Below are 144,179 nucleotides of genomic sequence, written 5' to 3'. Positions count from 1 at the left end.
GTTCGACCTCATGGTCATAGGTCCAAATCCCAGCAGGTCCACTCACCCTTTTGTCCATTTGAGGTCGATACAATGAGTACCATTGAGTTGGGTAACAATAATCATCTGTTATTCAACGCCAAGAAACCTCCGGGTGAACGTGCACTTTACAAATACACGGTGTGTTATGTTATAACTGGTGAATTTCTGTTTTCTTTAGTTCAGAATGTTAATGTTATCACTGACATATTCACCTAACTATAACGTTTCCATAGCCTTTGTTTTTTTTCAGTGCATTTTTAAGGTTTAAAAAAAAACAGATCCCTTTATCACACATAACTATAAAGTTATTTTAACCTTTGGCTTTTTCAGTGAATTTCTAGTTTTTATTTAATGTAAAGTAATAGTTAATTACCATACGTAAAAGCAACATCCCACCTTCGGCCATGTGTGGTGGGGGTTGGTTATAGGGTCTGGCCCTGGGTATCCCATCCTCCAGGGCCAGTCTTTTTAAGGAAGTGAAGGGGTAAGGTTTTATGGGGAGGGAGGCACGTGGCCCCCCTTCTCGGTCCAATTTCAGCCATTGGGTACCCCATCTCCCTATGTTAATATTAGGGGAAAGGGGCATGTGGCCTCCCTCCCTGCACTGATTTTGGACCCGGTGGCCGCAAATTCAGGGCCCAGTGTTGATATTAGGGGAGGGCGGCACATGGCTCCCCTTCCCGGGCCAATTTTGGCACCAGGGACCCCATTCCCCAGGGCACAACAAAAGGGAAAGGGGGGCAAACGGACTAGCCCCCCCTGGGCCAATTTTGGCCCCAAGGTCTCTATCCTCCGGGGACCGGCAGGATTCTGAAGAGAAGGGGGCACATGACCCCCCCCCCCCTCCAAGGGCCAATTTCAGCCCCGGGGACCCAGTACAGTTCTGAAGAGGACAGGAACATTCATCCCCCTCCCCGGGCCAATTTCAGCCATGGGACCCCCATAGCCAGGTGCCTGCCACAATTCTGAAGAGATGGGGAGCATTCAGCCCCCTCTCCGGGCCAATTTCGAACCCAGGGACCCCATCCCTCAGGACCCAGCACAATTCTGAAGGGGACAGGGCATGCAACCATCCTCTCCTGGCCGATTTCGGCCCAGGGCCTACATCCCCCAGGGCCTGGGACCATACTGGTGGATGCCCTAGGTGGGCATGAGGGCCAGGCCCACCCTGACCTGGAGCTCAAACAACCTAGGTATAGGTTAATTCAAGTGGCACGGGACCCGTCTGGGCATAGGCATCACACTTAGGGCGTCAACTGCAGTAACAAGAAGGCAATGGATGGAATACTTGAATTAATCTCAGCCACTGGCAATCACTGGGGCTGCATCCCAATCCATCGTTTTTCACCCACCATGCTACCCTAGTTTGGACCCAGTTGTGGGGTGCTTCTTCTTCGGTTCAGGGAGGACCTGACCTGGCAGTTCAGGTTGGACTGTTTTCATGAGAGGCAGGGTCAAGACTGATTTGCACATGGCTGGGTCCAAACTGAGGTGGCATGGTGGGTAAAAAATGATGGATTGAGATGTGCAACTAGAACCAAGCTATACTTGGCTGAAGAGCCCATTACAAGGGTGAAACCAGTCCTGGGTTGCTTGTGTTTCAGTTCAGGGAGGACCTGGCCTAGCAGTTCGGTCAAGACTGATTTGCACATGGCTGGGTCCAACATGAGGTGGCATTTTGGGCGAAAACGATGGATTGAAATGCAGCCCTGAGTGATTGCCAGTGGTAAAATTAGTTCATGCGTTCCATTCACCACCTTGTTATTTTTGCATTTGCGCACTAAGTTCACCGGGTATGCCCAGACATGTGTCTCACCATGCCACTGAAACCAAACTATACCATGCTGAAGAGCCCTTAACAAGGGCGAAAAAGGTCCTGAGTTGCTTGTGTTCTGGTTCAGAGAGGTCCTGGCCTGGCAGTTCGAGCTGGAGTGTTCCCATGAGTAACAGGCTCAAGACTGATTTGCATATGGCTGGATCCAAACTGAGGTGGCATTGTTAGCGAAAAATAATGGATTGGGATGGGGTCTGGGCGGTTTCCAGCAACTCGGATTAATTCACGCTTTCCATCTTATCACCTTGTTTTTGCATAATAGAATTGTGGAGGGTGTCCTTATATGGTCTTAACTCATCATCACAACAAATGCAAAGTGATAAAAGCCTCAGTTTGGCAAGCTCTGCAAGAGTCCTCAATGCAAGATCTAACCTTAGGGGTAATAGAAAAAAATATATACCTCAAATAACTAAAAAAAAACACATATCCCCTCACATTTATAAACCTCTGTTTTCATGCCTCCTTTAACATCTCAATGCTTATTTACTCAAACCTAATCAGCAGGAAAGGCTTTAAACTCAATAGCTCCTATTCAAACAAAATGGTGTTCAGGAGTGCCTCACTTTTGTTTTGAATAAAAAATATCAGCACTCTAGTTCTTCATTCAAACTCTGTGGTGATGCTGGAGTTAGTTACTAGAACGTTAACTTGCAGACTGCTTCTGATGTTGGAAGTACATTTTTGACTCTGCATGTCAGAATGATTTACTAAAGTGGTTGAGGAATATATTTCAGAACTCATAGAAATTGTGACATTATTTTAGCTTTCTAGAACACTAACCGTCATTTATTTCTACGTCAAAGAGTAACCCTTCCTTTTTTCATTTACTGAAGTATGCTCTGTAGGAAATGTTTTTAGTTTTACAGCTTTGATTCAGTCAAGATGGCATGCAGGTGTGCCACACTTGTGTCATAAATATAGACTTTTAGTCCCTAGTCGCTCAATAGAACTTGGTAAAGCCGTAATTCATCACAAAGGAGTTAACTGACAGGCTGGTAGTGGTGTTGAAACTACGCTTCAGTCTGCATGTCAGTGGACAAGGAAGATATTTCCTCATTTTATCTTTTTAGAGCATTAACCACAATTTCTACTATAATGTTGACAGCGTGTTAAAAGTGTTCTATTTCACCCCCCCCTCTTTTGCAGGTGTGTATTGGTAGTTTCCATGTTTTGTCCTCATGTATAAATAAATCCTATGTGCCGTCATGGGGCAGTAGTGTGCACGGTGTGCAGATCATAATAGCGTGTCTGAGTATTCTATGCTGCGCAGCCTGCTTTGGGCCTGACACAACATTTTGACAACTAGAAGTTGGACAAGCTGCTTGCCCATCTCCTGGACCTGGTAAGGACAGGTCTACTCTGTCAGCCTTCCTTATCTGCTGATCTGCTGATCCTGTCTATGCTGACAGCTGTTTCACTGTAGATGCGTGGTTGCTAGAAATGGAGGTCCACCGCCCCATAGTGGTGAAAAATCAGTACCACCATCCCGGATGTGAGCTACACGCTGAAGATGCTACATGCCACTCCACCACATACAGATAGAGTAAACAACAAGCTTCCAGCCCCAATTGCACCTAAAGTGATGTACTACAACATCCATCATCGTGATCCAAAGATAGTGTCATGTACTAAAGGTATGGCAGCATTGCCTCTCCCTGGAGTAGGAAGGAATTAAAGGTGGGTGCTCCCGAGAGAATGCATGCAAAACCCCAGCAATGGGAAAAAAGTCCCACATCTCAGAACCTTATTCAGAAGAATTGGGGGCATAATTGTAGTGGCCAGAAAGTTGAAAAGTAATTACAACAAAGCCAGGTGCTGAATCTCACTATGATGCACAATTCTGCTGTAGTATTTTGTGAGTTAGAGATGATAGAACTCTTTTGATTTCTGACGGACTTCGTAGAACAGTGGTAAGTGCATGGGTGTGGGTGATAGAATTCATGAGGTTGAATGTACAGTTAACGGTTACACGCTGCGGAATAAAGACATTTAATACAAAGCTCTGTGAGTGGCGTGATCCTTTGGCAGGCAGTGGAGGGTACAAAAACTGGCGACGAGCTAGGGGATTACGTAAACCCTGCAACCCGAAGAACTGAAAGTGCTCTCCCGGAGAGTATGCTGTGCTCTAGCAAACTGCTTGTGCCACACGTGTGCCTCAGTCTAATTGAAAATCGTCGGTTGCCATATGTGGAGGCAAAGCTCCACTCCAGCCAGTGAAAGCCGTATGAAGAAAGTGAAGGCCTTACAGAAAGTTTAATTTGTCATCAGCTAGAAATTTGCTGGAGAAGTCGAGACAAGAGCTACTATGCCACAGCCTACCCAGAGCAGTCATTCATACAGTATGAAAACGCTAAAGGCAGCGACAGCCAGGTACAGAGAGGCACTAAAGACAATGATAGCCAAGTGCAAAGAAGCACTAAAAGCAGAAAAATTTCTGACGCAAAGAAACACTAAAGGCAGTAATAATCAGGTATGGAAAGTGCAACAAGCAGCGAGAGCCAGGTGCAAGAGAATGCTGAGTACAAGCAGATACATGCAGAGATACATTACAGGTGGTGATAATCAGCTATATAGAGAGTACAATCATGCTTATCAGAACCTGAGTAAAAAGAGCCATCGGACCACAGCACCAGGTGCTGCAACCCAAGCAGAAGCAGAAGAACTGGGTTGTGTTTATGAGGCTGGTGAATCACATCGGACCAACTGGAAGGCAGTGAGAGGCAGTTGGAATAGTGACACTTTTCAATGGATTATGAAAAGAGCACAGATTATGGCGCACTGCATTCTTGAAACCACTGCCTCCTTTCAATACCACCAAAAAGCAAAACATTGGCAACAGAAGTAACCGACAAGAATATTACTTTTTAATAGTCTGTTGGGTTTACAGTAGGATAGGGTGAGAAGGTAATTAGGTTATAATTAATTACAATTATTTTTTAGATTTTATTTAATTATATGATTGATATTTAATATGTAAATTAGGTAATACTGATTTATTTTTGCTATGTTATTTGCAAGCTGTTAGGTTTGTAGGGGTATGGGGTGGTTAGATAGTTAAGTAATAATTAACAATGAATTCATGTTTATTACATTATTTAATTGATTTTTAATGTAATTTACAGAATGCTTATTTATTTTATTTATATTTTAGTTGTGGGCTGCTAGGGTGATAGGGGTCTAGGGCGGGAAGTTAATTAGGTAATTAACAATGTATTAAATGTTAATTGATTTTTAATTATGTAAAATATTCAATACTGATATATTTTAATTTGATTTTAGTTGCAGGATGCTAGGTTTGCTGGGGTATAGGGTGAGAAGTTAATGAAACAATAATTAATTGACTAATATTTGTAAGTGAATTATTTAATTGAATATTAAATATGTACATTATGGAATAGTTATTTATTTTAATTATATTTCAGTAGCGAACTGCTAGGTATAGAAGGGTCTCGACTGGGAAGGTGGCGAAATCATAATCAATTAAAAATGAATTATTAATTATTTAAATGATTTTAAATGTGCAAATTATGGAATGCTTATGTTTTTGCGTAAAATTTTAGGAGTGGGCTGCTAGGTTTGCACGGATATAGGATGGGAACATAATAATTGAATAACAATTATTTATTAATTGATAATTATTTTATTGAAAAGTAATTGAGCAAATTCATTGTTTTAGTTGTTTTATTACATACAATTATTATTATTATTATAGAGTTTTATAAAGCGCATGGTTACGCGCCCCGGCGTGTCCCCGCGCAGAGAGCGAAGTATGGAGTATTCAGATCAAGAGGTTACAGCAGAGCTAGGCGGAAGAGGTAGGTTTTTAGTTATTATAATACAATATAGTTATTATAATTAACATGTATTTTCCATGTTAATTAATAATTTTTATATTAAGAGTATTTCTACATTCTGTAGTAGGGGATCTCTGTGTATAGTCATAATCTAGTGAATAGTCCCGCCCATGTGCGTGGACCCCGGAGCAATCAAAAATAATCTCTAAAGTGTCCAAAAAATGCAGAACTGCACAGACACTTAAGAGAGAATTTAAAGACATATAATGCAGCCTATAAAAGGCTACACTGTCCAGTACTTCAGCTAGAAATTCCACCAAAAATCCACAAAAACAGCAAAGCCTGTCCAGATTTCCTTAGTCTTCAGTACAAACCCCTCTGGAAGATAGAGAGGAAGGCATGGACAGACAAGCCCCATAGGCTGCCATTATGTGGCTCAGAATAGGATACTGTGCCTTTAAGAGAACTTTCCAGAACTTCACAGTATCCCAGAATGCCTTGCAGGTCTCTCTTACTTTCAGTTCTTTTTTCCAGCTCCTGCAAGCAGGACCCTGGAGCATTGAGCTCTCCCTTTTCAAGGGTTTTGTTGGTGTTTTTCACTAAATTCGATTTTGTGTACTTTTAAAGTACTTTGGTGACTTTCTTCTTGGTTTTTTGCACCCTTTTGTGTTCCATAATGCCTGCATTATTTGACAAATGCCCGGAGTGCTCCAGGAAGAAGGCCAGGACAGACCCCCATGAGGTCTGTATCCTCTGCCTTCCCTCTTCCCACATCCCTGAGGAGTGTGAGATCTGCCAAGGTTTCACTGGCAGGACCCTGAAGGACAAACTGAAGATCAGGCTTCAGGGACTAGAAGAAAGAAGACAGAAGACGCAAGGTGGTTCTGGAGGGGCTTCATCTGCCCATGCTGAGGCCCCTGGGGGGCTCCCCGGGGGCAGGAAGCCCAGCACACGTCCCCATTCTCCGTCTGGGTCGGTGGCACCCACCAAGACGTCGAGGGGGAAGTCCAAGGCCGGCTCCCCATCTCCCCAGGGCTCTGGGTCGAGAAAACGTCGCCCGTCGACGTCGAGGGACCTGCATAGGCCGCCGTCGAACACAGAGACTTTGTCATCGTCGCTGTCTTCGGCGTCGACGTCGAGCTCTCGGCGTCGACAGGATTGGCGTCGACGCTCGCCGCCGAGGCGATACCGTCGATCGCCGTCAAGACACAAGGCTTCATCGTCGTCGAGGGGATCCTCGTCGTCGAGCCCGCCGTCGACGCAGAAGCGCTCGCCAGCGAGACGGAGGCGTTCGCCGTCGAGGCGTAGGAGGTCGAGGTCGACGTCGAGACGCTCCAAGGCGACGTCGAGGCGGTCGCCGTCGAGGCGCAAGAGGTCGCCGTCAAGGTGCAAGAGATCGCCGTCAAGACGCAGAGGGTCGTTGTCAAGATGGTCCGGGTCGACGTCGAGACACGGCAGCCGTTCAACGCCGAAGAGGAGGAGACGGTCAACGCCGAAGGGTCGCTCGACGTCGAGGGGCCGACGGTCGTCGCCTGAACACCGGTCGAAGGATCGTACTACGCGGCCTAGGGCTGTGGGGGGCTCCCCTCAGCCCGGGAAGGATGGTGGGTCACCGGGATCGGTGTACTCGGAGGTGTATACTCCAAAGAAGTCTGTTCCGCCTCCTCCTCCGCTACCTAGAGGCCCGCGTCCGAGGACTCCTACCCCTCCTCCTTTGCCTCCTCTGCCTGAAAAGCCTCCACCGGTTCCGCCGCGGTCGGTCTCGTTGCCCGATCTCCCGACCCCTCCTAAGAAAACTCCTAAGTCTAAGGAACCACGTAAGCCCAAGTCGGCCACCCCGGCGAAGCCGGTGGACCGGCCGAGGCCCAGGAGATCGAAGTCTCGCTCCAGACGGAGGGAACGATCGAGGAGTAGGCACAGGTCCTCCACCCGTTCCAGACGGCACCGTAGGAGACATAGATCCAGGACCGATACGTCTTCGAGGACCCGATCCTATTCCCCTACTTTGTCCGATTCCCCGGACACTAGGGTGTCTCCTATCGATGACATCGGTACATTCCAGGAGGTTCTCCTGAGGGGGGCCGTGAAGTTGGGTATCACGGTGACGGCTCCTACACCTACGACGTCCGTGATATTCGAGACTTTGCACAAGAAGCACCTGTCTCGCCCTCTGTTGCCCTTGGTTCCGGGACTGGTTGAACCGGCACAAGAACTCTTTCTTACACCGGCGGTGGTGAAGGCCGCCCCGTATACACTTTTGAAAAAGTACAGGGCACCGGACTCAGACCCTGCCTTCCTGAGGATGGACCCGGTTCCCGACTCAGCGATAGTTACTACGGCCAGAAAACAGCATTCTACCTCCCCGTCCTCCACCGTGCCTCCAGACAAGGAGAGCCGCTGGATTGATTCGGCGGGAAGGAAGGCATATGGGACTTCTTCCACCACAATGAAGGCTTCCAGCGACTCGGCATTGCTGGGACGATATGACCGTGCGCTTTGGGAGTCCATGGAGCAGTTCGCGGACCTTGTGCCGCGTAACCGGAGGGAGGACTTCATGGAAATTGTCAAGGAGGGGATGCTGGTCTCGAACCAGGCCATCAGTGCCACGGCGGATATCTCCTTGTTAGCTGCACATGGCTACTGCCACGGTATCAACCAGCGCCGCCATGCATGGCTCAGGCTTACGTCTCTCAAGCCTGAGGCGCAACAGCGAGTAGCCAACCTGCCGTTTTCCGGGGACACGCTCTTCGGTAAACACGCAGATGACGAGATGGCCCGGATGAAGGCCGAGGCAGAAACCCTGACGGCGGTGGGCTTGGAGAAGCCCAAGGACAAGAAACCCTACCGCCAGTTCCAACGGCGGTTCGGCTCGCAAGGGAAAGGAAGAGGACAGTCTTCGGGACAACAGCAGCAGCAACAACAGCAGCAGTTCCGAAGACCTTTCCAAAAACGTCAGAGGGGTAGAGGTGGACAGCAGCCCTCTACCGCGAACAAGGGCCCGGCCGGGTCTCGACCCTGAGCGGTTACTTCCCCGTCATCCGTTACCCACTCCGGTGGGGGGAAGCGTTCAATCTTTTCTGGCAGAGTGGAGAAAAATTACTCAGGACAAGTGGGTGCTGAATATTGTTTGCAATGGATACAGTCTTCGGTTCATCAGCCCTCCTCCAGCGATCCCTCCGGTCAGCTCGCAGTATCAACTACGCGAGCTCCAGGCGGAGGCCGATATTCTGTTAAGGAAAAGGGCGATAGAAGACGTACCTCTGTCTCAAAGAGGAAGAGGTCTGTACTCCCGGTTCTTTCTGGTTCGCAAAAAGGACAAGAACGAGTTCAGGCCCATTCTTGACTTGCGGCAGGCAAACAAGTGGATTCGCAGAGAAAAGTTTTGCATGCTGTCGTTGCATCAGATTTATCCTCAGTTGCAACAGGGGGACTGGCTTTGTGCCATAGACCTACAAGATGCGTACTTCCACGTGCCCATCGCGCACAAGCACAGGAAGTTTCTGCGGTTTCAAGTCGGCACCAATCATTACCAATACACGGTGCTGCCTTTCGGACTGAAATCTGCACCCAGGACATTCTCGAAGTGCATGGCAGTGGTAGCGGCACACCTAAGGAAAGGCAAGGTGTTTGTCTACCCGTACCTGGACGATTGGTTGATCAAGGCCTCCTCCTTCTCAGAAGCCCAAGCGGACTTCCGGAAGACGTGCGTTCTCTTGAACAAGTTGGGGTTGCACATCAACATGTCCAAGTCTGTCCCGATCCCGGTCCAATGTATTCAATACTTGGGGGCCACCATCAATACGCTGTCAGCAAGCGTGTCTCCTTCAAGGGAGCGACGGAGATCGATCCTTCGGAAGGCTCAGGCTCTTATGACCGCTCCATCTACAACAGTGAGGACGGTGTCTTCTCTACTGGGGTCGATGGCCTCTTGTATCTTCCTCACTCCTCATGCACGACTACACATGAGACCTCTGCAGGAGTGCTTGGAGGACCAATGGGACCAGAGGAGAGGATCTTGGGACGACAAGATACGACTGTCTCTGCATGCTCTTCAGTCTCTGACGTGGTGGTGTTCAGCGGAGAATCTCCTCAGAGGAGTTTCCTTCCACAAGGACATCCCTACTCAGACGATCGTGACGGATGCTTCTCTCCAGGGCTGGGGAGCGCATTCGGGGGACTTACAGATCCAAGGCACGTGGTCTCAGACGGAGTCCACGTATCACATCAATTTCCTGGAACTCAGAGCTGTTCACTTGGCGCTGAAGGCCTTTCATCCGTCCTTTCGGACCAACTCTCTGCTTGTACAGACGGACAATACGACCACGATGTATTACCTCAACAAGCAGGGGGTGTCGAGATCGCGCACCCTGTCTCGGGAGGCGCAGTCGATCTGGCACTGGCTCCTGGCAAGAGGATTGACGATAACGGCTACACATCTGCCGGGTGTGCAGAATGTTCAGGCAGACGCACTGAGCAGACTGATTCTGGAAAACCACGGGTGGGTCATAAACGACGACGTACTAGGAGAAGTCTTCGCAAGGTGGGGGACTCCAGACGTAGATCTGTTCGCCACCGCCAAAAACAGCAAATGCCGAGACTTCGCCTCCAGGTACTACCAGCAAGGGACGCTGGGGAATGCACTCTGGATCAGCTGGTCGAACAGCTTTGTTTACGCTTTTCCGCCCATCCCTCTGATTCCGGCGGTGCTCATCAAGCTGTTCCGGTCCAGGGCACGAATGATCCTGATTGCCCCGGAATGGCCCAGACAGTGGTGGTTCACGGACCTTCTACACCGGTCCCTCCTGCCACACATACGGTTGCCGTGCAGGCCGGACCTTCTCACGAAGTTCGGGGGGCAGATGGTGCACCCCAACCTCTCATCCTTGAGTTTGGCGGCATGGCTCCTGAGGTAGTGCAATATGGCATTTGAATCTACCAGACGATTGCATGGACAGACTGAAGGAGTCTAAGAGGCCCTCCACTCGGACGTCCTACGCTTACAAGTGGAAGAGGTTTTGTATCTGGTGTGTGTCCAGGAACTCTGATCCTACGACGTGCAAGGAAGATGTCATCCTTCCCTACCTTCTACATTTGGCGCGATCTGGCCTTAATGTTAACTCTATTAGGGTTCATCTCGCTGCATTGACTGCCTACAGGAAAAGCCCTTCACAGACTTCCTTCTTTCAGATCCCTGTGATCAAAGATTTTTTGGAAGGCTTGAAGAAAGTGTTCCCTCCTGTCAGGCTTCCTTCGCCTTCATGGGAATTGAATGTGGTGCTGTCCAGTTTGATGAAGGAGCCTTTTGAACCCATTCATAAGGCTTTGTTGCAGCACCTGTCCTGGAAGACGGCGTTCCTCGTGGCCATTACATCGGCCCGCAGGGTGAGTGAAATTCAGGCGTTATGTTGTAATGAACCTTATACTGTATTTCATGCTGCTAAGGTTGTTATGCGTACTCACCCTAAATTTCTTCCCAAGGTTATTTCTGACTTTCATGTCAACCAAACCATAACTTTGGCTATGTTTTTTCAGAATCCTTCATCTCCAGCTGAAAGGTCCTTACATTCCCTGGATGTTCGAAGGGTGTTGAAATTTTATCTGGATAAGACTAAAGATATTCGTAGGTCAGACCAATTGTTTATCAATTACGGATCAGTCAGGACGGGTCTTGCGACCTCTAAGCAGTCCATTTCTAGGTGGATTGTGTCCTGCATACAACTATGTTACCAGAAAGCTAATAAGACCTTAGGGGGTAAACCTAAGGCTCATTCCACCAGGGGCAAAGCTGCCACGACAGCCTTGCTCCGTAATGTACCAATTGCAGAAATTTGCAAGGCCGCCACTTGGAAGTCGGTTCATACCTTTGCTAAGCATTACTGTCTGGACGCTGATGCCAGAGCAGATGCTCAGGTTGGACAGGCTTCGCTGCGGAATTTGTTCGCACAATAGTGGTTGGTTTCTTTTCACCACCGCGCTTTGGTGTGGGGATGGGCTTGCCATTCTATTCACTAGATTATGACTATACACAGAGATCCCCTACTACAGAAGGAGTAGTTTATTTTCTGTAATTCCAGTTCTGTAGTAGGGGTATCTCTGTTATAGTCATAAGCGCCCGCCCTCCTCCCCGATGGAGAGATGTTCATGTAAAGAATACTACAGGTCGGGCGTGTTACGCCTTCAAAAAGAACTGAAAGTAAGAGAGACCTGCAAGGCATTCTGGGATACTGTGAAGTTCTGGAAAGTTCTCTTAAAGGCGCAGTATCCTATTCTGAGCCACATAATGGCAGCCTATGGGGCTTGTCTGTCCATGCCTTCCTCTCTATCTTCCAGAGGGGTTTGTACTGAAGACAAAGGAAATCTGGACGGGCTTTGCTGTTTTTGTGGATTTTTGGTGGAATTTCTAGCTGAAGTACTGGACAGTGTAGCCTTTTATAGGCTGCATTATATGTCTTTAAATTCTCTCTTAAGTGTCTGTGCAGTTCTGCATTTTTTGGACACTTTAGAGATTATTTTTAATTGCTCCGGGGTCCACGCACATGGGCGGGACTATTCACTAGATTATGACTATAACAGAGATACCCCTACTACAGAACTGGAGTTACAGAAAAGAAACTACTCCTTCATTGTGTTACTTGTATATGTAATAAGTTAAAAGTAAAGTACTCTGCCTACTCTTGTTTAGACTGCAGTAGAAATAGTAAAATTAACCACTTTGCAGTTCAACACTTTCCCTACTGTTACATTGTTTGGAGTGGGAATAGTAAAGGTTACCCCTCAGAACTCTACTGTTTTCCATACTGTTCTCCTGTTTGGAATGGGAAAAATAAATTTATCCTATCCAAAGTCCAATGCTTTACCTACTGTTACATAAAATAGAGTGGAAATAGTATATTTAATATTCTTAAACTACAACACTTTTATTAAATTGGTAAGATAGAGTTTATAGCATTTTTTTATTTTACATTTTATATGATGTGCTTTTATTTTTTTAATTTGTTTAAATGTTTATAGTATTTTTTGTAAATGTGTTATTTAGGGTTTTACACTTGTAATAGTTTATTTATTGTCTATATGAATTAGTATATTTTATATCTATTGAATTGTTTATATTTTTTATGGTTTTATTGTGTCTGTATTATATATATCTTTGTATGTGTGTATACATATATATGTATATATATCTACACATATATATGTGTGTAGATATATATATAAATTTATATTTATACATTGTGTAACATAATGAAGAAATATATTTTACATTATATTATTTTTTATATTTGTAAATGTATTAGTACAAAAATATATATACATATATGTTCATAGGAAATATTTAAAATATAAAATGGTAATATAATGTAAAATAAATATTTGTTAATTATGGTTCTATATATATATATGCACATATATGTTTGTGTGTTTATATAAGTACATAGTTATATATAGTATTAAATACTAGCGGAATTTATTTAATTGACATTATATTGAATGTACATATTAAAATATTTTACATTTACTACTTTGAACTCTATATCAAAAAGTCGATATCTTTGTATATTTTTAGACGATAATAGTGTTAACAATAATTTGTTTCCGATATTTTTGTCCTTCCCATTATAAGTATAGGAGCATGATATTATGGTTAACTATATTTTTGTCAACTATATTGTTTTCCACAATATTGTGTCCGTGATCCCACTCTACAACACCACTGACATTCTAAAACTGCACAACTCAAATGTTTTTTTTTTAGCAGAATTTTTAAACATAGGATTAGCATAGTGCCATCAATGCCATTGAAAACGCATTTTTTATTTACATATACCTTTTGACCCCGTGAACCGATTTGCACAATATTTGGCAATCGATTAGCGTTGTCAGCAAATATATGGCATGCCAAGCCTTATGACGATCCTTGCAGGGTGAAAAATGGTTACAAGGAGTGAAAAAAGGTGTGCTTTTCCATTTTAGTTTCTAAAGAAATTTTTGATCGTCCCCACAGCCCAAACCACTGAAAGGATTTAAACCAAACTTGACAAGAACGTTAAACTTTTCTCAAAAAGCATGCTTTTATTGGTTTGGTGTCAAAAATCTATTCAGTGGTTATTGAAGTGTAACATATTTATAAAAGATGCATGTGGGCTTGAAAGAGTTAACATTTTTTATATCTCTGCCTTTTGGTATTTGGGGATCTTTGGAAGTGCAGAAATTTTAAAAGCAAATCAAATCAATTGAACGAGAGAGTATTTTCTCTCTTCATTTGTTTTGGATCTGGAGTTTCAAACTAGCAACCTTTAATCTGAGACTTCTGATTGACTGCAGAAGAGAAAGAGTACTCTTACAGCAGCCATTTCTTGGTACAAAGCATGGCCCCAGTGGTATGGAAAAAAATTAAAAGGCCATATAAGAGGGAAGGGTAGGTAGGTACACACTAACCCAATGCCTTAGTAAGGGATCCTCAACGGGCCTTCCCAGGGAGACAATGTTAAAAAATAAACAAAAATAGTCGCAAGATCTACCTTTTAGAGAACTGCTAAGATGTTTGTACCATGTAATTTTAGATGTCGGGGATCCACAGTCTCCAAAATGGTAACGTGGATTCAGGTCAAGCTTCATTCCCAGGTACAGCTGACCAAGACAACGCTTCACTGACCTATTTATCTCTTATTTTCAGATTCACAGAACCAGAATGAAAACTTTTCAAAGGACCACATGGATCAGAGACGCTTGCCCTCAGTTTGCAGTACAGGTTTGACAGTTGCTTTGGTTTTACTGTTACAAACTAGGATCTAGGAATCCAAAAACTAATTGAAACAACTGGACCAATTGTCCTGCTCTTTGGGCCAATCCCATCCTCTACAGTTTGGCTCTGGGGCCTGTTGAAGGCAAGACATTGTGATCCAGGGTGTGGCCACCTATGGTAGGTTGGTCACAAGGCCTGGTTGCAGGCAAGGCCCAGTGGCCAATGTGATGTTGCCTATGGTGGGTTGGGCACAGGGCTTGGTGGCCCGGCAGTCAATTCCCGCTACACATAGCCGGAGGCATGGCACAATGAGAGTTAGCCATCGATGTTTTGTTGGGTTGTGCAACCACCACTCATGTGCAACGAGGCCAACACAAGCCCACAACACACTCGCACATCACACTTCAGAACTTGCACCGCATGCCATGATCAAGACACCAGATTGCCAATGCTACAGAAACATAGAAGAGAGCTTATCAAGAGAATCATGTGGTGGGTGGCGCAAGTTTTGGCATATGTTAATTGCAGTGGTAGCTATAAATGGCGAATTTGAGTAATTTTCCTCATTAAAGCCAGAAACATAACTCCGTTTTTAACTGTGTTTTTAGTGAAACAAGCCAGATCCAGCCCTATATTCACAAATCCTTCCTACCACAAGAAAAACACAGCATACCATCACTGCGTAAATAAAAGGAAAGTTTAATTGACATGGTCAATGGGAGGACAGTGACATTTATGTACACAATCACCCCTGAACCCTCGGAGCAACGTTTTGATTAATGTGGAAACAGAACTCTTTAGGACGGCAGACTAACGATGAGACTGAAATCGTCCTCTCCTGAGATCCAAATTATGAATGACTCTTTCTTCAAGTGATGGGTGATGGCTTTGACTCAAAGGAACCAACAAGTAAAGGGAGTTGACGCAAATCCTTCTCTGTGTTGATGACATGAGGTTGGCAGACAGCAAAGGGCCATATGTATCAAGCCTTTTGCGATTAGTTAAGGCCGAAATTCGCAGAATTTCGGCCTTAGCGAATCGCAAACAGCCTTTTTACCGATTTTGGAATGTATGAAAAATTAGCAAAATAAGGAATCGCTAAAAATTGTGATTCCTTATGTTGCTTAAGCATTTAAGGAATCGCAAATTTGGGATTCCTTAAATGCTATGTATGAAGCTTTTCTAAATTGCGATTTCAGGTTTAGAAATCGCAAATTGCCACCAACTTGTAGTTGGTGGTAATTTGCGATTTCTTGTAAATATGCACAATTGTGCATTTGTGAGGGTGGCATATGACGCACATACATGCCCATTGGGCATGTATGTGCGCCATATGCACACACATGTAATTTACAGGGGTGCAGCAGGGTGTCCTTGAGACACCCCTGCACCCTTGAAATAATTCTCAAATTGCGATTAACAAATTGCGAATTCGCAAATTGAGAATTATTTCACCGTAATTTCTATGGGCCTCCTGGCCCATAGAAATGAATGGGAAATTATTCCTTATTTGCGAATTCGCAAATAAGGAATATTTGGAATTCGCTAAAAAATACCGATTTTGTACATACATACCATTTAGCGATATCTAAATAGCGATTCCTTAAAATTCGCTATTTAGAAATCGCAAATGGTGATGATGATACATATGGCCCAAAATCTTTATGAAACCTGGCCGAAAAAAGAACTGTAAAGCAACACCAGGCCCTTTAATCACCTCACATTGCACCCTAGAGCATATTTTCTTTGGGCATGGTGCAAAGCTGAGGCTTTGTAAGAATGATGACGCGTCTAATTCAAAATGTTGTTTTTCTCGGAAGAACGGTTGTATGCCACTACAGCGCGGGCTATTACCACGCGTGCCATTACAACGCTGTTTTTACAACGCAAGTCGTTACAACGACTTGCGCTGTAAGCGCTGGATAGTGAAATAGTTTAATTTTCTATTCCAACTCCAGCCCACGTTACAGTAGGCAAGGTGTTGGAATAGAAAATTTAACTATTCCCTATCCAACAGTGCCCTCCAGAGCAAGTTGTTGTAACGACTTGCGTTGTAAAAGCAGCGTAGTAATGGCAGCGTGTGGTAATGCCTGCGTTGTAAAGGCTGCTCACCCTGAAAAGCAGATGCTCATAATCCTTCTGCATAGATTTTTTTTTTAAACTGTGTATGGATGTATATATGCATGTGGCATTTCAGTAGTGCAGCTGAGCTAAAAGGCAGCGGAGTGATGTACAGGGTTAAAGGCAGGGGTACAGTCAACAAGTGATTTAAGAAGTAGCTGGTTTGTGGTTTGACATCATGAGTATGTAAATGTAAATGTGTTTCCATTTATATAGCGCGCTTTAACCCAGGGGCCTCAAGGCGCTTGCTTAGGGAACCCGTCCTGGTATTCCCCTGTGAGATACCCCGGCTGGGTATCCACAAGGTGAAAGCCAGGCATCCCGCCGCGAGGGGCCGTAGTGGAGATTAAGCAAGCTATTGCCCAGAGTCGCAGAGTGTGACCCCGTGAGTTGAGTAGGCACCAGAGCGAGAATTGTCGACTCCGTGGAATTTTTGAGCCCGAGACCCGCCGAGGCGGGGAATCGAACCCTGGTCCACGGCCGATCTCAGCTTCTGGGTCTGCCGCCTCTAACCACTGAGCCACGCTTCTTTCGGTTTATCTATACTGGTTTCACAGCTCTGAATCATTTGTTACAACTGTTAAAAACAAATATGCAAGGGAAGGGGGCCAGCTAGAGGCCAGGGTGGTTGTAATACTTGGGACTCCTGGTCGGGCCCCCTTCCCCCACTTGCTGTGCCTCCCAGGGGCTGCATAGAGCCTGCTGGAGTTCTGGTTGAGATGATGAGTAGCTGGTGGCCCTTTGGGTCCAAACCAGAGTGGTGGTTTGCTCCTCCTGCTTGGCAAGTAACAGAGATGTGCTTTTTGCATGAAATCACAGAATAGTGGTGGCCACCATGGCGTTCAGTTCCTCATTTGGGATTTGTGCCAGGGAGTGCTGGAGACAGCGGGAAGAGCGGATGGTGAGTTGAAGATTATCCCCTGTGGTGCTTTGGCTTCACCAGGGCCACAGAGACTTGCTGCAGGGCACCATGTGGGCTGTTGGATGGACGGGGAGGCTGCGGGAGGACTCCTTCACCTACAGTGGATAAAGAGCAGCTCGAACCATCATGTGCTGGTGGATGCTGGTGGTGCCCTCTCTCGGGCACTATGCAGAGCTTTACAGGGAGAATCAGGTGGCCTGCATATCATATGCTTAGAGCTGAGACTACATAATTGCGGGAGCTTATTGAGCCTGGTCAGGGCTGCACCCAAACAGCGCCTCACTGCATCCGGGCATATGTGAGCATAACAGCCTCCAAGTGGAGTTTTCCTAATCCCGAAGAAGGTGCTTACAAGCAGGATAGAAGTGAGGTCTTCTAGACTGCCATGGATGATGTAGGACGTACGGTTGGAGCGAGAGGGCTCGTCCACTCTATTAGCACCCAGAACAAAGAGACACCAATGCTAATTCAATGAAGACTATGGAAGAAAAGCTGGAGGGCCTTTCAAATGGGGTAGGGGTGAGGAACAGGGGTAGCATAGGATGAACAGTGATTGTAGGGCTTGGAATATCAATTCAAGGAGACTAATGTTGCAATTAAAACCCGGTGTCCATTAGGGCGTGGAGACGAAAAGGATCTATAAACTGCATGCAAGAATTGTGCAGCTGGATAATGTGTGGAGATAGTCCTTGGATGTTCCAACAACAGTATCTTTGGAGGTTCTGTTTGGTGATATTTGCATGGTGTTTCTGTGTCACTGGACCCCGATGATAAGGCTGTGCAGAGGTGGTGAGGTCGGCCTTAGATCTCTCCACCAAACCACAAGGTAACACTATGGACATGGGTTGGGCAGTAAGGGGTGCCATGCCATACTCTGAGGGAAAAAATAAAATTTTAAAGTGGCCACCACGAGGAAAGTAGTGCTCCCAGCACAGCTCCGATTTCTGCTATTTACTGAATTGAACTCAGAGACTTAGATGCGGAAAAGGCTTAGGGGTCATTTAGGGGTCGCCAGAGGTCGCTGTTGCTACCCCTGACTTGCCTCCTAGACCCCTGGCACTGCATTTGCGACCCCTGTACTCGGGCAGCACCTGGAACAAAGTAAGCAGGACATTTTCGTAGGAAAAGAAAAGCAGCTTTGGTATTCCACTTCCAGCAGCCAGTGCTGCACACTTCTCTAGCTGGGGAAAGTTGAAAAGCGCTACTGTTTCAATTTGTCCAATCAGCTAAAGGACTTGCTAAAGTGTCGCCTAGCAACACACTCTTCAAGGCCTACTAGGCCCAAAGCTCCACCAGACAGAAATATACACATCATCAAGCTCTGGATTGAATTGGGCAGCATTGAAAAAAGTTACCTGTACTCCTGTCAGTACACTGTGCTGGTCATCCTGTGCGGCTGGACACCAGTGATTCATTTGGACCTGTACAGTGCTGCCAAAAGCCTTGCAAACAGTCACGGTTGGTGCTTTAATTGTTTTGTTTACAATAGAGGCTAGGTTTTGAGATTGCTAATATGTGTCATGTTAATGTTTTCTTTTCTTTTTTTTGGGGGGGGGGGGGGATAATTTATTAATTTTGTTTCCAATTGACGCTTTTGAAACTTATACTTCGAAAATTGAACTACATTTTAGATGCCAATTTTACAGTTGGGAAAAACATTTATGATGATCAGGTTCGCGGGAAGTGAAATTAAATAACATACTGGTTAGACAGATCATAAACCGCTGTCTAACTGAGTGCTCTACAATCACCTTAGGCGTTTCAAAGATTGAAAGAACGAGGTTCCGGTGAGAGAAAATGCGCACTAGGCGCCTAATATTCCTTTTAAAACCACCATCTCGCCAAAGTAAAATGCGAATCATCTAATTTCATTGAGTTGCACTTACTCCAGAGGATACAAACGTAAGAAAATAAATGGAAGACATCAGGGCTTCTTCATATTTCTCTCAAGTAAGAGCTTATTTCCTGCTGTCTTTTTACCTTAACTAATCTGGTTACCTTTTTATTTCAATTTAAAACAAGTGTATTGATAACTTTATTTTATAAAATGGGTATCTTCGATTTTAAATCTACCCTTAAACTTGTTAAAGTTTAAAATAACATCAAACTGCTGCATTGCTTTGTCTAATTCAATGTCAAGATTATTGGTACAGCTTTCCGGATTACCGCAAATCTGTAGTCTGATACTGGGTGGAATGATTTAGGGGCTGATTCCGATCTGGGCCAGAAAGCACTCCGACCGAGCCGGATCCAGGGTGTTTTCCGAACGATCCGGACTCCTGCAGTCTGACCGAGCGAGAACGATGCGGCCGTATGCTGTCGGACTCGGTTCAGTCAGACTACCATTGAAGTCAATGGGAGCCAGTCGTACAACGCGTACATGGGCTCCCATTGACTGAATGGGTATGTCGCGGACAAGTGCGCCCCCTACAGTGGGTATGCATTGGTTCCCTCTGCAGCGTACATGCCTGTGTTGGGGAGACCCATGGGTCTCCCCCTGTGTCAGAGTCGTAAGGCTGCCGGTTACAGGGGTTCCGACGCGGACCCCCGAAGTCTGACCCCGGGAGCTATTGTGAGCCGGACGCTCCGACTAAATCCGGCTGTTCGACTCGAGCATTGTACTAGCTCAATTGTGAAACGTCTCCATTGCACGCCACGGTTTGCTTGTGACCGAGTCGTACGAAGCGGTTCAGACCCGGAAACGATTCGGATGGAGATTTCGCGCTTGTTCGCATCGTACTTCGACGTCCGGACCCGTGTGCGACTCGGACGGAAATCCAGCCTCCGAATGGGATCCGCTAATGCCGAACCCGATTCGGTGCCTTCCGACCGAGATCGGAATCGGCACCTAAATGCTTTGGAAAATCCACCTCACTAATCTTCCAAATAAAAATGTTATTTCAGTAAAAATGTCCTATTAGTCTTAACAACTGCCTCTCCCTATCGTATTTTGAAATGTATACCCAAATATTGTCATACCGAGCAGTTTTTCTATCAAATGTCTTTCACCGGAGGAAAAAGAAAAAAAAAACTGCTGTACACAAACGAGACCCTGTAATCCAAAAGAAAGCTATGACACGTATATTAAACTATGCTGCTTGCAACAGCATAAACCTTTCAGGTACTACGTGCAGTCAGGTAAAAGGGGAAGAAACTCAGGAAAAAATAATGCCTTGCACACAGAATCTTTGTGATAATACCATGAGTCACTATCAAGGACACCCATGTGCACTTCTCAATATACTTGCTACCCAGACAGAGGGGTCCCTTTCCTCCTTATTCCTGCAAACCAAGGATCTTTATACATTTGAGAAAGCTCTTAATCCCGTTTACCCCATACTCACCAGAAAGTTATTTCTCCAGTGGAGATACGGCACTCTGCCTTTACGGTCCTTTACTAGTACCTGGGCACAAATCCCTTCTACCAAGTTCTGTCCTCTTTGCGTTGACAAAGAGGAAAATGACTTGCACGTGATTTTCTTCTGCCCAGCATACAAGGCAGCTAGAAAGTACTGGCTGCTGCCATTGATCAAGAATTTGGGTGGCAGGGAATATGTACCGATGTACAGGATCTTAAAAAGCGATGTTTCCGGCCCAACTGTTTTTGCACTTTCCAAATTCTTAACGAATGTCTGGCATACGCGCAGTCGTCTTTTAAAAAATGCTGGGTAGATTGGAGAATCTCATACTTTTAACAATCATATGTAAAGTCTGGTTTTTATTTGAATAGCATGCATTGATGTTTTAATAACTGTGACAGATTCATGTGATTTTATTGTATGTGTATCTTTTATGACCAAATGGTCGAAATAAAGATTGAATAAATAAAAAAAAAAATACTTGTATATGTATCATGATCAGCTATTTTATTCTTAATAATTTTTCATACTGTCTCATCAGTGCGTTTTTAGACACCATAGTAAACATTTGCAAGCTGGGCCAAGTAGGTCTGTTGCAAAGAGTGCATACAAGGACCCCTTAACTGTTGCTGCCATCTCCACATGGAGATAAGACTGGACAAACAGTCAAAGGGTCTAACCATTTATCAAGTGATAATGACCAATGTGGACCACTTACTCGCCACTATCAACTTTTGTTTTAATCCAGCACACTTGTGGGTGCTCATTTCCCCCCCTCCCCCCCCCCCCCCTTTTGCTAGTCTGTTACAGCTCACATACCGCGTACTGGTTTGGCTAAGAAATATCAGGTGATTTAGACAGAATAGAATATTTTTGTCTACACCAAGGGATTCATTCTTTTATGACAAACCCAGGCCCATTATATGACCAGTGGGGAAGTTGACAATATTGTGAGATTTTTTCTTCATGGGCCACTTAGTTTGTCATTAAATATAATATCTGCCAATGAACATGTCCATGTTTTCAATGTGTTTATTAGGGGCATCATGTGTGTCGTGTAATTGTCTTCTGTGTGACACTGACAGTGCCATTTTACTGCAAGCTAAACTAAGCAGTGATACATTGGTAATAGTTTTATGCAATTTGAAAGAGCTTGTTGCTTTCTAGGCCTTGTAGTTTTTCTTTTTACATGAGTTGTAGGTTTAGAAACCCTGAACTTGCTAAAAGTGTGTCACATTCAGCATAGATAACATATTGTTACTAATCTGTAAGGCCAAGCAGTAACTGTGGTGATTCCCAGGGGTGCGTGGGCGGTGTTGCATTATCATCTACTTACAAGCAAATGTAATACTGTGCGTGATGGCACCTCAAACATAATAACGTTTTTGTGCAGTTTCTGTGGGAGTAAGACTAAACAGAGCAAGAGGTCAGCTGTGCGAATCATTTTGCGGTTGCAAAGATTGAGATTTACAAATTCACATAGTTTGCAACTGCAAAATGGCCATTTGTTTTGTAGTAAACCCATTTTGCAAATTGATAAGTGGTTACCAAACGCAAAATGCGTTTAGAAATACATAACAAATCGTTTTTTGGAAGGGCTGTGTTTATGTGGTCCCTTCGAAATTGCAATTCGCAAAGCACTGTGGCCACGTTTTGTGACACAAATTTGGTTAAAAAACATTAAAAAGCTACCAGTGCCAAAGTTGAGGTGGTGACTCATTTGCAAAAGGGAATGGATCCCCTTGGGATGTTAAAAGAACGTTAGTGGGGCAATGTCAGTTGTGAAAGGGCCCACTCCCTACTATCAAACGTAAACATTTAGTTCAACGTAAATGTTTACATTCAACGTAAGCATATTTTTTTTAGTTCAACGTAGGCCCTTTTCCTTTACGTAAAACAGATATTTAAAAAACAATGTTCAAAAAGCAATTACAGTCATGGTGGTTCGCTGACCCCAGCAGGCCATTATCCTTGTGATAGACACCAATTGCAGTGCATTGCTATTTGCAACTTTCCTCATGAATAGTAATGAGGTAGGTCGGATTGCGACTCACTCTGAATGGAAATTTTGCGAACCGACCTATTACCACATAGGTCGAATCTCAAATTCCATTCCATTCACAAAAAGTTGCTTTGTACTTTGCAACCACTTTTTGTGCATGGAATTTTCCTATGTCTGCCCATTGAGTTTTAGGTTTTTAAAGGGAAAGTGCATTAAACTTTAAAGTCTTTAGAGGGCTCTTGACGTTGTCTAATCCTTTGCGCCTTGAAGATGTTGATATAACCAGTACACAGACCATGCTGCAGGCATTGATATGATTAACAACTTATAAGCGGTGTAAAAGGAGCTATTCTCTAGGATGGTGGATAAGGAGTAGACAACAGTCTAGTGGTGTTGCTTCACTGGTGCATTCAGATGGTGTGGCAATCGGTGTGAAAGGTTTGGTGGCACGCCTTGTTGTGCTTTCTGGTTCATGTTGCTGGAACAGTGTGGGTGGAAGGGCCAGCAGCCATCCGGGGTCAAAGGAGCCTACTTGTCATGTGGAAGAGTCAGAGATATTCTAGAATATAGTGTGTTGCTGTAGTCCAGCCTGCTAGTGATGAGTGCTTGTGTGACAGTCTGTCTGGTGTTCTGTGGCAGCCATTTGAAGATCTTTCATAGCATGCGTAGGTTGTGGAAGCAGGAGGTGCACACTGCATTGACTTGAGCTGTCATGTTAAGTTTGTCGTCCAGGATGATTCCTAGATTTCTTGCATGGTATGTGGGTGTGGGTGTTGGTTCTAGCTCTGATGAACACCAGGTAACCCCATGGGGAGGTCTTGTTGCTGGAGACCAGTTCTTCTGTCTTATCAGAGTTGTACTTCAGGCAATTGGTTTGCATCCAGTCTGCTACCATTAACATCTAGTTGCTGAAGTCTTTTTCTGGAGGTTGTTGTCTTGTCTGTCAGTAAAAGGATGTCAGTGAGAGGATGAATTAGGTGTCAAAGGCAATGAGTTGATCGGATGATGTTGGCGCGCAGTATCATGTATTTGTTGAAAAGGGTGGGGCTTCGGGATGATTCATGTGGGACGCCGCATATTAGTTTCTTGGTCTCTGATGCGAAGGGTGGCAACCTGACCCTTTGGATTTTTCTTGTGAGGAAGGAACAGGTCAATTTGAGAATGGATCCTTGTATGCCAATTTGGTGGAGTCTTCTGATGAGGGTGTTGTGGGAGTCAGTATAGAAGGTCATGGAGAGGTCGAGCAGGATGAGGGCAGCTGTTCTCCTCAATCGCAGATGGTGTGAATGCCATTGGCGGCTGCAATGAGTGCTGTGGTTCTTTCTGAATCCTGATGGTGAAGCTCGAGGTGGGTTGTGACTATCAATTGGTAGTCAATCGGAGGTCCTGCCTGCCCACACAACAGCTTTTGTTACTTTGCAGAGCCTTTATGTATGGTGGTCTGGCAGTGCCATTTTCCAACTCACTGCACTGGCCATACTTCTCAGAAAGTGGACAATCTCTTTGGTAATAAGGCAGACGCTCAACTATTCCGTAGTTATTTCTTCTGACTGTCCCATCCCTTGGTAGTTGCTAAAAAAGCAACACACTTGTGTGGATGGCCCATTTTGAAACAACCATCCCGTATTAATTGCTAAAAGGAGGAGCTAAGACTGCACGGTTTCTCTTCAATTTGAGTAAAGCGTCAGGCTAAATACATGGAATCCTGTCATAGCTAGGACATGATCTAAGGCTTGAGTCTAAGCTGCCATGATGTAGCATTACTCTGTAATAATGTGTGGCACCACCACTAGGCAGGGAATGAGAAGTACATGTAAGACACTCCGCTTTGCTTACACAGTGGAAAGAAACTGCATGACACTCTTCAGTTCTTGTGATGATGTGGGCATATTAGGCCAACCCAAGATGTATGGCACTTGGCAGTGTGGCTTTACACCAGTGAATGTTTATGTTGTTACTTCAGTGCCACAATAGCTGTCACATTTTCACTGTGATTGTATGACATTTTCATGTTTCTCCTGTACCTGTGTGGGATGTTGCAACATCTTACATTTGACGTTGAGTGACACTTTTATCACCCGAGGTGTTTTTTTTATGAAGATGTACATTACATGTGTGGCAGTTATTGGACAGTGCGGGCTCTAATTGGACTGCACAGCATGGGTCTTTGGTAAAGGACGACTGGCCTTGGGTGTGTGCTGCCTACATCCCTGATGGCAGCAGCCCTGCTGGTATATATTTAATAAGTAGCATAGATTTGCACCTCCTCTAAAAACATATTTTTTAATTTTATTATTCCTGGACATATTGTTTAATTTTGCACTTATTGTGCTTTCTTATTTTGAGAGGCAAAGGTCATAAGACATCACTTCCTTTCATACCTCCAGCAGTGAGGTTATGTGATGTAACTTCCTGTGATGTAATCTGAGGTCAAAAGGCATGTGATGTCACTTCCGCTACTTCTGGCATTCTGGTGAATTGACATCCAACTAAGACGAAAAGAGAGCCGGAGGCAAAGAAACTGGGGCGCCAGTGGACTTTCCCGAGCAACTGAGGGTTACTTTCAGGGGAAGCAGTTCCTTTTGTTCCAAGCGGAATGTACAAAATCCTTTCTGGATAATTTACCATTGGACACTGGTCAATGATGTGGTCTAGTCCGTTTTTTTGTGTCAAGATGAGAAGGGTCACTCTTGCAGATGTACGGTGAGATTGAGAGTTTTGAGAATTTGGTTTTATTTTTATTTTCTGATGTTCTGTCACCCCGCGGTCTCCCGTTCCCCTCTTCTTACTCTGGTTTGCACCCCTTTTCTTACTCTGGTTTGCACTCGCTGGCTTGTCCCTTTGGGATGTAATTAGTGAAGTATTATTGGTTGAAATGGATTTTGTTAAGTGTTTGCTACTGTGAAAATATTGTGTAATATGTTGTCCCTGCTATTAACATCGCTTATTCTGTGAGTTGTTAATACCCAGATTCAAAATTAAAACAAATGTACAGTTTGAAGAACATTGTATTCCTTCAACCTCTTCCTTCATAAACAGCAATGAAAGGGGCACACCATTAAATGTTAGGCCACATCAGCTTTTCCACAACAGGCCCCAAATGCATCCAAGCAGACTTTGTCCACATGCCACTCCCCTCTCCCTTCGTTCAGGACCTTTTCATCTGCTAGAGGTTCCTCGTTTTAGGCATCCGTGTGACCGCTCACATTCAAGAACTACTTAGCTCCTTCCTCAGTTGTGGTGCCAGCCAGTGTGGGTACTGAAAACTACACAGGCACACACGTCTCTAATTACTAACACATTGCACCCCCATAAAAGGACGGGACCACTGTACTTGTGAAGAGCAGGCGCACTTCCACCCCTTACGGACTCGCCCAGAGATGCACAAGTGCACCACTACATTCCTCCCAAAATACAGAACATAACAACTTCAACAGTACCCAAAAGCACCTGTTGTTTCATTTACAGCACATTTACAAGGAAGTGGGGGCGCGCAGCGATAGCCTCCTTGCCTTAATGCCGCACTCTGCCACTTCTGAAACACAGGGCTGCACCATATTAACAAGAATACGGTGCAGCCTTGCGCTTAACCCTGTGTTGGCCCTAATTTAGCTGCCTAGCGCCAATGCAGGCACCCTTGCACCATAGTGCAAGGGTGCCTGCATTGAGGGGAATGATTATTTATGTGCAGGAAGGTGTATGGCGTTTAGGAACATCTATGTGTGCTGCTTAATGCAGCACACATAGAACTTGCAAAACATTTTTTTTATGATTGAAAGGACACCTTCCTTCACATAAACAATCAATGTTGTTTTACTGTTTCTATGTGTGTTGCAAACCTGCAAAAACAAGGAGAAATTAAACAATTCTCCTCATTGCGGCAAGGTAAGACCAGGTTTTCCCATGCCTTAATTTTGGCGCTCATTTACACCACCCTTGTAAATATGGGGCAGCGCCAAAATCATTGGGTGTTGCGGTGGAACGCCTACCACAACACCCATTGCCTGCCCCTTTCCCACTAAATACAGCGTGAAAGGGTGCCTTATTCACAAGTGAATAAGGCAAAGCCCTATCGCCACCACAACGTCAAGAAAAGTGACATTGTGGTGGCAATAGGGTCTTGTAAATATGCCCCACAGTCTTCGTATTTCTGAGACGTGTAGGATCTACTTAGAGACTGCTGAGCAGGTAGTTTCCCCAAATACCAGTAGGCACAGGTGCCTCCCCTGGTCTCACCAGCCACAGGACTTGAGTCTGGAGAAGTCAGTCCCCTCACTGGATTCCAGAGGATGCTCTTGAGACTCGGGAACCTCCTGAGGTTCTAGATGATCTCCATTAGTGGAGACCACCACGTCAACCACAGGGACCCAGCGTTTGTCTGGTGTAGAATCGCCATGGTCAGTACCCCAAAAATGTTTGCAAAAGTATACATTATTGATGATGTCTTCACCTCCCCGGGCAGTCGCCATAATGCCATGTATCCAGACCACCTGCCAGGAAGAAAGTTTTAATGGGAGTCAATACTTACTGCCAGGATAGCGGCCTTTTATCAATCCTCATGGGCATATTTACTAAAAGTTGGCAGAGCGTGGTGATACACCAAAATTGGCAATACCTCTCTCCGTCAGTTTAAAAATGCAGGGATGCTACGTATTTACATGAATGCTGTGCACCCCTGCGTTTCCCCTAGCACTGGCGCTAAAGAAGCTGCCTAGCGCCAGCACAGGCACCCTTGCACCATGTTGCAAAGGTGCCTGCGCTGTAGGGGTGATTGTTTATGTTTAGGAAGGGACAGCTTCCTGCACACAAACAATCTTTACAGGGGATTTGCTGTTTCTATGTGTGCTGCAGAATGCAGCACACATGGAAAGAGCAAAATATCGCCTACTTAAGACCAGGGGCCTTATTTATGAAGGCCTTACGCCGCCGGTGCGTCAATTTTTCCCATGTTAAAAGTGACGCACCGGCGGCGCAAGGCCTTCATAAATAAGGCCCCAGGTATTCCCTGGCAATATTTTTGGCACTGCCCCATACCTTGTAAATATGGGGCAGTGTCAAAAAGCAAAGGGTATTGCGGCGGAATGCCCACTGCAGCACCCATTGCATGTCCCTTTAACCCTAAGTGCTGCATGAATAGGGGCATTATTTACAAGGTGGCATTAAGCCATGTAAATAAGGCGATGGACTTAACGTTACTAGAATTTCGAAAAAAGTGGCATTCTAGTGGCGTTAACTCCTTGTAAATATGCCCCCAAATCTCCTACTTGCAGATCACTCACTCTTGCTCAGTGATGCCAGCTGACTTCGGCATTCTAACTTTTCTTTCTCTGTAGATGGACTCATCATTTGAAATAGCGAGAGCCCACACAGAGAGGTGCAGAATGATATTTACAGAAGCCCGGCTCGGCTCTTGCATAGCTGGATCAGGGGCTGGCTGGTGGTTGCACAGAATGTCTGTTGGTGCCTCCTGAAGAAAGCGTGGCTTGCCTTTTCTACATTTTGATGGTTGGCCTGTACAAACGACCAAAGTCTGTGGTGATTCTGACCCACAGTGATCTCAGGATTTCACCTGTTCCACCATATGGTCCAACTGGGGGAACCATACTTTGTTCTGGATCCTGCTTTTGGTTTTTATCATTCCTTGCTGACTCTAGTCGCCGGGACGCTCCTTTGCTGGGGCAGCTGTCGCGCTTACACAAACTTTTAACATAACATAACATAACAGTGGAAAGGGGGATCACTTTCAGCGCCTATTCCAGGGATCACTAGTTTGTCTCCTATCAACATACAGCGTTCTTCAGAGGCCACCAGCTCATGCCAGACATCGTAAAGAGATGATAATGTCTGTTGTCCCTCTGGGGTCCTTAGGAAGGCATACCGTTTCAGAAGGCTCTGGTTTCCCTTCTGGACACCTTCAGGAGCCAACTGCAGACGATCATCTGCCTCAGTAGCACTTATTATATCCTCCAAAGCACAGCCAAAGGCAAACAAAGGCAGAGGGTGGGTCTGCTTTACCACGAATCACATGTACTCCTCTGTTTTTCACTCATCCGCTTCTTCTTCTGTGTCTGACCGGGAATGGCGTGATAGGTGGGCCACAGGATTCTAAGATACTGGCTTGTATTCCATGAAAAAAGAGTACCCTTGCAGATGCATTATCCACATTTTGATCATGGGTAAAAGCTTGGAGGCTGATCTTTGGAATAGGAGGATGAGTTGTTTCTGGTTAGTGGGGACAGTGAAAGAGTGACTATACAACTGCAGATGAAAATGCTATCACTCACAGTGGATAGTGATGACTTCCCTTTTGTGCTGGGAGTATCTTCATTCAGTGGGAGTGAGAGTCCTGCTAGCATAGGCTATTTGGGCAATTTCTCCTCAGACTTGTCTTTGTGATAGAAACACCCCCAGTCCTGTGAGCGTGGAATCCACCAATAGCTCTGATTCTTTCCTTGGATGAATGTAGGCCAGGGTAATTTCTGCCGACAGTGCTTTTTCACTATTTTGAAATAATGCTGCACGCTCTTCCTCCCAAATGGCAGAGTTAGGCCACTTACAACAACAAAAAGTAGCAGTGGGTCAAAGGAAAGAACTAACTTGTTATGTATCTGTAAGGAGGAAAAAGAGAACCTAGCTTATTTAAGAACAGATGAAATCGTGCCTAAGGTATTCCTTCAATGTGAAAGAATTCCCATCAGTCATCGACCGAGACCGCCCTTCATCATCTGGGATCCTTCACACCCTGAAGGTAACATACCCACAGCAGATAGGTAGGTGTTTAAACCTAGTCTGAAGTGAGTATCCCAGTGATAGATAGTGAAGTATGGGAGTGTGTCTGTGGACAACTGAGTAGCAGTGCAAACTAAAGTGAATAGGTGAATCAGTGAAAAGTGGGTAACAATAAAATTGGGTGGTGAAGGGGGAAAAAAACTTTAATATACACCCCTTCAATCCCAAATCAATAAAAACAGTGCAAATAGTAGTGTAAACAAATGACTACTAATGAGTATCTTAGGTCGACATGTTTCTGCAGTCGGGCGGAGCCACGTGGTCTCCAGCTGCTTCTTCAGGACCATTAATGCTACTGCTATGTGAGAAATAAAAAATAAAAAGGAATGATATCACCTGAAAGTGTGATATATTTTCGTCCTCCTGACTTCACAGTCCAATGTAAATGAAATGGTCCGTTGGACATAGCCCCAGATACATAAAAAGAAAGACAGACAGACAAACCACAATCAATTTCAGTGGTATTGCTCAAAAATATTTGGTTCTATTAACCCATTTCATGGGCCCGCTTATACATGCCAGCCACAATAGGCGAACATGTCTGCCCCATGTATACATTTATTACATGCTCACTAACCTTTGCGGCAGGAGGGACCAGCCCCACCTCACCTGGCTTCAGCTCAGGTACATGGAGCACCGCTCTGGTGGAAGGAAAATAGAGAACGTGCCATTTGAACTGTGGCACATGGTTTCCCTGAAGTAACAGTCATCACCCAGTCACTCACGTCACCATTGGGTACTAACAACCCTCTCACAAAGTCACACTATGATAGCGACTTCTGCATGTAAGAGCCCTGAAGCAGCTTAATCATGGATGTGTTCCTTGCTGTCACAGGTATGTCGGTATTCACCTCTCTCGGCATAAGGGACACCGCCTACTGGCCCCCGTGCGGTCTCTGACCGTAAGCACCACAGTTTTCTGGTTGTAGGCGCAGCCTACCACATACTAATGTGAACTCACTGACTCTAATAGTCTCACCGCCATGTTTCTGATCTCTCTTATGGCCTGTGCGCCGTGTTTAACAATATTAACAATATACAGGTTACGTACTTTGCTGCTCGCGTGTATTTAATGCTGCAACCAGTGTATTTAGTACAATCAGTAATCAAACGCGCTCTCGTGTCCCCTACTGACACGATTGTGTAGAGGGCTGAACCTCACAACCAACGCCCATTTGGATAAGCCAGGCGCTCTGTGCATTGTTGTCCAGGTCCCGCTGATGACCAGAGACACATTCAGCTTGTTAGTTGGCAATAGAAATATCGGTCATAAGCTCTGTCATGCCTTCGGCAACATGTAGTTTAGTTACGCTTTGCCGCCTGTTTGTGCCAAACGCGATCCGACGACAATTGAAAAGACGCTGCTTAGAAGAATTTGAATTTGAATTTGAGTATGCCCCCATACCCCCACTCACCTGCCCGTCGGTTTCCCGGACGTCCCTCTGGGCTGTCTAATGGGGAGGTACTGACGCGGTGTACTTGCGGCCATTATATTCGTCAATGTGTAACGTCGATCATGCATATGACGTCATATTTTCGTCCCGCATTCGGGTAGATGGGTAACGTAGTTCCATACCCTATCCACTCCCTTATTGCGTGTCCGCCTCAGTTTTAGTAATTACATTGTGATTTCGCAGCTTAGATAGATAGTAGGGACTGACTATGAAAATATTGTGTTTAAACTAAAGACGAAGTCATGATTATAACTGCTCACATCTTTCTCAAATATGACTCGTTGCACCCCTCTTATCAGGGATTGAATCAGCCAACTTTATTGACAAATGCTGCTGTTGTCTTTTTCTACGTGTTAGGTTATCTATTCTGCCGATTTTCTATTGAAAAAGCCCATATTGCCCAGGTTTAGCCTTCTAACGTCAGTGAGGTTCTCCTTTTGGAATAATGTACTATTACCAAGCACGCACAATAGGTCATTCCGCACATCTTCTCCATTCTTTCTTTTTATTTGGAATATTAGGAATATTAGTTCCTGCAAGGCAATCTGTTATTCTGCGCCAAATTCTACTCTTAATTTTAAATCGCCCGTGTGTGCATATGTTTTTCAGTGTCCTGTCAGCAAACACACAAACTCGAATAGCGTCACAGCCCCTTATCATGCACTCAATTTGATAGATAGGCCACATCAGTCAACCTCTAGCTTGACAATCAGCTATTCTTTCTTTTTATTTGGAATTTGGTTCCTGCAAGGAATCCGTTATCCTGCACCAATTTCTACTCTTAATTTAAAACAGCTTGTGTGTGCATATGTTATTCTGTGTCCTCTCGCGCACTTTCTGCTTGCTGGTTGACAGGGGAGACCTGCAGAAAATCCTTCCCGTATCTGCATTAACGCTGCAACTCGCGGAACCCGCTGCGCGGGTCCCGCTTCGTTCTGTGGAGGACTACACAGGGGTGAGCAGAAGAACCAACGTATCCGGTCAGGGCTGCGAGCAGGCGGAGGCGGAGGCGCAGGACTACCTGTCCCAGGAGCGCCCGCCTGACCGCCCGCCCTCAATCAACACACCTGGGCGCTCTCCCTGCAGGATACGCCCCTCCCATCCTAACCCAGGCACTATAAAGCAAACAGATCGATCCCGCGGCGCGGGAGCGCGCGGGAGCGACCGGGAGAAGCCCGGGACAAGGGCGGGACCGTCTGTGGCCGTCCGGGGACGACCGGGGACGGGACGGGCCACCCCCCTTACACCTGGATCCTGTGATTTGTGAGGATAAGTAATAACTCTTTATCCTTTGTAACATATACCTTCTGCTTGTGTACAAACGGTGATCATGTCCACAAGGGGCAGCCGGAGCAAAACTGCAGCTGGAGGAGCCAAGGTGACTGGTCCCATTGACAATTTTATTGCAAAAGCAAATGAAGCAATAGACCAGGGTATATCTTTATTGAATCGACGTGTTTCTTTAGAGTTGGCAGAAGCAAAAAGGTCATCATTGGGTCTGCTAGCCAATGCGAAAACACCCTATCGAGACCCTGAAACACTTAATAAACCTGATGCAATAGTGGAAATACATAGCATGCCAAACACTGTTGATTTATCTGCAACTCAGTCATTATCAGAATTACAGCTGAGTTTGGAGAAGTCACCAAATTTAGATCTGATAGAGGACTTTAATACACAATTAGATATTGTAACTGAGTCCATTCCATCAGTAAACCTTGCAATCGGTCTAGATCCAATTATGATAGAGGCATCCCAAGCCATCTTCAATATTGAAAATACCTCTATCGTGAATGACACATCAAACATAAACTTGGACCGATCTGTTGCTAACTTTACTCCTGACATACCCATAGTTACCAGCAGTAATACTCTGGATGACTCAATCACTATTTCAAGGAATTTGAGAGGTCTGAGGGAGGGGGCTGTACAAAAATTACCATCACAGAAACTACCGCCACAAAAGTCAGTCACAACTGCACCCAGTTCTAAGGGGAATCCCCAGGGTCAGAAAAAGCAGGGGAAGGACCAAGCAAAGAACAGTCTTAAGAAAGGAAGTAAAAAAGGAACTGCAGATTCTGTATGTGCTGGGGAAATGCCTAGCTTAGCCCTGTTGTGCAAAGATTGTACCTCCAACAGCCAATTAATAATGAAGGTTGGAGAACTAGTCACTGCTCATCTAGCCACTATAGATACACGACTGGGACTAATAGAAAAACAATTGAATGAATTAAGCACCATAATTAAAGGACCCCCAGCAAAACCCCCAAAACCCCCTCCCCCTCCTCAGCAAAAAATCCCCCAGCCAACGCCTAAAACTAATCCACCCCCTACCGCCACAACTAACTCTAAGGCACTCCCGATGGCTAAGAACTTGACAACAAAACCAATAGTGCAAACCCCAACTGCAAAACTCCAAGATAATAACAAAAATACTGCAGGGGATAATTCCACTATTGGTAAAGATAAAGCCAATGAGGCAAATAAGGGAAATGAGTGGCACAAAGGGAAGAATAAACGATTTGCTGCTAATCTACCCCCAGGCTCAAGTCCCTATGTCGTAGTGATGACAGGAGTCCCTGAGACCCCCGATAATATAGATTAGCCATCTTGGTCGCTACTTAACAAGGTTACACATTGGTTGAATAATAATAGGCCCCTACCATCATGCTATGTAAGTAAAATCTTGACAGTACGAAGAGTACCTTGGGTAGGCCATGAGAAAAAGAGAGTCCAAGGCGACTGTGTCATTATTAATTTCAATGACCCTCGCACAGTGGATTATATTTGCTCCTGGGTTAGTGAGGGATATAACGAGGGCATTGAGACAAGGCACCTCTCATATTTCTACCCGCCAAGAGGAAATGTCAGACAAGAATGTTATGATGATTATGATTATGGTTTAGACGAAGGGTGGACCCAGGTGGGACAGAGAAACAGTTGTGGAGAATGGGGGAGAAATAACCACAGGCACAACAATAATAATAATCACTGGAATTTCCAAAGACCCCATTTAGCAAGGGATCCCACTTGGGGGTTTCCTACATCCAATAGATTCAATACATTCAATACTTTGGACATGGTAGACTGACTCCCATCACCACCCGAATTTCAAAACAACCCATTAGATGCCAGTGTTAGGGAGAAAAACATCAGCGAGCCTCAGGCAGGAAGCATACAAATAGATGAGACATATGCCACACCAGTACAAGGATTAGTTAATGCATTGGGTCAATTAGTGCCCTATGAAAAAGACGAACATGCCACACCCCATGACTTGGTGATACATGAAGGTAGTGAATACCCAAAGGAGCACAATAAGGAGTTTAAGATTATAAGCTGGAATGTTGCTGGATTACAGCAAAGGGTCTCCGATCCTGAATGGCTAAAGGTTATTTCCGATAAGGATATAATATTATTTCAGGAAACTTGGGCGACAACAGCGGTGCATATAGAGGGTTTCCACTGCTATTGTATTAATGCCAGAAAGCCTGTCTTCGGCCGACCGATTGGAGGTTTATTGATAGGGTTCAAGATAAGCATAGGACGGTCCATAAAATTGATCCATTCAAAAAATCCAAACATTCAAATAATTGAGTATACTCGAAGGGTTCCATACTATCTTATTAACTTTTATAATAACGATTTTAGCTCTACTCCGAATAGGAATTTTATCGAACTTTTCGGAGAACTATCTAAAATAGCGGAAAAACTCCATTATCAAATAAGCACCAGGACAATACTGGCAGGAGATTTTAATGCCAAGTTTATAACATCAAAAACGAACAATGCACAAATAGATAGGGCATACAAACGGGGCAAAGAACTAGAATGCTTCCTTAATGAACACATCCTAACAGATATAATGGATGTTGACAAAAAGGAGCCACTTATCTATATCCCAACCTTCAGAGGAAGAGATTTTTCTAGTACAGTGGATTATATTTTCATGTCCTCTGACTTAATAGATAGAGTTAATAAGGTCGGCGTCCTTGAAACTGCCTTTGGGGACCATAACGCTTTGGAGGTCAACATTGGCTTAGGCCCCCCGAATGCCCTTGTTCGATCCCTGGGGGCAAGGGATATTACGGTCTCAGCTAACAAATTGAGGTTAAAATGGCGAGGGGTAAATAGTGGACAAGTAACGGACACTATTATAAGTAACCATGGTCCGTTACTTGAATCATGTTCTCTGGATGATGGGAACCATTGCAGAATAGTAAAAGACTTTTCTAAACTCTGAAACACTATTAGATCCCTCTTAAGCGTCCCTATCAAACCGCTGCTCCTGAGCCAAGGTGGTTCGACCGCCACTGCTCGGCAGCAAATAAAGCTCTTCGCAGAGCTTTAAACTGTAAACCGAGAAGCATAATAGATGTGAGGACCGCTAGACTGAATTATAAAACAGCTATAGGCTCAAGGAAGGCTGCTCTACTAACTGAGCAATGCGAGGCACTAACAACTGCTGCTACCCTGGGGAGCAGCACCACTTTTTGGCCTGCCGTTAAAAAGATGCGGGATATGGGTAAGCAACTAACCCCGACGAGTTGTACCATAGCAAGTGAGCAATGGGTATTGCATTTTTCTAAAATATATGCCAGCCCTGGCGTTGTTTTAGAGGATTATACCCCAGGAACATTGGAATCCCTAGAAATCACTGTGGGGGAAGTCACCGTGGCCACTAATCAGAGCCGTGGCAACAAGGCACCTGGGCCCGACGGCTTCCCAATAGATATAATCAAGCACAACCCAGAACTCTGGGGAAATATTTTTGTCAATCTTTTCAACAGTCTACCGTTTGCCCCAATACCCGCAACTTGGTCCACGAGCATAATAGTGCCTATTTATAAAAAGGGCGAAAGATCTGATCCCGCAAATTATAGGCCTATTTCGCTCTTGGACAATACTTTAAAGATCTTGGGTAGGGTACTCTATAATAGAGTTAATGACTGGGCTGAGGAAATGGGGGTACTTGACCGTTGCCAAATGGGTTTTAGACGCAAGGTGGGAACCATCGAACAATGCCTAAATTTAAACCTTTTAATTAGCAAATATAATATTGCTAAGGCGTCACCCATTTACTTGGCGTTTATGGACTTATCGTCCGCATTTGACCTGGTAAACAGGTCAAAATTGTGGTCGATTCTATTGTTTTATGGCCTGGATCCCCCCCTGGTACATTTCCTTGCCTATTTACACAAAGATACAAAGGCACAAGTACGGATTGACATGGAGGGTACACTCTCTGGGCCAATTAATGTAGAGAGGGGGGTGAGACAGGGGTGCGTTTTAGCACCCCTGTTATTTATCATCTACATAAATGGCCTGAGCGACTCCCTAAAAAAGGTTACCCAAGATGTCCCTAAAATTAAAGGATGCCAACTACCGTGTCTTTTATACGCGGATGACGCTGTGCTTATGGGATTAACACCCAACGCCCTACGTGCACTAGTCAGGGATTTCGCATCATACATGGGGAATTTGGATTTAAAAGTAAATTTTAAAAAATCATTCATCATGTCCTGTGGGCCTGGTGCTAAGCAATTAAATTCCATCACGATAGGAGCTGATAAGTTGCTCCTAACTAAAACTTTCCCATATTTAGGTATGGTCTTTGCTGCGAACGGCCTGTGGAGTGGGCATATCGCCCACGCCACAGGCAAGTTCTCAAAGGCCATAAACTCAATTTTATCTCTCCCCAAACCGAGGAAAGTTGAAGCAACTAAAGCAATTTTAAAGATTTATAGGCTCCAATGCATCCCAGTGGCAACTTACGGTGCCGAAATTTGGGGGTCAGTAAAAACCCCCTCAATACAAAGAGAAGAGAATCAGCTCTGTAGGAAGCTACTGGGGGCTCCCATTTCATCATCAGGGTTTATTTGTCACTCGGAGCTGAATGCACCCTATATTAGTGACTTTATTGCAGCCAGGCCTGCATTCTTTTGGTTAGCTATCTGGGCAAATGAACATGCTAGCCTAACACATGACATTTTGAGGGAATGTTTAGCTTGTGACAAATGGAATAAGAACCCATGGTTCCGTGGTATACAAGAGAGTCTGTCTAGTATAGACAGGGGCAACCTCTTTTAAAATCCATCTCATATACAGAGGACTGACAAAAAAGTAGTCCAACTTGAACTGTATGCCAATTACAGGGAAAAAAGATTGTCAGAAGAGATGAAGAAACAAACTGTTGTGTCCTATATTAACAATGGTTTATTAACCCAGCAACTTCCGTTGTATTTGACATTACCAATGTGCTACTGGGAAAGATCTCTATTGTTTAGACTGAAAGCAGGAACGGTAACATTTTTACTTTGTTTTCCTTTGGGACACACCGTAGATGACAAGATTCCGTGTCCTTGTGACGGAACCAGTAAACAAAATGATCTACATTTCTTCTTCATGTGTAAGTTTTATATGAAATACATTAAATGGTTTCTAGCACCATATTTTAAAAAACGTAGACCCATTTCCCTGAACCAGTCTTATTTGATGCTTTTAAAATTGGTGGACGATGAACTCATATTTCGGACAAGCTGTTTTTTAAAAGTCATTTTTAATGTACGTAGAAGTATGGAATACCCTTGAACTACCAATGACTACTGTTCCTTTCTTGCACTTTTGAAATGCGTGACTCAGTAAATGCACTAATAATGTACTTTATAGTGTCTATTGCACCTATTGTAACTGCAATTGTAAATGTCAAATTGTTTTTTTTTTAAAGTGTGCTTTTATGGATTTTTGAAATCCGAATAAAGATTTTTGAAATTGAATTGAATTGTGTCCTGTCAGCAAACACACACACTCGAAAAGCGTCACAGCCACTCCATCCGCTGAAAAGTGGTATCAGAAGATGCTGATGTGGAGGTCTCAGAAGGTCACACTTATCTGAGTGGAGGATAAGCCTGCAGCCCTTGAGTCTCTGGAGTACATTCCAGAGGCGGCCATGGTGTGTCTCCACTGTTGTAGTGTAGATCAGTATGCCATTGCTTACATCGATGACCCCCACTAGCACTAACAGGAGTTTCTAAATAGTGTTTTACAAGACCTCACAGCGATGTAGAGGTCAAAAATCGTTTTTTTTTTATCAATGGGAGTCTAGGTGAGTAGAAAAAGTATTACTGTGCCAGGATATCGGGTCCAGTTAGATTTGGTGATATCCTGACCGAAGGCCCTTTTTGAAGAGCCAGTATGATCCTGTTATCTCACTCACCAGAACGTCCACCATCACGGTGATGTTCCTCTTGGTCCTTATTGCCAGATTTGGGAGGTGCATGCCAATGCAGAGTCTCACCTCCCCTGTTTTTTTTTTTAAAACATTTTTTATTAAGAAAAAAACAGACATCAGCAATACAATGACATCACAAGGGGAGCAATACAATAGGTATCGTTGGTACAGTAGGAGAATCACAGAATACAATCATACATGGCTGAAGGTCTAGGGTGATGGGGGGTCATCCATAGTAGGAGCCAAGGGAGGCTGACATATTTCTCCACAACAGGACTTCCACAGGCCCCATACACAAGACCATATTTTGGGACATCCATGTGACACAAACAGTCTTTTCTCTGAACACTGCCGAGTCCAAGTCTTTCTCCCAATCATGAACTGTAGGTGGGAGCGGCGCCCCCATTGCTGGGCAATATTCCTCTTGGCCAGCATTAGCCCCAACATCACCCACTGCGTCAAGCAAACATTTAAATCGGTTGATTCCCAGATGTTTAAGAGACACCTACGGGCCTCAACACGGAGCTGCACAGACAAAACGGTATTAATGATGTCATGAATATCGCGCCAGTAGGGTTGGATCTGTTCGCATTCCCAGACTATGTGGAAGAAGGTTCTCAGCTAACCACAACCCCGCCTACAGGCGTCTCCATCTGCCCATCCCATTCGTACCAATTGGGGCCCATTACATAAATCCTGTGGAAAAATTTTAGTTAGACAAGTCGGAGACGAGCTGGTATCGCCACTTCTCTGGAAGGGTAAACTGCCTCCTGCCACTCCTTATCGTCCATTTCTATTTCCTTGGAGTTAGGATTGGGGCAAAGCCAGATCACGCTGTCTCAGTAAATTTGGTTTTGCAAAAAATCCTAAGGCTTTTGTTCTGGGCTGCCTCAGATTCACACCCTTGTATGCATTAGCGGGGAAATGGTGCAAAAGTGTTTGGTTGCAGCATGAGGGTCAGTTGAAAATTATGAATTGAAAGAACAAAAATAGGGTTTGTGTGTGAAAGCTGATCTATCTCCGCTGTTTGCAGCCACTTGTAATGCATTGTGATGCTCTGCGCCATTTAGATTTGTGTACCAGCACACACTCTTAGGAAATCTGACCCACCATGTCAAAAGTGTGATTGGGCCAACATGGATTTATCCGTTTTCATTTGTCAGGCAAGAATTTCTCAGCAAATATTTTTTCACAAGGACTCATTTTTGATAGGAAGGTTGTAAATGGGTTACACAAAAGTAGATATACCCGCGATGTAATTCCTATATCTGCGTGTAAAGAAATGTCTTAAATTTTGCTTCAGCTCAGGTAGTGGAGCCATATCAAATGATTCAAACAGATTCAACAGCCTCAAGGCTATCAACTATGCTTCTAATTGGCTAGGACAAATGGCTAAAGTGGATTTTGAATATAAATTTATTAATTTAATTATTTTATCATTTATCAAATAAGAGTGCCGCCCTGGTCCAAAATTCTCGTCAAACCAAATACAGATAAGTATAACCAGTGCTGACAGCAACAGTGAAAATAAGGCAGTTGGTCTAGACAATGACGACATCAGGAACAAAAAACACATCAGCTGCCAGGATTATCAAAAATATCCCAGCCCCTCAGAGGGAGCTAGATACTATAGTGATTAACTGCACATTACAATAAAGAAACCTGTGAACTCACATATGAGTCACTGGGATCCATGAACCACAATTTCAGAATACCTGCCATAAAATGCAAATATATGTGCCTAAAGATGAAAAAGACATATATTTGCAAGTACAGTTTTATTTCTTTAACCCTTTTCATTCTTCCGGTCTGTGGCCCTTCACATGATGTGGCAGATCGTGGATTTTGCCTTCCTTTTGCTGATGGCCCCTGTCTTTTTGGACTCCTGGATGGCGTTCAGTGATTGGCTGTGCAGTGTTTCCTGCAGCTCCATCTTCTCGTTCAAAAGGACGCCTGTCCGCTCCTCCAGCCTCCTCAGCTCTGCCATCCATTTCTGTAGACAAGTAAAGAAGCATGTAGCTCAATATTATGGAAATGAGACACCTATTTCTTAATGCACTGATTTTTGTTCTCATATTTTACCTAAAGAGTTCATTTAAAGTTTATAGTTAGCAAGGTTATTAGCAAAAATGATTTTAAAAAGCCATACTAATATAGAGAAACACAATCACAGCAATCTACATTATCATTGGGAGAGGGAAAGGTCCCCCATGTGGTTCTGCACCTTAGCACACATGATATTAATGTTTGTGGGCAGAAGACGTCTGTGTGACATGGATTCCGACCTATAGAATAGCTCTGTGGCCTGGTGTAGCTCACGAAGTGCACTCTCTTTAGTGAGTGTGACTCCCACCTGCGCACAAGATGTAGAGCACTCACAGCGGTGACAGCAATAAGATTCCAGTGGCAGAATAGTTGCTTACCAGTCTCTTCTGCATTTTCAAATTGACCTGTCAGACTGCTGCTACCTGCCCCTTCGCCCATCCTCCATGTGGGACATGGATGTTGCATGTGCATGCATTACTTCTGTGAGTAGTGTGTGTGTGTGTGTGTGTGTGTGTGTGTGTGTGCTTGTGTGTGTGTGTGTGTGGAGCATGTGGGACACATGCGGCCTTTGCCATATTGGAATCCATTTTGTTTGTCATACATCCAAGTAGTACCTAATATGGATGTTTGCGGGGAGCTGCAGACAACAATGTGATTCGTAGGGTTCCTCCAGGACATTTCATGGATTTTTTTAGTGTGGAGAGGAGGAGACATAGAGTCCCTTTGAACCTTAAGGATTTCCCTATTGCCCTTCCTACCCCATTTCTCATTAGACGGGGTACCCCTTGCAAATAATTAATTGGGACAGCTTCCCTTTCTTTCAGGAGACTTCCTGTGCGCCCCACATTTGATCTAAAACGTGGCAACAAAGACCATGCCTGGTTCAGTCATGAGTGGAATAAACAGAAGACAGGAACTACTCAAAATAATTCTGAGTCATACCCGGGGAAAGCAAAGGCTCTGGTCCAGACCCCGCAACAATGGCGACTGAACGAAAGGCAGTCCTGGCCAAGCTGATAGAAGACACGAGCAACAATGAACGGGCCTGAGGCAATATGGCGAACAGAGCAGGTTGGCGGGGGCGGGGGCCTGAGACGGAGTGGAGGACATTAGGATGTACCCCCCCCCCCCCAAGTTATAGACTTCCTTGCTGGTAAGGGGATGGCGATCCATTTGCTGTTCCCGAACCCAGAGACTTTGGTTTACAATGGGTTTAGTATTGGGGTTTGTTTTCAGGTGCCTGCTAGGTAATTTGTTTACACACCTATATTTCAGTCTGAATACACCTTCTTGGGCAGAGAAAATTAGGTGGGGGAGGCTCGCTATGTGGGGCATGGGATTTTCTCCAAACACATACACACATGACAATGGTATCACAAATTTTACAGGTCATTACACTTAATGGTAAAGGGGTGAATAACCCGACAAAGGGGAAGGCAATCCTTTCCTATCTCGAAAATGCGAAAACAGACATTTGCCTCTTACAGGAAACACATTTACTGTGAGGGGCCTGGCATGGACTCAAGAGTAGAGCTTTCCCACAACAGTTTTTCTCCTCATTAACTCAGAAAGCTGCAAGGGTAAGAATACTGTTTTCTTGGTCTTTTCAAGGGAAAATATGAACAAAAGTAGTAAAGGTCAGTGGCCAACTTTTGGGATACCGCATTTACATTGGCGCAAGCATGCTACTGGTGGGGTCTGTATATGCCCCTAACAACAGGCAAGAACAATTCATCCAGGACGCAGTAAGGGCGGTGTTGGAGGCTCAAGACAATTTGATATTGCTCGGAGGGGATTTGAACTTGGTATTTAAACAGTGACCTAGATCGCTCGACACAGAGGCAGGGAGTGACAGGAGCCATCAGTGAAGGAGGTGCCCACTGGGTAAAGGAAGTAGGAATGAGAGATCTTTTCGAGAACTCCACCCAGAGACGAGAGGCTATATATTTTATTCATACACACACAAATCATATGCATGATTAGACCATTTGTTAGGCACTAGGGAAATGCAGCAGGCAGCGTGAACAATTGATATAGAGATCAGATCCTTGTCAGACCACTCAGCAGCCCAATTGGAATTAGCCCTCCCGTCTCAGCTGGGAACTTCCTGAGTCTGGCGATTGAAGAGTCTATGCTCCGTCGTCCGCAGGCGATTCAACAGGTAGGGTAGGGTAGGGAATATCGTAGAATATTTGGAGCTCACCGATTGCCCCCAGACGGAGTGGGATGCCTTAAAAGCAGTAATTAGATGGGTCTTAATAGCCATTTCAGCAGCTGACACTAAGGCCAGACGAGAGAAACACGAAAAGCTCCAAACCTGAGTGCCGGAACTGGAACACATTCACCACCGCACCAGTGCCACCCGGGTCTATAGGCAATTAGAGATAGCTAGAAAACAGCAGGCGGGATGGGACTGAGACCATGTAGAAAACTCACTTCTACGACTTGAACACGCCTAACCTTGGGGGAAACAAATGTGGGACACTGTTGGCTTCTAAACTAAAGGGGCAACACCAAACTAACACAGTAGAGGAATTGAGAACTGAGACGGGAAGGAAAATAACTAAAGATGAGGAGATATAGAAGCTACCAAATCTATTCTCTAGGGATTTATACACCACCTAAGACATTTCCCCCAAATTAGTTCACTCTTACCTAAAAACAGCTACCGCAACTAAATTAACAGCCGAGCAAGCAACTGCACTAAATTGCCCCTTTCAAATTGAAGAGGTCATAACTGCCATATCATAACTGAAACTCAACAAATCCCCAGGACCGGATGGTTTCTCAGCTCTATTTTATAAGACGTACTGCTCAATTATGGCCCACTTTCTCACTAAAGGTCTTCAATACAATCATCAGTGCAAATACACTTCCACCATCTATGCTTCACGCCTCCATCACAGTTATACCAAAACCAGGCAAAAATAAAGCAACCTGTGAGTCTTATGGACCCATTTCACTCCTTAATGTAGATGCAAAGTTACTCACTGGAATATTAGCAGCTCGACTGGCCCCACTAATGCTGGGACTTATCGCACCAGACCAATCGGGCTTCGTCCCTAACAGGCAATGCTCAGATAATACCAATCGCCTCCTCCACTTGATAGTCAAAGCTCCCCGCACACCACAGGAATTGATACTACTAGCGATCAACACTGAAAAGGCTTTAGATAGAGGGCATTGGCACACTTAGGGGTGGTGCTAAACCACTTTGGATTCAGAGAAAGTTCTGCGCATGGGTGCTGAGTGGATACAAGCTTCCAAAAGCATTGGTACAGGTGAATGGCAAGACTTCAGGCAACTTTCCATTCCAGAGAGGAACGAGGCAGGGGTGTCCTCTCTCCCCATTGCTTTTTGCCTTATATATGGAACCGTTTGCTCTACGAGTCCAAGATAATCCCGATGTGCGAGGCAGTTGCTTTTGGGGGAGTACCACTGTATCACACTATATGCAGACGATGTCATTGCCTCCCTAGATGACCCAAAGGTGACCCTTCTGTTTCTTAAGCAGAAATCGAGCATTTTGGTCAAGTATCCGGTTTCCTTATCAACATCTCTAAATCAAAGGTGCTGAGTTTGTCGGTCACCCAAGAGACCCAAATTCAGCTATCTCAGACACACTCAAACACATGGCAACCAGCAGTCACCTACCTGGGAATTCGCTTAGCACGAACCGTACAAGTAACTGCAAAGATTAACTATAAAGACCTAGTGAGTAAGACAAAAGCAGATCTAGCTAGATGGCACCCATATGTACTGTCTTGGCTAGGGACGGATCGCAGCTTTGAAAATGACAGCTTTGCCGAGAATACTGTACATATTTTTGACCCTGCCTCTTTGGCCCCTGCCGGTAGAGCTCCAAGAGTTACAACAAGCATTCCACTCCTTCGCATGGTCAAACAAATGACCCAGAATGCAAAGGGAGATCAGTATTAGCGATCCGGCAGAGGGAGGCCTGGGAATCCCATCCGTAGTCACCTATTTCCAGGCAGTACAGCTTCGATTCCTAGTTGAACGGTCCTGCCCGGAGTTGGAGAAAACGTGGTTGTTTATGGATAGGGCATTGGCGGGCTCCCCAATGTGGTAGATCCCCTTCCTGGATAAGGCTAGCCGTACCCCTAGCCTCTACCTTTCAGCCATCACTGCCCCTACTCTCAGGGTTTGGGATAAGTTGGGAGAAAGAAGGGACTTTCATCACATCGTCTCCCCTGACCCCTATAGTGGGAACCAAGCTTTTACACCTGGAATAAAGCATAGGGAGTTTGAGGCCTGGCAGAAACCTAGTTGCTGATCGATAGGCCATGTTTGACATAAATGGCCCCATTCTGTTCAGTTCCTTGAGAGAAGATGGCATACTCCAAGAGGAACAAAGATTTTGCTACACTCAAATTAGACATTGGGTTATGAATCAAGAGACTAGAGAAGCAGTACAACGGCATTTAACTCCCTTTGAAAAATAACCTCAGATAAGCGATTAGTCTTGGATTTATACAAAATTGTAATGGGCCCAGGGATAGAGAAGAAATCAGCAGCTCAACAATGCTGGGAGAGAGAGCTGGGTAGAGAACTGACCCGAAAGGAGTGGAAAGACATTTATCATAGAGCTCGACGATCAGTCCTCAACACTACATGCACAGAAACAGCAGTGAAAATAGTCTCCTATTGGTACTTAACCCAAACTCACCTACACAAAATAGACACTGCACGAGAGAGCAAAGATGGAGATGTCTCACAGCGAAGGGCACGCATATACTATGGGCCTGCTCAAAACTGACACACTTTTGGGAGGGCATTCTAACAGAAATTGACATGCATTTATCTACCCAGTTAACCATATTCCCCTTATATGTTATCTTGGGCCTCCCAAATCTACTCACCTATCCGCTTACGCCACAAAGAGGTAGGCAAAAAACGTTAGCACTTCGAGCAGCACACCAAGCTATACTAGCGTTTTGGGGCAGTGATAAAATCCCAACTAGGCTTAACTGGCTACTTAGGACCTGGGGTCTATTAGGTATGGAGCGCCTCTCTTCAGCTGCAAAGTCGGAGGGAGACACCTTCTGGGAAATATGGCACCCATTCCTTACACTTCTCTCTCAATAATTCACTGAACTTACCTGCCCTTGATACCTCAGTCTACTATGACTAACAGAAGCCCCCCTCCCAACAGACACCTCTCAAGATCCAGGAGGCGAGAAAGGTTCATAAAAGGTTCTAGCACTAGGGCAGGCACCTTGGGATTGAGGGAGAGGGAGGCTGGAATTGGGGTTTCTTTTTGCATTTATTTCTCTTTTTGTTACTTGATAAAATGGTGCACCGACGCCGAAGAGGCTGAATGTTGACGCTGAGTCAGATAATACAATTTGCTATATCTTTTTTTGCAACAATAAAATAATTTAAACATAAAATAATTCTGAGTCTTAGAGATGAATGGTGGAAAAGACAACTACTGCTTCCAACTTTAGGTATAAAGATGGGACAAAAAAATCCAGCTATTATGCCAAGACATCTCCACCAGAAATCAGGGTCTTCACATCAGTGATATAGAGAAACTCTATGGGCTCCAGAGTTTGGGTAACTAACGCCATGTTTCCATGCCACATTGGAGACCAGAAACCTGAGAGCTTCTAATAAGACCTCTAGGAAGGACAGCCTGGCCATTGCTTCGAGATAGAAAGCTGATTGGCTGCTCAGGATAGGCATTAGCGGTGCCTTTGCACGAGGACGACACTGCTCAGGAGAGATGGGGCTGAAGAAGTCTAGAAGCAGGACAAACCAAAGCCACAGGCTGCATCACTAGAGCAAGAACTGCACTCCTCTATGACAGTGAAGTCTGGAAGCCCTGGACTGTTCCTGCAGTGTGAACAGAATCCAATGTGCTTGAACACAATTCAACCCTGCACAAGCCCCCTTGAAGAAGCATGTGCCAGAGAAGCCTGACCACGATCTGCGGTCTCCATTTGAAAGATTTAGTCCTGGGGAGATTTTTCTGCAACTAAATGTAGCGCACATGTCCGGAACTCCAGCCGGAAGTAGCCATCTATCATGTCTAGTTGGTGGCTACTTGATTGGCTTGAAGAAGAATCCATGCAGCAAGATTTGCTGGACTAGAGCACAAAAAAATCACAATGCAACCTCCGCTCCAGCTGCTGATGGTGCTGCCAGTGCTGATCTGAGCCAGTACATACAGGCACCATTGTCATGGACTGTGGCCACGTTGGATGGGCTGCAGCAAAGACTGTGCCATCCTTGTCCAGGAGGCCACCCCTGATGTGCATCACATTAAGCAGGTAGTGTTGTATTGTTGGTCGACAGACAATGTAGGCACTGCCAGCCTTGTTCAATTAAAATGGATATTTAGGTATTGTGCAATCAGGGAAGATACCAAACTGGGGAGGAGGAGGGGGCAGAAATTCATATGACAAGGAGTGAGTAGGGGAACATATTGGCCCAAGCCAGAGACCCTTAGCATGGACAATCAGTTCCCTTGACACCTATGATATTTATTTAGTTGAAAAGTTTTATATAGCGCTGGCTAGACCCGGAGGTATCAGAGCGCTTTACATGAGGACGAACATTGTTTCAGAGCATAGTTACAAGTTACATGAGTTAGTGGAGCGTAGTAACATGCATTAAAAACATAGATGTAAGGAAAAAAAGAAAAAAGCAGGCAAGGGGAGAGAGGATAGGAGCAGCGGAGCTAGACCAAGAATGACAGAGGGAAAGAGTTGGGGGAGGGTGAAGGAAAACACAACCAGAGTAGAAACCGTGTCCAACGTCCGGTGTGCTGTGATCCCAGTGGAAGAGGTATCATTCCCACACTTCCGCTGTGTGGTTCCCTTTGTGCTGTGGACTCTCTCAGAGGGGTCTCTGAAACTCCAGGGCATAAATACTGGATCCCTACCCAACAAGGGGAGGAGTGCTTTGGCAAGGGGCGCTATTCCCACACCTCCGCTGTGTGTGGCTCCCTTGACACTGTGGACTCTCTCAAGGGGGTCTCTGAGACTCTTGGGTATAAATGCTGGATCCCTCCCCAACAAGGGGAGAAGGAGTGCTTTGGTAAAGGACACACACAATGGTGGGTAACACATAGTTACATTGTTACAGTTACAGTTACAGCTACCAGTATAAGCTTAGGAGAGAAACGTAAGCTTACACAATAATATAAGATATTAGTGCGTAGCATATCCAAGACACACGTCATATGGGGAATGGAAGGTAGTGGGGAAAGGTAAACAGGGGAAAGGAAAGCAGACAGTATCAGGTAGATCTGAAGGGGGAAAGTACCCCAGGGGGAACAAAGCGTGTCCCAGAGCCAGACTCCGCTAAAGCTGCATAGGACAGCTCCACCAGGCGGCCGCTATGATACGAATCCTGGAGACTGTTTAGTACTTTTGCAGAAAGAATAGCATTGAGGGTTGTACTGTGGGAGCAGCCTAGGAGGTATACCCCACCAACGTTACCCATGTTGCAGAATATTGACAGTGATTTCTGCTCTCTGATATCTTTGTACAGTCTTGTGTTTTGACTGATTAGGAAATTAACTTTTCATTTTTAAAGCCTAAGCAAAGACTGACAATTGAGATATTAATTACAACAGATGTTTTTTTGAGTTCTGAGTCTCTAACCATAAATCCACCTCCCTGGGTAACATTTAAATTGCTTATCTTCACTGCACTGATGGTAAAGTGGTAAAGGGATAAACTTGGTGCTTACTTTTGGGCTCACTGGTAAGATTAAGCTCTAAATGGCACTTATTGTCACAGTCTTAGCCCAATAACCCTGTTTGATGGGGACTGGGAAGGTTCTCACACACTGCATACAATCTATCATAGTGTTGTAATCTCTCACAAAACAAAGCCCCACATTTTAGTCCGAACAAGAGGGTTTATTAAAGATGAGCTCTTTCCACCACTAACAGTTCCTGCCAGACTCCATTCCAACTGCCTGAGCTTAGCACCTGTTGGAGAGATTGAAGCTTACAGGGTTCCAACATGTTTTTTTATTATTATTTTATTTGAACATTTTAAAGTATAACATGCACATGCAGTCATATACAATAAAAATTACTGGTTGCTAGATGGACCTATATTGGACGTCTACAGAGTGGTTTGAATCACAACTTAAACAATAATACATTCAAGGTACTCAATAACCTGAGATTAGAATGTAAGAATACAGAATGCCTATTATGGGGTTCCCAAGATCAACTAGAACAACTCCCTCAGATATAACAGAGACATGCAATCAACAATACAAAATCCGATTCAGCCTCTGTGGTTATCAGTGTTTACTTCCGGTTCTCCAGTTTCCTTGCCGACCAGATACTGCTGACATAGCCCCCAAAATCCTTTGGGTCTGTTCTGAGAAGGTGATAGCTCTTTGTAGATTTCTGACTGCATGTTACGGAATGTATGTCTTTTGACCAGTCTTCAATTTTAGGAACTTGGCCTCTAGCTCAATAGATTGCTATTCTGTGTTTGGCAAGTAATACTCCTATCGCAACCAACCGTCTTACCTCCTTTTTAGGGCTCGCCTGCTGTGCGCATGCGCACAGCTGGAAGCTCTATAGGGGCTTATCCAGTGTTTAACCACCACTGGCGATTCCACTGGCGATTCCTTTGAGTGCATGTGCTTTTTAGGTCATTGCGCAAGCGCAAGCCCTAAAAAGCGCGTGCACAATGCCACCAGCCGCCTGCCTGCCTGCCTCGCATTACCACATCAAAGGCAGCTTCTCAGCGTGCGCTCATCCCCTAATTATTCACGGCCGGCAGGCCGTACTTTCAGTTTCACGGCCCCCGGCCCCCGGCCGTGTCTCCTTTTATGCTAACTCCCTCTGTACCTCTCCTTGCATCCTCCTCTTTACTCTGCTATTATTTAATTGAAATGACTCACTGACTGACTTCTAACCATTTGTTTCACTTCGATAACGATCTGCAACCTTTAATAAACCTTCAGGGTTCCGTTTTAAATTCTTGTCTCGTTTTCATTGTAAAGCATAATGTGCTTTTACCATTTACATTGTGGTTTGCATTGAAATGTATTTGACAAGTTCCAGCTGAGGTGCAACACAAGCCTTAGTGCATTAACACCACATCTGGTCCATCAAAAGCGCTTTAAATTTGACATGAGCAGAAAAAGCGTTATCAGGGTCACACCGCCGCTCTAGCGCCTCGACTCCCCCACACCTGGAGACGCTCTGCCCGCTTAGTTACTGCGCACGGCGCGCGCCGCCACCCTCCCAGCCTTGAGGTTCAGCTAGGTGGAGCTATCTGGAGCCCGGTGGCCCCTGGGGAGGCGGAAAATTACCAACTACCTGGTAATTAGCAAAGTTCAGTGAGAACAGATTTAAATCTGAGCCACTGGTGCCGTACGGAAGGAGTCGTCTCTGAGCAGCTAATTAAGTCTGCCGTGGAGAGTTGGGGCGTCCGCGAGTGCTGCAGCAGCAGAACGAGGGGGCAACTTGCACCGCGCCTCGGGAGTTATTACTGCTTCACACTTGGGCAACTCCTCTCGCAGGCGCCCCGGGGGCGCTCAACATTAAACTCTTAATTTGAAAATGTTGATTCTTCCCCAGCAAAGTGCCTGACATGGCATCACGGAGGCGGTAATCCTGGCGGAATGAAGAGACAACGAAAGCAGCAGCAGAGAATCAATGTCATTGCGATTCCAGGCAAGTTCTTCGATCTGCAACCTTTAATAAACCTTCAGGGTTCCGTTTTAAATTCTTGTCTCGTTTTCATTGTAAAGCATAATGTGCTTTTACCATTTACATTGTGGTTTGCATTGAAATGTGTTTGACAAGTTCCAGCTGAGGTGCAACACAAGCCTTAGTGCATTAACACCACATCCGGTCCATCAAAAGCGCTTTAAATTTGACATGAGCAGAAAAAGCGTTATCAGGGTCACACCGCCGCTCTAGCGCCTTGACTCCCCCACACCTGGAGACGCTCTGCCTGCTTAGTTACTGCGCACGGCGCGCGCCGCCACCCTCCCAGCCTTGAGGTTCAGCTAGGTGGAGCTATCTGGAGCCCGGTGGCCCCTGGGGAGGCGGAAAATTACCAACTACCTGGTAATTAGCAAAGTTCAGTGAGAACAGATTTAAATCTGAGCCACTGGTGCCGTACGGAAGGAGTCGTCTCTGAGCAGCTAATTAAGTCTGCCGTGGAGAGTTGGGGCGTCCGCGAGTGCTGCAGCAGCAGAACGAGGGGGCAACTTGCACCGCGCCTCGGGAGTTATTACTGCTTCACACTTGGGCAACTCCTCTCGCAGGCGCCCCGGGGGCGCTCAACATTAAACTCTTAATTTGAAAATGTTGATTCTTTCCCAGCAAAGTGCCTGACATGGCATCACGGAGGCGGTAATCCTGGCGGAATGAAGAGACAACGAAAGCAGCAGCAGAGAATCGATGTCATTGCCATTCCAGGCAAGTTCTTGTGCTTGGCACTGTTTTTTTAGGGCTCGCCTGCTGTGCGCATGCGCACAGCTGGAAGCTCTATAGGGGCTTATCCAGTGTTGAACCACCACTGGCGATTCCACTGGCGATTCCTTTGAGTGCATGTGCTTTTTAGGTCATTGTGCAAGCGCAAGCCCTAAAAAGCGCGTGCACAATGCCACCAGCCGCCTGCCTGCCTGCCTTGCATTACCACATCTCTCTCAGTCCCTACCGTAGGTCTCATGGGGACCACAGGAGTCTCGCTGAGTCCATTTCACTTGTTGCATACCCACAGATGCACCCACCACATAGCTCCACCGACACAGCTCCACATATGCACCCACCACACAGCTCCACCGACACAGCTCCACCGATGCACCCACCACACAGCTCCACTGAGGCACCCACCACACAGCTCCACCGAGGCACCCACCACACAGCCCTACCGATGCACCCACCACACAGCTCCACCGATGCACCCACCACACAGCTCCACCGATGCACCCACCACCCAGCTCCACCGATGCACCCACCACACAGCTCCACCGAGGCACCCACCACACAGCTCTACCATGCCCCACCACACAGCTCCAACGATGCACCCACCACACAGCTCCACCGATGCACCCACCACACAGCTCCACCGACACAGCTCCACCGATGCACCCACCACACAGCTCCACTGAAGCACCCACCACACAGCTCCACCGAGGCACCCACCACACAGCTCCACCGAGGCACCCACCACACAGCCCTACCGAGGCACCCACCACACAGCTCCACCGATGCACCCACCACACAGCTCCACCGATGCACCCACCACACAGCTCCACCGACACAGCTCCACCGATGCACCCAACACACAGCTCCACTGATGCACCCACCACACAGCTCCACCGATGCACCCACCACACAGCTCCACTGATGCAGCCACCACACAGCTCCACCGATGCAGCCACCACACAGCTCCACCGACACAGCTCCACCAACACAGCTCCACCGACACAGCTCCACCGATGCACCCACCACCCAGCTCCACCGATGCACCCACTACACAGCTCCACCGACACAGCTCCACCAATGCACCCACCACACAGCTCCACAGATGCATCCACCACACAGCTCCACCGATGCAGCCACCACACAGCTCCACCGACACAGCTCCACCGATGCACCCACCACCCAGCTCCACCGATGCACACACCACACAGCTTCACCGACACAGCTCCACCGATGCACCCACCACACAGCTCCACCGATGCACCCACCACACAGCTCCACCGATGCACCCACCACACAGCTTCACCGAGGCACCCACCATACAGCTTCACCGAGGCACCCACCATACAGCTCCACCAAGGCACCCACCACACAGCTCCACAGATGCACCCACCCCACAGCTCCTCCGAGGCACCCACCACACAGCTCCACTGATGCACCCACCACACAGCTCCACCGACACAGCTCCACCGATGCACCCACCACACAGCTCCACTGAGGCACCCACCACACAGCTCCACCGAGGCACCCACCACACAGCTCCACCGAGGCACCCACCACACAGCTCCACGGAGGCACCCACCACACAGCTCCACGGAGGCACCCACCACACAGCTCCACCGAGGCACCCACCACACAGCTCCACCGAGGCACCCACCACACAGCTCCACCGAGGCACCCACCACACAGCTCCACCGAGGCACCCACCACACAGCTCTACCATGCCCCCACCACACAGCTCCACCGATGCACCCACCACACAGCTCCACCGACACTGCTCCACCGATGCACCCACCACCCAGCTCCACCGATGCAGCCACCACACAGCTCCACCGATGCAGCCACCACACAGCTCCACCGATGCAGCCACTACACAGCTCCACCGATGCACCCACCACACAGCTCCACCGACACAGCTCCACCGATGCACCCACCACCCAGCTCCACCGATGCACCCACCACCCAGCTCCACCGATGCACCCACCACACAGCTCCACCGACACAGCTCCACCGATGCACCCACCACCCAGCTCCACCGATGCACCCACCACACAGCTCCACTGATGCAGCCACCACACAGCTCCACCGACACAGCTCCACCGATGCACCCACCACCAACGATGCACCCACCACACAGCTCCACCGACACAGCTCCACCGATGCACCCACCACACAGCTCCACCGAGGCACCCACCACACAGCTCCACCGATGCAGCCACCACACAGCTCCACCGACACAGCTCCACCGATGCACCCACCACCCAGCTCCACCGATGCACACACCACACAGCTCCACTGACACAGCTCCACTGATGCACCCACCACACAGCTCCACCGATGCACCCACCACACAGCTTCACCGAGGTACCCACCATACAGCTCCACCAAGGCACCCACCATACAGCTCCACCGAGGCACCCACCACACAGCTCCTCCGAGGCACCCACCACACAGCTCCACAGATGCACCCACGACACAGCTCCACAGATGCACCCACCACACAGCTCCACAGATGCACCCACCACACAGCTCCACAGATGCAGCCACCACACAGCTCCACCGAAGCACCCACCACACAGCTCCACCGATGCACCCACCACCGCCAAGGCACCCACCACACAACTCCGCCGAGGCACCCACCACACAGCTCCACCGATGCACCCACCACACAGCTCCACCGATGCGCCAACTAAGCTCCACCAATGCACCCACCACACAGCTCTACCAATGCACCCACTAAGCTCCACCGATGCACACACCACTCAGCGCAACCACAGCATCACTCAGCGCAACCACAGCATCACTCAGCACCACCACAGCATCACTCAGCACCACCACAGCATCACTCAGCACCACCACAGCATCACTCAGCGCAACCACAGCATCACTGGTTCAAATATGTTCTTTCAATGTTTCAAACTGTTTTCAAGCTTTCACGCTTTATTACAAATCACAAAAAGATGTTAATATTTCACTTCTGTTCTTGGATTTTCATCGCAATAAAAAACACTGAACTAGCAGCCTGATTCATGAAGTGAAATTGCGCCCGCAATCGCTGCGAAAACGCAAATGCGGGCGCAATTTCCGTAATCGGCATTCAACAACAAAATAGCGAATTCGCTAACACATATTAGCGAATTAGCTAATATAATCGCAGAATCCCTGCCGCTGAGCATTAGCGATTCGGTAATAGCGACACACCACGGAATCTGCGAAAATAATAGCGAATTCGCAATAGAAAATCGCAATCGGCATTCAAGAAAAATCGCAATTTGCGAAAAACCCAAAAATCGCTATTTGCACGGCGCAAAATAAGGACAACTCAAAGCAGGTGGTAACCATGAAAGGCATAGAAAATATTTTTTCAAAAAACCGTTGTCCTATCACCAACAGGGCCAGGCCTGACCAATCACACATAAGGACATTCAGCAGCAGCATTAGGCTTTCCACAATGCCTGGGATGTACATGGTGGTGAGGCGGCGAAGGCTACAGCGAGCAGCACGGAGGAGACGCATGAGGCAGGCAAGGATTTACCGGCTGCGGGTCACCTTGCTGGGCCAAACCAGAGAACAGATTTATGCTAAATACAGGCTGAATGGGGAAATGATCACCTGGCTGATACAATAACTCGACCCCATCATGCAGCACCCAACAAGGCGAAACAATTCTGTGCCCACACATGTGCAGGTATTGTGTAGCCTGCACCTCCTGGCCTCCGGAAGCTTCCAGGGGGTAGTAGCGGCCGCTGGGGGAATATCCCAGCCCACCATGTCACGCTGCCTCAACAGTTTTGTAGACGCCATGCTCACCCAGCTACACCGTCACATCAAATTCCCCGCCAGCCAACAGGAATTGGACATGACAAAGCTACAATTCTACAATGTAGCCCATTTTCCACATGTGCTCGGATGCATAGACTGTACCCACGTCGCCGTCTGCCCACCAGCTGGCATGGAGTATATGTTCCGCAACAGAAAGTGCTACCACTCCCTCAACATCCAGATGGTCTGCAATGCCAAGACATACATCACTGACATTGTCTCACGGTACCCAGGGAGTACCCATGACTCCTTCATCTTCCGGCACAGCGCACTCCACACACGGCTGGTCAGGGGAGAGTTTGGGGAAGGACACCTACTTGGTAAGTACACTTTGATTGAAATGTCACATTGCAAAGATGTAACAGCGCAGCACAGGCAATCACCATCTGCTCCTCCCATTCAGGTGACAGTGGCTACGCCCTCCGTGAATACCTCCTGACCCCATACCTCAACCCTGCTACACCCCAGCAACGGCGCTACAATATTGCTCACATACGGACAAGAAATTGCATAGAAAGGACATTTGGCCTGCTCAAGAGCAGGTTCCGCATACTGCACAAGACAGGTGGGGCCATGTATTACAGTCCTGCAAAGTGCTGCCGCATAGTGGCTGTCTGCGCAATACTACATAACATTGCAACCAAGCGCCGGATACCTGTTGACATCTCTGGCAGTGAATCTGAGGGGGACAACCAGCCACCTGCACATGCGCGCCATGCACAAGGGGAGACCCCAGCAGAAGGGCACAGACGTCGCAACCACATCACAGTGAACAGTTTCTAGTACAACCACTGCCATCACCCCACTAATCAACAATGCATGCAAAATGTAAAGAAGACACAACGCTAATGTGTGTAGGAAAAGAAATGTATTTGTTCAATTCACAAAAGTAAATGTAATGGTCCGTGCCAAAGGTCAAAATAAAAGTACCTGTTCAATTCACAAAAGTAAATGTAATGGTCCGTGCCAAAGGTCAAAATAAAAGTACCTGTTCAATTCACAAAAGTAAATGTAATGGTCCGTGCCAAAGGTCAAAATAAAAGTACCTGTTCAATTCACAAAAGTAAATGTAATGGTCCGTGCCAAAGGTCAAAATAAAAGTACCTGTTCAATTCACAAAAGTAAATGTAATGGTCCGTGCCAAATTAGTCCCACAAACAGTATTACGCCATACTGCTGTGCTTGCCAGGCTTCACCTCAGCCTGTGCCAGTGGTGATTACAGTCCTCTAGGTGTGCCTAGAGCGTGACCCTCCACAACGCCTCTGAGGGCCTTCCTCCTCCGGGGCGTCAGGCAATGGGGGGGTCCTGGTGCTGCGGGTGGGTAGTGGGGCCTGTGAGGCTGATTGCGAGCTCAGGCTGGACGCCCCCTCACTCGCATCATCACCCCCCACAACAGATGGAATGGGTGGAGGGTGAAGAGCCACGACAGCCGTGGTGAGGGTCTCCAGCACCCTCGACATGTCCACACTGCACTGTATGACAGTGTGCTGCTGTGTCAGACAGCGCCTCGCCAATAGGGATGTGGCATTTGCCGACACATAGCTTGCCCTGCTGTAGGTGCCAAGCTGGGTCAACAGTTGGCGGTGGTGCCGGCGTTGGCCACCGTACATTCTATTCATGGCGCGGGTGTTAGCCTCCACGGCTGCAGCAATGCGGGCCATTCCATTGCCCACACCGGCCAGGTCGGCCCTCATGCCTTCAATCTGTGTAGCAACACATGCCACGTTGCGGCCAATGTTGCATAGTTGGAGGTGAATTGCCCCCTGCTGCCGTGCCTGGCGCTGGTGTATGTGCAGCATCCGTCGCTCGATGCTGAGCCGCGCCTGTCCATCACCATTGGCCCGCCTGGTAGCAGCTGCGGATCGCTGGCGTGACCTGCCACGCCTGCCCTGCTGGCCGGATTGTGAGGCTGGGGGCTGACTGGACAGTGGCGCAGCCACGGATGTTGAGGTGCCAGCTGATGGGGGTGAGGCCACCGGTGTTGCAGGTGTGCTCGTCGCTGGGGGTGTGCCTGCTGGTGTGGCTGTGGCAGTCGCTGCGGGGGCCACAGGAGTGACTGACCTGGCTGCAGCTCTGGGAGGAGCAGCGGTGGCAGGGAGCACAATGGGGGCTGCGATGGCAGCAGATGAGGGCGCTGCAGCAGTTGCAGGTGGGACGCTGCTGGTGATAGTTGATGGTGGTACAGTTGCAGCGTTAGGGGCTGATGCCTGGGTATGTGTTGGCTCCTCCAGGACGCTGTCGTCAATCACCAGCCTGTCACTGTCACTGGTATCTCCACCTGTGGGGGTAAGTGGAGGACCATTAGTTGTATGCATCTGGCAGACGTGCAGTTGCTACATGCATGCTGGGTGACATTCCCTGAATGGCAGTGGCTTTGTGTGCATTGGGACCTGACTACATCTCCCACAATGGCAGCATTGTGGTACTACTACATTGTGGCCAGACTACATCTCCCACAATGCTTCAGGACAATCCTTGATGTGCAACAATTACATGCCTATGGGACATTGGGGGGGCCTATTTGGTCATGGACATCCATAGGGGGCAGGGTCGCAGTCGCATGCCACTTACCTTGGGTGTCTTGTGTGGGGGCGGATGAGTCCAGTGCAGTGAAACCCACAACGGCCTCCATCTCGAGGGTGTTTTCCACCTGGTCCTCCAGGGCGGTGTTCGGTGGTACCGTCGGACCTCCTCCTCCTGTGCCCGAGGACTCCCCAAGGCGCGCCGCCACCTTCTCCTTGGCACGGCCTCGGAGGTCGTACCACCTCTTTTTCAGTTCTTCAAGGGACCTGGCCGCCACTCCCACCGAGTTAACTGCAGAGGCTATCCCCTGCCAAATGCGCCTCTTCTCCATTTCCGGGACCCTCCTGGAATTTGCACCGAACAGTTGGTCGTGGTTAGCCACGACTCCCTCGATGAGGTGCTCCAGCTCCTGCTCGCTGAATTTGAGCTTTCGCTTCCTCCCAGTCGAGCTGCTGGTCCCTGGTGCAGCTTCCTCTGCCATGTTATGGGTTGTGGCTCTGTGGTTCACTCTACAAGCCAAGATGTGCAGCTGCTCTTCTATCTGCTCCCTGTCTCTCTGCCTCAATGTGCAAAATGGTGCTGGGAACCGGCAGCTTCCTGGTTGTGATGTCATCACTGGGCTCGAAATGCGACTTCCCGTTTTCCCGATCTCGCGAGTTTGCGATCTCGCAAATAGCGATATCGCTAATAGCGATATCGCTATTTGCGAGATCGCAGTCCAGCCGCGGGTAGGCCGAAATAGCGATTAATCTGCGATTAATCGCAATTTCGATCGGATCGCTATCGGATTTTGCGATCGCGTGCGAATCGCTTTTTTTTATCGCAATTCTTCATGAATTCGGATTTGCGATTTCTGAATAGCGACTCGCTATTTTTCGCTATTTCAGAATCGCAAATGCCGATTTTCATGAATATGGCGGATAATCTTCACAAAAGTTATTTACGAAAGTTTAAGCTATTGCCATTACAAATTAAATAAATTATTTAAGTATTAATTATTTAAAAAAATTAAAAGCCATTGTTATTTGTAATATTAATACATCTAAGTCACGTAAATACAAAACATGTTGCATTACAAATGCTATAGGTGTCACATTTGCGAAAGTTATAACTATTGGCATTGTAAATGACAAAGCTATTAATTTAGCTATTTTAAAAAATAACACATAAATTAAAAAAAAATTCATTTGTAAGACCAATAGCTCAAACTTTCCTAATGCGAGCCCTATTGCATTTCCAATGCTTGTTTAGATTTTTAGTGTAACCCAACAAAGCTAATAGAGGGTCAAGTGTCAGCGAGTGGCCTGTGATTTCATTTAGTTTGCGAATTACCTTATCCTAAAACTCCACAATCTTAGGGCAATACCAAGCAACGTGTATGAATCCAGCCTTTCCCTCTCTACATCAAAGGCAAGCTGCCGAGTCTCGCAAACCATACCGATACAGTCTCTTAGGCGTGTAATAGACCCTGTTTAAAATGTAAAGTGGATAAGGTGGTGTTTGCTCTTCAAAGATATGTTTTTAGTCATTTAGCAACAATACTGCCAGGTGCTGCCCTCAATAATTACACCCAACTCTCCCTGCCAATCTAATCTGGCTCTTGTGGAGCGTGATCTCCTAAGTACCTGGCTCAATATATATATATATATATGTATATATATATATATATATATATATATATATATATATATATATATATATATATATATATATATATATATATATATATATATATATATATGGTAGTGGCACAAGAGGAGCGTATCAGAAAAGAGAGAGATAGTAACTTAGGCGTTTCTAGCATATCTTCTCCGAGTAGCTCCTGTAGAGCATGCCTGACCCTGAAAAAGTGAAATTGTGTAAGGGTGGTATAGTCAAGCCCTTCGGTTGTAATGTCTGCCCATCTAAAAACTTTGTTGTCTAAAAACAAATCTCCTGCTTTGGTGATGTTGAGTGTAGCTAATGCCCGTGTTGCTTCCTTTTCTCCGCTAATTGAAAGCCAGTCGCACCACTCCAACGGCATCAGAGGAGAGTACATGAGTGCGCCAGCTTGTCTGTTTAATAAGTTATGCCACGCATGTGCTGTGGAGTTAATAGAGTCCAGAGTGCTGGGTCTCCTAATGGAGGGCTGAAACAGCTTTTGTGGGAGGCTAGATGCCACCCTTTCGATATGCAAGTGTGGAAGATCTAACGGACCATGAATTTAACTATGTGCATGGGTTCTCTGTGCTGCTCTGTAATATAATTCTAGGTCAGGAGCATTGAGGCCGCCCATGGAGTATGGCATTGCTAGTATGTTCCATTGAACTCTGGGTTGTTTCCCAGCCCAGGCTAACTTAATCAATAATGAGCAGAGGACTTTAAACATATACCTCTGGAGTAAAATCAGAATATTTCGAAATAGGAATAACAATCTGGGGAGTACTAATATTTTCATAAGGGAAATGCGACCTATCAATGATAATGGAAGCTGAATCCATCTATTAACATCGTCTTCCAGTTTAGCAATAGCCTTCCCATAGTTCTCTTTAAGCACCAGTTCCGAGTCTATGTGCACCTGAATGCGCCAATAGCGAACCAGGTCCGAGGACCACTGCAAAGGGAAATCCAGTTTGGTAGGTGCCATGGAAGAGGATTTTTCCCAATTGACTCTGAAGCCTGATATAGCACCAAATCGTGTAATTTCGGTCAGTACTTGAGTGAGATTCAAACTGGGTTCTCATATGTATAAGAGCATGTCATCTGCAAATGTCGAAAGAATGAGATGATAGTTTGGAAAGCGAAGCCCTCTATGGGAATGGTATTCTCTGAGTACGACGGCAGTGGTTCAGCTACGATGACATATAGAAGGGGCGAGGGGGACAATGGGCAACCCTGTCTGGTGCCTCTAGTTATAGCAATGGGCACTGTGACAGTGTAACCTACCCTATTTCTGGCTGTCGGAGAGTTATACAAGACTGACACCATTTTGAGAAAGACATCTCCGACTCCAACCCGAAGCAGCACTGCCTTTATAAAAGACCTCTCCACAGAGTTGAAGGCCTTCTTTGAGTCCAGAAAGACGACAGCATTCATCTGGAAGTAAGGGGTAAATTGAAGCTCTTATGATTGTTATGTATATCTGGACGGATGATACTTCTGAAATTTGTCGCATTTGTACCGCTTTTGTTGCACTCTCTGAGGTAAAATTTCAATAAAAACATTTTTAAACAGAAAGACGGCAGCGGCCCTTATCTCCGGCTTGATATGCTGAATGCTACTGAATACCGTTCTCAGGTTGTGCGTTAGGGTCCGACCTGGGACAACACCTGCCTGCGCAAGACCAACCAGCAGCGGCACCAATGGAGCGATGTGATTCGCTAATATTTTGCCAAACAGTTTTGTGTCCACATTCAAAAGCGATAGGGGCCTATAGGAGGAGGACTCCGTTGGATGTTTAACCGGCTTCAAAAGTGTCACCATCAATGCCTCCCTCATAGATGGGGGCATCTCACCACCTTCCAACATCTCCTCAAACAGGTTAACTAGGTGCGGTATGAGTGGCTCCTTGAATGGTTTATAGAAGGACACAGTAAGTCCATCTTGTCCTGGAGCGCTACCATTGCACATTGCGTCAAGAGCAGTGCAGATCTCGGAAGGGTCCAGGGAGCTCATAAGATGCTCTCTGTGAGCATTAGTTAGCCACAGCATTTGTTTGTGTATTAGGAAATCTTGTAAAGCGGCCTCATTTGGAATTACCTTGGAACTATACAGCTCTGTGTAATATCTACGGAATCTCTCCGCAATCTTTGAGGACTCATGTAGTACGTTGCCATCCTCATCCCTCAACTCAACAATCGAACTAGACTGTTGGTGCAGGGCAGCAAGTGCTGAGCCAGGACGTTCTCCATTGCCATATGTCTTAGCTGTAGTATTTTGGTTCATATGCTTTACCTCACTGTCCGCTACTTCTTGGTATTATTTAAGTGTCTTTTTTAGTTCTCCGTAGATCTGGGCATCACCTCCCTGTAGAAGCGCGTGCTCCAAACGATCCAGCTGTCCCACAAGTGTTGTCATCCTACTCCGCAGCGAACGAAGCACTCCCACATGTTTGGGGATAGCCGCCCCCCTAATAACCACTTTAAAGGTCTCCTACACTGTGGAGAAATGATCAACCATCTTAATATTGACAATGAAGAAGTCTTCGATGGTGGAGACAACTCCACTTTGAAAACTGAGTCTAATAAGGAGTAGGGAGGGAATCTCCATGTGAATGGAGCACTCCTCTTGGTGGGAATATCAATTTCTAACAGCACTGGGGAGTGATCCGAATGTGTACAGGGAAAAGGGTTACAAGTTACTTCCTGTGTGAAAAGTGATCTGGAGATCAGCCAGTAATCAATTCTGGTGTGTGAGGGGCTGAATAGTGGGTGAGCCCACTGTCACCTGGGGCTCTCACTCGCCAGACATCAAGAAGGTCCAGCTGGTCACTTATTTTCTTTATTGCTCTTGCAAGACGCTGAGGGGCGCCAAACAGGGCCCCTTGAGCGGTCCAGAGCTGGGTCAAGGGTACAGTTGAAATCACCCCCCCAACCCCCAGACCTGCGGTATGTTGAGATCGCTCATCATGCGAGCTGATAATTTATGATAGAAATGTGGATCGTCATAATTTGGATCATATATGTTAACTAAGTGCATATTTGAACCTTCCCTATGGCACCTGGAAATTACAAATCTGCCATTGGGGCAATTTCTAATTGTTCCAGTGTGATATCCGATCTCGGATTTACCCACGTGAGAACCCCCATGGCATGTGTAGTGAACCCAGCAGCGCTATAATGACCTTGCAAACACTTATTAGAAAGAATGCTGCTATTGGTGGAGAGGTGCGTTTCTTGTATAAACGCTACATCCACCATATGTCTCTTAAGAAAAGCTATAACTTTACGAAGTTTTGTGAAGTGGTTGAGACCCCTAATGATCCATGTCACAAATCTGATCCCGTGTATCGTGTACGCTGTTGTTAGAGGTCATTTAGTACGCCATTGATCAGCATTCGACCACACCACCCACTGCTGCATCATCCTTATCCAAGCATTTTGTATATCTAGCATGTATACTGTGCGCTTATAAAGTAAATCCCCCCTCTCACGCCATGCTGCCCCCAACTTGGCATGGACGATACCATTCCCGCCGTCCTATAATTGATACAATTACATCAACAAAAGAAAGAAACAGATCCCCTGTCATTTAGTGAGTAACACCCAGGGGCCGATGTTACTGACAATACACTACCCCTTTAAACTGGCTAAACAGTGAAAAATCGAAGATACTTTCCAGTCGAAGGAAGATCACATAACAGTGCAGGACACTCAGAAGAGGGCTATGCGAGACCCATATACAGAGGTGGAGACACGGCAACCAAAGACGGTAGCCCAGAGTCCTAAACTAAAGAGACATTTTATAGAGGAACCACAGCTGTAACAACCAAGGATTTATCAAAGTCACACATTGTCCACATTAGGGCTATATTTGGCTCATCAGAGTGTCAGCACCCCATCAAGTATATCCTAGGTTACTCCCCCCTGCTAGGGTCTTGTACCTCTCACCCCCCCCCGCACCCCCCCCACCAGGCGGTATTTGAGAGGCTACTGTGGCAGCCCTCAGATGCGTTGCCCACGCCACCTCCAAGAAGGGATTGCCTAAGTCTGCTACATTGGCTGTGGTGCATGGAGAAGTCACTGCTAATCCTTATCTGGCTCATCAACCCCCACATCTCCGGGGGAGCCTGCTTTTTCTTTAAGAGGATTGTCATTTTCCCTTTTTTTCTATCAAATGCAGAACCTCCTTCAGATCCATAAAAATGTGCATTTTCCCCTCCGCCTGTATGTGTAGTTTAGCAGAATACATCATGTTTGTAGTCTAAATTCAACTCTTGGAGCTTCCTCTTAACCAGTGGAAACTGGAGACGGGTGTCTTGGACCTGCTGCGTGAAGTCAGGGAATATTGATATGTCCATGCCTTCCTAACGCAGCAACTTATCGTCGCAATCCCTATAATTAAGCAGCTTTTCTATAATAGGTCTCTGGGGTGCTCCAGGAATTGGTCTAGGAGCCAATGACCTAAGGGCCCTCTCAACAATAAATACTGTTGAGAAAGTGTCTCTGCCAAAGAGAGTGACTAGTATATATTCTACAAAGAGTTCCATGTTCGGGATATTGGTAGATTCCGCAAAACCAATTAACCTTATGTTGTTGTGCCTTGAGCACGCTTCCAAATCCTCTGGCTTTTGTCTGTACAATCTGTAGGATTTTGTCCATCTTTGTATGAGCCTGCATACCTGAGGCAACGATTTAGCCGAGATCCTTTTCTCCACACCATCGAGACTATCAGTATGTTTGTCAAGGCGCTCAGACATTCTATCCATGCAAAATGACAGAGCGTCACTTTTGCCATCTATCTTGGTCAATTGTGCTGCATAGCTGTCAAGATCTGTTTCAGGTCTGCCGCATTGTCGCCCGCCTCAGGGCCAGACTCTGTTGCATTCTTATCTATGTCCTGATGTCTAGAGGTTTTGCGGGGTTCAAAATGGAGCTTCGATTGGGACTTATCTGTACTCTCCATGATAGACACGATTCGTGCACTGCTTCCAAACACGGTGCGCCCTCGCCAGGAATGAAAGCGCAATCTGACACTTCTACCACTAGCACTGAAAGCAATCAGATGAGTTAAAAGGCCCACAAGTCGCAGATGTCTGCCCACATAGCCAAATCAGAGAGCGTGAGGTTCTGTGCTATTAAAAAGAGATATACGTGATATGCCTCACCAGACCATTGCCGCTTTTCTCCTCTCCGCACTTGCACATTTATATATAGAGAAGCAGGTTATGTAGGCCAGAACCACCCCTCCCTTAATACTCGTTGGTGGAGAGGCTCTCCCCATTCCACAGTTATAAAGGAGAATCAGTGCAGGTCCTCCTCGATCTCCGCTTCTTGTGCACTGCGGTCCCCACACTCCTTTACTCCAGAGCCGAAGCGAGGCCTGGGAGGGCACAGGGTCCGGGCTCACCTCCTCTGCAGGCTCAGTCTAGCAAGGCATACATGGGATAGGCCTGCCACCCGAACCACCGCCACCCAGGGGGGGAGTGGGGAGGACAGTCTTTCTCTGGGTAAGCGGGAGGTTCCTATGCAGCACAGCCGACATCCAACATACCTCTTCAATGCAGGCACAATGCTCCGTCGGCAGTCCGATATTAGCGGGGCTCCTTATCCCTCACCTGCAGCAGCGAACGCCCGACGATCCGAGCTCCAGTCCTCCTCCGCAGCTCACCGTATGAAGAAACCACCTCCAGCCTTGGCAAAACCATAAGCCACTCAGACCGCTGGAGCAATAACCTCACGACACAGGCAGCAGCAACACTCACCACAGGCTACTGACCGGTGGGTCCTCCGCACATCAAAGGCCTCGCCCGTCTTGACTGCTCGCACCATGTCCCATCTTAAAATGGAGGACGTGCAATCCAAGCCGGTCAAATCCTAATCTGCTCACAGCGGGCCACAGGACTCCGGAGATCTGTGAAATTACTCTTCCTTAGCGCATCTCAGTGGAACATGCCAATCCAGGTAGGACTGGAAAGTAGGGTTTTACAGGATAGTAAGCTGTGCTTGTGGAGCACCTATAGAATGCGGCAAACTTAGATCCAGGCAAGCTCCGCCCCCACAGGGTTCCAACATTACATACATATTATTCTATAAACAACAGCGAAGAAAGATATATGTGTATAGCATATTATAACCATCACACATCCCCCCTCCAACATAAATAGAACAAAGATCAATGTGGATAAAAAAAAAGAAAAACTATTTACACAGAAACTATAATAACTTCTGGCACAGGATAAAAGATATAGCACAAAGTGCATAAGGAACAAAGTATGGACAAGGTTCGTATTCGTATTCAAAAACTTTATTCGATACATAAAATGAATCAAAAGTATTGAACATACAATCACATCGCATTTCAAATAGGAACACATTTGTACTAATAATATTAAAACTAATTTGAAAACACATTTAAACAAAAAAGAGTTTTTTAAAAGAGACATAATAATAACAGTGACAGAAATTCAAAAAGGTTTACAGATTAAGATTTTTACAAAGATTCTATACCTGTGGTGCTACCCATAATTCTTTCTAATCTTTAGGGAGATTCTGATAAAATTTAACATTGCACAACAGATTTCCACAGAAGATAAGGATAACAAATATTCATAACCTTCCTTATAAGTGCAAGGTTGCCTACCCTTCAGAATAGTTTTAATAAACCGGAGTCTTGGCTCTTTGTACAAGGAGCAAAAGAGAACCAAATGTAAGGTACTCTGCCTATCCTTGTTACTACAAGGACAAGGGGACAGTCTCTCACCCCAACCCCCTTGTTTAGGGAAAGCAAGTAAAAAGTGAAGGGTCTCCAGCCTAAACCGTGTTAAAAGAAATCGCCATTGCGCATTAAGGGTGAATGTTAAATAAAACTGCGGCTGTGGTTTACAAGCATAAGTAGTTCCAGTGCCAATTATATCCATAGGAGGCTGATTCGCTGCCTTCAAAAACTTTGTTTTTATCTCCTTTTTATAGTTCCCCGTGATTTTCCCGGGGGTGTGGAAATAAAAACCAAGTTCGATTTTGTTCAACATATTGCAGACATAAGATAACCAGGGGATCTGTTTGGAATTTTCTAAAGCCATGCAATCAGTAATAATTTCTTTTGTTAATTGCAGGTCTTCTGATTGCCAGATTTTACCCCATAACAGCAAAGGGGACATACGGATTATATCGGATACGCTGACCATACCAATTTCGTCATGACAGAAGGTGTTTGAGGTGCTTTTAGGAACTGACAAGACCCTTTTTATGAAGTTATTTTCCACCACCTGTATTGCGGCAGGCATTTCAGTCCCCCACACCCCTGCCCCATAGGTGGCAACAGATAGGCACTTTGAGGTGTAAAGGGTTCTGAGATGCATGATGTGCTTTTGCCCCAATTTACTACAGAAGCGGAAGATACCCTCTATCGCCCTTGTCATGTTCTGGGCTCGGACCTTCATTACCGGTGTCCAGCTTAGTTTACTATCAAACAGATTACCAAGATAATTAAAATTATCAACTTTCCCAATTATGCGGCTGTTTACCTCGAACTTCCTAATAGACGACCCCTTTGGGCCACAGGACATTACAAAGGATTTTTCGAAGTTTACCTTTAGGTCTAAGTCAAGCATGAATTTGTTAAATGCATTTAAACACATTTGCATGCTGTTGCCTGTTAATGTCATTAGGACAGTATCGTCCGCATATGAAAGCATAGGAATGCTTTTACCATTAATTTTTGGGAAATCACAGCCCTGGTTTAATAGGTATTGTTCTAATCCATTTGTGTAAACCAAGAAGAGGAAAGGCGCCAAGATACATCCTTGACGTACTCCTTCCGTAGAAGGTATTGGTTTCGTTAATTCCCCTCCAGAGCCAAATCTGATGGACACATTTGTAGCTTCATGTAACCTACGGAGCAAGGTCACCAGAGGTTCCTCAAAGCCCATATCACTCATCATCTTCCACAACTTGCTCCTGCAGACTGTATCGAAAGCGCTTGTCAAGTCCATGAAGGCCAGGTGAATAGCGGATTTTTTGGCCTTCATATACTTGCCCAAGATCAGTGCCAAATTGAGACACTGCTCATTTGTCCCCTTTCCGTGCCTGAAGTCGTATTGGGAATCAACTATCAAACCAACAGAATCTGCCCAGCTTTCCAATCTCACCAGGATAACTCTGCCGAGGATTTTACAGGCAGCGTCTATTAAAGAAATTGGACGGTAACAACGGGGATCAGATCTATTACCCTTCTTAAAGATTGGCACTACGGTTGCCTCTTTCCATGTGCCAGGGATGCGGCCAACCACCGCAGCTTTAAAAACATTTAATAAAATGGGTGCCCACAGACTGGTATTAGATTTAAAAAGATCCAGGGGGACAGCATCAGGACCTGGCGCTTTTAAAGATGCTCCTTTCCCTAGGGCTTCCTCAATCTCAGTCAATGTAATTGAAGAGCTGAGGGTCAAAGCCGAGGGAGATGGTAGCACCAAGCCCCCTGTCTCCTCAACGCTTGAAATTATTGAATAAAATTTGGGATTAAAAATCTTGCTATAGTGTTGAACCCATTGTTCGGCAGTGACCTGCATAGCTATAGCTTCACTGTTATTACTCTTAAAAAGGGGGCGATTTATAACCTCCCAAAATAGCCTGCTATCTTTCAGTTCTGCTGCCTTTTCAAGATCATCCCAGGCCATATCTTTCAGGTCTTGCTTTCTTTTTGTAATAGCGTCTCTATAAGCTTTCCTACTGATCTTTACAAGCTCTTTATTTCTTGGCTTTTGAGACAAAGCTAATTTTAGTGATCTATGTGTGGCAGAGCACACAGAATCAAACCATCTAAAGGCCCTTTGGCCACCTTTCCCTTTAGGCTTTTTTAAGCTATGTCCTATATGGCAACACAACTTCTCGAAACTTCCTATGACCTTATGAGAATCAGATCCTGCTAGACATGTATCTATTTCAGCTTTACAGTTTGCAGTAATATCATCTTGCAACTGGGACACATTTATCTTCCCCCATTTCAGAGTAACACCCTGATTTTTGTTGTATTGAATAGATTGTTCACAGGACCTTGGTGATTCATGTGTCGGAACCCAAATTGATAGAATTAAAGGATTATGATCACTGGCGGGATTTGCTACCACCTCCAACTTATCCACGTGCTTAAGAAAGGTACTTGATACCAAAACAAAATCAATTGTACTCATTTCACCCCTCAAGCCCTGAAAGGTCGGTAAATGCAGGGTATCTGGGGGGGACCAGGGGTCTACTACACACAGATCATTAGTTATGATGATATTATTCAGGGCGTCCCCCTGCGGTGTGTGCCTAAAATGGTTTAGAGGCTGAGCATTCAAATCCTCTAAGCCACATACATTCAATCCTGCATGAATGCAAAGTGTACAATTAAAATCACCAACCCAAATAAGCGGAGAAGAAGGGTGGCTACAACGGACTTTACCCAAAGCATACTCCAAATCTTGAATTATTGAGGTATCATGCCCATTAAAGATGTTATAGTACCAATTAATTAATAACACAGGTTCAGGGAAAAGGTATTCCAATAACAACACTTGATACCAGTTTGTTTCTACCAGTGTCGAGATTTTGAGATCCTGTAGTTTTATAGACAATGCAGTCAATATTCCACCTTTGGCCCTTCCTGATGTAGATGGAACAGCCGGGACAGCAAGTGATTGAAAGCCCTCGATGTCACAGGTGGTCTTAGACCATGTCTCTTGTAGACACAGGATTTCATGAGATTTCACAAAATCTAACCAAATCTCATCCTCTAGCTTATTTGTTATTCCGAAGATGTTCCAGGACAATAAGGATATTAATGAAGATGAAGATGAAGATCCTTGTGTTTCGTGACTATTTCCCGAATCATCTCCTACAACAGTGGTATTTGGGTTAAGCAATGATAACCTATTCTGTTCATGGCCCTTGTCTATGTTGACCATTGGCACGGCAACAGTCCCCATCTGTGAGTGTCCAACAGTCACATTTTCACCTTCCGGGATTTCCCGCACTAAGTTACCATTGTAAATGCATATCCCTTGGTCTTCTTTTATTCCCCCAGTTTTTATTGATGTTTCTATGACCTTAGTCCTGGATGGCAGTCAATCTACCTCATCTAGGTTCATCAAAGGGTCAAAGCGATTCCTCAATGGGATGTTGTTATTATAGTTATTATTATTGTTTGGGAACCAGCCAGGATATTCTGTGCCCCTGAACCTTGCTCTTCGCGGGTTATAAGGGACTTGTATAAAATTTCCCATACTTGGTGGCCCCATGAAATTAGCTGTCTCGTGCCAAGGAGTATAAAGGTGATGCGGGCCATAATTCGTATTTGGATTATGTGCCCAACCCGTTCGGTGTCTACCATTTATGCCATGTCCTTGGCGGGAGGAATTTTGATCAGGGAAAGACTGATAGAGATTGGGATAGAAATATTCAAGACCAATACACTGAATGTCCCCCATCCGCCCAAACCTGGCCTTGCTACAAATAATATCCTTGACCCAGTTATCTCTAAAATTTATCAAAATACAATCACCCTCCAGGTCTTTTTTGCTTGGACCAACCCAGGGGACCCTCCGAACACTTAGGATTTTTGTGACTGTATCCTCAGTCAGTGGCCTATTTGTATTTAGCCAAAATTTTGTTTTATTTAGGAGGTCCTCATTTTTCTCATATTTGTTTTCTGGGATTAACGGTACACCTGTCAGGATTGCCATATAAGGGGCAGACTCCGGGGGTATATTTACATAGATCTCTCTACCTTGCAATGGGGTTTTACTGGAAGCCTGAGGTTTACTCTTCGGAGTTTCCTTTACTTCCTTATTAATCTGGGCCGGTGCAGATGTAGTAACCGGTGTGGTTACCACCGGCGTGTTACTTGGCTTAGTGCCCAATGCATTCCCCTGCTTTGTTTTTATTGTTGGAGTCGGTGCTAAAGAGAGGGTGCTACTAGATAGAGGTTGGGATATCAGGTTGGGCTTAGGGCCCTTTTTCCCTAAACTGGTGTTATCACTATTAATTTTGCCAACGGTGGTAGCTGATGTTTTTTTACCCCCTACCAGGTTTTCCAATAGAGCGGTGTTCTTAGATGTTAGGAATTCCAATTGGTCTAATTTTGAATTTATTATTTGAGTTTTCTCCATTAGGGGGTTCCATAGACTTTTTATAAGTTTCTCGATGCCGACCATTAGGTCTTTATCTTCCTTACCAGGGTATTTTTTCCCTGTTTGTGAAATGCTCTTATCAATATTGGAGAGTTGGGATCCTATCTGTGATAATCTGTCCTCAAATGGTTGTAAAAGCTTTTTAAGCGTTTCCCACACTACGGTCAAAAATTTAACGTCTTCCCCGTTTATGACACAAAATGGTGTTTCATTATTCTCCTTTACTAATGTCAGTTTATCCTTGTCTTGGATTATCTCCAGTGAATCCACCACAACCTCTGATATAGAGTCAAGAGGTTGTGTGATGGTTGCTGGAGATGGGGATGGCAATTTGGTGGACAGTTGGGATTTTGCAACCTTTACTTTTTTCCTAGCGTAAGATGTTTGGTTACCACGCTTCCTTTTGGTGTATGGCACAAACTGTCTCTTTTCTGGCGTTCCCCCAGCCTGCTTTGTTAACACTGATACCGGCACATCTTTTGTACACTCATTCAATTCCTCTATTACTCCAGACATAGTTGTCATTGAAGGATTAGGGGCCAATGAAGTTGATGGTGGGGTCTCACCTAGTGTCGGTATGGTAGGAACAGTTGGCTGATGAATGTCTGCAGTTGTTTCAAGCAGTTTTAATGGCTGGGCAACGGAACGGTCGGGGGTTTTGGCAAAGGCAAAGGCACCTAAGGAGGATTTTTTGGTCGCAGCTATCTCATGTGACAGCCTCCTTGCAGCGTCCAGTTCAGATGACACTCGACGCTGCATTTTGGCAATCTCATTGTCTATAGCAGAATGGGTTTTAGTTATAAAATCATCTAAGGTTCCGTTTTTTAATTTAGTTTTAGCAGCCCTCTCCTTATACTCCCGAGATGACATATTACCTTGTGGTTACAGGACGGGCCCGTATATAACGGCTTAGAGGGCTGGCCCAGCTCAGTCCACTCAGTCCTCGAACGGCCTCAAACGGCCCGCTCTTTGCCCGGTCTTAGCCCCGGCCTTGGTCCCGCGCGCGTCCCGCGTGCGCGTTACTGACTCTGTTTTTCAAGGGAGGGCTAGTGGAGGGGGCGGGAAGAGGACCAGCTGCGGCCGATGAGCGCCGCTCAGCAGGCTGGTCCTCGCAGTCCCGCCTCTTGCCTGGGTCGATGATTCGGCAGGTGCTCTGCCCGCGTTGGTGCTCCTTTGCACGATTCCTGGGGCAATGACCAATGACCAGCAAGTCCTCACCGGTGTCTGACGCCTTCGAGCGGCACCCGCGAAGCGGGGGCCGCGAGGCGTGGTGTGGCGAAGGGGCCGGAAACAGGTAGGCGACACGCAACTCCCAGCAGGGTCAGCAGTCAGGAAGAATCCCAGGGAGGTAACACTCCACTCAGTTTTTATCCTGTGGAGGGGGCGGGAAGAGGACCAGCTGCGGCCGATGAGCGCCGCTCAGCAGGCTGGTCCTCGCAGTCCCGCCTCTTGCCTGGGTCGATGATTCGGCAGGTGCTCTGCCGGCGTTGGTGCTCCTTTGCACGATTCCTGGGGCAATGACCAATGACCAGCAAGTCCTCACCGGTGTCTGACGCCTTCGAGCGGCCCCCGCGAAGCGGGGGCCGCGAGGCGTGGTGTGGCGAAGGGGCCGGAAACAGGTAGGCGACACGCAACTCCCAGCAGGGTCAGCAGTCAGGAAGAATCCCAGGGAGGTAACACTCCACTCAGTTTTTATCCTGTGGAGGGGGCGGGAAGAGGACCAGCTGCGGCCGATGAGCGCCGCTCAGCAGGCTGGTCCTCGCAGTCCCGCCTCTTGCCTGGGTCGATGATTCGGCAGGTGCTCTGCCCGCGTTGGTGCTCCTTTGCACGATTCCTGGGGCAATGACCAATGACCAGCAAGTCCTCACCGGTGTCTGACGCCTTCGAGCGGCACCCGCGAAGCGGGGGCCGCAAGGCGTGGTGTGGCGAAGGGGCCGGAAACAGGTAGGCGACACGCAACTCACAGCAGGGTCAGCAGTCAGGAAGAATTCATTTTATGATCTTCCTGCCAGAAAGGATGCTTTGGTTTCTTTCCAGAATGTATGTCACTCCTACAAGAATACTTTGAGAAGAGAGATTAAAGGAAAGGAAATCCTCACTCGGCTCACCACCTCCCATGTCACCACACTCAACCCTTTCAGGAGGAACACAGGATTTCAAAATCCTCTTATTACACTTTACCCATCCTGACATGCTCCATCTGTCTCCTGTGTCAACTGTCACAACATTCTTCTTCACCTAAACGATGGAAAATGGTCCCATGTACAGAGTTACTCCCTTCTTTCCACAGCCTAGTTTCTTTATCCAGACCAGGTCATTCACCTTCCACTTCATGTTCTGGGTAGCCTTCTTCCAATCATATCTCTCTTTGTACTTCCGACAAATCATTCATTCCTTCAACCTTTTGTTAGGGATTAAGCCAAGCAGGGTTGAGTTTGGAACTTGACTCTTTCCTTCAAATGATCAAAGGGCAATTTTAAAATTATGTATTGGGTGTAGTCCAATGAAAACACCAGGTCTCACTTGATCTATCGCTAAAGGGCACTTTCAGAGTTAAAGCTATCAGAGCACAACACTATTCTCTTCTTCCATTCTGCTAAATGAATTGGCTTATGGTGAATGGTAAGCTGTTCTCTGATCAACAATGGCTAAGTCTTTCTGTAATTCTTGCATTTCTGAGACAAATTGCACTCCATTATCAGGTTACCAAGTACAAAGATCTTCCTTCATTGGCAAATTCATCTCTTAAGAGCTCCACAAAGGTTCTCATATTTACTACAGCCACACATTTGGTGGAAACCTACTTGATGGTGTAATCTACCAACAGTAAAGCATATGTCTCCATCATAACAAATCAAACACTCCCATGATATCAAGTCCCAGTTTCTCCCAAGGTTGTTCCGGTATAGTAATGGGAGATACAGGAGCAGAATGTGGGTACATGTCTTATCATTCACTGCACATATCACACACTCCTTGACAGAATTCTCCACTTGGTGATCAACACCAGGCCACCATTATTTTTTCTATCACCCTGCCTTTAGTGAGATTTCTCCCAAGATGTCCTTTGTAAGGAAATAGGCCATTAGTTGTGTGGCCAACATTAGTAATGGGTCCACATTGGCCCTCCACTTAGAACCAAACACCCTAATGTAGCGCTTGACTCTCTCACGGTAACGGAGTAGAGCAGTCCAAGGCCTACCGAGGAAAGTGGTGTGGGACAGTAATCACCATTTGCTGGCACACAATAACACTCAACAAACAATTGTCCAGTCTGTGCTTATCCTTTGAAAAAGGAAAGTACTTATTTTACACAATTACTACTCAATACTATGTAGTACTTTACATAAGGCTAATACCTTTTGATACCATTGCATAATCACCTCTGACTCGCAAAGGGCCCCTACAACCACATCAGGTAAGTATATTGACTTGGTCAAAGGTTCAAGAGCATCAAACCACATGTCAAAACATCATTTTCGGGGCAAATGCAATAATCAATAATAACCATGTGTCAATCCACTTATTAATGTTAATAAAGCATATACACTTTGATATACAGTTACTGTCAGTACTAATATTTCAATAAAGCATTGAAAAATGAACTTTCCATGAGTCTTTGTGTTTTTCATATACTTTTAACTATTGAAATGCAAATATTAAAACAGCCCCTAAAGGGCATCACATTTTGATCACAAATATGTAACCATAAACGTCACCCATAGAGGGCGCTGTACAAACTGTACATTATATGTAACACCGTTAGGCCACACTGATTGTGATCACAAACATGTAATCATAAACTATGTGCAGCATGTACTTTTCAGTTAACGACCTCAGCCCATAATTACTGCAATCATTTGCTTAGCCTCTAGAGAGTGCCTCGCGCCTCGCTGTAGAGTACATGCTCCTGCCTTAGGAATGCTTAAAAACTTGCAGGAAATCATGGGTTGGTCATTCCTTTTTGGAACTGGCAGACTTAAGGTCAGTACTGTTTAAATCTTTTGGGGGAGGCTGTACCATTCTTGCAGCTCCCCTCACTCCTAAGGGCATCGTTGGTGGTGGCCCCTCCGTTCTGGGGCCACCAAGAGGGGAAAACGTGCAAAATCCAAGCTCCATGCAGGGCATTGTAGCATTCTAGATAAGGCCTAGAAATGATGGCGGACCACACGTGTAGTTAGTGTTGGTGGTCAGCTATATGCTTGCCCACGCCCAGTGTCCTGGGCTATTTATTAGCTCTTGTGCGTGCCCTCCGTGAAGACGTCAGGCTGAACCACTATCCCCACGCCCCAAGGGGAGGTGGAGCCGGGACACATCTCTGGGGCCTCCGTGACATGGTTGGGCCCAACTATGCAGACACTACATTCCTCCTTTACCCAGAAGTAAAAAAAAAAAAAAAACATCAACCATAACATGAACATCTTAAAGTCTTAAATACAGTCTCTGTGAGTTGCGTTAAACACAAAAAAGAACAGTGTTACTTTGGCCTGGCGGAGGTACAGGTCATGCTCCTTCAGCGTTGACATCGGGCCACGAAATCCCGGTACTTCTGGGATGGCTTCGGACAAGGGCGCAGATGGTACCTGCCCTGGCTGCGCCCATCGGAAGGGGTTTGAAACATGTCCTCAGAGCCGTCTGCCTCGATGACACCTGAGTGGCTCTGTGCTCCTTGTGACCCAACGTCCTTTTGGGTTGGTGTTGCCGAGTTGTCTCCGGAGCTCCCCGTTTCGCCGGGGATCTCTTGTTCCACAGCTTCCCGTGGACCTTGAGACGGCACAGGGTGATGTTCTCCGGAATCCGAGAATCCTTCCTCCTCTCCACGCGGGACTTTCTTAAAGAAAGACACGTTCCTTGTGACTTCTTCGCCACCCCTGGTCGCCGTGACCAGGGTGCCTTTAACATGGGTGACGGTCCAAGGGTCTAATTCAAACGGAAGGCGGAACTTCCCTCCTGGATGGCAGTCCTTTACTAGCACTCGGTCACCAACCTGAATGGGGCTGTCAGCAGCTCTTCTCTTTCGGGACGCCTCACGATTAGTCTTTGTTCGCTGCTCCATGGATCCATTAGGCGGGGTTGGTGATGACGCCCATGTGGGGTGGTGCGGTATAGTGTCAGTGACTGCTCTGCCAAAACAAAGGCGGCTTGGAGGGATTCCTGTGGTGCAGTGGGGTGTCAGCCTGTATTCACGTAGGAACTGATATAGGGCCAGCTCTAGGCTCTGGCCGTCCGCTAACACAATTTGGATGGTCTTGTTCAGAGTTCTCATTAGTCTCTCGACTTCCCCATTGGCTTGAGGCCATCTCGGGGTTATGCGTCGGTGCTTGATGCGGTGGGACTGTAGGTACGCAGCCAGTTCGCCGCCGTTGAAGGGGGGACCATTGTCCGTGCGTATTTCTCCAATGAGGCCCAGCTTGGGAATTACTTTGGTTGCAGCAGTCAAGGACAGGATCTCTATCTCGGGGTATCGTGAGAAATCGTCTATCACCACGAACATGTTCTTCCCTCCAGGAAGGCTGCCAAAATCCGCACTGGCTCGCATCCACGGAGACGTCGGTCCTTCCTCCGTAATCACTGGCGCCGGAGGGTTGGGTAGGCTAGTCGCCAAACACACGGGACATCGCTGGACTATATCTTCGACCACCTTGTCAAGGCCCGGGAACCAGAGTTTGCTCCGAAGGCGGTTTTGTGACTTTACGATGCCCTGGTGTGCGCCATGTGCTAGGAGGGCTGCTTGCTGGGCGAGACTGTCGGGTAGGACCAGGCGAGGGCCTCTCAGGAGACACCCTTCCGGAGATATAGACAGTTCGTTTCGGACTTGGTGGAGTGCCTTCAGCGTTGCTTGAGCCCCAAGCGTGCGGAATGATGCTGGGCTTTGGAGTGGCTTCCAGTTACCCGATGCGATAGCCTGGATGGCGATCTGTAGGCAGTCGTCGTCCTTAGTGGCTTGCGCCACTTCCTCCAGGGAGATTGGCAGGGGTCTTGACCTTTCCACGATCATCCTGACATATTCTTCTGTGGCGGCAGCCTCTGCCGCTTCCGAGTCAGTGACTGGGCGGGCGTGTCTCGACAAGTAGTCGGCTGGGTTTCGGGTGCCATGTCCTTGCAGGACGTTCTGAATGATGTTTTGGAACACCTCTGCAGCACTCGATATCCCAAAGTTGAGCCGGGTATATCGCCAAAGGCCGGCGTGAGTGGAGAAGGTGGTTATCGGGCGTGACTCCGGGTGTAAGGGAATTTGGTGGTACCCTGACCTCAGGTCCATTTTCGAGAACCACTTCGAGCCTGACACTTCTCCAATGATGTCATCTATGGTGGGTGTCAAGTGGCGCTCCCGCTTGATAGCAGGGTTGGGGATACGCATGTCAACGCAGATCCGCACGGTGTCGGGCTGCTTCAGTTTTTTGGCCACCACGATGGGCGATACCCATGGAGTGGGTCCGCTCACCCTTTCGATAATTCCTGCTCGCTCAAGTAGGCGTAGTTCCGCCTCTACTTTGGGTCGTAGGTGGAACGCAATGCGTCAGTGCCGGAGAGCCACTGGGGCGACTGATTCGTCTATGTGGAGATGAATGGCGGGTCCCTTCAAACAGCCGATTCCTTCAAACAGCGGGGCGTGTCCTAATACGAGATGATCGAGGCTGTGGGCTTGGACTGTGAGTGTGAAATGTATCGATCTGAGATCTTGAGCAGTTCTGCAACCGAGCAGGAATCCTGATCCTTCTTGTGACACGTAAATTTTTGTGTGTAAGTGAGTGGAGCTGTGGGACAGGGCCGTCCGGAACATCCCGCACAGGCGTAATGGGCGATTGGTGCCGTAGGCGTATACTTGCACTCTCGTTGGATGGAGTGCCGGTGCGTTCTCTAATGTTCGGTACACGCTGGCTGCCATTAAGTTGATTGTTGCGCCGGTGTTGATCAGAGCCACTACTGCTTGATCCTGCACATTGACGGTGCACATGGGTTCCGCAGACGGCGTGGCTGCCAGAGCGTTGAGCATCCGCACCATGTGGACGGAAGCCGCATCAGCGTCGTCGTCGTCCATGTCGCTGCTGGTGGACGTGTTTGGCAGCGGCTCTAGCTGTCTTACTCTTCTGGGTGGTCCACCCTGCTTCTTCCTATGTGTCGACAGAAGTAGTTGGCTTGCGAAGTGGTTGGCTTTTCCGCAGGCGCTGCAGATCTTGCCTTGTGCCGGACATACTCCGTTGTGGGGCGTTGCACCTCCGCACCACGCACAGGCGCGGTCGTGGGAGGACTGAGCTGGTCTTGGTCTCCCTCGTCGGGACTGTTTCGCGCGGTTCTCTGTGGAAACGGTCTTGAGGGCGCACACAGGCTCCCTTTTGACTGCGACCGTCGGCTTCGGCTCCATGTGCGCGGCTCTGGCCTTCGACAACTCCTTAGACCGCCCTAGTGCCAGGATGTCGCGCATGGGCATGTTGTCCGTCTCCAATACCCTCTCGCGCAGCTTTGAAGATGCGCAGCCCTGAATAAACTGGGTGCAGATCTCGTCGTCCACATCGGGGAGGGTGCATGTGCTGGCCAGCTTCTTCAGTCTTGCGTAGAAAACGTCTACAGACTCCTCCGGGAGCTGGCGGGCTTGGCGGAGTAGGAGTCTTTCGTAATCTGCGCTGGCGAAGGGCTCAAAGTACGCTGTGATGGCGTCGCGCAATGTGGTGTAATTACGGGGCGGGCCGCCCTCCGTAACGTCTTTCGATATGTCGTGGATCGCCTCACCTCCGAGGTGCAGCAGCATGGCACGCCGTCGCTCTACTGCGACTTCCGCAGCTATGAAGTAGTTCTCTAGGCGTTCTACCCATTTCCTCCAGTGTGCCGCTTGCGACGGGGGTGTGCCGGTGACAGCGAATGGCTCCAAGGGAGGTACGTTGGCCATGACTGCTGCGGGCAGGCGCCGGTGTCACCAGCGGGTTCCGTGGGCTATTCAGACCAACAGGGCCTTTGGGCATGCAAGAGGAGTGAGATACGGCTCAGAATAGTCCAATTCGCATCCCACGCGAGATGCGTGAGGATTGGCAGGGCTTATAGCGGTCTCACGCGACATGAGTGGGGTTTGGCACGGTCCGTAGCGTTGCACGCGGAATGTGTGAGGGATGGCGCGCCCAGCGCAAACAGCGTCTCCGGCAGCGTGGCTCCGCTTGCGTCTACACGGAGAGGGTTGGAAAGGCAGCTGGGCGGGTGGAGGACGTCGCTCGGCCGGTATTGAGTGCGGCCAGGTGGAGGGAGCAGCTGGAGCGCTGGGTCTTCGTGCGCTCACCTCCGGGAAAGTGCGGCGCCACCGCCAGACTGGAAAGGCGGTCCGCGGCTGCAGGGGCGAGTCAGCGTGTCCAGAGCGCCGGAGAAACAGCGGTGAGGCCAGGTCCAGGCGCGCTCAGGTGCGGGCAGCAGGGGCAGCAGGGGGGTGCTCCGAGTGCACGGCTCGACTTTGCGCCAGTGGGGGAGGCCGCAGGGGCTACGGCAGTCCGCTCCTTCGGCAAGAGCGCGATGGTGCCTTGCACGCGATGGGGTGGCGAGACCACCTCGTCGCCAATGTAGCGTTCTAGCTAAGGCCTAGAAATGATGGCGGACCACACGTGTAGTTAGTGTTGGTGGTCAGCTATATGCTTGCCCACGCCCAGTGTCCTGGGCTATTTATTAGCTCTTGTGTGTGCCCTCCGTGAAGACGTCAGGCTGAACCACTATCCCCACGCCCCGAGGGGGGGTGGAGCCGGGACACATCTCTGGGGCCTCCGTGACATGGTTGGGCCCAACTATGCAGACACTACAGGCATTACGTGACGCTCCCTTGCGAGCAGTGAATATTTGATGAGCTGTTTTCCCACTTTTTCGGGGAGAGACGATTCCTTTCTTTTCTCTTTTGTTGATTCCTTGCCACGTGGCATTGTGCAGCCTTTTCTTTTTATTTAGGGGTGCCCAGTCCCACCTGGGCACCCTGTGCACTGTCTATGAACCGGACAGCTCGGGAGGCTCACATCTGTTTGCCCCCACCACCTCCCCATGCGTCCGGAACTCTTCCATGCTGCTGTAGGAGCTGGCTGGGCTCTTCTGTCCCACCTGCTCCTGCGGGCAGGGAGCACTTGTCATGGCTGCTGCCCACTCTCCACAGGCAGCGGGTCGGGCAAGACTCTACAGGCTCCTCCTTCCTTGTTGTGGGAGTACGACGGTGCCCCTGGTTTAATTTTCTTGCACTGGAGACCCAGAGTTGAGATTCCAGGCCCCATTGTTTTAGTGGCGGGGTGCGACGGTGCACCCATTTACTTTTTGCTTCAGGGGTCCAGCCTCCCAGTGCCTACCATGGCCCGAGGCATGGGAACCCTGGGCATCACCGTCTCTGGGGAGGGGGCTCCACATACACCCCTTCCCACAGTCAGTTGATAGAAAGATTGTTTGCGGTGATCCCTAACCCTGGCCCACCCTGGGGGCGGGGGGTTGAGAATGCTAGGGCAGTCCAGCTCCTCATGCTCTGGGCCTTGCTGAGGAGTTAAAGGTCAAGATCCTTCTTCTGCACATATCTTGGGCCCCCTTGGGGTGAATTGCATGCTTGTGGGCTCATTTTACTCATGGTGCGGAGCCCTAGCCACCTGGAGAACTTTCCTTAGGCCTCCTGGCTTCTAAGGTGGCAAACTATGCAGGGAGCTGGCTCCACTAGCTTCCTGTGTCAGACTTTGTCCTTGGTATCCCCTGGGCTTCTAACCTCTGCGTCAAAGCCCTGTCTTTCCCCCAACAAGTCCTCAGGGGGTGTACCATTCTTGACCCTGGGGGGAGAGCCACTGGTCTTAGGGCCAACTGAAGTTAGAGTCCTTAGTCCAGATGGCTGTCAGGGGTCCTTCCTTCCAATTGTCACTGGCTGCTGCTTCCGGTACTAGTGTCCAGCAGAACGTCAGGACCAAGAGAGAGAGCTCTCCCCCTTGCACAACACCTCTTAAGTGGGGGTGGTAGGTTACTGAAGTGAGGCACCTCTGACCTATTCTGGGGTGCCATATCACCTCTTTGCCCATGTTCCAACCCACCTGCACAGCATGCTTGGATATTTTAAAATGGCATCACTCAGGAGTCACTTGCCACATATGCTCTGAGGGCCTCAGTTCTGCCCCTCGCTGACATCACTGCCAGGGCCTAGCCCACTAAATCTTCATAGGCAACCCCCCTCTCTCCTGTATTGACTGCATAAGTCCGGACTCCATCCTTTGTTCAGTGGGCTTCAGCAGGCCCACCTCTGGTACAGTGTGACAGCTGATTGATTGATGCAAAGCATTCCGACCCACCAATTTCCTCCTCAGGAGCTGAGTGAAGCATTGTTAATTGCTCCCTTTGTGTGTGGAGGCCTTTATTCCTGCCACTGGAGAGAAATCTAATTAACTTAGCACATCCGTTTGACAAAAGGCCTGGGCTCAGATCTTGAGCTGTGCCAGAGACATATGACATTCCTGGATGATCCATAAGCTGTACAGATATATGTTTGGAACTTGCAGAACTGATTTTCCCTCACAGGGTATGCCCTAATTTGATATGCCTCTGGTCTCTGTATGCCAAAGGGAAGCAAAGCTACACTCTAAGGCAGCCTTCCCCATACCTGCAAACAAAGTGTCACTACAGAGAAAACAGTAAATCACACTGACTTTCCTTATTAGTGTACACAAACTATAATTCCTATTTCAGGTCAATAGCTAATCCTGCAGAGTCCCCTCTGTGCCAGGCTACCTGTGTGCAGTTACCATGCTGCACACAACAGGAGTCTATATTGCATATTGTTGATCTTCTGTATTACTCCCATTCAACCCAACCACAGGCAGCCGAGAAAGGCAATCTGCATCTTTATTGGTAAAACCAGATAAATATTGTACCTAAAAGTAACATTTTTCCAATTCCTCACTCCTTCTCCTTATTACCGGGTTACAACGTTTACTTCCTTTGCGAGAAAAAATCTGAACTAAGGGGCGATGCTCCATCCTACCAATAAAAGAAATGCCCCAAATATAAAAATTGAAATGGTGTACTGCCTAGCAACACACTAATGCTTCCCTTTCAAAGGCTGAGTAATGTTCCTTTGAATGCAGAAGAAGTGAAAGCCACTGCTCTCTCTTCTCCATCTATGAGTTGCAATAAAACAGCTCCCAACCGTTTCAGACTGGCGTCAGTGGTTAGTAGTGTTTTTTAATGCATCAAAATGTCCCATACGTAGGCATATTTCGAATTTCTTCCTTTACGGAACTGTAAGCATAATCACAATCATCGGACCAAAGGAACACTGCCCCCTTTTTCAACAGCGATCTTATAGTTTGTACCGCAGTAGCAAAGTCCTTGATGAACTTAGAATAGTATTCAACGAGGCCTAGGAATTATCTGATCTGTTCTTTCTCAGTTGGGGTAGAGGCTCCTATTATACTTTCTGTCAGCTAGTCTGTGGGTATTATACGTTCACCAGATATTGTGTGTCCAAGACAGTTAATCCATTTAAAAAAAATGTTTTTATTGAAAACATTAGCAGGGCTTATTACAATCATATGGCACACATTTTGGGCATTACAAGTTGCATTAGACTTTTGTGACATTATACACTGCAGTAAAGAAAATGTAACAACATTATCCATGGTTGGCACAATTCTAGAGCCCCATCTCTCCCCCCGCCCCTCAGTCTGTAGTTAATCCATTCTGAACCATTCTTCTTATGACTTGCCTAAAAATGTTGTAATTTTCGACCTCATCCTTACAGAATACCAAAATATAATCCTGAAAAATTACCAGCTGAGTAATACCAGTCTAAACAATCTTCATGGCCCTTTGGAAGCAAGCAGCTACGGAAGCCAACCTTGAAGGCAACTCTTATCAACCTGAAAGTTTCCAAAGGCGTCACAATACAGGGCAGATGTCTTGAATTCTCTTAGACTTTTATTTGGTGGTAAGCTGACAATAGATCTGTTACACTGAACAGTTTGGCAACATTAGGAACAGCTGAGACTCACTAATTATATGTCTTTTACCTCGTTCTAAGATATGCAACCTCAAATTTTATCGTACAGAAACAACAGTGGTCCCTAGCAAGGAGACACATGAATAATCAACATAAATATAGACCCAGTCAGTTCTATATTGTAGAAGACATGCCCAGCCGGACAGAGGTCTTCAAGTTTTATATTTCAATAAACGTTTTGAGAAACAATAATACACCTTCAACAATTCACGTTCGTGGGGCACAAGCCTGTACCAACCCACGACAGTACATAGACACAGACAACATACACAGAAGGGCTTACAAGGCAAGATCAAAAGTCTCTGTAAGGTTTCAAAATTAAACAGAGAGATTCCAGTAGGTACCATTACATACTTTCGTGTGGTAAAACATTGTACAGGTATATGGTACACAGAGTCGACGACGTTTCGGACCCCCTTACTAAATGCTGGGGTTTTCGACCCCAGCATTTAGTAAGGGGGTCCGAAAAGTGGCTTTTGTAGTTTGGTTTGCCCTGTTCCCATCATGCACTGGGACAGGAACAGACTAATTTGCATACAGCCAGGTTCTGAAACTGGGATGGTGCAGTGAGCTAAAAAACGGTGTTGGATCTAGCCCTGATCTCTTGACTGGGTGAGAGCTTTCTGCTTAATTCAGAGACTCTGTCCCTCACCACCCCTTGTTGTAAATATTTTTGTCCACCCTAAGCATGGAAGGGTATTCTCAGATGTGAGACCCTTGCTCATTGCACCATCAAGATTCAAGCAAACCGGGCCGAAGACGGCTGTAATGCCAGAAACCGGTCCCCGGGAGCTTGTTTCCTTACCAGTGTAAGAATTGGCTTTTGTAGTTTGGTTTGCCCTGTTCCCATCATGCACTGGGACAGGAACAGACTAATTTGCATACAGCCAGGTTCTGAAACTGGGATGGTGCAGTGAGCTAAAAAACGGTGTTGGATCTAGCCCTGATCTCTTGACTGGGTGAGAGCTTTCTGCTTAATTCAGAGACTCTGTCCCTCACCACCCCTTGTTGTAAATATTTTTGTCCACCCTAAGCGTGGAAGGGTATTCTCAGATGTGAGACCCTTGCTCATTGCACCATCAAGATTCAAGCAAACTGGGCCGAAGACGGCTGTAATGCCAGAAACCGGTCCCCGGGAGCTTGTTTCCTTCCCAGTGTAAGAATTGGCTTTTGTAGTTTGGTTTGCCCTGTTCCCATCATGCACTGGGACAGGAACAGACTAATTTGCATACAGCCAGGTTCTGAAACTGGGATGGTGCAGTGAGCTAAAAAACGGTGTTGGATCTAGCCCTGATCTCTTGACTGGGTGAGAGCTTTCTGCTTAATTCAGAGACTCTGTCCCTCACCACCCCTTGTTGTAAATATTTTTGTCCACCCTAAGCGTGGAAGGGTATTCTCAGATGTGAGACCCTTGCTCATTGCACCATCAAGATTTAAGCAAACCGGGCCGAAGACGGCTGTAATGCCAGAAACCGGTCCCCGGGAGCTTGTTTCCTTCCCAGTGTAAGAATTGGCTTTTGTAGTTTGGTTTGCCCTGTTCCCATCATGCACTGGGACAGGAACAGACTAATTTGCATACAGCCAGGTTCTGAAACTGGGATGGTGCAGTGAGCTAAAAAACGGTGTTGGATCTAGCCCTGATCTCTTGACTGGGTGAGAGCTTTCTGCTTAATTCAGAGACTCTGACCCTCACCACCCCTTGTTGTAAATATTTTTGTCCACCCTAAGCGTGGAAGGGTATTCTCAGATGTGAGACCCTTGCTCATTGCACCATCAAGATTCAAGCAAAACGGGCCGAAGACGGCTGTAATGCCAGAAACCGGTCCCCGGGAGCTTGTTTCCTTCCCACTGTAAGAATTGGCTTTTGTAGTTTGGTTTGCCCTGTTCCCATCATGCACTGGGACAGGAACAGACTAATTTGCATACAGCCAGGTTCTGAAACTGGGATGGTGCAGTGAGCTAAAAAACGGTGTTGGATCTAGCCCTGATCTCTTGACTGGGTGAGAGCTTTCTGCTTAATTCAGAGACTCTGTCCCTCACCACCCCTTGTTGTAAATATTTTTGTCCACCCTAAGCGTGGAAGGGTATTCTCAGATGTGAGACCCTTGCTCATTGCACCATCAAGATTCAAGCAAACCGGGCCGAAGACGGCTGTAATGCCAGAAACCGGTCCCCGGGAGCTTGTTTCCTTCCCAGTGTAAGAATTGGCTTTTGTAGTTTGGTTTGCCCTGTTCCCATCATGCACTGGGACAGGAACAGACTAATTTGCATACAGCCAGGTTCTGAAACTGGGATGGTGCAGTGAGCTAAAAAACAGTGTTGGATCTAGCCCTGATCTCTTGACTGGGTGAGAGCTTTCTGCTTAATTCAGAGACTCTGTCCCTCACCACCCCTTGTTGTAAATATTTTTGTCCACCCTAAGCGTGGAAGGGTATTCTCAGATGTGAGACCCTTGCTCATTGCACCATCAAGATTCAAGCAAACCGGGCCGAAGACGGCTGTAATGCCAGAAACCGGTCCCCGGGAGCTTGTTTCCTTCCCAGTGTAAGAATTGGCTTTTGTAGTTTGGTTTGCCCTGTTCCCATCATGCACTGGGACAGGAACAGACTAATTTGCATACAGCCAGGTTCTGAAACTGGGATGGTGCAGTGAGCTAAAAAACGGTGTTGGATCTAGCCCTGATCTCTTGACTGGGTGAGAGCTTTCTGCTTAATTCAGAGACTCTGTCCCTCACCACCCCTTGTTGTAAATATTTTTGTCCACCCTAAGCGTGGAAGGGTATTCTCAGATGTGAGACCCTTGCTCACTGCACCATCAAGATTCAAGCAAACCGGGCCGAAGACGGCTGTAATGCCAGAAACCGGTCCCCGGGAGCTTGTTTCCTTCCCAGTGTAAGAATTGGCTTTTGTAGTTTGGTTTGCCCTGTTCCCATCATGCACTGGGACAGGAACAGACTAATTTGCATACAGCCAGGTTCTGAAACTGGGATGGTGCAGTGAGCTAAAAAACGGTGTTGGATCTAGCCCTGATCTCTTGACTGGGTGAGAGCTTTCTGCTTAATTCAGAGACTCTGTCCCTCACCACCCCTTGTTGTAAATATTTTTGTCCACCCTAAGCGTGGAAGGGTATTCTCAGATGTGAGACCCTTGCTCATTGCACCATCAAGATTCAAGCAAACCGGGCCGAAGACGGCTGTAATGCCAGAAACCGGTCCCCGGGAGCTTGTTTCCTTCCCAGTGTAAGAATTGGCTTTTGTAGTTTGGTTTGCCCTGTTCCCATCATGCACTGGGACAGGAACAGACTAATTTGCATACAGCCAGGTTCTGAAACTGGGATGGTGCAGTGAGCTAAAAAACGGTGTTGGATCTAGCCCTGATCTCTTGACTGGGTGAGAGCTTTCTGCTTAATTCAGAGACTCTGTCCCTCACCACCCCTTGTTGTAAATATTTTTGTCCACCCTAAGCGTGGAAGGGTATTCTCAGATGTGAGACCCTTGCTCATTGCACCATCAAGATTCAAGCAAACCGGGCCGAAGACGGCTGTAATGCCAGAAACCGGTCCCCGGGAGCTTGTTTCCTTCCCAGTGTAAGAATTGGCTTTTGTAGTTTGGTTTGCCCTGTTCCCATCATGCACTGGGACAGGAACAGACTAATTTGCATACAGCCAGGTTCTGAAACTGGGATGGTGCAGTGAGCTAAAAAACGGTGTTGGATCTAGCCCTGATCTCTTGACTGGGTGAGAGCTTTCTGCTTAATTCAGAGACTCTGTCCCTCACCACCCCTTGTTGTAAATATTTTTGTCCACCCTAAGCGTGGAAGGGTATTCTCAGATGTGAGACCCTTGCTCATTGCACCATCAAGATTCAAGCAAACCGGGCCGAAGACGGCCGTAATGCCAGAAACCTGTCCCCGGGAGCTTGTTTCCTTCCCAGTGTAAGAATTGGCTTTTGTAGTTTGGTTTGCCCTGTTCCCATCATGCACTGGGACAGGAACAGACTAATTTGCATACAGCCAGGTTCTGAAACTGGGATGGTGCAGTGAGCTAAAAAACGGTGTTGGATCTAGCCCCGATCTCTTGACTGGGTGAGAGCTTTCTGCTTAATTCAGAGACTCTGTCCCTCACCACCCCTTGTTGTAAATATTTTTGTCCACCCTAAGCGTGGAAGGGTATTCTCAGATGTGAGACCCTTGCTCATTGCACCATCAAGATTCAAGCAAACCGGGCCGAAGACGGCTGTAATGCCAGAAACCGGTCCCCGGGAGCTTGTTTCCTTCCCAGTGTAAGAATTGGCTTTTGTAGTTTGGTTTGCCCTGTTCCCATCATGCACTGGGACAGGAACAGACTAATTTGCATACAGCCAGGTTCTGAAACTGGGATGGTGCAGTGAGCTAAAAAACGGTGTTGGATCTAGCCCTGATCTCTTGACTGGGTGAGAGCTTTCTGCTTAATTCAGAGACTCTGTCCCTCACCACCCCTTGTTGTAAATATTTTTGTCCACCCTAAGCGTGGAAGGGTATTCTCAGATGTGAGACCCTTGCTCATTGCACCATCAAGATTCAAGCAAACCGGGCCGAAGACGGCTGTAATGCCAGAAACCGGTCCCCGGGAGCTTGTTTCCTTCCCAGTGTAAGAATTGGCTTTTGTAGTTTGGTTTGCCCTGTTCCCATCATGCACTGGGACAGGAACAGACTAATTTGCATACAGCCAGGTTCTGAAACTGGGATGGTGCAGTGAGCTAAAAAACGGTGTTGGATCTAGCCCTGATCTCTTGACTGGGTGAGAGCTTTCTGCTTAATTCAGAGACTCTGTCCCTCACCACCCCTTGTTGTAAATATATTCTTCTGCCCCACAGCATAGACACGTTGGGACACAACAAACAAGCCCAGTCCTATAAAGCCTCAACCTGGTATAGTAAACTCTATGCAGATATTTTAGCTGTATCGAGCGTAATCTCGAGGAGATGGCAGCGCTCCTGGGGGACTCCAGTGTCAATGCAGTATGGGTGAACAGTGTTTTGTATATTTTGGAAATTTTATGATCAGCCAGGTCCCCCAGAAGGAGTTTTCTCTCCAGCAGACTGAATTCTGGAAGGGCCATGAGGCCCCTAAGGTATGGAGTAAGTGCATGACAAAACTGAAGGTATTTGTAAAATTGAGTGCGAGGCATGGAATATTCCTCTCGTAACTCTGAGAAGAATTTAAGATTGAGGCCCTGGAGAATGTCCCCCAGTGTGGATATCCCAATCAGATCCCAGCACCTGGAATCCCTGTAAAAGTTGCAGGTGTGGAAGAAGACGGTTGCACCACAGCGGGCCTCGCCTGTGAGCCGATTCAGCCATCCGATATGAGACTGGCGCCATATAGTCAGCACAGTGTTTTTTTCCGGAGGGAGAGCCTGAGTGTTGGTGCAGCCATACAAGTATGTGTGCTGTGACAGATCTCCAAGGAGCCATCTCTCTAAAGTATATGTTGGTTCATCTCCTTGCGAATACCACCAGTCTTTGAGGACCTGCAAGTAGGAGGCCGTATAGCACAACTGCAAATCGTCCATCTCAATGCCCCCACAATAGGTGGCAAGAAAACAGGTGCAAAATGCCAGTTGGACTGCCCCTTCTCCCCAAAGGAACGCATTAAGCATAGAGTTCATCTGTCAGAACCATGTCTGCGGGATGAAATAGGGGTAATTCTGTCATTGATATAGTAGCCTGAGGAGGGAAATCATCTTGAATATACCCGAGCAGCCTTATAAAGATAAAGGCAAGTCTGCCCAAGACTTCAGCTCCATTTTGACCTTGGCAAGAACCACGTCAATATTGCATCCCCGAGAGACATCCTGTTTGTCTATTATGAAGACCCCCAGGTATTTCATGCCATCCCGGGACTGGGAGAGATCAGTGGCCCATCTGTAGTCTCCCACAGACCCTTGCAGGGGCCACAGTGTGGATTTGTTCACTTTCATAAAGGGCCCTGAGGTCTTGCCGAAAATTCACATAATTTGAATGATTCGAGGGACTGACCATGGAGGGTCGGTAATGAAGAAAAGAACATCATCCCCGTATAGGGCTACTCGTATAAGCTCCTGATCTGGGCACCTATAAGAACCGAGGCTGTAAGCAGTTTGATAGTCAAGGCAAACAACAATGGGGAGAGTGGACACTCCTTTCTAGTGCCCCGGCTGATTGGAAATGGTGAGGACACGCTACTGGCTATACGTACTGATGCGGTCAGCCCATGGTATAGCATATGTACGTATGATATGAATTTCGGACCAAAATGTAAGCGTTCCAGGAGGATAAATAGATATGTCCAGCTGACAGTCAAATGCTCTGTCGATATTGGAAAGTAAAAGAGACGCAGGCCGGCGAAGGCGATCCACAGCAGCAATCGCATTGTGAACCTGGCGACCATTATGTTGTGTGGCGCGACGGGGCATGAATCCCACCTGATCCGAGTGAATCCGCTCGCGGAGATCGGCCAGAAGTATGGTGGCAAGTGCCTTAGCCAAGAGCTTCGCTTCAACGTTTAAAAGAGAGATTGGCCGATAGGAGGCATGGAACCCTGGAGGGAGCCCTGGTTTATGAAACGCAACTATTTCTGCATGTCTCCAGTCGGGGGGCATATATGTGGTGTTGGCAACTTCCTGTATGGCTGCCAAACTCGCTAGGAAGGCTATTTGGGCTGGGTGCCTTTCCCGTATGTTGATCAGCCATTGCGGTGGTCCATTCCTCTAGGGTCAGAGGGGCCTCAAGGGACTCCCGGACCTCCTCGGAGACGGCCCTCAGGGGGATATCATCAAAGAATTGCTTGATCACAGATAGTTGATGTTTTTGACCAGAATGCAGTCTTTTCCTATCTTACTCTTCCTGATTCTATGTGATTTTCCCTGAAACATAAAAGCTGTTTCTGCTGAATGATTGGCCTAGTCAATATTTTAATAAGTCAGTTGTTAAGTGTGCCCAATGGGCCATTTTGCTTAAAGTCAAATGCCACTTGTGATCAAGCCTTGAAAGCTTTTGTTATTCTTATGTGGACCAAACTCTCAAACAAGATCTTTAAAACAGATATGGTATCTTCTAGATGAGGAGGTCTATTCACAAAGGTGTGAATAGACCATGAATACATGTGTAGATTTACTACAAGTACACTTACTCTTACACTTTTGAGTAACTTTACTACTTTTGGCTATTCACCATTTCCGAGTGTAAAGTTACTCAGAAGTGTAGACTTACATATCCACATCCCTGAACTAAAAGGTAGAGTCAGATTTTTTTTTTTTAATTCAACTGTAAAGCTACTGATAGTGGTGACTTTCCAGCCATATTTGATGTTCCACACACTTGGTAAAAACCTCCTCAATCTGGGCGAACGTCTCTGTATGGTGAAGTATAGGGGGAAGATTAGGAGTTTATTACACTTTTAAAAGATTAGGAAAAATATTTTTATGTTAAATATTAATGTCAATTTTAAATAGTTATTTTAATTTCAGAATAATATAAAAATGTTTCAGCATTATTTTGAACATGCTAAGCTCACATAAAGTTATTTCTATGATGTTTAAATTAAGAAAAAAAATTCAACTGAATGTTTTTATTATATATTAAAAAATTATTAAAAATGATGTATAGAATTAGTTAAAAAGAATGTAATTATTTTTAATATAAATAAATGTTACATTCATTAAATACTTTTTAAAAAAGGTATTCAAATATTGAAAAATAAAATAAATACATTTTATTTGTTGATGATTTTTAGCATTAAATTAAAGTTATTGAAATTTTTGAATAGTTTAAATAATTTAATTTATTTTAACATACGTTCCTGTGAGGTTTTATTTTATGTCACTAATTCTATTATTTTCCATGGGAGGGTGTTGTAGTAGTTCACCATGCGTAGTGCTAGACATGCTCCACAAAGGAGCTAGAGTACATTTTCCAGTCAATTCCCTCTGTCCCTCCCACTTTTACCACTAAAACATTTACACAGAGCTCTCCTCCATGTAGGTTTCTTTCACTGCCCCCTTCCCATAAGAGGTGCTCTACTCCCTCTGTTCAAAGCCTTCCTGTCTGTCACTTAAGGGAAGTCTTAATACTTTGTTTCTTTTAAGGGCAGAGATCTCACAGAGTGAAAGGAACACATTCAAGCTGTGATTTAGTACCCTTGGTGGAAAGGGATGGGGTTAAGGTTTTGGCACGTGAGGGGATGTATTCAAGTATACTTTATGTATAAAACTAGGACATTTTTCTTTTTAAGGTTTTGGTCTGAGCTAAGCAAAATACATTATATTATGTTTAGCTCTTACATTAGGTTACATTTTTAAGTGTTTTTGTACTCGCTTAGAAGCATTTAAGCATATTTTAATGATGACCACGACGATTTTAAAGTTTTGTTTTGAGTCAAAGTAATATACATTACAATGTTTGTGTCTTTTAGATCAGATTTTATTGTTTTAAATGTATGGTCTTATTTTGAATGTTTGAAATTGTCTGCTTTGATAGTTTTCTAATAACTGAGTAAAGCATTATTTGATTTGGTTTGGAAGGAACACAATCCCACAGGCGGTAAAGGAATTACAGAGAACGGGTTGATCTCACCCTGTGGGGTGTGGGGGGGTGTATGAGGTTGGCTTTGGGAGGAGTTAGGAAAAAGAGATTGGGGAACATAGTCCAAGCTCAGTTTTACCGTTTTGTAAAACTAGACAAAAAAGACTTGTGATCTTATCATTGCTGTAAGACAGCCATGGACTCTAGAATCTGGATGGTACTGCTGACAAATAGAGATGAATGTAAACACTTCTAAAATGATTCACTTTAGGTATTTACAAATAACCATTATAAAACACTGCAACGACCTCTCTCATAGCAGAGAGCTACTTTGGGCGGAAAAAGCAGGAATCAAACTATGTGGAAGAATTCCTGTCTGCCTGATGAAAGCCGAGGAGTGTGACAGCAGTTTTAGCTTGAATCTCTGGATATGAAAGGCTTGTCTAAAGTTAAGGAAAGCTGGCCTCATTCTAATCCACACGGTTAAAAGGGGCCAAAGACTGTCAAGGGGAGGCCTTGTCTGTTTTGGAACTTCTTTCCCGAAAAGGAAAGTGTTGAAGATTCAAGGAAATGAGACAACTGATTCTAACCGGAGAATAAAAAGAACTTCAAGACCAGTGGTAACTGTGGTCTCAACATGATGCTCATCCAATGGCCTCTTCTCCAAGGACAATCCATGGGCGTTTAGACTTTAGAAGCACCAGGGAAGAATTTCTGAAACTTATGGTAATGTTTGGACTGTAAGAAAGCTTCAAATCTATGTGATAAAGACACAACCTTAGAGGGTATATTTTCAGGATTGTCCTGCTCTGAGATGTTTGCCACAAAGCCCAAGGCTCTACAGGGACTGCAAAAACAAGGTATCCAAGTACATGGAGCACTGTCCAGACCTTGGCTATCAGCCGTGCCCCCCTGAAGGATGTCAACCTGCAGGAAGATTTCAAAGATCCAATGTTTGCTGCAAGAGTAGGAAAAGGCATGAAAGTATGCCTCTGCAAAAATGTCACCATGGCAGCTATGATTCCAGGTTTTGCCACTTTGAACTTTTCATAGCGAAAGCTCGAGAATCCTCAGAGAAAAGGGTTTTACTGCAAGGTGCTAGAATGTTTTGACATTGTGGGATGTAGGGCATGTAATGCAGTTCCAAAATCCTATGGTATGCCATGCAGGTAACTCTGAAGTATTTTACGCATTCTTGGGAGTGTGATCATTTTGAATAACATTCCAGTGCCATGGATTGTAATGGCAAGAGAATCCTAGATCTTTATGGTACAGCTTCGGGACTCATGTCAGCTGTGACAAATCTATGATTGTCCTTGAGCAGGGGGACGCCTGGCCACCCATTGCCAATCAATACTGCAAGTCTAAGGATATCATTTCAAGTACTTGGTATATAAATCACAATAAATCCTCAGGCATCTTGGGACCTGAATAAGGCCCTTCGTACAGAAAAAATGCAGAGGGACGTGAGCAGATATGGGATTTCCATCAATCTCTGCACGGTCCATTCAGGATACTGGGGGAAGAGCATACCATCTACAAAAAAGCAAACACAGTCTTCAATGTCTCCCTCCCACTGAAAGGCTTGTGACAGCGATTCCTGTCTAGCACAGTCTACCAGAGCCTCGAATGCCTGGACAAGCAGTAATAGCGATGAAGGGTAACCCTCTCGATAGAAACGGGTGAGGATAGCATGCCATTCAATCACACTGGGGCTCAGCTGGGAGTTATGTAGGACCCCCTCATGAGATAGAAATCTATGGCTGAATTTCATTTTTCCTGCTTGAGAAAACTCCAGCTAAGAAAGTCAAATGCCTTCTCAACATCCAGCAGGATGAATGCAATAGGACAGAGGATTTGTGAGTGCAGGCCAATACCAATTGTACAAGTCTGAGGCAATATTGTGTGCCCCAACTAGGCATAAAATAGTTTCTATGTTGATATGCTAAGGAGTTTTTGGCTTTGGTTAGTCTGTTGGTTAGTGTTTTGGCCAAAATGTTGGCCTTAGTGTTAAGAAGAGCAACTGAGCAATAGGCGAAGCACAGAACTGGAACCCTTCCTGGCCTTAGCAAGACCAAGAGAGACAGTCTAGTCATGTCCGCTGGTAGAAGTCTGGTCTGTGAAACAATGGTATACATGTCTAAATGGGTGAATGTCAGGAGGGAAGGGAAGAATTGAAGGGGGTCTTTTGGGGGTGAGGACTTACCCGGTTGAATCTTAGTCCTTGCTAAATTAATTATTTCTGAACTGATTCCTAAGGAACTGTGGTTTTCTGTAGAATATAATATAATGATACAATATAATATGTACGCAGTTCCAGGAAGTGTTTCTAAGAAAAGTAGCTATTGCAGTTTGCCCATCACAAATTACATTTATGTAATATAAATACCACTGCCAACGAGATTACTAATTGTATTTAATGTCAGAATAATAAAAAGCTGACGCAACACAATGAGAATACAAACTGCAACCCCCACATAACATAAACACATCTAGGGAGGCAAAGTAACCTGCTAATTTAACTTAATGTGGATGTTTTTTTTTTTTGTCCTCATCTCACCTTTCAAGCCGCTGCGGAACTTATACAGCCATTTTTGCTAACTATGGACCTCTCGGCTTACCGCACTCGCTTGGGTCACCTGACCCATCCCTTTTTTGTACAGGATGTGGTGTAATCATTGGACCAGCTAGATCAGTCTTAGGCTTCGTCCCCAACTCATTAGAGGATGCCAGATATTAAACAGCTTATCCTCTGCACCTTCATATTCTAGCCGGGCCATAACAAACAAGGCTTTAAGCCAGTCCTCTCTTTTTGGTGGGAGGGGGTCTTTCCATTTCTTGCAGATCTCTCTCTGCGCCAATAAGATCATACATAGTAAAAGACCTCTGTCCCACTGCGAAGCTGTCTGAAAAAAGAGACCATCGTCTCTAAATAGGACTAAGGACAGATTAACCTCTATCCTGGTTCTAAAAACATCCAAAAGAGTATCCCCCACCTCTTTCCAAAAAAGTTCCAATTCTGTACATTCAAAAAAGATGTGGATGTCATTAGCTAGTGGAATATGACATCTTGGACATTTGGGTGGAGGTACTGGGGCAAATTTTGCTATCTTAGAAGGGGTATAGTAGAGTCTATTGATGACAAAAAAATTATTCTTTTTCAAACCAGCCGGTTTTATAGACTTATATAGTATCTTTAAAGATGGCTCAAAAAGGGATTATACCGAAGATCCAATGGAGGTTTGGTTCCATACCGCCTCTGAGGGAGGAATTACTAGGTTTTCAGCTTCTAGTGAATGATGTTACCATATCGAAATTTCTTTTTTGATTGGGAGGGCTGATTGGCACAGCCTCTCAATCTCTCTGTTTCCCCTTACCTCCTCCCGTTCCACACCATACCAGGATGCTAGCTGAAGATATTTGAATCTGGATAGTCCAATCCCTATCTTCGCTCTCAGATATTCCCAAGGATGTACTCCTTCAGTGTCTGCCAATTCCATTCAGGTGGTGATTCCCGCCCTCTTTATTGGCAACACTAAGGTATCTCTCAGGCATTCCAGAGTTCCGGGCGAATCCCAGACAGGAGCCAGATCTGAGTAATATCCTATCCCCCAACTGAGCCTCGCCCTGTGCCACAACTCCAGAGCTGCCCTCAGGACCTTCAAACGAACCCGCTTAACACCTTCCATGCGATGGCTTTTCCCGTCCTGTGCTGGAAAAGCTTGAAAGGCATTATTTCATGACGAGCTCACCTTGTCAGCTCCAGTGTGCTTCATGACGAGTGGAGCTCGTCATGAGCATGGAAGGGGTTAAAGAATCTGGGGGACCCAAACGTATACAAGAAAGCCTCGCCTCCTCCTCCCCCTTCCACTCTCACCATTGCTCCCAGCAGTCTACCCCAAGCTGACTCACCGGGTTTCACAAGTAGCATCCGAATGCTCTTAAACTGGAATGCTACTGCGTACAAGCTGATGTCAGGAAGAGCCATCCCTCCTTTAATTAGTCTTCGTCTAATCTTTTTCCATGTCAGTCGGACCCCTTAATTCCCCCATATAAAGCTCCCTATCTTGCTCTGCACCTTACTGATACTCTTTTTTTGGAAAGGTTAGAGGTATAGTAGAAAATAGATAGGAGAGCTTGGGTAGAATGACCATCTTTACCACGTTGATTTTTCCATAGATGGTTAAGGGGAGGTTCCTCCATCTACTGAAAAGACGCTCTATTTCTTTAGTCACTCTGTTCAGATTTAGCTGAGGAATTTTTCCCAGATCTTTCACAATATAAATCCCCAGATATCTGAACTCTGAGCTCACTGGACCCCTCCATTGTTCCAGGTTCCAACACATAACCTCTGTTTTTGAACTATTTACAGCATAACCTGAAGTGGACCCAAATTCGACCAACAACTCCTCAAACCTAGGGATCGATGCCTCCGGGTCACTTGTGTATAATATCAGGTCATCTGCATAGAGGGCTAATTTACAGCTATAAAGCTCAGACCTGTAAGGGTAAATTGATTCATTTAGCCTTGTGGATTGTGCCAGGGGTTCTATATAGATATTGAATTATAACGGGGAGATGGGACACCCCTGCCTGGTACCTCGCTGTATACTAATGCTTGATGTTAACAAACCATTTAGGAGGATCCGTGTAGACGCTCCCTGATAGCAATTCCGAAAGGTCTGGATAAAATTTGGGCCGAACCCCATTACCTCCAGAACCTCCCAAAGGTACACGCAGCAGACTCTATCAAATGCCTTGGCTGTGTCTAATGCGACTACGGTCAAGGGTTCAGATCTTTGGGTGGCAAGATCTATATTGCCAATTAAAAGATGAGTCTGATCCTCAATATGCCCTCCAGCCACAAACCCTTTCTGGTCTGTGTGAATCAGCCTGGGTGCCAGTTTATCCAATCTCCCCGCTAAAATGCCCATAAAGATCTTATAGTCGGCATTCAGCAGAGAGATTGGCCGATATGAGTCTGCCCTTAAAGGGTCCTTGCCTGGCTTCAAAATTAAGACAATTATAGCCTCCTTCCATGAATTAGGCACTCTGCCAACTGGGCAATAAACCGAATTAAAAATAGTGCCCAAAGCAGGAGACAGCTCTTCTACAAGTTGTTTATAAACTTCACTTGGAAGTGAATCCGAGCCAGCAGCTTTTTTGTTTTTCGATTTCTTATTCTGCTCTTTGATTTCCTCCAATGTAATGGGGGCGTCTAAGCTGTTCCTGCCCTCCTCAGACAAAGTTGGCAGTATTTTATTGCTCAACCATAAACGGATAGTGTATGGGGATGGAACAAGATCCTCTTTATAAAGGTCTGAGAACAGCGAAAGAAGACAGGTTTGCATATCCTCATTTTTACTTAATGTTTCTCCATTACCGTTGATGATAAGTTCTTTAATATTGTTTCTGGCACGGTCTGCTCTAGCTTTCCAGGCTAGTAATGCTCCTGCTTTTTCCCCACACTCAAAATTTTCCATATTTCTGGTATCCCATTGTGCTCTGCACCTCGCATCCAGTTTCCCCCTATACTCCTGTCGTGCCTCATCCAGGTTCTGCAAAACTTGCAATAGACGCTCTGAATCATCACTATTCAAGCCAATCCTCTCGTCCTCTAACTGGCTTATTCTTCCCTCAATATCTTTTAGTGTCTCGGCCTCTGCCCTATTCTTAGCACATATAATACCATGTAATCTTTCCCTTAGACAAGCTTTGTAGGGGTCCCAAATAAAATCCATAGTTGAGGAACCGATATTCAATGGAAAAAATTCTAAAGAGAAGGACTTAATCGATTCAATAACATCAAGGTTAAGAAGCATGGCCCTCTTTAACGTCCATCTCGACTGTACCTGCAAACCTTTACTCAGAAAAGCGAACTGCAATGGAGCATGGTCTGAAAGTTGGCTTGACATAACGGTAATCTCCTCTATGTCATTTAGAAACTGTCTATCTGTAAAGATATAATCAATCCTGGAGGAATGGCCGAATTTCTTACTATAAAATGTAAAGCCCTGTTGTATACCTTTCATAGCTCTCCACACATCTGTCAGATTTAAATCATCGATCATGTTTAAAAGTGTACGCGTATCTTTGGGGCTCCTATATAGTGGCTCAGATTAGACCTGTCCTTTATGGGATCCAATAGGACATTAAAATCTCCACCAAGAATATAAGGCGGTGACTCCAATGTCAATATTGATTGCAACTTAAGTAAGTAGGTAGAGTCATCAATATTGGGACCATAAAACGAGGCACACACTATATCAATGTTATTTAATGTCATTTTGGCCACTAACCATCTCCCAGAGGAATCTGTATGAGTTCTCTTGATAGAGCAAAAAGTACCCTGTTTCACCAATATTGCTACGCCCCTGTTGTGCGAAGTCTGATGGGATACACTAAAACATTTTATCCAATGAACTTTGGAGAAGATTGAACGGCTTTCTGTTAAGCTCAAATGTGTCTCCTGCAAAAGACAGACATGGGCAGTGGACAGTTCCATATATTTAAGAAATAACTTTTGCCTTCAAGGGCACTTCATTCCATTAACATTCCATGAGGTGAAAATTGTCCGTCTGTCCCTTAATCCTTGGTTTCCTGCCATGTTCTCTGTCAGCCTGTATAGCTTGCATATCTAACTCCTCAACTCGGCACGGCATATTACAATCTAAGGTGAGATGAGATTGTTTTTTATTTTTCGCCCTATGCTCCCCACCCAGGTGACCCCCCCTTCTCCACAGACCCCGGTGCCTGTGGCCCTGTATCCCATGAGGAACCCTCCCTTCCAAAAGGCAGAGCCTATTTGGCTCCTCCTCCCCACCTAAGATGCGAGATCTTAATAAAACCTAGTTCCTGCAAATATCTCTATTGAGCGATGATATGTACTCTAAAAAGAAAAAAAAGAAATGTTTTACTTATCTCTGTTAAAATCTTCCCCCTACTTCTTCACCCCCTGCTCCTCACTGATCTTTACAATGAGAGCATCAGCCTCCTCTCCTGATTTTATCTGATACAAGCGATTATTCCACATCACCAGAAGATGTGAAGGGGACTTAAGCTGCACCTTAGCCCCCATCCCGTTTAGCTCCTCGAACCTTTTTCCCAACTCCCACTGTCTGGTGGCAGTTACATAGGAGATATCTGATTTAATTTGAAACGAAAAAGGATTAGAGCTATTGAATGCGATAGACCTTTCCTTTAAGGCCAAAGACAGAATCTGCTCCTTAACTGAATATGTTAAAAAGTTGACCAGAATCTTTCTTGGCTTTTGCCTGGCTGGGGTCCTTCGGAAGGGGTCACGATGCACCCTTTGGATTTCGTGAACTAGATCCACTTCTTCGACCCCTTTCAGTATTGTTCCCTTCAGCAACGAGATTACATATCCCTTAAGATCGGACCCTTCTAAAGCTCAGGGACATTTAGCAATTTTAGGTTGTTCCGCCTTGAATGTTTTTTTAAGTGTTCAATGTCTTCTTTCAGCTCTCTATTCTGAACAAACAATTTGGCCACCTCTGCTTCAGTAGATCGCATTGAGTCCTTCATCTTCGGGATTTCTTTTTCCATGGCTTTGGTTCTTAGAGTGACTTCATCTAGTCTCTTAGTCTCTTAGTTAGTGCTTCGCAGGAGGCTTGAATCGCTGCCTGATTTGCCTCTGAGGTTAAAAATCTACTGGTCATCTCAGCTTGATTATTCTCTGAGATAATGAATCTGCTAGTTATTTCTTCCTTCATTGCCAAAAGGATATCCGCTAATGTGGATGACGTTACATCAGATTTACTAGTTATTCCGGCAGTTTCATCGATAGTGGTGCCATTATCTACCACTACTCCTGCCGCTCCTTGTTGTTCTTGGTCGCCAGCACAAGGCCGATCCGTGGCGCAGCTTTCTGAGTTGTTAATTGCCAGTACTGAGTGTTTATTTGACAGATTTACTGCTGGGTGTATCGTCATCAGTACATCGACTGCTTGCTGAACACTAGTTATTTCATTAATCGTTTTGTTTACTGAATTTATGTTATTACCAGTGTTGGCAATGGTAGAGGCCCCCTGGCCTACTTTCTCTTTGGCTTTATCACCAAGATTTGATTGCGTGGGTGTTATTGAGGCAGTACTAGTAGCCATACCTTTGTAGTAGGTTTTAAGTGAAGGGGCAACTTTTATCTTGGGAGGTGAACCCTTATTGGCCTTCCCTCTCTTTCTACCAACAGTATCGTTTTTTTTAGCTTTGGCCTAAGCACCTTCGTCGGAGTTACAACCTCTAACTTTCCCCTGTCTATTGCTGGTTCTTACTTCAGAGATGGGAGGGGAGGCACGTGGGAGATATACTGGTTTCTCGTGTAAGGGATCCAAAACTAACCTAGCTTGGAGGGCGTACCTGGTAATTTTAAGTCTCTGAACCTCCTTTTGTGGGGCCAATGCTATACTTTCAATGTCCTCCAGCCCAGCAAGGCTACTGATGCTAAGCCCACCGTGTGCATCCATCCATCTTCCCACACCCTCAGGGACTCTCTCCCCCCTCTCCTTATGGACAGTAAGCCTCTCTATAGGATGCACTCTCCTGCAGGAATTCTTCTGTATCCTCTTATGGGGCGTCGACTCCCTACCTTTACATTGGCACCAGCTTTACCTCCCTTACAAAGACTCACTAATCTCTCTCGCTGACGGGGGCATTCTCCTCTCCACGCAAGGACTCTAGACCGGGTAAGGCGTTCTCCTGCCGTATACCAGATTTAGGGGAAAAAGGGAGTTTGTAGAGACTTTTAGCCGATTTTGTAGATCATTTCAGTGGTTATATTTAGCTGGAAAAGCTAGCAGGAACATTGTGGATAGCTTAGCCGTCGCATCTATTGGGGGAGCTGAGACGCAGCCGTTCAGCTGGCGGCCGCCATGTTCCTCCCCTCCAAAGTCTCAACTTTATGTGTATGTTGTGTTTTAAAAAATATATAATTGTGGTAACCAAAGGAAAGTAGAAGTAACTTAAAGTTTCTTACCTGCCGGCACCATTCTTGTATGGCGTTCCCTGACAAAGGTCCTTGAATGCTGCCGTCTCTACGCAAGTAGACTTCTCCTTGGTCAGTTTCATAAAGCAGAGGCTCATTTTGCTCTTTGGGGCGGTGAACTGTTAACCTGATCACTTTCAGAAATAGCCCAGTATCTTCAGCTTTGAGCACAGGGATGAATGTCAATGAGTAGGCGTCTGGAAAGAGAGGAGGTTTAAATCCTTTTAAAATGGAGTCCACTAGCAGCCGCAGGCGGTCCTCTTCCTTGTGGTTACAATGCACACCTAGGACAGCACCACTGTCCTCAACTCCAACAAACAGGCTACCACCTTCACTGTTGAGGAAGCCGCAGGTGTACTTGCGTATGTGGTGCTTGAAGGTCATGATCAGGTACTCCCCTCCTCCACGCTTGAATTCTACGTTCCTTGTTTCGCTGCCCAAGAGGGCGCCATAGTAGAAGTGCTCCTTGCCCTTGATGTGTTGTTTGACTATAGCACTTTCTGACTTTGTGCCAGCCACAACCCCTGACATTGGGTCTGTCCATTCACCCACAGGGAAGCTGGTTCCACTCCCAGACAACTTTAGTGACTCTTCGCCCATTTGACTTTTTTTAACAGATTTACGTTTAGATGATGTTCTCTGTGCAGAACATAAGAAAGAAATAAAAGACATAAGGATCAACACCCAACCATACAAGTTACAGTTTGATGAAAAGTAATACAAAACATTCTAACAGAATAGTTACTTATATCAAGTACCATTCTTCAAAAGTATTGGCTGGGGTAAGGAAGAGTAATGGTAATATTTGGTCCCTTTCAGACCATGAAATATACTACCATGTTATTTGACCTTCTTCGATTCTGAGAACTTTAAAGCAGTATAACATGAAACAGAAATATTACACCCACTTTAGTTGTACTGTTAAGTTAGAAATGTGTCAAGACAACATGAACAATATACGCCATCAATGTGTTTGACCTTCTTCCACGTTCATTATCATTTCCTGCAAAACTTTACCATCATTGTTTCTTTCTGGTTTGCCTTGCCAAATTCAAACTGGCTCAGGTATGTTTCGGGATCCTGCTATTTTTCTGCAATATCATACATTATTTATGCATATTAAATTAATAGGATAGTACTGTACAGTTCAGTAACATACATCAGTTTAGCTATTGTTTGTGAACGTTTCCTACCGCTATTTATCTCATTGAGGCATTTCTTTGATTTTCTGTGTGACAGTAGAAGCCTGAGTGGCTGCTATATAAACAGCAGACAATGAAGCTTCACCTATTGCTGAGTCTGTGGCGTGGACGTTGTTAGGAATCTGTCGGGGTAAGAGATTTAAAAGTATTCCCAGCAAAAAACAGACTGTTCTCTTCCCCATTTTTGTCATGCAGTATTACACATTTTTTAAGAGAAATTTTAAATAATTTTCTAGCAACATGGTGATTGCGTTGATTTTGAAGATTTGTGAGTTTTCGTTTTTCTAATTAATGAAAGCACTCATGCCAAATAGAGAAAACAGAGAAAAATGAATTAGCCTAATTTAGGGTTTGTTGGGTGTACCCCAATCTACGGTGTGGCAGATGTTACCACCCCAGAACACCTTGAATTGTGGACCATTGTATGTAAACTTTCCTGCTTTTGAAGCATGGCTTTTTAATCAAGGCAGTTTCCGCTGTCATGATGGGATCCATCAAAGGCAATTTTGTCCTTGATAAAAACCTTTCCAGATCCATCTCTTTAACTTCACTCCTCTGTGACTATACACCATTTCCTGGCAGTTTCTCCACTCTCTATTATGATTCTGGTCCTTTCCCCATTGCTTCCCACTTTGACCTCTACCTCTCCTTGAAACAAATTTAGGTCTTGTAAGCTAACCATCAAATTAAAAGTGCATGTTGATGTAGGTTTTTTACTAAAATGTATCATAAACACAATATGATTGACATGTAGGTTCTGATTCACAAAGTTAACTTACAATTTTTAGTAAGTTTAGGCAAGCTACTTTTCGGTATTCACAAACTGCACTTTTGTAGTCACACACATTTGTAGTCACTTTGGGGCCTGATTCATGAAGGTAACCATTTTTAGAAATTCACAAAGGGATTTTACGAGCAGTATCTTTACAACTGCAGGGTCTCTGCACTTGTGTTAGAGACTCCGCACATAAAAAAGATATTGCAGTGTAAAGATACTACTCGTAAAACTTCTTTGTGAATTGGGAAAAATCATAAACTCACACAAAAGTGTGAATTTACCTTTGTGAATCAAGCCCTTACTGTTTTGTAGTAAGTCAAGCACTACATATGGCCAACATGTGCTGCAACATTCTTACGTAGAAACTAAGGGTGGTAGGGATTTACTAGAAAAGTGTAAGTCACTACACAAGTGCAGTTTGTGAATATAGAAAGTAGTTCACTGACTCAGAAGTGTAAGTATCTACAAATGTGCAGTTTGTGAAAAGCACATTGTAGTACGTTTGGTACTGCTGTAGTACTACAAAAAGTACTACAATGTGCAGTTTGTGAATCGGGTCTTTATTATTTGACATATTAGACTTAGTCATATTTGTGTTCCCTTCATATCTTGCTCCCGGTACACTTAGGCAACTTTGTACACAGTGGGGCATATTTACAAGCCCCATTCACTACTAAAACGTCACTTTTGTTAACACTCCAGTGGCATCATGCCATTTCACATATTTACAAGTTGTTAACGCCACCTAGTATACCTGCTGCTTTTCGCCACAGTCCTCTGCTGTAAAGGGGCAAGCAATGGGTGTTGCAGTGGGCGTTCCACCGCAACACCCATTGCTTTTTGATGCTGCACCAAATTTACAAGGCTGGGGCAGTGCAAAAACTAAGGCCAGCGAATACCTGATCTTAGAATGGCGATAGGAGGAGAAATTATTAATTTCTCCTCGATTTTTGCTTTCTATGTATGCTGCATTCTGCAGCCCACATAAAAAGAGCAAAACACCTTTAATGATTGTGTATGCGCAGGAAGGTGTCCGTTCCTGCACATGAACAATCGCCCTCTGCAGAGGAGGCACCCTTGAAACATGGCGGCAGGGAGCCTGCGCTGGTGCTAGGCTGCTTTTTTAGCACCAGAGCTAGGGGAAACACAGGGGTACACAGTTTTGTATTGAATATGGCGCATCCCTTCATTTAAAAAATGTCTGAGCGCGGAATTGCCAAATTTGGCGTAACACCACGCTCTGACCAAGCGTTTTGAAATGTGATGCTTCTTTCCCATGAAAAACGTGATAATTTGCCCCTAAGCTTTATACAATGCTATGTTAGTGAAATCAATTGTCTGTACAGTGTGAACATGTTTCAGCAACTTGCTTAACGAATGGACCAGTTTTTGGATTCTAAAGAGCACCTAGGATGAGAACTGTATTTTGTGAATCTGTGGGATTGTGCTAAATAATTAGTTTTTAAATTGTATTGTTCTCTTTTTAATATGATTGAATGGGATAATGCGACCTTTTCTCTTTAACACCAAATGTTTGGTACTCTTTGTGTAATTTGTTCTAAAAGAGGCCACATCCTGAGGGTTGTGGACTCACTCCTCCTGATCTTTAGAAGGTCGGCCTGACCTTCGATTTGGACTTATTCTACTTGAGGTGAACTAAAGTTTTTCTGCTATGTTAATTATTGACATGATATTCTGAGCATCATGTTTTATATAGCAGTGATTTATTGATTGACTTCTAACAATTTATTTTGCTTTCTGAATGACTGAAACTTTTAATTAACCTTCATGGTTTGATAATAATACTTGTACGTCTTTACTGTGAAGCCTAATGTGTTTTATATTTAATTTTGAAAATTGTATTTAATATTGAATTGTTTTTAATGACCAGACACAGTAAAGAGCAACTAAATATTTTGGGGATTAACACCGCTTCCTATTCATTAGAGACATTTTTGATTTGACATACCCAGAAAATTGCATCTTCAGCTGCTAGGACACAACTTTTAAAGGTCCCTGAAAGGTTGGGACGTTTTCTGTGCGAGGCCGCAATGGTTCACAAGGAGGTCTTGCACAGAAGTGCTCTGCTGGGAATGGTAATGAGTTGGCTGGCGTGAACCCACTGGACAACTTGCTCCAGCTCCCATAATGGTTGGGTTTCCCCAGGTTGGGGCTAATAGGGCTCGGATATCGGGAACTCTGCTCAGGACCCACATTTGCGCTGGCGGCGCCCAGTGCGACAATCATTTTTGGCGCCCCCACACCCAATGACAGCCTCCTCGGATTCTTTTACTACCACGGGACAAAAGTGCCCCTCATCTCTCCAATCATAAGTTATTGCTAAACACAGTGCCTCCCTCCCCACCTGAGGTCGGCGCCCCTCCACAGTTCAGCGCCCAGTGGGGCAGGCACCAGTCACACTGCCCTAAACCCGGCCCTGACTCTGCTTTCTTGTGCCCCCCTAATTGGGATGAGGAAAGTAGAGAAGAGCACACGTCACCGCTGTCTGCTTTCGGCTGAGAAGATGCTACCATCCTCCTCAAAATCAAACCCTTGTTGGTTAAAAGTTGCTCACCATGCAATGCCCGTCTTTGAAAGCAGTATAAATATAATGTAGGCATGATAGATCTGCAGTTTCATGCCACGGGTTCGCAGCACTGACAGAAAGCTAGCAAGACCAAACAATTTTGAAAAGTCCACATCCAAGAAAAATAAAAAAGTGGTTATTTGCACTGATGGACAGACAGTCATCTACCCGGGAACCGTGCAAACTGCAGAAGGTTGTGTTAAACTCTTTACTTCATTACTTACAAATGAGACAAGCATTTACAATGCAATAGGTCTCGCATTTGCGAGAGTTTATGCTATTGGTATTGTAAATGACAATGCCTTTGATTTATCTGTTATGATAATTAACACGTAAATATAAGGCATTGCCATTTACAATGCCAATAGCTCAAACTCTTCTAAATGCAAGACCTATTTAATTTCAAAGAAACGGCCGCCATTGTCCCGGCCTGCTTGGAAAGTGAAAGCGCACACAACTCGCTGAATGTTGCAGGACAGTATGTTGTGAAAGAAAACAGTGCTTACAGACTAACTAAGATATACCATGTAACAACTAAGTAAAAGAGCCAGTCCTCGTGGGAGGTTACAAATGAAAGACAAGGCGGTACTCAGGAGGGACTAACAAGCCTATTAACAAATCACAAGCCAACATTTACAAAGGACAATGACACAAGCCAATGAAAAATATGGGCAGTGAGTGGGCGGAGCTTTAAGTCCATACGCAAAAGCGGCACAGACTCGATCTAAAAAAACTACTGGGGCTGTTTCAAAACAGGCTTGCTGGAGCAACGCAGAGCTGAGAGCCAGTTTTGTGTGTCTGAAGGGTGTTACGTGAACATTTAACCTGATATTTTTCTGAGTGGTGTTATATTTACAGTCAGCAAGAGGCTCCAAGTCTATCCCTGCTGCCATCCACACTGTAAATGAAACATACAGAAATGGATTTCCAATGTATAAATAAACAAGTCTATGGGGTATATTTATACGCATATTTATTTGCTCATACATACCGCTCTGGGCACCGAACTTTTCACATATAGCACTATCAGGCTGTGACAAATAAAATTTCAGCTTAGTTCCTACTTGAAGCTAATCCTATGTAGGTGAAGCTATACAAAAACTGCATAGCATAACCTAAAGCAATATAATGCCTCCTCTGAATCCAAAGCATTCAAACCACGGGCATAATTAACCTATAGTTAACCATTCTTGAACAGTGATGTTGCATTGAAGTCTGGTATTTGCTTTCTCCAAACACACAATGATGATGTCTACCTGGTTGTTTTATGAGTTTTGTAATACATGTTCTAGACGCAAACATATTTATTTGCAATGAGGGGTCAAATCCAAACCTAGATGGCTTTACAGGTCAATTACCATTTTAGAGTGAGAATTCCAGACATTTCCTGAAATACTGGTTGATGGTGTAAGTAAAATAGACCCTTGTGCCATTAAACAAGAGCAACTCACTGTCTTATGGGTGAGGACATATGTTGCCGCTGCACAAATGATCACCCTTGACATCAAACCTCAACATCTCTTGCCATTTCTGTCCCAGAGCCAAACTGTAACAGTGCTTGTGGCTCTCCACACCGCTTTTCCAGCTACAGTATTGATGGCAAGTGTGCACATTTAAGAATGAGTCAATGTGCAGCTAGAACTATTTGCTGGAGAGGGTCTATCTATCTAATCCAGCTACAGTGAATACATTCACTTTATGCAGTAAAGTAAGGAGGGTACTACATAAACGGTGACACTCCACATTCCCTACTTAAATCAAATAAATGAAAGGGGGTGAAGGCATAACTTGGAGTAAGTATATCATTACAATGACTAGTATGTGGCCAAATACCTACAGCACTTCATGGCAGTGACTGGCCTATGAGGGGGAGTTTAGGTGCACATTAAAATACTGGCTGGCCTCCGTGGGGGGTTGCAAAGGGTACATCGTGGCAGCTGCTGGCTAGTAGACAAAAATAATAGATGGGACTTGCACCGCTCAGATAATTTTTTTATTTTCCTAGAATGGTTTATTTTTTGAGTGCTCCAGTGGAATCGCTGTCTGAACCCCGCAGCGTAGATTATAACAAAAACTAATGCAAAGCAGCCCCTATGAGAGGGGAAGGCTCCCCCGTGCACCGCTTTGAAGACTATAAGTCTTATTGTCTTTACTGAATTTGATAAAGTTTACACGATGAATGTAGGTTCAAAGTTTTTTTATTGTTCTTTTATTTTCTTTATTTCTCAACTCATTATTTTCATGGTTGTGACCAATTGGTGCATATCCTCAATATATCAATATTGCCAAGATATCCTCCTCCCTGTTCATTATTCCCAATGCATTTCGGGCTTCCTGGCAGCCCTTTGTCAGGGGATTACTCTACAAGTAAAGAAAGTGGGTTCCCTTCAATGGTGGTATTCTAGAAAGTTACGGGTGCGCAATGCGCTGTTAAATGGTAGGTGGTACCGTTCATATCTAGTGCTCGATTCTACTGGGTGTGTGCAGTAAATTGTAACGCCACATAAAAGTCCCCTTTCAGTGTCCACTCACCAACGCGCCGGTTTAAACACCTCTTTTTACTTTTGCACTAAACTTCACGCTACCAGTCTTTCTGAAGCCTGGATACGTCGCGGAATAATTTAAGACCAAGTAAGTACCTCGTATGAGGACCCGCGTATATTTTCACCACCGCAGCAATGTTGTTTTAATACTGAGCCTAGACTTCGATTTTGTTGCAGGCTCAACAGAACACACCGTAGTCTCCGTGAGTACCCCGTATTGAGTAACGTTGTTTATGTGGCGTTACAATTCACTGCACGCACCCAGTAGAATCGAGCACTAGATATGACACGGTTTTAACATCACGATCACTAACACACATCACAACCGTTAATCACAGTCGTTAAGCGTATTAATCCAACCAAGCATGTACCTGAGTTTATATGTTCCATTGAAGCATGTTGCACATATGCACGTCAACCATATACCACAGTGCATGTCACAGAGGCTCACTGTAACCAGTAACACCTACCATTTAACAGCGCATTGCGCACCCGTAACTTTCTAGAATACCATCATTGACGGGAACCCACTTTCTTTACTTCTAGAGTAATCCCCTGACGAAGGGCTGCCAGGAAGCCCGAAATGCATTGGGAATAATGAACATGGAGGAGGATATCTTGGCAATATTGATATATTGAGGATATGCACCAATTGGTCACAACCATGAAAATAATGAGTTGAGAAAAAAAGAAAATAAAAGAACAATAAAAAATCTTTGAACCTACATTCATCGTGAAAACGTTATCAAATTCAGTAAAGACAATAAGACTTGTAGTCTTCAAAGCGGTGCACGGAGGAGCCTTCCCCTCTGATAGGGGCAGCTTTGCATTAGTAGCTGGCTAGTAGCATTTACACAGCAAACACAAGGAGATGATGGACGGAGCGCTGAAACTTTTCAGACACTCATCCCAGTCACAGATCTGGGTTGAATCCATCATCTTTCTTTATCTCACTTCTCCACCCCAGTTCAGGCCCAGTCATATGCAAATCAGTCTTGACCCTGTGCTTCATGGGAGCAGTCCAGCCAGAAATGTGCCAAGCCAGGTCTTCCCTGGACCGGAAACAAGCATCCTGGGACCGGTTTTGAGGTAACACCCCTTGTCAGCCAGGCTAGCTTTAATCCTGTGGCAAAGTGATCAAGGGACCCACGTCTGGGCATACCATGTACTGGGGTAAATGTTTGACATTGTGCAGCAGTCTGTCCATCAACTGTTCTTTTTGCATTTGTGATCCCAAGTGGGACGGTATGGCCAGACATGGGTCCCGTGCTCTCCATGCCACTGGACTCAAGCTAGCCTGGCTGATGAGGGGTGATGCCCCGAAACCGATCCAGGATGCTTGTTTCCAGTCCAGGGAGGACCTGGCCTGGCAGTTCGGGCTGGACTGTTCCATGAGGCACAGGGTCAAGACTGATTTGCATATGGCTGGGTCTGAACTGGAAAGGCATGGGGAGCAAACAATGGAATTAGGCCAAGATCTCTGTACTGGGTTGAATGTTTGACATTGTGCAGCATTTGGTCCATCAATTGTTCTTTTTGTAGTAGTAGCATTTACACACCTAGGGCAGATGACTGCATTGGCCTGCTGAAGAAAGTCTGATGCTTATTGCCGTGTTCAAAAGACTGTACGAGTGGGATCCTCTCATCCCATCACTGCACTGACTCACTTGACTCTAGGGGTATATATTAGCACTGGCTATCCTGTGGTGGGACAGTGCATAGGGCAAATCCCAGCATTGACTGTTCACCGGGCCAAGGAACAGTGAGTGACTTCTGAAAAGTATCAATGGCAGACGCTCCTGTCTAACACACTGGTGTCCCAGAGCACAGGGTACTATGTGCTGCAACTGGGGATCAAGTTAATTTATTTGCCTATTCCTCTCTCCAAGGGTACTGAGGGACAATCAAGGTTTACTTTGGGAACTGGAAGAGGGGTTTGAATTCTGAGACTACATGGCACACATAAATACACTCACTAACCTCAAGCTCTAGTCAGACCTATATTTTCTAAAGTTCTGAACGTTTGTTTACAGGTTAGGAGGTATGGCAGTCAGAATAAAGACCAGCAGAATGTACCCAGTTCAGCTAAGGCACCATATGCCACTATCCTCCTTGTACATGGTCTCCCATTTCCGACAGAGGACACAATAAGGCCCTTCAACAAGTGGCAATACCCTGGTGACACTTCCTTCTGTGGACACCACAAGCTGCATGTTGCTGTTCATTAAAGGCTGCCTCCAAAAACCTGTAGATGTCTGGCAGAGTTCAGATATTTACTTCTGCCAGCCTGCCCTGGTGGAAATAGGTTCTATTAGGGCGCAATCCACGTTCTCAGGTCCATCTGACATCCCTTCTTGGCTTCTAAAAAGCCCAGGGTAGACAATTCTGTGAGATGAACTCGGGCCTGAAAACAAGTGTTCACAGTGTTAAAGCGGGCGTCTGGGGAATGATGATAGATCTCAAAATCCAAGCACATGTCATTAGACTAAGAACCATTCTGGAATTCTATTGTTGGTCATTGTTAGAGAGGCAGAACGGGGTAAAGAGAAGAGGTTGCTTTTCTCCACGCTAGAGATTCTCTTTAAAGAAAGCTACACCTTTAGCTGCCAAAACCCCCTCGGTAAGACAAATAATGACCTCATTTACCAAGTAGTTTTGCTTCAAAAAAGACTACACAAGGCAACAATTTGCAGCAGCCCAGAGAGGCAGCTTTTGGGACCAGGATGCTGGGAGTAGGTGTTTTCTTTAAGGCTAGGGCTTGGCCTAGGACTCTGGAGAACCTTGGTATTGCAGCCTTCCTTGAAGAAGCGGAAGCAGTACTGCCTGGTGTGAGGAAGAGAGCTGAAGAAAAAAATAGCAATATCAAGTTATGAAGTCCAGGCAAACGTCATCTCAAGGGAGTGAACCAATCTGTAGCTTTGAGAACCTTCTGGTCCAGCTGGTTAGATCCCAACCCAGGAGCATCTGTGAGATCAGAAGTCTGAGGATCTAGATATAAAATTCAGCACTTCCAGTGTGGTGAACCTGCATCATCATTATCCCAACCAGTGCCATTCTTGTTCTAGGTGCCGTTAATATTACCTGTCCTATGGTTGCCCTGCCAACAAATATTCTTGACTGTGTCGAGAGTCTGTCAAGATAAGAGACTTTGAAGTTTGATTTGGCAAGGGTGCATACTCTGGGGCATACTTACAAGCCCCTATGGCCACAGGAATGTCACTTTTAATGACGTTTCTGTGGCAATATGGGCTTTGCCTTATTTACAAGGCAGCGTTAAGCCAAGTGGCTTAACGCTGCCTTGTAAATAAGGCACCCTTTCATGCTATACTTAGCGTGAAAGGGGCACACAATGGGTTTTGAGGTGGGCATTCCACTGCAACACCCATTGATTTTGATGCTGCCCCATATTATGAGGGTGCCGTAAATATGGGGCAGCGCCAAATTAAGACCAGGGAAAACCTGGTCTTAAACAGGTGAAACGAGGAGAAATGCTTTATTTTTCCTCGTTTTCGCTGTTTCTATGTGTGCTGCTATGGCCAGCATAAATAGAAACAGTAAAACACCCTTGATTGTTTATGTGCAGGAAGGTGCCCCTTCCTGTACATAAACAATCATTAAAAAAATTATGAGTTGCAACTTCTATGTGCGCTGCACAAAGCAGCAAACATAGAAATTACAAATCACCATTTCAGATAGTTTATGTGCAGGAAGGGGCACCTTCTATAGCCATACCTCACATAGCCCCATTAACTTCACACCAACATTTTTTAATTGGCCAGTTGACATTTGGGACATTTATTCTCGTTTTCGCAGAGGGTTTTTAGATATCCTGAAATTTGTGGCATATTGATGGAAAATCAGTCCCTTAAGTTAAAACTGGCTGAGATGTTTAACATTACACCCAGGAAGGCTGAGAACTAGGACAGGTGGCAGAAATATTACGGCTAACCTGATAGACTGTAACTTCCCATCTGGATCTTCTGTCCCATCGACTTGTTCTTGCAAAAAGACTGTATTAAACCTTACTATTTAAGCTCAATAAGAATATTTGGAGTCATATCATATCCTACGTGGTGCCCAAATATGTTTTTGGTGCTCACCAATACTTCTACCTTTCCTATTCGTATAGGAAGACCGACTCTTCTTTGAAGATATATCTTTGAGTATTGTCTTTATTAAGTGCAATTTATTTTGCTGTACATCATATGAGTTTCACCACTGTGCCACCTTTTAGGGTTAAGACTGGTTATTGCTTACCAAGTAGAGTCAAGTGTACAAAGTGAGTATCTTGGTTATTCAACCAGTGAGGCCTGTAGCCATGCAAGACCAGTGGCCTAATGACAGTACTCACAACCTATTGTATAAGTACTTAACAGCTGATACAGACCAGTCAATCAGTGATTGCACTAGGACCCAAGAAAAGAGCTCTCATACATGCACTCTACTAATTTAGAGCCTCATTATTCCCTGTGGGTGTTCCCATGCAGCACTCATGGAATCTGAAGCATGCCCAGACTTACGAGAAATCTAAATCCTGGGAATGCGCCAGATTCTAATGCCACCCCAGGGGTGGCGTTAGGGCGGCACAACAATGACAAATGGTTTCATTTCTCCTAATTTTTCCCAATTCTATGTGTGCTGTATTTTGCAGCACACATAGAAAAAGGAAATCAGCTGAATTGATTGATTTTGTGCAGGGAGATGTCTCTTTCTGTACAAAATCAATCAGCCCCGCAACACAGGCACCCTTGCACCATGGCACAAGGGTGCCTGTGTTGGCCCATTGCAGCCCATTGTGTGCTAGCGCTGGGGGAAAGGGCAGGAATGTGGCGTATCTTATAGATACGGTGCATTCCTGCCCTTTTCTTTTGCACGCAGGACAGCTCAGCAAGATTCCTTGTGGCGCTGCCCTGCGACAAAACCTCATAAATGAGGCACTTAGGGACATATTTACAAGGGAAGTGGCGGAGTGAGGCGTTACCCTTCCTGGATTAACGCCTCACTCTGCCACTTCAGAAACGCAGGGTTGCACCATATTTACAAGAATATGTGCAGGTCTGCTTTTCCCCCCGCACTGACGCTAAACGTAGGAGCCTAGCACCAACGCAGGCACCTTTGTAACATTGTGCAAGGGTGTCTGCGCCCAGGGGAACATTGTTTATGTGCAGGAAGGTCCCCTTTCTTGCACATAAACAATCTTTAAATGCTGTTTTGTAACTTCTATGTGTGCAGCTTAATGCAGCACACATAGAAGTTTCCATGTGTGCTTCACAACGCAGCACAGCCAAAACGAGGAGAAATTAAACATTTCTCCTCGTTGCGCCAGGGTAAGACCAAGTTTACCCTGGTCTTCATTTTGGCCCTGGCTCCTATTTACGCCACCCTTGTAAATCAAGGGTGCTGCAGTGGAACGCCCACAGCAACACCTATTGCCCTCTCCTTTCACACTAAGCATAGCGCGAAAGAGGACCTTATTTACAAGGCAGCGTTAAGTGGCTTAGCACTGCCTTGTAAATAAGGCAAAGCCCCTATTTCCACAGGTACGTCGTAAAAGTGACATTCTCGTGGCGATAGGGTCTTGTAAATGTGCCCCTTGGTGTCCAATTTACCTCACCACGGTCATAGCCTGAAAGAGCCTGTGTAACATCATCTGTGCAGCATCTAATCCTAGCAGGTCTCCCTTCCATGGAAAGCTCAACAACACTCTGGGTCGGATTGCGAGTTTGGTGGACAGGGTTATTCTGTCACAAATGTGCAGGATATCCCGTCCACTGTATTACAATTCCATTATTTCTTATGGAACTTGTAATACGGCAGATGGGATGTCCGTCACATTTGGAATGGTGTATCCCACCCACCAAGCTCGTAATCAGGCCCTCTGTCATCATGCTTTTCTGCCAGCCAAAAACCAGATAGGATTTTCAATGTTTAAGTCAGCAGTGTTATGTGCAACTTTAGGCATTGTCATCCTTCATTTTCGCAATAGTTGTCATTTTTTCAGAACTGTGGCCTATAAATACGAAGAACTGGATCCAAGCATAGATCAACAGATTTTGGAATGAATTCCTTAGGAAGCCTGATTGTCTTTAGTTTGTTGGTTTGTCCTACTAGTCACACTATATTGAATCCTACAAACATCATAAAGTAAATGTTCAAGCCTTAACAATAAAATATAAGATAATATGGCTGATTGTTTTGGCACACACATACCCTCTCAGAATGATAGTTTTGTGACACACACATTTCCATCAAACATGTCTTGGGTGGTGTATTCAACAGAAATGTTTACTTGACTGTCAAGTGCTCACCTCTGTTATTGGAAAATTACTCTTGACCTCGGATACCTTCAGTGTTTTCCCTTTCTTAACTAACTCCTTGAGCAGGCTTTGTTCCAAGTTCGAAGGATTGTGGAACTGGGTCATGACAGTTTGGTAACTGCTTTCGTTCTCCAGGTGGACAAAGGCATACGCATTTTTTCCCTTTTTTATGATCTCTATGTCGTGCCTCTGCAGGTTCACACTGATACCAGCTAGTATATCCTTTAGCATACAAGTCAGGACCTCTTTAGAGAAATGGGAATTCAGATTGCCCACAAAGAGAGACAACGTGCTTGGCTTGTCCGACAGGCTTTCTATGAGTAATTCATCTGTCTGTGGATCCTTTTTTGGCAGGAGATTTGCTGATGTGTCCTCATTTAACAGCTCCTCGCTTGATACATCTTCACTGGGTGCATGATCTTCTTGTTGGGCTTCACTCAGCAGAATGTCTGTCTTTAGTTCCTCCCCTGACTGTTCTTCTTCATGAAGATTCTTAGTTGACTGGTGCTGTTGCATTGGATCTACTTTTAGCACATCTTCTGTGGACATTACTCCACTTTGTACAGGGATGTCCTGCTCTGGAATATCTTCTTTCGATAAGCCATCTTGTGATAGGTTATATTTTGATAACTCCTCTTCAACCAGGTCACTCTTCAGGGTTTCTTCATTCCATAGGTCTTCCTGGAGTAGATCATCAGTTTCCAGTTGTTCATTGGCTAGGCCTTCTTTTGTTAAGTCTTCCTTGGGTAGTTCTCTTGATTGATGCTCCTTGGGTATTTCTTTAGCTAGGTCTTCGCGCAGGAGGTCTTCTTTTTCCAGGTATTCATTGGATAGGTTTTCTGTTGCTAAGTCTTCCCTGGGTAGTTTGCTTACTTGATCTTTCTGGGATAGGTCTTTTGCTAGGTCCTGCCTGAGTAGTTCTTCGGTTGCTAGATATTGATTGGGTATGTCTTGTGCTGCAAAGTCTTTGTTGAGTTGTTCACTTGCTTCTTCTTTCTTCAGTAGTTCTTTTGCTAGATCTTCCCTGAGTAGGTCTTCTTTTTCCAGGTATTCTTTGGGTAAATGTTCTGTTGTTACGTCTTCCTTGGGCAGTTTTCCTGCTTGATCTTCCGTAGATAGTTCTTTTGATAGGTCATCCCTAAGAAGGTCCTCTGTTAGGTCATCTTTGGGTAAGTCTACTTTTGGAAGGTTTTCTTTCAATTGGTCCGAAGCTGATGGATCTACTTGGTAGACATCTTCTCTTGATAAGACCTCTCTTTCCATGTTTTCCATGTTTTGCAAGTCATCCAAAACGTCCATCTTTTAATCTAATGCAGAGAAATAATAAATATCTCTGAATTTGTTGATATTATTTCAGTCTATTATGTGAAACAGATTAAATTGTCTTTTTCATTGTAAATGTGTGAATGAATATATGTGTCACATGGTGACATTTTCACACTATATTTAACTGGGACAACCCCTGTCCACAGTGAAATGGGTTAAATTGTAAGTAAAGCAAAAAAAAGATTCTCTAGGGTTAGTTTGCAGTTGTTTGGCACATTGGCCAAATGACCCTATATAGAGACACAGTTGGAGGTTAATGCTTACCTTGCATTCCTTCAATAAGAGATGTAGAAATAAAATATAACTCATTCCCCATTGAACAGACAGGAATAAAGCAAACTTTCAGTTCACAAGCATTTGTATTGCTGTTGAATGGCAAAAATGTGGTTAAAGAAAGATCATACATAGGTATTGATGGGATGTCTAAGAAATTATCCTAAGTACTGATGGCATAGTGCATAGAGAAAATGCACAAGTGAGTGAATATGTGTCAAACACACTATGTGAAAAGCTGAATCCAAAGGCAAGGAAGCAAAAGGTAGTATTTATCAGTACGCCTATTTGATTGTTCAAAAGACTTTGTTCAATGTGATAGATATTGGCAATGTGTCTCTTGTGGCAGACGTTCATGTGTCTCATCAGGACAGGGAGTGATGTCAGTGAAATACCCATCTTACCTGAGAACAAATAGAGGGAGGCAAATATTGTCCAATTGGTCAATCTGTGGACATACATTAACAGTCATATACAATCACAAAGCTTTACTGACTTAGAGCAGCCACTCAGTTGCTAAACTGGGGAACTAAAAAGTTCCCAATCAGAAAGAGAATGACAAGACAAATCAATTGTGAGTCCCAAGTGAAAAAGGCAACAATAATCTTATCACCACTTTTCTGTCAGGTTAAATGAACAGAGTCACACTGTATCAATCAATCAACAGTCACACTGTAGTGCTAAAGATTAGAAATATGTAAACCATACGAAACAGTGCTTTTCCTTTGTGGCTTACTCCATGAGTAATTGGAACCACAGAAGACACAAAGTCAGTCATAACCAGCTAAAACAGAGGGAAAATATATGCCAATTCCTCATTTTGATATTAAAATGGGGCTTTAAATGCCTGGAACTGGAAAAACACATCCGTAAGAATGGCAACTTTTCACTCCTGTCACTGAAGAGGAGAGGTTCTTTGTCTGCAAAAAGTGTCATCACTGGTAATGACTAGAGTCTCTTCAATGGGAAGGTATGCATCTGAAAAAATGGTTGCTATTTGAAACTGAAAGTCAGGGATAAACTGCACCATGGGAAACAGTTTGTGCATGGCCAGATTGGCCTACAGTGCATTTACAATTCATGCCTTTACAATCCATCTTTACCACGCAATGCCTTTACAACTCAAAGCTTTTACCACGCATGCCTTAACACAAATGTTCCTTTACCATGCATGCCTTTACAATGAAAGGTAAGTATATTTAAGGGTAGTTTATCCAATATATATATATATATATATTATAGCAAATGATTTGCCATTGTTACAAGACCTGGAGGGCCTACGATTGGAACAATCGCTTTCACAGAGTCCTAGCACCCTGTCTACGGTGGCCACTGGTGGCCTGACGAACTTTAAACCACGGTCAACATATACACCACAGATGGTGCATGACAACATTGACATTTTTCAAGAGGCAGCTGTCAAGGATATCAAGGGCCTATATGAACAAACACTTAAGAGCAACAAGCACAAACACAGACGCAACCGCAAATACACTGATTTGGTGGCTAAAATACAGAAATGTGGGAATGTCATCGTACGTCAATCCGATAAGGGGGGCAATATTGTACTGTGTGCAAGAGATCTCTATTTGGAGGAGGCGTTACTACAGTTGAATGACGCCTCTTGCTACAGACATTGTGATGTGGCGGCAGTTAAGAAGTCCCAATTAACTTTTTATTCTATGCTGATGGGGTGGAGATCATCGGGCCTCATTAGCATGGATGAATTGAAATATCTCAAAAATGAACACCCCATTATGCCCGTCCTTTATTTGATCCCCAAGGTCCACAAAAACCCCAATAAACCCCCTGGCAGGCCCATCATCTCTGCATGTGGGGGACTTTTGGAAAAAATAACTATCTATGTGGATGCATTTTTGCAGGACTTTGTGTGTGGATTGCCCTCTTACATCCAGGATTCCAGTGATTTTTTGAGGAAAATCAATGAACTACAATGGGATCCAGACTATTTGTTAATTACGCTTGACGTCACGGCGTTGTACACAAGTATTGTACATGTGGATGGGTTGAGGGCTGTTTCATACTACTTGGGTCAACGTCCGATTGAGTTGGTTGAACACAACAAGATGTTACTGTCTATGATCAGTTTCTGCCTGAATAACAACTTCTTCATGTTTAATAAACAACATTACCAACAGGTCAGGGGAGTAGCCATGGGGGCCTGTTTCTCTCCTAGTTATGCCTGTATTCATATGGGATACTGGGAGAGACAGGTACTCCATGGTGAGCACTCAGCTATTTGCAGGGATCCCATCGTTCGGTGGTACAGATACATCGACAATGGTTTTATGATCTGAAATGGCACACACTCACAGGCAGATCAATTAATTGCACAGTTAAACATCAACAACTATAACCTGGCATTTACTTCCAACATCAGTGAACATCAGGCAACTTTTTTAGATGTTGCAATTGAAATCAATAATAGCCATTTGGAAACAGCTTTGTTTAGGAAGCCCACGCCGGGAAATACAGTACTGCACACCAATAGTCACCCTCCTCCACATTTAATCAGGAGCATCCCCTATGGGGAGATGCTCAGGATTAGAAGGGTCTGCAGCACTGAAACCCAATGTAGTGCAGCACAACAGGCCAGTAAACTCAGGTTTCTGGCCCGAGGATATAGTGAAAACATAGTTGTAGCTGCTATACGCAAAGCCAACGCTCTCCCGCGTGAAGTTGCCTTACTTCACAAAAAATCCCAAGTTCCAACTGTCATACCCACGCAACAACCTGTCAGACTGATATGGTCGTTCAATAGCCAACATGGGGCACTCAGAAAGATTGTCAACAAATACTGGGATCTAGTGAGATGTGATCCAGTTATTGGCAATGCCATGCCTAGGAAACCAGCCATCACCTATAGAAGGGCCTACTCTCTACAAGACGCTTTAGTAAAATCCAGCCCAGAACTAGAAACAAGCAAGGATTGGCTGGCGGGTAGTAGAGGTTTCAGAAAGTGCTCTACTTGCAAGGCATGCTCCCATGGGGTCAATAGAACAGAATATCTGACCCCCTTTTCTGAAGTCCCTTGTAAGATCAACAAAAAACTAACCTGCAAGAGTGAATTTGCAGTATACGTGTTGGAGTGCCCATGTGGCTTAAGGTATGTGGGTAGCTCCAAGCTACAAGTCCACAAACGGGTTCTCCAACACCTGAGGGCTATTAATACTAACGACCCAGTATACCCGGTGGCTAGACACTTCAAGGAGTATCACAACAGTAACAGCACTCTGTTAAAGTACTATGCCATTGATGCAGTAGCACCCCTGAGAAGGGGAGGAGACAGGGATGGTGCACTTAGGAAGTTGGAAACGAGATACATTTTGATGTTGGACAGTAAGGCACCACATGGGCTTAATGCTTCGGAAGACTTTTACATCTGTCTCTGAGCAAATATCTCCTTTAAAACTAGCTACGCCATTCTGTGTTTGCGTTATTACTTGATAAATGCCGACTTACACGCACAATGGACACAACCTGCTGCAATACCAACTGGTTGTTGTAAGGGTTTGCATTTACTTTTAGTTGTGGATTGGTTTGTGGAACCTGCCATGATTTGTGTTAGGCTGTCAGACTGGGATCAGTCTGTTTAACATCTTATCTACGCAACACAAATCTATGTTAAACCAAAAAAAAGTTTCTTTAAATAGAAAAACACAAAAAATGTTTTTGTTCTTTTTGGGAATACTGTAATTAGGTATTGGTGAGGGTGTTTCATTTTTTAAAAAATGAGATCTTACATCGATCATCTATCCCCACCATCTATTACATACACTATTGAGCACTTTATTATCATTTTCTTCACTGATTCCTCCAGTAGGGTGCCATGATACAGGATATGTATTAGCGAATTTGCACATAGATGCATTAGCGAATCAATCAAGTTTATAGCATTGATGCTTATTCACTTTTCATGTACATAGAAAATTGGATTTTAAGGTTTTCTGTAAATATATGCTTAGCATTTTTATGGGATTTTTGTATATATGTACATAACTATTTATAGCAAAATACCTATTATTTTTATGGTATCGTGTATATTAATGCCCGTTCAAACTATCAATGCTATTTATTGTGGTCCTTATTTTTGGGATTTAACCCGCAACTATGTTCAATTTATGATGCCAGGACACATTAGATTAACAGCATTATGCGTTGAATTCGTTTTATTGATTCATGTGCAACATTATGCTTGAAGGGATTGATCCCAATACTGTAATTCCTGTTTTTAAAGCACATAGCAAATTAATGTTTAATATTGTAGTATTTCTACTATTTTTCTTGTGCTTTAATATGTACACCCACTGCAATTGGCCAAATCAGCTGCACTAGCACGTAAAATTTCTGCTGCCGCCCTCTTTGGCGCCATGTGACCAAGGCCTCTGGGAGGCCGAAACGTTATGCTGTCCGTTGCAGAAAATAAATAATTACTCACGGAAAACCTGGGTCTCCTGTTTCTTGGCGGTGCCGCGGTGGGATTGAGCCTGCTGCATTGTTCGTGGAAACCTGTGTGGATATATATATATATATATCTTTAAGGTAGCGCGGCTGATCGTTGCTCCGAGTGCCTTGCTGAGGACCCGTTTGGATATATATATATATATATATATATATATATATATATATATATATATATATATATATATATATATATATATATATATATATATATATATATATATATATATAATATATATATATATATATATATATATATCCCAGCTCCAAACTTCCCTCTTATCCTTCAGGAAAGAAAAGCACTCGCGAGGATTCTGTAGCTCAACAGCAATTTATTCAGGACAAACGCGTTTCGGATTTACATCCTTCATCAGTGTCGTAAGTTCTAAACAAAAATACTGGCGGCCAATCCGAAACGCGAAGTTTGGAGCTGGGATTTATATCGCGGTACGCCACCGCGTTTATTGCACCCGACCAGGAAGTGCCCCCGCCTATGGCGTGTGGAGGAGCGAGATATATATATATATATATATATATATATATATATATATATATATATTATTTATTTATTTTTGCCATTTATACAGCGAGAACGAATACCCTCAGGCGTCTCAGCGCTAAACCTAAACAATTTGTGTAACTTCAGGTCGATATTAAATGCTTCAAAGGAGTGAGGTGGAAATTATTGATTAAAGAGCCATGTTTTTAAACTCTTGCGGAACTGGAGTAGTGAGGGGCTTAGTCTGATGTTTTGAGGCAGAGTGTTCCATAATTTGGGTGCCGCAACTAAAAAGCGGCGGTCGTGGGATCACTAGCTGGTTAAGGGTGGTGGATCGAAGCTGTCTACAAGGTATGTAGGGAATCAGCTGGTCATTGAGAAAATGCGGTCCTTGATCATTGAGTGCCTTGTACACTATACACAGTGATTTAAACTTAATCCTGTTCCGGATCGTCAGCCAATGGTATTTTTTGATAGTTTCAGATATGGCCGCAAATTTAGGTGTTCCTGAAAGCAGACGTGCTGCGGCATTCTGTATTGCCTGTAGCTTCGTCGTGACCCTAACCTGAGCGTTTAGGAATAGGCTGTTCCAGTAATCAAGGGATGATAAGACCAGAGAGCTAACCAGTTTTTTAGTAGCTGCCTCTGGCAAGAACGGACTGATTTTCCTAATCATTCTTAGTTTATGGTGTGCTGTGGTTGCTACTTTGTTTGCATGATCCATGAAGTTGAGACCCTCATCAAAAATGACACCCAAGTTCCTGACCTTATCCGTCGGAATCGGGGGTACTCCGAAGGCTGGTGGCCACCGAGATGATGACCAGGCTGGTGAGAGGGGTCCAAAAATGACTACCTCAGTTTTTTCAGAATTGAGCTTGAGGCAGTTTGTTGCCATCCACTCTCCAATTTCCAGCATTCCATTTTGGAAGCGTTGTGCCACCTCGCCTCCCTCACCTTTAATGGCCAGTACCAATTGCGTGTCGTCCGCATAGGAGGTTAGGCTCATCCCATGTGCTTTGATAACATTAGCAAGGTCCGACACGTAGATATTAAATAGGGTCGGACTGAGGGATGAGCCATGAGGAACCCCACACGGCAGCGAAAGCTTTGCAGATTGGTAAGGTCCTAAGGTGACAGCCTGTGTTCTATCTGACAAAAAAGATGCGAGCAAATCTCTAGCAGTATGGCAGATACCCATCTTTCCGACACGGTCGACCAAGATCTTATGGTCGACCGTGTCGAAAGCTGCTGATAAGTCGAGCAGTACCAAAACTGCTGTCCCACCATGGTCCCGAATTGCTCTGACATCATCTGCAGCTTTGATCAGGGCAGTTTCGGTCCCATGATACTTTCGGAAACCGAATTGTGTGTCGTCCAGCAGTCGGTGTTTCTCGATGTACTCCGATAATTGTAAATTCATGGCTTTTTCTGCCACTTTAGCTATAAAAGAGAGACTTGCTATGGGCCTGTAGTTTTTTAATTCATTTTTATCCAGGCTTGGTTTCTTTAATAGAGGTTTCAGCAGCGTGTTTTTTAGAGGGTTAGGATATATACCGGAGCTCAGTATGGAATTACAAACTTGTGTAATGACCGGAATGAGTCCATCACTGGTGGGAGGACTGAGAAAGGGCAAGGGTCAAGAGCGGATCCTGTTTTAATTGTAGAGACAATGGACCTTATATGATCAGTTGTAAGTGATTCAAACCTAGAGAAGGCATTTATTGGGTGTATACTAGAGGAAGGGGTGGTTGGTTTAGAAGTGAAGGCTTGATATATGTTGTCCACTTTGGAGAAGAAAAAATTAGCCAAGGCATCACACAGTAGTTGTGATGGGGGGGGGGGAAATGAGATCAGGAGCGTTACCTGACAATGTTTTCGTATAATTGCTTGCTTGAGTTTTTAGCTTTGTCATATTATCTTCTCTGATATGTTTCCTGATTGCTGCCGCACACCAAACCAAAGGACGCATCGCCTCAACGGACTCAGCAAAGTCAATACAATTACACCAAACTCCTTCGTTCGCAAAGGATGGCGACGCTGTGTGTGGGTTGTACAAAATAATGTAAGATACTTTTAAGTCATTTTAAATCATATTTGTCAAGGATGCTGCAATATGTTTGCCAATTATGTATTTCCTATTGACATACTCAGGATAACACTCATTCTTTGCTTTAGCCGGTTATTGGACATAGTCAGGGCATTTGAGAGTAAAAAGTTTCCGACACTGAAATTATATAGAAAATATAATTGAATGAATTCTGTCATACTTCAAAGATGTGCATCAAACTAATTATACTTATACCGTACTCCTGCACGAAAAAGTCAACCTTTCATCTGCATAGCAAATCTCATATCATTTGCAGTATACATGCACTGAAGTTGCTTTGACATGCGATTAAGCCCCAGTGAGTTTGTTTACTCATTTCTGTTCCAAAAAACGAAACCTGTGTTCCTTTAATATGTGTGTTGTTGCAGGACTTAATTTCCCTGTGTAAAGTGCACCATGGTTCCCAATATCTGGATTAAAACCTTGTTCATCTCTGTACATTTTCATTTTAAAACTTTTTTATTTCTCAACGGTATTGGTTACGCGAGGAGTGCTGGGATATTAATGGAGTGAATATCTTATCAGGCTGCAGGTGTGTGTTTAGGTCCTCTCCTGCATTGAGGCTCCCTGGGGACTTGGTATCTAGTTCAATTATATAGTTGTTTCTCTCTGTTAACTCCCCAAATGTTTGTGGCCACTGCATCTATTACACACTATGTGAGGCCTGGCGCTTGTCCATCATGAGTTCCTTCATAGTGGCGGGCCACTGGGTGGGTAAGTTCTATTTCGATTTCTTATGGCCCTTAGCTGTTGGAGCATTCATGTACGGACTGCCAAAATTGCCCTCCCAACAGAGGATAACCCACATGGGCATTCCGATAAGTATTCTGCAATGTCTTGCATTTATAGTTGCCCCTGATGTTTCTGGTATGAGATGACAAACGTGATTTGTATTGTGTTGCATATTTACCATATTGGCAGGCTTTGCATTTTTACATTTTTTAAACCCTAGTTCCATGCTCAGCCATGTCATACTCTCCTCCTTTTGACTAACAAGATTGCTTCTCACCAATACTTGCCGCATCAATTTTGCTAATCTAAAATGTGAGTCACTTGTTGAATGTTTCTTTGTCTTACTTTGTTTGAGCAAGATTTGCACTCTCAGTCTCACCTGTGCCTTGGTAGCCGCCTACTCTATGCAACTGTGTGTGTAGCCCCTAGCTCTAAATCAGATTTTTAAATCATTAATGGCACTGCCGTCCCCCTCTAGTTCACTACAGTTGTCGTATTCTTAAAGTCTCCCTGTAGGGGATACTTCTGATTAGATTTTTGGGATGGAAGTAAGTTGCATGCAACAGTGTATTACTTGCTGAAGGTTTTCTAAATAACTTTGTCTCCAGCCTCTGGTTCTTAACATATAACTATAATGTCCAAAAAATAGACATTTTATGCACTAATTGTACTCGTACAGTGAAGATTGAGGTCATTGACCTCTATCCGATCCAAGAATTCTTTGGCACTGGCTTCCAACCCTCTCCAAACAATGAAGAGGTCGTCGATGAAACAACACAATTGAATGAGGTGTTCATCCCATATATAATGGTATTCAGTGTGGATCACCTGCTCCTCCCACAAGCCTATATGCAAATTAGCATAACTGGGGGTGAAGCAGGTGCTCATCTACCACATGTTTGATGAAAGATGTCCCCAATAAAGATGAAAAAGATGCTGGCAAGACATCTTTCCACCATCGGAAGGAGCATCTGCGTGTGTTGTCACAGATTTAGCGACCTTGCCCCTAAAAAAATGTCTGCCCACCCTTAGGCCCTCCTCATGCTTTACACTGGTATACATTGTGGATAGGTCAATTGTAAGCAACAAGAGGTCATCTTCCCATGGGAGATCATAACTCCTATGCATAAAATCACATGTGTCCTATATATATGATGGAAGTTTTTTTACAAAGCTTCCTAAGAAATGGTCAACATACTTTCAAGTGTTTTCAGAAGTGCTACCAATTGCTGATATGGTTGCTTTCCCTGTCATTGGGCCTCAGACATATTTTTTTTTTATCCCACAGTACAATATGTGTACCCTTATCAGAATTCATTACTATATAGTTAGCTTCTGCTTGCAATTTTTTTTATCAAGGCATAATATTCACTTTGTCTCTGGCTACGGGTAAACTTTTCAATATACAGGTTCTTTACTTCATTGGTTACAAGATCATTGAAAACGTCAATAGAGTCTCTTGCCATCATTTGCATAAATTTAGATTTTGGTCTAAACTCTGTCGGGCATATAAACAGCTTAACACTAAATCCTGTTACAGGAAGGTATTAAAAGATTACATGGTAGCAGTACACCAAAGCTTCAGCTCAGAGTTACAGGTATGGAGGGATAAATGTTTGCTCAGCCTCAAGGAATATATGTTTCTAAGAGCAGACCATCCAGATACATCAGTACTATATTTAATCCTGAAAGTCCACAAAGATAGAGAAAACCCACTGAGACGTCCCATCATAACAGCAATTGGTAGCACTTTTGAAAATACTTCGAAGTTTTGGACCATTTCTTAGGAAGTTTGTAAACATCTTCAATCATATATACAGGACACAGGTGTTCATCAATATCATCAATATAGCTGAACCATAGTCCTATGTGGTCCGCCCACTGTGTTAACTCCTCTCCATTGAGCACTTGCTCCTTCCACAAACCCATATACATGAGTATAGCTAGGGGTGAAGCAGGTTGCCAACGCCGCCCATGTTGATTCATTTTCCCCCTCTATCTGACAAATGGGAGCAGCTGTGTCCCTCCCACCCTTCCAATGTTGCTGCATGCTCCCCCCTCCCCCCAGCTACCTCTTCCTGTTTTTATATAATGTGAACTCAAGCAACCTGAAGGTGTTGGAACACTTTTCTGGAGCGCTAGTTTTTTTTTTAACTTTGTTTATTGAAAGCAGTTAGATTGCAAGGATGATACCAGATACAGTGTCATTTTTATAGAACAGTAAATTGCAACTGAACAGTCAAACCCCCAAATCCTGGTCTTCACATTCTGCAAATTAAGACATATTGTAAAAATATCATATATCACTCATGCAAAGCCCTGAAGATGTACAAGGCTGCGATCGCAGGCGGAACCTCCAGAATCGATATCTGTGGTGTCTAGTGCCTACTGGAGCTCTAGTTACATTACACAAGGTCAGAGCAATTTTGGGGGGCATTTTTATATAGTGCAACTCGACTGACCTGAAGGTATTGGAACACTTTACAAAAACGGAAGTTACATTACACATGACAGGTTAATTTTTTTATTTTTAGGTGCGTGGAGATTAAGTGATGTCAACACCGTCCCTGTTTATTCTTATTTCCCCTCTACTTGACAAATGGGAGCATTTTGTTGTTGTTGCTATGTCAAGTTCTCTTATGCACAGGGTGCTGGGACAGAGGGAGGGCTGGAGGCTTGCTGGTAAACGGATGGTGCGAGCAGTGTTTTCAATGGAAAGCTCTGGAGAAGGGCGTCTGGTGAATAGAGGCCTAGGAGAGGAGGGATTTGACGTTTCCGCCATTGGAAAGTAAATCACTGCTTGTTTCATAGGCTGTTCAATACACTAGTCATGCAGTCTCACACAGAACGTTATAGTGCTGTTGACTTGCATTGAGACACTTGTCTTTCTGTCTGTGAGTTAAAAAGCCTTGGAATGTGTCCACAAATGTTTTCTGAGGCGAACATGTATTCCAGAATCAAACTGCATGTCCCAGTGTGTAGTAATTGTATAGCTCTTCAATCCCTGGCGGCACAGCACCCAGTATAATGTGCTGCACGGCTAAACACTTATAAGGTCCCAAAAGTGAGACCTATTGGCTATGCCAATGCTTGTCTACATTTTTTCTTGAGTGTGTGTGTCTCTTTCATTGCCTTGGTGAGTACAACAAATGGTTAGCACTACCCTCTGATAAGTCTAAACTACCGCAACCACAAAAGAGAGCATTTAGGGGCATATTTACAATAACTGGCGCATCCCTGCATATCAGCAGGGATGCGCCAGTTATTGTGGGCCACGGCTCCACCACCATGGATGTGCCGCATTTACAATGCGGCGCACCATGGGGCAAAAACGGCACAGATGAGTGACACATCTGTGCCATAAAGGCGGCGCATTGCTGGAGTTGCGTCGCAAGCGCGACGCAGCTCCAGCAATGTTCTGGGGGGCCCTATCTGCCCAATGCTGCGTCAATCCTTACGCCTGCTGCAGCTAGGCACAGGGTTTTGATGCAGCTTGGGCTCAAAAGTTACCGAGTGAAATCTTGTAGATTTCACTCAGCCACTTTTGGAAGGCGTTCCTGCGCCGAAACGCCCCCCCACCCTTGCGCTGGAACACCTACTTCTGGTGCAGTGCTTTACAACAGGACGCATCTCCCAGATGCGTCACGTTGTAAATACCCTGCAGCATGGTGCATCTTTTGCGCCGCTGCGGCATCACAAAAGTGAAGCAACAGTGGCATGAAAGAGGCGCAAAGGACTTGTAAATCTGCCCCTTAGTCTTATCATTTTTGCCTCACTAAACCAATAAGGGTTGCCAGGACACTTTATACAGTGTACCTTGTTTTGGTCCACCACATAAAGATCCAGCTTCCTACACACATATTTTCACCTCAGCTCCATCCTGGAAAGTTTTGGTGTGATCTGTCAAACGGTGGCTCAGAAAAAGGGGGGACCTCAAAACCCCATCTGCAAAGGCTGAAGTGTAAAATGAGGGAAGGGAGGGAAGGGGGCAGGCAGCCCTCTCTCTGACACCTATTAGTCCACAGGGGAACCCATCCCTTTGAGGTGAATCCCATAATAAAAGAGGAGACCGGCTGTCCTGATTTGATTTGATTTGATTGGCGATTTATATAAGCGCAACTTTGCCCAAAGGCGTCAAGGCGCAGAAGATGGAATATAATAGCCAGGTACTAAAATGGAAAGGGGAAAAGAAAAGTCTAAGAGTAGGCTTCAGTGAAGAGCAGGGTTTTGAGGCCCTTTCTGAAGAGCAGCAGGGAGTCCTGGCCCCTGAGTTCCAAGGGGAGCTCGTTCCAGAGTCTGGGGGCAAGTGTGGAGAATGCCTTACCACCCCATCTAGCCTTGGCAACTCGAGGAATGGACAACAGATACTGACCGGAGGAGCGTAGTGTCCTGCCTGGGGTATAGGACGACACTAAAGTTCTGATGCCCTCAGCACCAGCGCCGTGAAGGGCCTTGTGGGTGATGGTCAGGATTTTGAATTTGATTCTGGCATGCACCGGAAGCCAGTGAAGGTTTCTCCTGATCCTGGTCCCGGAGGAGCGTCTGGGGGCGTTGACAACAAATCTTGCTACCGCGTTCTGGATAACCTGCAGGCGATGGAGAAGTTTAGCGCTCATGCCAAGGTAAAGAGCATTGCAGTAGTCCAGTCGCGAGGATAGAAGGGCAACTGCAACCTGTTTCCGGGCATCAGGAGAGAGGTAAAGAGTAAGTTTTCTTAGAATTCTCAGGACCCCACAGCAGGTTGCAACAGTTCTACTTACTTGCTTATCAAAAGCAAGTGAGGTGTCAAAAATGACTCCCAGGTTACGGGCAGAAAGGGAAGGCTGGGGACAGGATCCAAGGGTCTGGGGCCACCAATCATCTGACCAGATCTCCTTTTTTCCTCCCTCCTAGAGCATTATTAGGCCCTAGGGACCACATTCCATGGGGCCAAATTTCATTAAATTTATTTAAAAAAGAGTGGATCCCCTCCCCAGTCCTTAAAAGGCCCTGGGGGACCCCATCCCCGGGTTTGAATTGCACAAAAAAGGGAAGGGGCCCACATGGCCCCCCTCACCGAGCCTTAAAAAGCCTTGGAGACCCCATCCCCTGGGTCCATCTCACAGACTGTATCCCGAGTAGACCATCCCCAAGACACAGTAAGTTTCCCGCCAGTATTAGCGCATGTCAGGAATCATTTGTCTACACCCACCATATGTACGTAGGGGCCCACCTTTGGGACAAAGTTTTTTCTTTTGCTTGGCAGGAGCTTTGGCTACTCCCATCAAGTAAGAGCAAACAGTAAGTCCACTTCCAGCGGGCAAGAGCAGGAAAACTGCTTCTGCCCACTCGGAGCGGATTTTTCATTTGTTTCCCAACCCTCTGTCAAGCAGGCAGGAAAACAGATTTAAAAATGGTTCCCATAAACAGGTAGCAAAATTTTTTGCTGCTCCTTGCATGCAGGAGCAATGCCATCTCGCACTGGAGGCAAAGAGCCGGCAGGGACCATGGGGGCATTCAGGCTCCCCCGCCACCCCCAACAGCATACACTGGGTGCCCTGGATGGGGCCAGGGCACCCACCATGAAGTGGATGGGCCCCGGAGGCATGATGTCCACGGCTGATATCGGCCCGGGTAGGGGAGCTGCATCGCCTTTGTGCCCTTATTGGCCAGGCCCTTGGTGAAGAGGTCTTCAGAACCAAAATCGGCCCTGGGAAGGGGACTAGGTGGCCCCCCTCTGCTTGCTCTAATTAGCTAGGCCCCGGATTATGAGGTCCTCGGGGCCAAAATTGGCCCAAGGAGGGAGCAGCATGGCCCGCCTCCCATTTTACTAATTTGCCCGACCCCAGGGGAAGGGGGTCCCCGCAGCCAAAATCAGCCCAGGGAGGGGCGCCTCAGGGCCCTCTCCCCTTGCATTAATTTGCCAGACCCCGGGGTTATAGAGTTCCCAGGGTTGAAATCGGCCCAGGGAGAGGGGCAGTACAGTTCCCCTCCACTTTTAGTAATTAGCTGGGCCCCGGGGATGGGGTCCACGGGGCAGTAATTGGCCCAGGGAGTGGGCTACATGCCCCCCTCCTGGGTTGCCTACATATGAAGGGTTGGGCACAGGGCCTGGCTACAGGCCAGGCTCTGCGGTTGACTTCCTGCCAAACACAGCCAAAGGCCATGCAAGGCGCGGGTGCCTGCAGGCGGCGGCCCTGCCCTGCAAATGACCCATCTCCACGCATGGCCGAAGGCAGTGCGTTACATGGGATTGGGTGCCTGCAGGGTGATCACCGCAGTGGCCAACCATAACTGTGCATGGCCAAAGGTAGAGGGCGTTGGATTAACTTACGGTAATTAAATATTACTAACATTAAAAAATTATAAATTCACTAGAAAAAAACAAAGGTTACAAGGGTGGTATCGTTAGGAAATAGATTTAAAAAAACCTTTGAAATGCACACAACAAAATAAGGGTTACAGGCACGTTATAGTTAGGTTCAGATTTTACGCTCACAAAACCATAGAAATTCAAAAGTCATAGATAAACGTTTCTCAAGAAACTATGGGGCACATGTATCAAAATACAAGTTTGTGAGTCCTTAATAGCGTTTTTTTGCGAATCGCCATTAATGACTCGCAAACTGCTATGTAGGTAGGAATCTGCTAATATTTAGCGATTCCTACACATTTCTTATTTGCGACTCGCAAATTGCGAGTCGCAAATAAGGAATGGCTTCCTATTTATTCCAATGGGCCAAGAGGCCCATAGGAATGAATGGGAATAGCGTGCAAAATTTGCGAGTACCCAATAGGTACTCACAAATTGCGCAGGCAATTTCAGGGCTGCAAGGGTTCCTAAAGAACACCCTGTTGCACCCCTGAAATGTGCAGGTGTGCACATGTGGCGCACAGACATGCCCAGATGGCATAAAATTCCTTTTTTATACAGGAAATCGCAATTTACCACCAACCTGAAGTTGGTGGTAATTTGCGATTCCTTACAGCAAAATTACAATTTGCGATATCTCCCAGAATAGCAATTAGGGAATCGCAAATTGCGATTCTCTAAATGCTTCATCAAAATAGGGAATCATAAATTTAGCGATTCCTTATTTTCAAGTGGGTATCTACTTACCTGCATTGCACACAGCTGAATTGCGATCTCAAAAGCTGAAATTCTGTGAATTTCAGCGTTTGCGAACCAAATTTACCCTGATACATCGGGCCCTATAACTCATGCCCTAAGGTAACTATAACTTGCGCCCTCGACATGCACCGCTTCCTACCCCACATATGACATCACTCATGACATCTTCTATGGCATCATTCATAATATTACTGCACTATTTACAATTAAATTACAGATGAGAAAAGCATGCATGGCGGGATGCAAGTTATAGTTACCTTAGGGCACGAGTTAGAGGTTCTTGAGATACTTATAACTGTTGAATTTCTATGGTTTTGTTCATGTAAAATCTGAACCGAACTATAACATCCTTGTAACCTTTGTTTATTTAGTTAATATAAATATACATACATACCCACACACACACACACCTTAAATATACTTACCTTTTGTTATAGAGGCATGCGTGGTAAAGATATTATGTGTGGTAAAAATATGAGTAGTAAAGGCATTGAGTGGTAAAGTATGCGTGGTAAAGGCTACAAGGTAATGGTAATGAATTTGAGCACACTGCAATGCACCTGACACGCTTAGTTGGTCAGCCAAGTGCTGCACAATGTAGATTAGCACATTGTACTGTCCTCGAAGGTAGTTTTGCCACTTGGTTGGTAATTTTAATGGAAGATCAGTTAAAAAAAATAGGTAAAGCGGTATTTTCCCCCTTGGAAATATGAGCTTCAAACCATAAACACATGAAGAAATCGTTTCAGCAGTATTTGATACCGATATAAATTATTTCTAAACCATTATGAAAGCAAACAGAGGAATAATTGCAATTAAAAAAAAAAGAATATTGATGATTTCACTTAAATTCTTATTCCACTAGTGTTTAATTTGAGCAGGGGTTTCCGGTGCTCAGCACCAGAATATAATTGCCAACACCACATTTATGATAGTTTACCACATGGTGGTGCAGTCTGTCTAATTTAGAGATAAGCACAACTACAGTTGTTTGTCAATTCAAGATACCTTAAAAACGATTAATACCTGCCTCCCAAGCCATTCTAATTGCTTGGGGGGCCTGGATTAGTCTGATTTGTCACACTTAGAGGAGTGTGATGCTTAGAAGTGGTGCTGGTACTGTCACTAGCAGCGCAGTGGGTAGTGCAAAGTACAGTGGCCTCCCGACCAGGGTCCGACACTTCCTTTTTCAAATTAGGCATTCTATTCCACTACCAGCTCTTGGCCTTTTCAGGACAGAAAATATAAATAAATGGGCAATATATTTCTCTGAGGAAGGTGCAACCATATTCGTATTAATTTTCGGGATAATAATTCCATCACTGTGAATATAGTAATAAAACTGCAAACCAAACATGATTTTTGTACATAGGATTGATTTGCATGCATATTTGAATAACACAGCACCTCATAATCCGGTGCCTGTATTAAATGAGTCTGCATATAGAATCTGTGTCTTGTGTGCCTATATGAAACGAGAATCAGCCAATTACGAGCTAATCCTACGGAACCATTGTTTGCTTGTAATACACAAAAGGAGACAAAAAAGGGCACTGGTGGGTTCATGCCTCCCTGTGCTCATAGAATGGCAACACAACAATTGGCGTGACGCCCTGTGTTTGCTCAAAACCCGGTTGTTCACAAGAAAACACACATTAAAGTTTTCGTAGCTCCCTACCAATATTCTAACTCACAGAGCGAGGGCAATTCCAACAATTTTGGACCAGGTAGGCTCACTCACGTAATGTGACGTGCTTCATCATTTGCCACCTCGCCCCACCCTAGTAAGATGGTACCACCAGGGTGGACTTAACCTCAGTAGGGGACTGGCTTGAGGGAGTTCTTAAAAATGTTTGTGTTTTTGGGATAAAATTCTTGGATCCGATTTCAAAGTTAAAAACCCTTAGGATAAACCACAAAGTGTCCTTTATTCTAGGCTTGTTTAAAAACACCGAGAGATATTATCAAGAGGCATATATGGTTATGATCATCTATATGTCACTGAATTGATAGCACTATCATTCCAACATGTTTCTGCCTATAGTTAGCCAAACGGTCTCAGGCATTCGTCAGGGCCAAATCTATGTGTCCCTACACTACAGTAACTTCAGTGCAGAGTCGCATAGAAGGTATGCAGAGAGGACCTGCCTCTCTAATGAAGTTTACAGGTTATTTAACCTGAAGGGATTACAGAGGGAGATACCAAGCAGAGATAAATTATGATAATGGTAGCAGTTCGAAAATCATTGAAGATCATTGTGAAGCTCATAATGGAATCAATTTCCAATTACAAGAGAAATGCAGAGGCTTGTGTATTGACAGCCTCCATATATTAAAAGCCTTAGCTTAAAAGACATTAACCAATGATATGACACAGTGATATTTAAAAACATTCTATCACAGTACATGCATGGGGGACACACAAGACATTCGTGTACAGGGAAACACATATGAATCCCAGAGATTTTTCTTTTTACCTAGTTTTAAAATGCTGGTCTGTTCGGGGTGGGCGTCTCCTGTTGTAATACTCTGATAGGTGTGATCCACAATAGTCAGGGAGAAAAGGAAATAAGGGAATATTGAGTGAGAAACAATACTGTTTTAATGTTTCGACTTCTTTTGTCTAAGAGACCCTTTCTTATATCCTATCGAGACTGTGTTAGTCGTGTTTGCTTGACCTGTTCACAAAGACATTATTTTGTATATATAATAGTTGTAATAGGAGCTACTGGAAGTTAAACAATTAGTGTAATAATCTTAAGGGTAAATATAAAAGATATGACAGAGATCTTATCCTATTTGACGATAATAGTCTTAATATGTCTTTGCCTGATATTGACAAAGGTGAATGTCTGACAAAATATCGAAATCAAAAATATCGAAATACAAAAATATCGGAACAAAAATATCGAAGTCAAAAATATAGGAATCCTATCCCTAACAAGGTAAGTACAAAAATATCGAAAAAATAATATCGTAGTACAAAAATATCGAAATTAAAAATATCGTTTTTTTAAATGTATTAATAATAATGTAAAAAAAATTATAAAATACATATAATGTTACAAATATTAAATAAAAATATTAAAACATAATTAAAAAATTAAAACTAATACATATACATTTAAAATAAATTAAAAACTTAATAATTTAATGTAATTTTATATTTTTTAATTTCATTTAATTGATTTAATTTAAATGTATTTTATTTTTACCCTGTACGACTGTACCCCAAAAACCCAAAACTGACCCTGAACCCTAAAAATACCCCTTTACCCAAAAACCCAAAACTGACCCTGAACCCTAAAAATACCCCTTTACCCAAAACTGAAAACTGACCCTAAACCCTAAAAATACCCCTTTACCCAAAAACTGAAAACTGACCCTGAACCCTAAAAATACCCCTTTACCCATGAACTGAAAACTGACCCTGAACCCTAAAAATACCCCTTTACCCATGAACTGAAAACTGACCCTGAACCCTAAAAATACCCCTTTACCCAAAAACTGAAAACTGACCCTGAACCCTAAAAATACCCCTTTACCCATGAACTGAAAACTGACCCTGAACCCTAAAAATACCCCTGTACCCATGAACTGAAAACTGACCCTGAACCCTAAAAATACCCCTGTACCCAAAATTAATTAATATTATTTAATTACCAATTAATTATTAATTAACTATAACAATAAAGTAAATATATTAGCACATTTGCTGTAATTAATTAAATTTAATAATTAATATTATTTTGCCCAATTAATTAATTAAGAATAACAATACATTATATATAAAAAAATTACTATAATTAATGTAATAAAATAATTAATAATAATTAATTACCAACTAATTAATAATTATAAATATGTAAAAAATTATAATAATTAATTAACTAATTAATAGAAATTAATTACCAATTAATTATTAATTAAAATATGTACAAACATATATCAATTAATTAATTATTATTAAATTACTTCCCACCCTATGCCCCTATAAACCCATAACCCGCTACAGAACATATTTATCAATTAATCAATTAATTAAAAATAATTAAAAATTAATTCTCAATTAATTAATTAATAATTCCTACTAATTAATAATTAATTTAACATAATTAAATTACTTCCCACCCTATTCCCCTATAAACCCACAACCCGCTACAGTAGTAAAAGACAATATTTAATTAAATTACATTAAAAATAAATAATAAAACATAATAAATACAATATAATATACACTAAATTTATTTAAAAATTGATATTAGTAACATCAAAGTTATTAATTTCGATATTGTTAACATCGATATTTACAACTTCGATATTACTGATATCATACCAATATCGATATTTAGACTGTCGATATTACTTACCTTCGATATTTTTGTATATCGATATTTAAACTTCGATATTTTGGTATATCGATATTTAAAACTCGATATTTTGTCTGTGTACCGACAAAGGTTATTTAGATCTAATGAAATTGTTATACATAGTAAATCTAATATTAGGAATAAATGATGTTTAGGTGTTATAAATTGTTCAAATCAGTGTTCCTTCTTGTATTCAACTTGAAGAAAGAAGGGTGAGCTTGACCATCAAGTTCAAACCGATGGCAATCACACACAAACCTTGGCATAAAACACGTTACCTGCTACGTTACTTTGCAGCGCAAATATAAATCTGTGACCAGAGAAAATGCACTAGATTATGGTACAATAAATGCTTTGCTTGGTAATCTATTCTCTAGATAATTGGGAGCCCAGGGGCACCTCATCATATTTTCATAGAATTCATGTATTTCTGAAGCTGCCAGGTGAAGATAGATAGAAGTGATTTATTCCTGTCCCTCTCCCTCATCTACTACCCCTTCTGAGGTCTTTGCCTACCACTCAACGGTCACTTTGAAACAGAGCCATCACTGGAAAATCGTCAATGGCGCAAGCAAGGAAATACCTCTTTTTGCAAAGTACTTAACTGATGTGCTGGTTTTTAATTTCTGACAGTGCAGTGAGGCTGCTAACCAGACCTCGGTGGCAGTGTTCTAACTCATTACAACCTATGAGCCTCATTTACAAAAAGCCTGCACCACCGCAGCGTCACTTTTTTTACTCTCCGGTGGCACAGGTCTCTCAGTCATAACCATAAGGCGATGCAAAGCCCCCCTGCCTGGCTTTGCATGGATATGGAGTAAGGCAGCACCTAGTGCTGCGTTGCCTTACTCTGCGTCAAGGAGGCGTTCCATGGGTGTTGAGGTGGGTGTTCCCATACAACACCCATGCATTTTGACGCTGCCCCAGATTTACAAAATCACGTAAACCTGTACCAATTTAAGACCACTAAAAGAAATGTTGCATACTCTAGACATGAGTGAAATACTTAATATGCTTTACTTATTAATTTTACTCATGTGATATTCTTAATGTCACTAGAAAAACACCAAATAAGCCTAGATGCTATTGATAAAAGACAATAAGAATTATACTTCTAAATACAGACCCACATTCCTCCAAGAACTAGCAGCAGAATTTAACAATGGACTGGATTGAATAATGGTGAGGTGACCCACCTTCCGTCTCCGATACCCACACAATGGACTATCAAACAGGGTATGCATTTAAAAAACTTAAATACAAAATATGTAGATTTAAGATGGGTCCACTGCTTTTAGTGGAACTGAATGTGACAATCAGTGGGTGGAGAGAAATCAAATATTAGCTGACATGGGAATGGGATTCTTGGCTTTGCGGAATACAAATAATCTATTCAGCTGCATTAGAGCATGTTCATGATGTGTAATTTTTTAATAAAAAGATTTATATAAAAATGGTTCCAAAATGAAAAGAGTATATTCTTGGAAAATATTGCAAGATGACTTCATAATCTTGTGAGAGCTGCTGTAAAGCATATTGAAAGAAGCCCGACAGTGCTGTGTGCACAGAACATATCTCTTACTTAAAGTAGATATTTCTTACTGTTGACTTCTCTTACTTTAGCATAAAAAGGAATAGGGCAAACCATTAACCCCTAGCAAGCTTGTCAGTTCTTATTATAAAAACACTAAATACTCCCTGTTCTTTTCAATGGTTTATTCTTTGGATATGCTCCAGTTCTTTTTGATGATTACAGTATTTCTAAGTAATTACTCCGTGTGATTGACTCTATATGCCGGTATAGAGTCAAAATATCGAGTTTTAATTATCGACTAGACATAATATCGAGTAAAAAATATATAATAGACATAATATCGACTAGACATAATATAGACTACCAAAATATTGACTAGAACATTTTAATATCGAATAGAATGGACATAATATCGAATCAAATATATAGAATGGACATAATATCGACTAAAATGAAAATAGGTATTCCCAGGACCCACAAATTATAGATATTAAGCACGGAAAGTTCAATTACTTAAAAAACATTTCATTTATTAAAATTTCATAATTATAAGACACAATAATTGCACAATGTTCACTCATAAAATGTTAAAATCAAAGATTAAAAAAGCATATTGCAACAATCAATACACAAAATAACAGTGCCCACAGAATTAACAACAATTAGCAAAATGTCATTATGACCAGCATAATTGCGACAGACAAAAAGCTGTACGACATATAGTTATCGATTACTGTTTGTACATCCAAATTTTGCTCTAAGACTATGTTTCTTATACTTAAAGAATTAGTGTTCTGAAACAATATAGAGTACAATCCTTTGAATAATTCTATTGTTTCAGAGCAAATTGTTTCAGAGCAAAATTTGGATGTACAAATTAATTAAATATGGTATTTTATTTAGTATTTATTTAGAATAAATTGTTAATTGATTATTAATTGGTAATTAATTAAAATATAATTTGTAATTTATTGTAATTGATTAATTGATAAATATGTTACTTTTATTACATTATTTTCTGTGGTGGGTTGTGTGTTTATAGGGGAATAGCTTGGGAAGTAATTTAATTGTAAGTAATTACATTTTTTAAAATATTTTTTTGTGTCTAATTTTTATTTATTTTTATATTGTAAAATCATTTATTGGTAATTGGTAAATAATAAAAGCACTCACTGGAGTGGGAATAGTACTTTTTACCCCTACGCTATCCAACGCTTTCCCTATTGTTGCACTCTCTGGAGTTGAAATAGTAATTTTTACCCCTATGCTATCCAACGCTTTCCCTACTGTTGCACTCTCTGTAGTAGGAATAGTAATTTTTACTTCTACGCTATCCAACGCTTTCCCTACTGTTGCACTCACTGGAGTGGGAATAGTAATTTTTACCCCTACGCTATCCAACGCTTTCCCTACTGTTGCACTCTCTGGAGTTGGAATAGTAATTTTTACCCCTACGCTATCCAACGCTTTCCCTACTGTTGCACTCACTGGAGTGGGAATAGTAATTTTTATCTCTACGCTATCCAACGCTTTCCCTACTGTTGCACTCTCTGGAGTAGGAATAGTAATTTTTATCCCTACGCTATTCAACGCTTTCCCTACTGTTGCACTCACTGGAGTGGAAATAGTAATTTTTACTCCTACACTATCCAACACTTTCCCTACTGTTGCACTCACTGGAGTGGGAATAGTAATTTTTATCCCTACGCTATCCAACGCTTTCCCTACTGTTGTAATCTCTGGAGTAGGAATAGTAATTTTTATCCCTACGCTATCCAACGCTTTCCCTACTGTTGCACTCACTGGAGTGGGGATAGTCATTTTTACTCCTACGCTATCCAACACTTTCCCTACTGTTGCACTCACTGGACTGGGAATAGTAATTTTTACCCCTACGCTATCCAACGCTTTCCCTACTGTTGCTCTCTCTGGAGAGGTAATAGTAATTTTTACCCTCTCACTATCCAACGCTTGCCCTACTGTTGCACTCTTTGGAGTTGGAATAGTAATTTTTACCCCTACGCTATCCAACGCTTTCCCTACTGTTGCACTCACTGGAGTGGGAATAGTAATTTTTACCCCTACGCTATCCAATGCTTTCCCTACTGTTGCGCTCACTGGAGTGGGAATAGTAATTTTTAACCTTACGCTATCCAACGCTTTCCCTACTGTTGCGCTCTCTGGAGTGGGAATAGTAATTTTTACCCCTACGCTATCCAACGCTTTCCCTACTGTTGCACTCTCTGGAGTGTGAATAGTAAATTTAACCCTCTCGCTATCCTATGGAAAAAATATTGTATATGTTTTTTTAATAATATGTATATATATATATATATATAGATATATATATATGTTTTAAAATATATATATTTTTCTAAAGTTACATTAATTATTTATTAATTTTAAGTTTATTTAAGTATGTTTAAATTAATTATATTTATTATTATATTACTTTTAAATTACTTTTAAGAAATTTAAAAAATTCGATATTTTGACTGTCTATATTTTTTCCTATCGATATTTTGGAGTCGATATTTTTGTACTTACCTGTTTGTAGATAGGAAGTCGATATTCTGGCATTCTATATTTTTAACTCGATATTTTGGTAAGTCGATATTTTGACTGTCGATATTCTGTCAGTGATCCCTATATGCCATTGTTCAGGACTTGAATTTCATTAAAGGAATTTTAAGTTTGATTATAAATGCTCAATTTGTTGGCAATTTACCTTTAGTCCATTTCTTACTTTGGAGCACTGCTCAATTAGCCCACCAAAAGCATCTCACATAAGAGAGCCCAACAGATTACAGACGCACCAAACAGAGAAGCCAAACATTTGTAGATCACAAATAAGCAGCACAAAACGCCATATGCAAAGATCCCTGATACAACTTGTTCTGTGATCCAGTGACTTTCATCGAACACTCTATGGTACCACATAACAAACCTTACGGGTTACAAACAACAGCATCTCCTGGTGCATCAGAATTAGCATTAGCCAGAATATGAAAAGACAGGGAACCTGCTCAATGATAACAAATGTAATATCTCCCTGTAGGTTATATCCTCAGCACCAAAATGCATCCACTCACTAACTGTTCCTTTAGACACAAACTAATCAATCACAACTTTTGCACATATACTACAAAACAACAGCTTTGTAGAGACTGAGGAGTTACTTTAACCATCATCCAAGATAAAGACATCTAATTTAGCCATGGCACGATGCTCATATGAAACAATTCCTCCATTGCCTATTCGAAAGAACTGTGGCATAATAAACGCCTTTCTTTCTACAGGAGTTTTTTTTCTCTCCTGCTAAAACACAACCCAATCACCAAACACCTTAAGAAAACATCAGCAGACCCCAATAGTCTTGCAAACTTAATGATGGAAAGGACATTTAAGAAACAAATGTAAAATATACATGGAACAGAATCATATAATCCAAGTATGTCTGGAACTGCCATGGCATGGATCCAATCCTTTATTTCTAATCGCATAAAATATAAATTGGTTCATTGGAATCATCCTCAAGTTGGTTTCAGAAGGTGGTTCTCAGTGGTCACCTATCTCTTGCTTGCTGTACAATATCTAGCTAAATCTACATAATACCAAATTATTTTTCACATATACACCAATGATATCCATATCCATTTCAAGCTGGAAATTAGCAGAAATAATCAGCCTAACATCACAGTATTCTTGCATGACACTTTTGACTCTGTATTCTTTGCACCAAAATTAGTACTGTGGTGAAAGGGGTTAAAATGCAGCTTTCTTGCTTTCACAAATTGTTCCTCTTCTCCAGACTGGCAGTCATGTAGAGGTCAACTGGGATGACATTTGGTGTTTTTATGGCATGCTTATCTATGCAGGCTCACAAAGAAACTTGTTAACAGTAACCGATTACAAATTTCTTTGTGAGCCTGAGTAGAAGAGATTGAACTAGATTGCAAACCCAGGCTCTCAAAATGTGCCTTAACCTTTACAAGCTTAAACACATCAAACTTTCATCGAAAGAGCTCCACACCGGAATATTTTCTCACTAGCTGCCACTGGATACAAGGATGAAGTTTGAGGTCTTCTCATTGTCCACAAAGCCTAAAAGAGGGAAGGACTAAAATATCCCCATCCTTAACCATCACCCACCTTCCATATTCTTCAGCATTGAGGAACCTTCATTCCACAACTGCGTACCTTATCAACCAATGGTCCTTTAAATGGTGGAAACATTCAGGCAGATCCTTGGGTCAGGAGTTCTTGGCCTAGGCAATGGAACTCTTTGTGACCACACCTCAGAGCTGAACTGAACTACATGTCACACATGTCATTCAGAATATTTTTGGATACAGAAGTTTTTTTAATTTTCCTACCTCTAATCCGTCAATGCATCATACTTCGACATGATCCAAAAAGTTCAAAAATAGTTCTTCCTCACCAATTATGTTTTATTGACTCTGTGGGCACCCGCTGCTGAATTTACCTATTGAGGTTTTTCATCACTGTGAAATACCTAAAAGGAAACACATTGCACTCTATATAACTCCCTAGAAAGAAATACATACAGAAGTAAGTCAAATTCCTGAATAACTCAACTCATTGCTGTAATGTGTCTGAATAAGTATAAATAATGTTGATAAAGCAACCCACGAAGCCTTGAGCTGGCACCCCGATAAGCAATGTGATTGGTGAACCACTACCAAAACTCACTGACGCTAGGTCAAGTTCTGCACAAGATTGTCATCTGGTGGCATGATTCTTTGTAAAATAAACATGAACGTTCATAAAGAAGCGCAAACCTTCACTGAGATCAACTTGCCAAATCCATTTGAAGACAGACCAATTTTATTGGTTATGCTCTGTAAACGTCCTCCTCTGAGTCTCTTAGTTCGCATTGACATCAGAACCTGCAGAGAATGACTTTGGTACAGATGTAATTTTTTGTCTCATCATCAAAGTTCTTCACTGTGAGCACCTTCTAAACTAATCTGTTGCCATGGGACTCTCTTCAGACACTGTCTCAAGACCTCCCCACAACTGAAAGAATATTTTCCTAGTAATCCATCTGTGAGAAGCTGCCCAGCCAAACTTACTATATTGAATGAATGAATGAATAAATGAATGAATGAAGCAAGCAAGTTTTATAGAGCGCATAGCTACCCTTAGACCTCGTAGCGCTATGGAGGGACAGAGCAGGTGCAGAGAGTGACCAGTTTGAATAGAATTAGTAAAGAGATGGGTTTTGAGAAGCCGGCGGAATATCTGTAGGTTGGGTTCCATGCGTAAGGTGGAAGGAAGTAGGTTCCAGAGATTGGAAGCATTCCAAGAGAAGCAACGCCCACCCCATCTAGATCTCCGGACCCTCCTTGAAATGGCGAGGAAGGCCGTGCTAGAGCGGAGATTCCTAGCTGGTAAATAAGGGGTGACCAGAGAGTGGGTAATAGCAGGGCCGGTTTTCCAGATAGATCCATGGGCAAAGCACATGGCTTTGAAGTGTACTCTAGACTGAACTGGCAGCCAGTGTAGTTTCCTAAGAGAAGGTCTCGAAGACTGACTCCGTGGAATTTCAAAGAGAAGGCGGGCCGCACAGTACTGGATTACTTGAAGTTTGTGAATTGTGGCTTGTGGGGCTCCCAGATACAGCGAGTTCCCGTAATCCAAACGGGACAAGATGGTAGCTTGCACAATGATCCTACGAGCCAAAAAGGGAAGTAAGAGAAGAATTTTCCTCAACATCCTCATCAGACCGAAGCAGATAGCAGAGAACTTAATGGCTTGATGGTTAAAACATAGGGCAATGTCTAGCCATATACCTAGACTCTTGATTTGGAGCCTAGGGGCTGGCGTTATACCAAGGCAGGGTGGCCAGGCGAAAGCAGATAGGGGTGAAGCAGGCTTACCCAAGAACATTAGCTCTGTCTTATCGCTGTTCAGTTTCAGGTGTGATAGTGCCATCCATTCAGCCACCGCCTCTAGACAATTACCCAGGTCGCCTGATGACACTTCAGGATGGTTTAAAGCGACCACCAACTGGGTGTCATTGGCCTAGCTGATAATTTCAATGCCAAACGGAAGCACTATTTCTGCCAAAGGTCTCATATAGACATTAAAAAGTGTGGGGCTCAGGCAAGAACCCTGAGGAACCCCACACGTCAGAGGCCAATGGATGGAAGAGACAGTGCCCTCCGAGACTTGGAAGAAACGATCCTCGAGAAAGGAATGTAACCAGGTAAGGTCCAGGCTCGACACACCAAGATTTTGTAGTCGCTCGACTAAGATGTTATAGTTTACAGTGTCGAAGGCGGCACTAAGATCCAGCAAAACGATTGCTGCGACGCCGTCCTGATCCATGAGTGTCCTGGCTTCCTCTGTGACTGCCAGCAGAGCAGTCTCTGTCCCTACATTTGGACGGAAACCTGTCTGAGAGTAGTAAAGTAAATTATTGGACTCTAGGTAATGAACTAAAATGGCGTTAATATGTTTCTCCGTTAGCTTGCTTAGCCAGGGGAGAAGGGAAATGGGGCGATAGTTAGCCATGTTGGATATATCTAAGTTAGGCTTTTTCAGAAGAGTCTTGACTTGCGCACACTTCCATGCAGCTGGCACTTTTCCTGAGGAAATAGAAGAGTTGATGGTGTTAAGGATTACCGGGGGAATAACATTCATGACTAACAACAAATGTCGTGGAGGGGCCGGGTCCATAGGGGAGCCTGAAATAACCTGAGTAGTGAGTCTATTCAACAAACTCTCATCTACCAAGGGAAACTCTATAAGAGAGCACTGAAGGTCAGAGCAGGAGCTCCTGAGGACTGGAAACATAGAGCTGGTTTGATTCGATGAAAAGGTGTGGGATATAGCCTGGATCTTTTGATGAAAATATTCAGCCTGAGTGTCACATCTAACTTGAGCGTCCGCTGGATTAAGGGGTTTCTGTGAAGGGAAGACAAGGGATTTAACTATGCGTAATATTTCTTTGGGGGCATTAGCCGCCGCGCTAATCCTCTCTCCATAGAAGGAGGATTGTGTGGTCTTGATTTCAACCTTATAATTTCTGATGACCTCCCTATATGTATTTTTCTTATCATCTGTTGGGAGTAATCTCCTTTCTAGTTTCCTACATATCTGTTTGAGCTCCCTAAGTTTAGGAGAAAACCAGGGAGCCAATGTGTGTTTAGGGTTTTTCTGGAGGTTTTTTTTGGCAACAGTGAGTCGAGCGGCTCCTGTATGCAGGAGTTGAAGTTGCTGTTAGCCTGATCAGGGTCCCGATCTAAGGCGGGAATAGAAGTGGCTAACTGCACCGACCACTGATTGGCAAAAAGGCTGGACCACTTCCTTTCTACCAGAGGGACAGATTTGTAAACCGTAGGTGAAACACTAGCTTCCCAGATCAGAGGGACTAGTAGATGGTCGGTCCAGGGAAGGGAAATGGGTGTATCGACTGAAAGTTTCTGGACGTTACTAAACACAGCATCCAATATATGGCCCTTAATATGTCTAGGTGCAACACCCGTCTGTACAATTTGAAGTGCTGAGAGACTATTTAAAAGGTCGGATGCTGGCGAGTTAAAAGGAACATCCAAATGGATGTTAAGATCACCCAGCACCGTGAAGTTGGAAGGACTAAGGGCAAACTCAGCGACATGCATCGGAAGGGAGTTCAGAAATTGTCCTATAGGTCCAGGGGGCCGATAAAGTAATAAGCCAGAAAAAGAGCAAGTCGGTGAGAATTCTACTGAGAATGACATGCCTTCACAGTCCGGTATATTCTCAACAACAGACCAGCAACCAAAAAGTTGGAGTGCAAAGATCCGCCACAGACAACCACCATGACTAAGACAAACAATGAGAAAGGATTGATGGACTAACAATGGACTATAGGCACCCCACCCCTCCTGCCTGCACTGTGGTAGATATCACAGGTGGGCTGGTTGCCTAGGTGCCTGTTTGTTAGGTTAGTTGCTTGTTTATTTGTGTACATGCATACCACTCACTCACTGTCCCCAGATTCTTCACCAATGAAGAAGGCAGGATGATAAGGGGAAGAACAAGGAAAATGTACGACCGCAAATGTCTTACTTCTTTCGATCACATTTACTCGACCACACGATGTACCCTCACTGTCATATCGCTATATTACACTGTACTTTTTCTAGTTTGGCCACTGCCTCACCTTAGGTTTCCTGGAGTTCTTCAGGTCAAATCGGCTTCACCAAGAATTTCCAATAAGCCAATCAGAGATCATGGAACACCCTTCAAAGTACGCATGTGACCTGCTCTCCCTGAGTTAACAAATGTCCTTGCATTTACCATGTTCTATGTGTTTCTTAGTGGACCCAAACAATATGGTACAAGTATATGTTGGAAAACGAGGCAGTATCTGTGAGACCTGCACAAACAACATGACTACATTTGTCCTTCACTGGGAACCAAACACCCCATTGTATTGCTTGACTCTTAGAGGGTAGCGTTGCAGAGCAGTCTAAGGCTTACTTAAGGGAGGTCGTGTGGGCTAGTATTCACCACTTACCAGTATGCAGAAATAACACTCAATAATTGATTGTCCAGTCTGTACTTTGCTTTATAAAAGGAAGAGTACATTTATTACACACACCCACTACTCAATACTATGCAACAATTTACAAATATACATAGGCTGTTGGAATTACTTTGTGACATTGTGTGACATTCCCACCCCTCCCACAGGGGGGGCTAGTACCACCACTCTCATGTATGCACATCATATTGCCCCTAAAGCAGTAGGTTGGCCATAACCTGGAGGGAGGGCCTGGCTCACTGGCCCCATCCCATTGGCAACCAACCCCCTTTATTTCAACAAGCATTTAAAATGGGCACACCTGCCATGGTGACACATAACCCTGACTTA

General features: G+C 44.7%; 1 protein-coding gene across 1 annotated transcript; it reads right to left on the bottom strand.

The window, feature by feature from the left end:
- Positions 1-40,089: 40,089 nt before the first annotated feature.
- On the bottom strand, positions 40,090-114,157 carry SLFNL1 (schlafen like 1). Its single transcript, XM_086958799.1, has 5 exons — positions 113,856-114,157; positions 112,850-113,543; positions 111,030-111,056; positions 99,423-100,070; positions 40,090-40,263 (listed from the first exon to the last, which is right to left on the bottom strand). Exons 1-5 carry the CDS (start codon positions 114,155-114,157, stop codon positions 40,090-40,092), a joined length of 1,845 nt encoding a protein of 614 aa, XP_086814925.1.
- Positions 114,158-144,179: the final 30,022 nt, after the last annotated feature.

This window comes from Lissotriton vulgaris, chromosome 2_1 (assembly GCF_964263255.1).
Source record: "Lissotriton vulgaris chromosome 2_1, aLisVul1.2, whole genome shotgun sequence".
NCBI lineage: Eukaryota > Metazoa > Chordata > Amphibia > Caudata > Salamandridae > Lissotriton > Lissotriton vulgaris.
The sequence above is the reverse complement of the archived record's forward strand: the minus strand, read 5'-3'. Positions and strand labels throughout refer to the sequence as shown.

Bases quoted from the DNA above. Each gene is read 5' to 3' on its own strand.
- SLFNL1 (XM_086958799.1), bottom strand. From the start codon at position 114,157: ATGGACGTTTTGGATGACTTGCAAAACATGGAAAACATGGAAAGAGAG. The intron at 113,544-113,855 runs GAAAGAAGAAGC...TGATGATCTACT, and splicing joins CTAGCAAAAGAACTACTGAA to CCAGGAAGACCTATGGAATG. The intron at 100,071-111,029 runs GCTGCATGGGAA...TGTTCTGCACAG, and splicing joins ATGCTTCAGATTCCATGAGT to AGAACATCATCTAAACGTAA.